The sequence below is a fragment of the Castor canadensis genome, chromosome 9, assembly GCF_047511655.1.
Source record: "Castor canadensis chromosome 9, mCasCan1.hap1v2, whole genome shotgun sequence".
NCBI classification, from domain to species: Eukaryota; Metazoa; Chordata; class Mammalia; order Rodentia; family Castoridae; genus Castor; species Castor canadensis.
Genome location: NC_133394.1, coordinates 144,855,924 through 145,000,102, shown reverse-complemented (window position 1 = coordinate 145,000,102; position 144,179 = coordinate 144,855,924). Strand labels below are relative to the sequence as shown.

Below are 144,179 nucleotides of genomic sequence, written 5' to 3'. Positions count from 1 at the left end.
TTTCACAAAGTAAGGTCAAGCAGCAAATAGATAGTATCAGTCTCGGGGGAAAACAAAGGGGGCAACATTTATACTTCCATATTGAATAGGCTAACTTATAACAATCTCTAGGTGCAATGACATTAGTGGTAGACTATTGGATATACAATCTAAAGTTCAGACAAAAGTATAAATTGGAGAGTCAGCAGTCTAGAGACAAAGTCCTAGATATCATTAAGAGAATAAATGCTCTCATGCAGACATATTTGCAATACAAACATGTTATATTATCAGATGAAAAATAGAAATTTCCAAATTAGCAGGTATATGATTCTGTTTGGTTAAAAAGGAAATTTAAGCCCTTACATTCTTTTATGCTTGCATATGTATATAAGAACCAGGGCAAAGCAGAAGGGTGCACATGAGGTTATCAACCTCAGGAGTGTGCAGTCAGGGCCCTCACTAGTGAAGGGATCATTAACTATTCCTTTACATATCTTAGTAATGTTTGCTTTTTTTTGTATCAGCAGGTAATTATTATAATTTATAAAACATCAAATAAAGAAGGAAAATGCAGATTTCTTTCCCTTCTCCACCAAAATAGTAATTTCTGATTAAGCTTTAGATGGGAGGAATAATAACATGATCTCTCTGCAAAGTACTGTACAAACATGAAGGCCAAATTGGCAGGGCAGGAAGGCCTCTTGCTGCTCTGCAAATACACAGCATGCCAGGCACAGATCCCGAGGGAGGAAGCTGGCATTGAAAGTTTGCCTTGAGCAAGAGCTAAGCTCCAGGGGAAGGTTCAGCTAATCTGCTCTGGCTGTGGCAAGCTGAGCAGAAGGAGAACAGCATCCATTCCGAGACGAAAAATAGGAAAAGCACATCCACAGAGTCAGTAAGTTTCAAATGGAAATCTAGGAAGAGAAGAAACACATAGTGGACAGGAACTGGAGAAAGAGCCCACTTTTGCACTGGTTTCAAAAGCAAGTCCTGGTAAGGAAACCAAAATGTCAACCATATAGGATACTGGATGAGACTATTGACTCTGGATTCATACTGACTCTTTCAGTTCTAGCTCTATCAATTTATCCCCTCACTAAGGCAAATTACAATAAGACTTTGCCTCTCTTTGTATCTCATTCTGTCATGAAAATTGTAGGGGATGATGAGGATAGAGCTTCCTTTATAAGAGGAATTTTGTAGAAAATTCAAAGTCTGGCATATAGCAAGCATATTAACAAATACTTGTCATTATTATATTATTATAGTTATTTTAAATTCAATTTAGCTAATGCTAACTAACCTGTGGGTATTGAATTGTGTCTGTTAAAAGGTATGATGAACCCCTTTGAATATGACCTTATTTGGAAATAAAATTTTTATAGAGATAATCAAAATAAGATGAGTCAAACTGGATTAGGGTGATGATGCCTTTATAAGAAGAGCAAGTCTATCCCCAGGAAAAATGTCCTGGAGAGACAAAGATAGATATTGGAATGATTGAAGCTACAAGCTGAATAACACCAAGATTTCCTGGACCTAGGAGAGAGACATAGACTTGCTTCTTCCATATAGCCTCTTAAAGGAAGCAATGCTGTTAGAATTTTAAATACAGTCTTCTAGTTTCCAGAACTGCTAGTCAAGAAATTTCTCTTGTTATAAGCCACCAAATTTATAATACTTTTACAGCAATTATATATAATTAATGATATAGAAGTAATTAGTAAATATTGGTAAATTGGTAATATAGATAGGAATTGCTATCAGTAGTCCCAATACCACAAAGACCACTTTTACCAGTCTCATGAATTTGGACAAACTACTGAACAAAAATTAGAATATTCCTTCTTCCCTTCTATTCAGTGAAAACTTAGTTTAGTGAATTTTATAATAGGTCAAAGAAGACAGAAACAGTCACAGTCCTTCATGAGAAAGAAACTCTTCAGGTGCAGTAATCATTAAACAAATGTCAATGGAAACAAATTGATTGAATTGAACACCAACATAGAAAAGGTTTTACTGGGGTCCCTGAATAACAATAAAAATCTTATTAAAGTTAAAGGGGTATTTTTCTCAGGAAATATAACAAAAACTATAACTATTGATTGCTCCATTTACTATGTGTCATTCACTGTTCTAAACATATTGTATTTACTAATCTATTTAATTCACATTACAACCCTTTCAGAAAGAAGAAACAGCAGTTGATACTATAATTTTTATCTGTAAAATGGAATACAATAAAACTTGTAAAATACCTCAGACACAAAGCTAAACTCCCGAAGATGCATATTTCCTTACTATGATGTACTTTTTGCTGGGAGGTACTGGCTAAACCAAGGATTATATTTCCTAATCTCCTTGCATCCTATCCAGTAATTTTTGGCCATTGAAACAGAGGCTATGTGTGTGTGATCTGGGACAAGGAATTTATGGATATACATAGTCTCTCTTTCCTTTCTGCATCTACTGTAGAAGCTGTGTGGCATAAGCATCACTAAACTATTTGCTAGAGCCGGTTCCAGGAGGCCACCTTGGGCTTCTGGACCATAGCATTCAGCTTATTCTATCTATAATTATTTTTCATTGTTATATTTACTGTCATATGATTTTTACCTTTAAGAAAAAAAAAGAATGGACACTTGAAATTCCACTGATACAGTGAATCCATCTATTAAATAATCCTTGCAACCTAACAACTCACGTCAATGGATCAAATGTTTGATGTTTAGGTCAAGTGAAAAATCATTCTTATTGCATTTGTTCATTTTCTTTCCAAGTTTCTTCTAAGTAGAAGCCTATTTTTCCTGAAGTTCTTAGAGAAGACACTTATTTTTTGACTGTTGCTGGCTCTCAGATTGTGACTCCAGCTATAGAGAGAGATAAAGGTGGCAACAATACCAGCCTGACCAAACTCACCCAGCCCTTTTTTATCTGGACACCTGAAGTGTTATAAACAATTTTGGAACCTATCTACGTCACTGAGTGGCTGAGCAGATGATGAACTGCTCCTTCACAGACGCCAATATAAGCTTGTATCTGCAGCGTTCTCTAGAAAGAGAAATGGAGAAATGAAAGGGCATGGTACTGGGTGCCATTTCAGAAGCTGGTCCTTAAAAGCCATCTTCTCTTTCCTAAAAAATAGAATATTTCCTTGTCATTTCACTTTACTATCTTCTCCAGGGTGATATGTTGGGTGTTATTTGAATGTTTGTTTTTCTTAAGTCTGTCAGTTTGTCATTGATAGACCGAAGATTTGCAGATAGAGCAAAGTGGTTGGAGCAAAGCACTCAGCATAATTCATTTAAGTTCTCTATAAAGTTTTTCCCTTCCTTCTTATCACTAGACATTCACTGTCATAGCTGTTCAACTCTATCACTGGAGCAAAGAAAGCAGTTAAGGACAATTTGTAAACGAGTAGGAATAGGCATGCTTGTGCTGAAATAAAACTTTGTTTACAAACAAGCATTTCCAATAACATTTCAAAAATAAGGAAAATCCAGTACAACAAACCTAAGGGTCATGAGCAAAGAAGAGACTAGCATAAGAAGAGGTCCAAGCATATGAGTCTATTTGCTTTTGATGGATTACATATGTGGTGAGGGAAAGACAGAAATCAAGAAAATTATTATTAAATATTTTACTTGAAAATCAAGGTCACAAAAGGATGGGAAATTGAGAGAGTTTGGGAAATAGAACTCAAAAATTTCACTTTGAATAGCACATGGTTTGCAAGCCATTTTTTCTATAAAGTGCTAAAATGATAATTAGCAATTCATTTGCTCAGTCTTACACTCTGAAAGTGGGTGCTCTGGAAAGAGGATGGTCTTCAGTATAGACAGAATCATGTTAATCATGCTGAAATGTCACTGCCTAGCTGTATGTGTCAAGAAAGTCACCTTCTCTAAGACTATGTTTTCACATAAATGAAATAATAATAAGTTTATTCTTATCCAAGTTGTTTTGGAGAAAATGTCTTAATGAAGGATCTGACATGAAGTCAGTTATTCACAAAAAAATGTTTCTGTCCTCTTCACTTGCTTATTCATTCAACAAACACTTACTGTATTTTATGCCAAGCATATGCCAGACACCAGGACAAGAAGTAAGCAACAGCAGTATAGTTAGTTCTCATGAAGCTCAGATATACTCTTGGTAAACAAATCTGAATATGCTTGTGGATGTGGATAGTTATGATAAGATACCATTGATTCTTAAGTACAGGTGATTTTTACCCCTAAGAGGACTATCTGCAATGTCTACAGATATTTTTAGATTATTATATTAAGACAGATATGCTACTGGCATATAAATGTACTGAATAGCCCTACCCACAGCAGATAATCACTCAACAAAAATATAAATAGCATGTTGAGAAACTCTGATATTGAAAGTGTGTGTGTGTGTGTGTGTGTGTGTATGTCAGACAAAGAGAAAGAGGCAGAGACAGAGAGATGGGGCAGAGGAAGACCAAAAGAAACAGAGAGAAAAAAAGTGAAGTATGGAGCAAGAGAAAAGGAGGGAGAGAGAAAACAGAGTTAAAAACTATGCAAAAGTTTAGGGAAAGGATTGATGGAGTTACAGAGTTTCTAGAGAAATGATGAAGGCTAACAGATACAAAGTAGTTTTACTTGAAATCGTGAACATTGACTGTAACAAGGGCTCTGTAATATGTGAGAGGAAAATATTCCAGATAGAAGAACTAGGACTTGTAACTAACAACCAGTACAGTCTAAAAATAAAAATAAAAACATGATTCCAGTTATAATGTTAATTTAGTCACTAATGTTTGCTTTAATTATAATTATTTACGCACCTATTTTGTCACATTATGATCTGTCATGAGAAAGACAAAGGTTTTGAATTTGGATAGATTTAAGACTAACTCCTATATTCAGAACTTATTTTTTATTTTGGAAAAAAAAAATCTCACATCTTGCAACTCTTGTTTATTCACCTATAAAAATGATTAGCAAACACAAATACATAAAACATACTTGTTTCTGAAAACTAAATGATATAGAAATTCAATAAATAACCTTCTTCTTCCTAGCCAATTGTTGGGAATGGGAGTGAAAAGAGATGTGATCCAATGCCTCCAGCCTTTGTTCTATCCCTGTTAATTATCAATAGCAAGTAGTACACTTGAAAAATCTAGAATCATGTTTGCCTTTGCTTTCTTTCTTCTCTAGCATTCTCTCTGTGATAAGTTCTGAAGTCAAACAGGTTCAATCTTCTTGGTCAAAGAAGACTGGATGAGTTTGCTATTTCGCAGTTTAGGTCTACCAGCTAACCAAGGGAGCTGTCCAGCAGAGAGTTAGAAATTCAGGACCACGATATACAAGAAACAGTAATTCCTATACTAGCAATAGGAAAATAATCCCATCTCTTAGCAATACTGGAGAATAAGAAATATTACAAAGGAGCAAAGATAATTAAACATTGGGGAATGCTCTTGAGAACACTTATCAAGAAGATAGGGTGATCCAAAGAAGGAAGTTTCACAAAATCCCATAAATGGAGATTGACAGCAGAGAAAGATGTGATGCAGGAGGGTGAAAACAAAATAAAAACAACTGGATTTGGTCACTGTAAGAGCACTTGCAACCATATAGCTAACCAATTTAGTAGAGTTGTATGAACAGAAGTCAGATTCCAAAGGGATCCACTGGAATACAAAGTCACACAGGCAGTATATATATATATATATATACATACATATATATATATATATACGTATATATATATATATATATGTATGTATATATGTATATATATATATATGTATATATGGCATTTTCAAGATGCTTATAGCAAAGGCAAGTAGAGGGGTAGAACACATCCTAAAAAGGAAGTAATATCTGCAGTAGAAGTGAGAGTATTGGATTGGTTTGGGTGAGTAGTGAAAGAGGAGAAATGGAAGAGAAGCTGTGAGGAGATAGAAAGCTGTACATAACAACAAAGAAATATCTTATTATATCTCAGAAAGCCAGTATATTGATCAGACCTGATTGCATAAGTTGGGAGGAGAGTGAGGAAGTTTGAAGTTAGAAGAAAAATCAGGCAAATATTTTGTGCTATAATTTGGTGTTCAGTTTGGCAGGAAAGATTTTGGGGGGAAAAAGGGGACTAAAGAGGAGGTTATTCTTTTAGGCAGGCAATTATTATTCAAATTTGTGTATCTACAATAATATGGGCTGTAAGTGAGATATTAAGGAAACAACTCAGAGCAGAACCCAGCATCTTCCTGCAAGGATTTCTCCATCCAACAGGGAAGTGAACCAATGTTCACCCCGAGTTCTTAGAAAGCATTTGCTTCAGAGAGAAAGAAAGCCACTGAAACAATCATAAACTCAAAAGGGAGTTTATTATAAGGACAAGGATATATCTCATAGAACCAAAAGCCAGGGTAGACATTTGGTCTTCAGTAAGAACTAGAAAAAGGAATAGGAAAGCTCCAAGGAATCACATTATCTGCCTCCTCAATCGCTCTTCATTAAGTCCTATCATCTCTCCTGTCGTTGAGTCTTCTTTATCTGCAGTGTGCCTTTCCCTGTTCTCTTATACATTCTCATTGAAGCTTTAAGAATCAACAGTTTAGCATTTTAAGAGCCCAGCAAAAGTGATTAGGGTCACCACATACTGATGCCAAATTCTAGGGAGCAAACATGACTGCCTTAACCCTGCTAAGGGATTGATGCCCACCTTTCAGTAAATCAGCTATAGCCAAGGGTTGCAGAGCTGCCTTGGTTAAAATATGAGGAAATTTAAATGAGAACAGATGTTTGAGAAAAAGAAAAAGAAAAAGAATATTCAAGAGGTCAGAGAGTCACAGGGGAAATACTGCTTAGTCTTTTACTTGTTCTCATTGCCTCGCAAAGGATGTGTTAAATAAGCAATTAAACATATCATTAAGCCTATATACTACAATATGTTTGTAGGGTGGAGCTTGGCCTGACTTTCCTGAAAGTAGAGACTGAGACAAAGGTTTGCATGTAGGTAGTTTATTTAGAAACCTGAACACAGGGAGGAGTAAAACCAAATGGGAAAACCAAGTACTCATCAATGCTGGGAGACTTTCTGAGGATCCTTTGAAATAGTTCTCAAAACAGTTTGATAAGTCCATAGAGCAGTTATTCATTCATCCATGGCACTTTTGGTCAAGGGGGTCACACAATTGCCCCTTTAATATATTTCTCAGTGCATTCAGTGTCACAAGAAAACACAGAGCAGGAAAAGAAAGATATTCACTGCAGACCCACCTGAGCTGCTATCAGCTAATATCTAGTAAAACTGGTCCAACCTGCATGAAACTTGTCACAAGCAATGCCTGCATAAAATGTGGGATCAACTAAGTGTGAGATCATGTACATGGCATTCTTAGACAAGCAGTGTCAAAAAGTAAGCAGAATATGAGCTCTGGCTTGTGGTAGCCAACCTAGTCAGAGGTACTGGATGTTTCATTGATGATCACCTTATATTCACCAGATAAAAAGAGGGGGGAGACAGAGAGAAAGAGAAAAGGAGAAGAAGAACTAGAAGAAGAAGAGGGAAGGAAGGAAGGAAGGAAGGAGCACTAATTTTCTACAGTAGTCCTGTGGTATAAATATTTAAGTATCCATATTTAAGTATCTAATTACAGATAAAAATAGTAATACTCAGGTTAGTTAAATAATATATAAAAGGTCACAAAACTAGAATTAAAATTTAGGTCCATTCTTCCAGTTGTTCTTCAAAGGTTAATTAGACTTGTTCTCTGCCTTCAAAAAGCTTGCAGTCCCATGGGAGAGAAAATAAGTGCCAACACTACAAATGACATCATGTGGTGTGGTGTCATCTGACCACTGAGCAAGAGAAAACCAATGATTGGGCTTAGAATTTCAAGGGTTGGGTAGATGTACATCAAAACACTGACTATACCTTGTCACTAAATGGCTTTAAGAAATCTAGGGTACAAAACACACAGACAAGTATGTTTTTTTTTTCTTTTTGTTACAATGCAACACATTTATTAATGTTTTGAACAGATTCAGCTATTGGGAATTTTAAAAGGAGGAGTGAGAAGGCAAGTAATCACCTTGTGAGTCCAGTTGAATTGCTAGAGGCCTTGGCAGAGGCCTCAGGACTAGGATCCTGGAGGTGATGAACTCAGCAGATGACTTAGGATGGAGAGCTCAGCATCTACAAATGGAACAGTCAGCCATTTAAAAGATTATGATTTGCCTGCTGGGATTCTCTGTTTTCATCTAGATATTTAATATTTTAATATACTTTGCATGTTAATGAAATAGCTTCCTACAATGTTGTCTTTAGAGGATATACAAATGAGAATTATTAGGGTTGCTCAGGACTGTAACTGTGCAGCTTTTCCAAGTGGAATGATACCAAAGCTAAACAAATCATGAGAGAGTACAGGCATGCTTAGCTGTGGGCAGAGTTCACAGTTGAGGTTAAAGTACTGACTTTGTCATGAACCCAACATCACACTTGTGTGGATTTCTGCAGCAATGGTACTTAGCAAAGAACAAATTGAAGACTTTTGGAATTGACCATGGGTTATGTTGGGCAAAATATTAGCAAGGTGGGTTGAAGAAGTCAACCTGAGCCTTCAAGGACATACATGGTTCCAAAACTATTTGGTGAATTTTAAGTCAAACACTTCCCTTCCTCTCCATTCACCCCAACTGCAAGTGTATGCATAAGCATTTGCATGCAGGCACACACATGCAAGTACACAAACACTGAAATAAAAATGTGGGGAAAATAACACATCATAATATATAGGAGATGTGAATTCTTGGTCTACAGTCATTTCTTGTTCCTGAGATATTTCCTTGAAGTTAGCAAGGATATCTATCATTTATTCAACCCCAGTGATGAACCAGATCTCTCCTGCTTAATGTCCAAAAGACTACATTAATATGAGTATTTATAATGTTCCTTTCACAGATGAGGAAGCTTCAGCTCAGGGGATTCCATAACTTGGCCAAAACTCTGAGCTGGTGAACAATGAGGCTGAGATTGAATTTCATGTCTCACTGATTCGTTGCAGTCAACATATAGTACATATTATATGTACATATATTTACATATAGTACAATCTCAATTCTGTCCATGCTGTGGGGCTCTTTTACTGAAGAAATTTAAAATTGGACCATCCATCCTTTCTCTTCTGTTTTACCAAATATTGGTACAAAACACTACCTTCAACTCTAACCCTGGATCAAGAATAAAAAGTGACAAATGTTTATGTTTTCCACTTAGTTGTTGCTTATGATTTTATGTAACTATTGGTTACTATTAAAGAGCTTTAAGCTGATTTTGTGAATGATGGGCCCACTGCCCTAAAATTGTTTATTAACTTATTCCACAAATATTTATTGTAGCAATCATTATGCCAGATACTTTGGACACAAAAGAGTAGGTTCCTGGCTTCAAGGAGTTGATAATACAATTAAGATAAACCAAAAAAGGAGACAAAGATGCAACCTAGGAATAGTGTGTTAAGTACACATTGTCAGTCTGCACAGCATACTCTGAGAGCCTGACAATCTTTACCTAAATCAAATAAAATATCCTGGTGGATTGGTTATAGTAGAATTTGGGATTTAGCAAGTAGAAGCAAGTTTTGCCATCATGTGAAATTCAAAGGTGACACTGCAAAATAGATTGTGATAATGAGTGGAGCAAGGAGATAAATAGCACATTCAGTTGGAGTTGCTATTAGACTTCTAAATATAGATACAAAATAAACAGTCAAATATTAAATATGGAGTTTGCAAGAGAAGTCTGGACCCTTCAGCCTACTGGTAGTGTTTAAACTCTGATTCTGGATTCACTGAGAGAATAAATTTATAAAGGAAGAGAAGACAGATATGCACTGAAAGTGGGCCAGCTGCAGATGAAGTCAGAAAGTTGAGGAAACTGATAAATTAAACTGAAATGGAACCACCAGTAAAGTAGGGAAAAAAATCAAACTTACTTATTTTTTACTCTTATTGTGTTATAAACAACATAATATTTACCATTTTATCAATTTATAAGGGTACAATTCAGTAGCATTAAATGTATTTACAATATTGCATAACCAACACCGTCTATACCCAAGCCTTTTAGGTTATCCTCAACAAAACCCTATACCCCATAAGAAAAGTTCCCCTTCCGCCTCTCTGTATCCTTGATAGCCTCTATTCTACTTTTGTCTCTATGGGTTTGCCTACTATAGCTATTTCATGTAAGTAGAATCATATAATATTTGTCTCATGTGTACAGCTTCTTAAGCAAGTTTTCAAAGTCCATCTATGATATACCATATGTCAACATTTTATTCTTTTATGTGGTGGAATAATATCCCATTGCATGTATATGCTGCATTTTATTTATGTTATTTATCTGTTGGTGAACACTTAGTTTGTTTCTATATTTTGATTACCATGAATAATTCTGCTGTGGACATTCAGATGCAAGAACTGTGTCAGTCCCTGACTTCAATTCTTTTTGATATGGAACTTGGATATATGAGTGGTACTGCTGTGTCATATGATATTCCTATGATTGATACTTTGAAAAATCACACAGATTTTCTCTCTAGTGGCTGTACCATTTTACATTGCCACAAAAACACAAGATTTACAAATCCTCTATGTTTTCACCGACACATATTATTTTCCTTCTTTTTAAAATTATAGTCACCCTACTAGGTATGATGTGGTATCCCATTGTAGTTTTGGTTTGCATGTCACTGACTAATTGAACATCTTTTTATAGTTTTATTGGACATTTGTATATCTTCTTTATAGAAATATCTATTCAAGTCCTTTATTCATTTTTAAATTGTATTGTTTGATTTTTTTGTTGCCAAATAGTGCCAAGCTGCTGCAGTGGAAGAAAGGCAGACTTTTCAACAAATGTTTCTGGGAAAACTGCATATATAAATATAACCCTTATCTTACTCTATAAGGTATTCAAAGATTACCTTAGTGTGGTGGTGCCTTTCTTTAGTCCCAGCACTTGGGAGGCTGAGGCAGGAGGATCATAAATTTGAGGCCATTTAGGATATCTAGACAGTTCTAGGCTACACAGCAAGACCTTGTCTTAAAAAGAAAAAAAGGGAAGGAAAGAAGTAAAGGAAGGAAGAAAGGAAGAATTAAAAATGAATCAAATACCTAAACTTAAGAGCTAAACTTTGAAAATACTGAAGAAAATGATATGGCCATGGATTTGGCAACAGTTTCATGAATATAATACTGAAAGCATAGGCAACAAAAGAAATAAAAAAAGATAAAATGGGTATCATCAAAATTAAAGCTGTTGTGCATCAAAAGATACTATTAAGAAAATGAAAAGAGAATGCACTGAATGGAAAACGATATTTGCAATTATTATGTCTGATAAGGGATTAGTATCCATAAGGTATTTAGAGACGTTAGCTTCCTGGGAGTCCTAAAGAAAGATGTATTAAATGTTTCTGATAAATCAAGATGAATGTTAATAAGTAACCACTGGATTTACCAATTTGGAAGTCAGTGGCAATTGTGAATTTAGGCGTATCCATACGGCAATATTGAAGAAAGTCTGCTGAGTTTCTAAAGGAAAAGAGTAAGATAGTTTGGAGAAAGAAGTTTTTTCAAGATTTGCAGCAAAGGAGAGCATAGAAATGGTGGAGACTCACAGGAGAAGGAGAGCCAAGAAATTATTTTTGTATCATTTTTTGGGGGAGTACTGGTATGTGACCTCAGGGCCTTGCACTTGCAAAGCAGGCACTCTACCACTTGAGGCTCCCTGTCCAGCAAATAAATTCTTTTTAAGTCAGTAAGAATGGTGTACAGCTGCATGCTGACTGAAATAATCCAAGACAGGAATGCTTACTGAGAATTCAACACACAAGGGAAGAACTGATAAAGCAATGTTCTTGATACCAGATCTGTATATAAGAGTACGAGATGATGAGTTTTTTTCATTAAGCATGAAGAGCAGAATTAATTCAGTTGGCATCTGCTGTACACTACACACCATATGAATGCTTTGTATTTGCTCTTTTATATGATTTTTTTCCCACAAAATCTTCCTTAGGCCATCCTCAAGGCTTAGAAAACAGCACAGCCAGAGCCTATATCCTAACCCATCTCAGTCCAAAGACCATGCTCATATCTCAAAAAATACTACTCTTTTAAAGTAAAAGTAAATTAATTAATTAAAAATGAGCTTCAGGCAGATGTGAAGGAAGGCAGGAAAACATTTTTTGTCATGGGAATGAGCAGAGATTACACAAAGGGCAGTGGGACTTTCAAGGTAGAGTCCTGTGGTGCTGAGATAGAGAGATGTGTTGAGCAGAGTTGCCATCAGGAGAGTGGAGGTGTCTGAAAAGCCATCCACCTTCCCACACAGGTCAATGGTTGTTCGATGGTCTATGGATAAGAACAGAAAGAAAGAATGCTCAAAAATATCAATGTGTGTGGATTCAAGCTGTTTTTCCTTCTGTCTTTCTCTCATAACTCCATTCTCTCTCCCCTGCCTCTCTCTCTCTCTCAATTCCTCACTCCCTGAGGAAACAAATATCATCTTGGGAAAAGAAAAGTAGAAGTGATAGAGAGAAGGTGCTATTACAACGCTGCTGAAAGTGCTGAGGAGTTCTGAAGACAGAATAGCAAGAATAGAGAGGGTTGATTGAGAGGCTTCTAGAAATCTAGTAGAGAAGTTTTTTGAAATATCACCCACTGATAATATGGGACAGTGCTGACAATTACATGTGGTAGGTAACACTGTTTTGTGTATATATGCAAGCTTGGAAATATGGCCACTCATTCAAAGACCTGCATAACAGGTCAGTGAGTGGAGAATTAGATTGCATTCTTTTGAGGAGAGGACAGATGACACACAGATGGATTACAAACTTCTTTTGGTTATGCATTTTAGCACCTTTCTCTTCTGACAATCAGAAAACTTCCAGTGCAGTGATGCCAGTTACCCTTGTGAGCCCAATCTTGTGACCTGAGCCAGAGGCAGTCCCTGCTTTCTGTTGGAGTTTTTTGTTTAGCTTTCCAATACACACAGTCTATGGGTCTGTGTGTGTATGTTGAAAAGCACTATATTTAATCTTCACAACTGCCCAATGTGGTAATGCTTGCCCTAAGTCCATTTTGCATTTGAGAACACTATGATAAACTGAATAGACAAACCAAAATATATCTACATTCTAATCTGTAGAACCTGTGAATACTATTTTATGTGACAAAAACAGGCATGCCCAATGTGATTAACTTAAGGATCTTGAACAGAGGAGATTACCCAGCTACTTCCCAAATACAGTCAGTATATATCCTTGTAAAGGGAAGCGGAGGGAATTTTTACTGCACATAGACAAGAAGGTGATATGAAGATGGAGTAGAGGGAGATGTGAAGATGCTGGTCCTGACAATTAGAGTGGTGTGACCACATGCTAAGGAATGCTGACAGCCATCAAAAGTTTGTAAGAGGCAAGGGGCAAACTTTCCCATACATATATCTCTGAGAGAGATCAGAATAAGGATTAAAATGCCTGCTGCCCTTCATTCTTTTACAATAATACCTCTCTGCTACCGATCTTGATAGTCATTGCAGTAGGAACAGAACCAAGTTTTGATTATTGGCCAAGTCTGTAAGAACTGTCTGGAACAGCTTTGAACAGTCTCTGCATGGTGGAGTGACTAATGCCTTGGAGCCCAGATTCCACCTTTATGCACAGCCTCTGGCTTCCAACCAGACCCTCAGAAGGAGCGAGCTCACACCCATGGCTATTATAGGTCTCATCTTTATCTGCAAGAAGATGGAGTCTTCACTTCACAGAGGAGAGGGTTTTGACACTCCCACCAGCCCCAGTGTCTGGACTGTCCCCAAGGACTAAAGGGACACCCTCCCTCTGGAATAGGGGGAAGGGAAAAAGATTCAGTGATAACATTTCCTTGTCCCTCCTTCTTCTTGAATTGGGGCCCTCTTCAGTTGAGCTTTAAAATCAAATGAGAAGGTCTTTTCAAAGGTTTTACAATTCTATGAAAAATCTCTTCTATCTCTGAAGATGTCCCAAGTGTCTCAAAATGGAGATGTGGGATCCTTTGTGTCTGGCAGCCTTGCATCTGATGCCTGGTGCCAGGTGAAGCTGCCTGGGCAAGTTTAGCCTCACCCATCCCTTTCCTGATATACTCTTCCCCACTCACACATACTTCTTTCCGGTCTTCTGGGTCTCAGCTACTCTTCTGTATGGACCTCTTCTTCATTTCACAATAGACTCTCTGCACCTCTGACACACACACACACACACACACACACACACACATACACACACACACACACACATACATACACACACACACACACACACACACTCTCTCTCTCTCTCTCTCTCTCTCTTCTGGTCTTGGCTTAGTTACACTTTCAATGCTCACTCTGCTGCCAGTACTTCCATTAGATCTATACCTGGTTCTTCTCCCAAACTCCAGAAAACCCTGTGAACATGGTAACCTGTAGCACCAAACAGTATAATAGGCTGCTGGATTGTCCATGAGCTCCACAAGGAAAAGCACTACTTCACACACTTGTCCTTTTCATCCAGAATCTGAACACATCCTAGATGTTCACTGAGGGTTTATAAATGATTAGATGAAATCACAGACAGATGAATGTGTGGCTTTGGGTTTACTTATAGCTAACACTTCTTTGTTCTTTGGTTGACTATCTAATAGGGAGATGATGTATCATACTCATTTCTCTGTCCTTCAAAGGGCATTCCCTAGAGCACGTGTCCAATACTATATTATTGATTGATTCTCATCAAAAATTAATCCTGATTGAAAAAATTTCAGATGTTACTGATGGTGTTAACCTGAGGGCTCCCCATTCTAATAGACTGAGGTTCCATTTTCAAAACCTTTTCCCTCACTCTTCCCCCAATAAATCTTTCCATAAGTTGGACTACTTTCTGTTTTCCAACAGCACATATTCTTCAACATACATGTGTTTTCATCAGCTGTTTTCTTGACCTAGAAAGCCATCCTCTTCTGTCCAGCTAGCAATTCCTTATCATACAGCATTTTCAAGGTTTAAAGTCTTAAGGTTCCAGCTCAAATTCCCCCTTTCTACAGATAGACTTGTACCCATTTCTATCATAGTGTCTTCTACACTTAAAATAATGCACCCTAGTTGTGTAAGAGTTGGTCTTATTGTGCTGTGAGATTCTTGAAAACACAACAGTATCTCACAGTATTCCAGTGCCTAGAGTTTATCCTGAGGTTTAGAATAGTGAGGTGCTCAATAAGTGTCCTATGAACGAATAAATGAATGTCAGATATCCAGGAGTTTACACACAGATTCTTTACTGTCAGAGTCATTTTCCAGAAAAATAAAACAAAACATAAAATCAGGTGCCAAGGCTAAGTGTGCAGTAATTAGTGGAATCACCAGAGCAAGAACCTAAACCTCCAACTCATACCCTGATGACTCTTCCACTGATCTACACTGACAAGTCCAGCTAGGTATTCTACCCAGCCTCCTTTATTATTGACCAGATAATACCACTTGGGGTTGGCCCAAGGACTGGGCTGCATGAAGGTCCTGGTTGCTTGAGAGTCAGTCCTTATACTCCTCTAACTGCAGGAAGCAAGGAACTCATTGTTCCAGCCAGATGTGTCCTCCCTGGGGAAGCTGCACATGAACATGATTAGTTCCCTCTCAATTGTCTATGAAATGCAAATATGTTCTGCTCACACACCAGTGACATCCATTGTCTGTGCCTGTGCTGGGGTTGATAATGCCAATTAAATGCCAAGCCTCACTTAACAGGTGTGCTGATTGCCTCTGCAGAGTGATTTATTGAAACAACACTTCGGGTGTGAAGCAGACAAGAAAGAACATTCTGTCTCCACCTAGTTCCCATCTTAGATATTAGTTTTTACATCTAGTCCTTTTTGCCAAGAATTCTCTTTACCCTCTAAAACACTAAACCAGAATCATACTACATTTGTGCAGGCTAAACCAGTCACATTTCTGATCTCTAACGTCCCTTTCAATGCTGCACACCCCCTTAACAGAAAACTCCCCCTAGTACTGCCCGGCTCCCATCCTTCACTTGAACCACTCTACTCACAGCTTTACAGCTTTATAAGTAATCTTCCTGAGGAGACAAAGCTCTCAGTCTGTCATTTCCCTACTCAAAAGCCTGTGATGACTTCCCGCTGTCTATTCAATCAAGTTCATATTCTCCAACAGAACACTCAAAAATCTGGTTCTTAGCACATGCAGTTTTTACAGGACAATCTCCACTGTGCCATCAGCCCACTGTGAACCTTACTCTCTTCGTGTCTGCTTCCTAAAGCAAACTTCTGAGATGCCTTTCCCTGTATCTTCAGCCCAGAGGTATAACCCTCCTCCAGAACCAACTCCTGAACAAAACAAAACCTTCACAGAGCTTCTTAATTAGAATTTGTTTCTCTTTCTCACACAATCCCCAAGTTATTAATGTAGAATTATTAGTTTTTCAGTGTTTATTTGTCCGACACATGCCAATTGCTTGATTAACATAATGTCATTTTTCTTTACCAAAAGAGATGTTATTCTCATTTTACAGATGGAGAAACTGAGTTTCTAAGTGACGAAAAGCTTGGCCAAAGCCACAAAATAATGACCAGCTTGATCCAACATTAAAGTCAGACAGAGAGCAATTGCAGCCACCAGCTCTCCTCCTATATGATTTGTGTTGGCATCCTCTGTAGGTCATTTAGTACGGAGTACAATGTATGTGACAACGATTCCTTTCTGTAACTACCTTAATCATCAAATTACAAATCCTGGGAGAAGAAGGAACATATCATTTTCACCTGTATGTCAATTCTACACCAAAGCAGAAGCTCAAAAGTAGATGTTGTTAAAATGTCTTGAGGCTAATTGGTCTGTGTCTACCTCCAAGACTTTACCCTCAGGATGTCTATGAAAATGTTGCTCAAAAATGTGGATTTAAATTCCCCTGGCATAGAAGTGGGGATCAGTGGTCATACTTTTATCCAAGGTCTATTTCTGGGAGCCACAGGGAGAGACTTATTTTATATTTACAAATGGTGTCACCCAGACCCACCACAGCACAGAGTTCCATAACCTTTAGTTTCTGCTTTCCACCAGCCATGGTCCTACCCAAGAAGAAGCACTGCTTGTTCCTGATGCTCCAGAGTCTGACTTTCTTCCCTCAAATCTATGGTCAGGATGACAGGTCCTGCTGCTCTCAGATGGAACTGAGAGAAGCTTGCCCAAAGACAATTTTCATTTCAAAGCTCAAACATGAAAGGGCTCCCTTGCTGTGTAAATGAACCTGCTGTTTTCTTGCTAAATCAGCCTCTGTGGAAAGGAAGCTGGAGAATGAAGCTGGCAGAAGATTGAGTAGGGGGTGTGGAAAATAAAACTTTGATCACTTCTTCTATTTTTTTACCTTTGAATTTTACAGCTAAGCTTAATGTGGCTGAGTGAATGAACAGTGTTTCCCTAAGATGCATTCAAAAAGCTGAAGAGGGCTTGTTTAATGATAAGGTCTTGTGTGCAGCCCTTGATCTACCTTAAATGGTGCATTAAGCATCTCTTCCCAGCACCAGATCTCTGCAGTAATTGATCTTCACTTGTGAAGAAAGGAGGGTTGAGAACATACATCTTCCTTTTGCACAGTCTTTAAAGTTCAGCTTCCTGAAACTCAGTACTGATGACGTAGTAACATTTTCACTTCCTCTGGAAAACTATAGGGTGGGGGGAACACCAGTTTGGATCCTACCATCAGTGATAACTTCAGGATACCTTTGGGGCTGAGCCTTTGTGACAAGGGAACCTAATGCTAATGGTTGAATGATTTGTAGAACTCAGTTACTCAGTGACCTCGTAAAAGAAGACAAAAAATGTTTACCTGGGGCTAGGGGGCAAGGAAATCAGGGACATGTCTGTCAAAGGATACAAAGTATCAGACAGGAGGACCAGGCTTGAGGGAGATCATTCTCCAACACGGTCCTTATAGTTATAACATATACAGTTTTCACTGTATATGTGAAAACTGCTAAGAGAGTAGATTTTGAATAAGCATGTAAAGTAATGTATATGTTATTTAGCTTGATTTAGCTATTCTATAAGGTATAGCTACATCAAAGCATTATGTCATATGCCATAAATGCAAATAATTTATATTTATCAATTAAGGAGAAATAAAAACGAGGGTTTTTTTCTCTCCTTTTGGGAAGATCTGCATCCCCAGGGGGTTATAAGTAGACCCCACATGAAGCCAGGACATAAGAAGAGCAGGAAAGAAGGAAAAAGTTGCCAGACAAACAGTGCAGCGGACCATCCTTCTGGGAGACAGAGACATTTTCATCTTCATAGGTGATCTCTGATGCTTGTCAAGGTTTAAGCCCTAGTGATTTTTTCTTCAGTACTAGGAACTGAACCTGGGCCTAGCGCATACTGGGCACTGGCTTACCCACTGAGCTACAGTACGCCCAGCCCTGCACCCTGTAATTTTAAGGATATACAACAATAATGGAATCCTTTCACTACCATTTGGCTCTTTTTTTTTCTGGAGTTAGCAACAGTAGACCACTAAAGAGTCAGGGCCGCAGAACTCTGGTGAATGCTTCTGAAGGTTCTTATACAGCCACTCCTTCCTTTTGCTGACTTCCCAGCAAAAATTGGGCAAAATGAATGTCATACAGTAGAAGACTCTGAACAGTGCAGGAAAGAATAATGCCTGTCTAGGGTCCTTTGGACTGGAGTAAGGACAGACACCACTCTTGGGTAAATGTATGAGCAGTGCTCTGACCTGTACTCCACCATTAGGAACTAAGTGATACCATTCCTCTGACCAGGGGGTACTATGGACATTGTAGGGTAGAACCTTGTCACCTAGTGTGCACAAATTGAGCAGACTAGAATAACACTTCACAGACTAGAAATAATAAATTGATATTTGAACAACAAAAGGGAGATGGGACATGAATGCTGAGCTGAAGTGGGTTGACTACCTACTAAGACAGAAGATTTCAATAGGAACTAGAATCTTACAGTGGAACATTTAAAATATTCAGGATACAGTCCAAATTACTCCTTATATTCAGAAACAGGAACATCTCAACTTGAATGAGAAAATACAGTCAATAAGACACCTATACCAAAGTGACACAGATGTTGAAGCTATCAGACAATGATATAAAGGAGCTATAATAACAATTTCCAATGAGCAATTATAAACACTCTTCAAACAGCAGCAACAAAAAATAAGCAAAGAAATAAAGGTTATAAAGAATAATCAAGGGAAATTTTACTTCTGAAAACAAAGTAGCTAGAAGAGAGTAAAAAAGGTTACTGAATGGAACACAGCTACTGAATAATCTTGTTTTGCTGTTAAAATGACAACTTCTTAGAATCCTAGTTGCATGAATTCCTTTCTCTGAGTTTGACTTTAAGTTGTATGTAAAATTGGGATAACATATAACATCTCTTACAATTATTGAAAGAATTAAATGCTACCAAGTAGAACTTAAAAACAAGAGGATTAGTAATCAATTGCTATGTAACATGTTACCCCAAATCTTAGTGGTTTAAAGCCACAAAAACATTTACTTTTCTCATGAATCTGAAGTTATGGCAGAGCCTGAGCAAGTGTCTGCTCTGATTAGCTTCAGCCAGAGCAGATATAAAGCTGAGAGGTAGAATTATCTGTAAGTTTACTCATGCACACAACTGGCAGTGACGTTGGGAAGACCCAAAGAAGCAAGGATCACAACTCAATGGAGTTTCTACATGTGATCCTCCAGCATGGAAGTTTTAGAGTAGTCGCACTTTTTTGTAGGTAACCTAAGGCTCCAAAGTGTATGCTAAAAGAAAGACAGATGGAAGCTGCCTCATCTCTGATGACTAGCAATGGAAGTCACAGTAACACACCTGCTGTGGTCCCAAACCCACACAAATTCAAATGGAAGAAATCTAAACACCCCCCACACCTGAGGGAAAAGTGTTAACAAAACATTGTAATAGGTGCATTGCTAATTTGACTCTGGGAGTGTTACCCAAAGTTCCATGTGTTAACTGCTTAGTTGTTGGCTATGGCACTATTGGAACCACCTAGCAGAAGTAAGATCAGTCAATGGGGGAGTGTCCCTGATGGGGATATTAGCCATTCCTCTCTCTTTCTTTGCTTTCCAGCCAACATAAGATGAACAGACCCTCACTACACATTTCTGGCATGATACAGTATACCACTACAAGCCTAAAGCAATGGGGCCCTATTACCATGAACTAAACTTCTGAAACATAGACCTAAAATAAATCATTCCTAAGTATAAGTTGATTATCTTAGGCATTTTGTCCCAGCAACAGAAAACTGACTAACACATATGGACATGGGGGCATTGATGTGGCCTCCATGGAAAACACAATCCACCACAGTATGTCCTTTCCCCGCATACCACAATTGGAAAACTATACACTACAGGTCAATTGAGCCCTCTACTTGTTTGCATAAACACAATTTTGTTGAGAAACAGTTGTGCCCATTAATTTATGTATTGTCTATGGTTGTTTCTGTGCTACAACAGCAGAACAAAAGAACTGTGACAAAGAATTTCTGGCCACAGAACCCAGAATATTTACTACCTGGTCCTTTGTAGGAAAAGATAATTGACCTCTGCTGCTGACAATTGTTAATTCCTCCTAGAAACCATTCCCTACCTCTCAGTATTTGTATCTACTATCACCATGCTCTTCACTAAAGTGTAAGACTCAAAATGACAGGCAAAATGCCTTTTTTTGGTGGAGTTGTTTAGAGTACCCCTGAAATATGAGGCTCTTAATTAATTTCAGGGGAACTGAGCAAGCATAACAGTGTTGCCCCAATAGATGCAGTAAGTGTAAAGCAAATTATTTTTACTATTAATTTCTGTATCTTGAGCACTCAGCAGAGTAAAGGGAATATAATGAGTATGTATCAAATAGCTTCTAGGTACTTGTCTATGTGTTGTGTCCCTCAGTGCTTACATCACAGTAGACTCTAGTGAAGAACATTCAAATAATATGAGTTTATATATGCTCATTTGTCACAATCTCCTTGAGGACACAGATTGTGTGTCTACTTCTGAGTATTTAGTGATATATGAGAGTTAATAAGAATTATCTACCCACATGTCACCATATTCACATGTCAACTGCCACAAGACCATAGCCAGTGAACACAGTCCAACCACAAAGAAAGGAGGAGTCCAAGTGAGGAGGGAATGACCAGGGATCAGATTGTAAACAACTTCCTGGAGGAGATAAGATCTCAGCAGGATTTAGGAAATCATGGAGGTTTTGAGTAGGAAAAAAGGAATTCAGAAATAAAGGTCTTCTTCAAAGGAATAACAACACTCATATTATAAATAAAAATAATGTGCTTTGCATTTGCATGAAGTATCATATTTACTTCTCACATCAATCAAATGATAGAAGGACTGACTACCTAGTATTTTAAAGATAAAGCAATTCTGAGAGAGGATTCCAACCTAGATCAGTCTGATTAATAATGAACATATATTTATATATTTTTATTTTTCCAGTTCTTCAAATAAGAAAATGAAACACAGAGGTTAAATAAATTTTCAAAGTTTTCTCATCTTGTACATTGAAGAGCCTAGATTCAAAGCTAAACTGTGTGACTTAAGGGTTCACATCCCACAACTTATTCTAGGACTCCAACATTTCTCCTTGCTTTCTGTGTTATTCTTACTAATACCTGTCTGGTCATCATTATCATCAACATTTTCATGGGTCCAGTTTTGTTTAACCATAGACTCTAGGGGGAGCTATAATGCTGCCTGGGTACAGGTGAGTCTGAACAAGCTGGATAGGCTTATACCAGGAAAGACCTCAAGTGCAAAAGTTGGAATTTTGAGATATGCCCAAAGGAAGTATAACAATTTTTACTAGAAGCTTAGGAACATGGAAGATAAACTTCTTATTGTTCTTTTTGTTATAAAATGGTGAAAATGATATTGAGATGTTTGTGTTAGAGCAACATAGATGTGTGGCTGAATGTCCTCATATAGAATCAGCTGATTCAGACTTTGTCAGCATGGAAGACAATGTATTAGATGGGGAAGAAACATAGCCTGGATCTGAGTTTCAGGTTCATCAATTCACTATTCATGTGACTTTGGAAAATTTGCTTAAACCTTCTAGCCCCAGTTTAAATATCTGAAGAAATTAAGGTAATATTAGCTCCCAGGTCTATTGTGAGAAGTAAATGACTATAGCTCTTGATGGAACCCATCAACAAAACTCAAGTATCAGAAGATATGTCCTGCACATAGTAGGTAGCCTAAATAAGCAAAATGAATAAAGAATTTGCATTCAGTATTGTACCTGGTCTAAATCATATACTCAGTGAGAATATACCTGGTGTTTTTATTTTCAGAGTATAGGAAAATACTTGTTTGGCACAGAAGGAAGCAGCAATCTGGGAAAGAAGAGCCCATTTGAAAGATTTTTTAAATGATATTAATCAGAACAGGACAGAGGGAGCCTTTTTATTATATGTTTTAAGTGAAAATTAGAAGCAAGACCCCCAGATTCAGAACCACATCCTTTTCTCATCCTTGTGTTAGAGGGACTGACAGAGTGGTGGCTCGGACTGCATAATTAGATGCTGAATGATAATTAGTCTTGGACCCTGGATCAGCTCCCAGCCAGTGTACTTCCTTTCTTTGTTCTAGTTCTCCACAGCCAGACTCTCTCAGAATCCCAATCCCCAAACTATTCATTTTACTGTGACTTAATTAATTTCCCTTCCAAAATCTCACCTATTGCCTTTGCTCTTTGTTAAGCCTCTAGTAATTTTCCCCACAGATTATATTTATTTCCCTAGAGCCTGCAGGAAGGACAATAAATGTGCAATTCTTCCCCCTTAGCAACAATCTTCAAGGATTTGGCAGAGAACCCCTCCCGCTTCCAGTTTTGTTTAAAATCTCCATGCATTTGATGTTAATTTATATTAAAAACATTTTAAAATCCTAACAGAATGGCTCTGATCATATCATAAGCTCTATTTTGAGTGAACAAGGTCATACATGCTTCTGTGGTTCCCACTGTCACCAAGGCCACCTAAATTATTCTTGGTTGAGCCCTTGCAGACCTCAACGTTTGTAACGTGAAGGAAGCAGAAACCACTGGTTTGAAGCCTGACTGAAGAAGAGCTGAGGATGACCCAGGTCTCTGACTTTGTGTCATCAGGATGACTAACACAGGCTTTCTTTCCAAAGGGCAACATCCAAAGAGAAGCTAATTTGAGCAGAAAATGTTAATGGGTTCAATTTTGGAAATGTTGAGCTTGAGTTGCCTGTGGGAACTTTAATAATCTTGACCCCAATTTCCTTTCTTTAGAGAATAACTCCTTGAAAGAGATATTTATACTCATGGTCCTAGGCTGGGGTTCACAGAAGGAGACCCTGAGAGGAAGACTTAACTCAGAAGTATTCTTTGGGGAGATTTGCACACAAGGTAACTTGTTCAGTCTCCCAAGGTGTGACACATGCAGTGTAAATTACTCAGTGTCAAAATGGGAGGAGTCTCTGGGTCTTTGCATATGTAGTTTTCCTGCTTAAAATGCTCTCTTAAATTTTGACAGTTCTGTCTCTGTATGTTTTAGCTCTCTACTCAAATATCATGTTCTCAAGGAGGTCTTCACTGACTACCTAATCTGAAATAGCCTTTCAGATTTTACACTGCCACCACCACCTCCAAGACCCCATAGCAGATCCACCCCTCTCTGACCATCATGATCACCATGAGAAGCCCATGCTGTTGCCCTTTGACCTTGTTTTAATGTTCTCCCCACTACTTTGCATTACTTGATATTATATTATGTGATTCAGACTTGCTTAGTGTTGTCTATCTCTCCACTCTTGAATGTAGATCCTTTGAGAGGAAGGACTACTTTGCAATATGTTTTAATTTAGCTTCTCTAACATAGAACATACCCATCCGTGATTAGAAGAGTCCCAAGATGGAAATAAAGATTTTATGACTTACAAACATGTCCAGAAGCCACACACACAGAGGTTAGAGGTAATGTGGAAACAGAGAAAGGACCCATGATCCAAAGTTTTTTGTTTTTTTTTTTTTGGAGGGGATGTCTAGGATATTACCCAATCAGGTTTTCCTTAAGGAGTTTTAACTGGTGAGCTTAACGCAAGTGGCATATGATGGCTTACAGGTGGTTACTATAACATACATGCACAGTTTACACAGGATGTGAGGATCAATAAAGCCAAACAAGAACATTGCATGTAGTGTCCCATAGAGAGGTAGCCACCACGAAGAAGTTGATTAAGAAACTGAGAGGCAGGGTAGAACTGGAAGCTATGTGAATGGTGACTGAGTCCTGCTTCTGGTAATAGAAAATGCAATTTATGTTCACAACGAACACAAACACAACAAAAAATTTGAGAATTCACTACCCATTATATCAGCACTGTTTAGGACATGTCTGTCACATGGCAGACATAAGACTAAATAACTTGGACCCTGTTACAATTATCCTCAGTGAGGCACTGGAGAGAGATAGATTACTAGGGAGGAAATGAGAAAGAAACGGAAGAGCCCAGAAAAGAAGGAAGGTGCCTTAGGAGGGAACCTCTCATTCTGACTGAATATGAAGGGGAGGAGTCGGGGGAGAAATTATAGACTTGATAGGCTCTATTTTCTCTGCAAAATGGGAGGTACCTAAAACAATTTACATACTTGTGCCCAGGTAAACTCATTAAACCTAATCTTGGGGAATGTTTTCATCCTCAAAGTTTATTTAAGAGTCTTATGTTATGAGCTTTTCCACCCCAAGACCCAGCTAGGTAATGTCATTGCCATGGTGATGGATTCTATGCCAACCCAACTCTGGCCAGAACACACTGGATGCAGGTGATTGTATGGCAATAGAGATTAAGCCTAATCTAATGAGGCAGGAGGCATGGGATAATCTGAGGTTTTAGGGCTGTTGCTAATGCTCAATGTGTCTGGAAACAACTCCCTGGACTTTAGTAAGACTTAGGCATTTAAAAAAAAAAAGACAAGACTTGTATCCAGAGAACATAAAAAAATAAATAAATAAAAATAACTAAAAAAAATCCAATTACGTTGTAGATTTGTCTACTCTTTAGTTCTGTTGGGGTTTTCTTGTCTTTGTATTTTGAAGCTTTCTTATTAGGAGCCTATACATTTCTAGTTGTTATAGACTCTTTATTATATTTTCTTTTTATCATTATAAAATTTCCTTTTTTGTCTCTTGTAATTCCTTTGGCAGTCTATTTGATGTGATAATAAAGCCATGTCAGTTTTCTAATGCTTAATGTTTACATGGTATAAACACTTTTTTTATTCTTTTATTTTCTACCTGTGGCTTTATATTTAAAATGTTATTTCTTATATACAGCATATTTTTGGATCTATCCTTTGAAAAATCTAGTTTGACAATCTGTCTTTTAAATTGATGTGTTTAGCTCACTGAATTTGATTATTAATATGATTGCATTTAAATCTATATCTTGGTATATATTTTCTATTTGTCCTATTCTTCATATCTCTTTTGCTGTATTCTTTTCACTGAACTCCATTAATTTTAGTATTTCATTTTTATTTCTTATATTGGCTCTTTAGCTATGCAGTAATGCCCCTCCACACACACCTTTATACCTGGTTTTGCTCACTGTGGTTTCAGCTACCCATGGTCAACTGCCATTCAAAAATGTTAAATGGAAAACTGAAGAAATAAATAACTCATGTTTTCCAAAAAAAAAAAGAAAAAGATGAAGTTATGAGTGTAAAACTGCCCAGGATGGTACCTGATAAATAAGATGTCCTTATGAAATGCTACTTCTTTTCTTCCTTTCCTGTTTTTACAATGAGTTAAGAAGGATGAGGAGAGACAAAAGAAGAGGATGAGAAAGAAGGATAGGACTGCTGAAGGGCAACATATGTGAAAAGGGAAGAAAAACAATGATAGCCAAAACAGCAGCAAATACGGTAGCCTTCAGAGCAACCCTGCATGTTGTCCCAGGCTTTTGTGTGTGATTAACAATCTCCATTGCTGCAACAAATTCTCACAAAGGCAGTGGCTTAAAATAACACCAATTTATTATTGTATAGTTCTAGAGATCAGAGATGTGCAGTGTGTCAGCAGGGCTGTACCTCTTCTGTGGACTCCAGTGGAGAACCCATCTCCTTCCTGTTTTCAGACTGTGGAGGCTGCTTTCCCTCCTTGGCTTTTAGTTCCTCCACCCCAACCATCACTACAACCTTTATGCTGTCATCACAGCTCCATCTCTGCTTCTCCTGTTTCTCCTTTTCACTTATAAGGGCTCTTGTAAATGGTTGGGGTCCATCTGGATAATAAGGAAGAATCTCCTCGTCCCTAATCACTTCTGCCAAGTCTGTTTGGTTGTGGGAGGTGACATATGCCCAGGTTCCAGATATTGAGGGATAGGTTTTGGGGAGATATCATTATTCTGTCTTATAAAATCCACACAAGCTACAAGATTTATATCATGATCATTCTCACTTTAAAAGTTAAAATGAATAATAAAAGTGGGACATGGAAAGACTAAGAAACTCCCCATAGGTCACACATATGGAAGTGTAAGAGCAAAGATGAAAGTGTACACTGGCTCTGCACCATATGTTCTTTCTGTGGATTATGCATAAAGCACTTTGTAGTGTTGTCTCTAAGTTTAAAGGGTGGGATTGCAGAACCTTTGAGGTTCCTCTTCTGTCAGATATTCTGTGATTCTTGGCTCAGAGGAAAAAGTAAAGTCTTAGTTCCAGTCAGTATCAGCTATGGCTGGTTCTTCTTCTCTAACTCTAAATTGAGGAGAATAATGAAGAAGTACCATGGGCTCTGTAGAATGGACCAGAATGATAATGAGAATGAGTATTTTTTAAAGAAGAATTCTGAGAAGTACAGGACAAGCTCCACTTTTTTTATGTATCATCACCATAGAATGATAAATACAAAATCTGCTTAAGATCCTAAAATACTCCCCATTGGGCTCTTCTCCTGGCTGCTCAACTGTCAAAATCAATGACAATCATGTTGGCGTTTTGCTAATTGAACCAAACAGGAGGTAACTGGTCTTGAAAAATCCTATAATGAAGTAATTAGTTACTCCATCAGTAAACGGAAATAATAATCACAGATTGTTAAACCTGAAAATAAACTTTCTGATTATAGATTGGGGAACTGCAACTCAGCAGTGTCTGAACCAACTGACACAGCTGTCTCAGCAAGAGCAGGGACAGGCAGCAGGTCTCCTGGCAGCTGGTTTAGGATTCCATGCAGGACCATCAACCTCTGTAAGTTTGAACATGACAAATTCATTTCCCCTAAAAACTGTCCTTAAATATTATTTTTATAACCCTATTTGCATAGACTATTTCTTGTACACAATTTTAATAGCAGAATACTATCCTACTGGCAATCATTTCTCTCAGAGAGCCATGTACATGATGAAGAGGTGATAGGACATGGATCCAGGCTGTTAAGAAAAGGTTTGGATCTTAGTGACAAAAAAAATTATCCCACATGGAAAGAACATTGGTTAAAAATTTTCACAGGGGATTTGCCCCCATTCTTTTCCCGCTGGGCCATGGTAATTTGTACCACTTCTCTCTATTCCCATTGACTCTGCACAGATAATGAGCATAAGGGGTCTTCTATAGCTGCTACTCTCAACAAAGTGTGTTAATACCTCCTCTGGGTGACTGAGGCTCCAGGAGTGAATAAAGAAACTGAAGTTCTTATCCTCACAGAGTTTACATTCTGCAAAGCGGGGACTGGCTAAATCAACTCGTTCATCAATCAGGCATACAATGTAAGAGGTTGGTAAGCATTAAAGAGGAAAATGAGACAGGGGAAAGTCAGTAGGGAGATGAGTAAGACTGCAACTACACAGAGTCATTCAGGAGAAACCTTTAGCCAAAAGTTGATATTTTAGTAGAACTAGAAGACTATGGGGAACTAAACTATGTGGGTGTATAGGGGGGAAGAGCTTTCCACAAAAGCAGTCAAGCACGTGCAAAGGACCTGAGGCAAAAGAATGCCTCATTGTGTGAGGAAGAGCCAGTAGCCCAGTGCAGCAAGAAAAAAGCCATTAAAGAGGACAGTATCATGATCAAGGTCAGACAGAGGACAGATGGAAGTAGAATGCAAGCAGACACTGTAGGGTACTGTGTGGTGAGAATGCTTCCGAATTTGTTCTAAATAAGACAAAAGATTATTTGAGCAGAAGAGTGAAGTATCTGACTTAGAGTTTAGCAGGCTTCTAGGTGTGAGAAATAGACTGTATGGGACAAGAATGGAAACCAGGAAACAAACTAAGAGTGACAAAATGATATAACTGTCCAAGCAGGGCTCTATGTATTCAGTGTAGAGCAAAAGGATTTTCTGATCTACAAAATCTGGTGCCAAAGTAGCAAGGACAGCCTCAAAATACAAACAAAGGTATCTGTTTACACCTGCTTGATTGGAAAGCTGAATGAACCAGGTCCATGGCCTCCATCTTACCTGAATGCTAGTCCATACCACTCTTCGCCTAAGGCATTTGATGAATCAGAAGAAAGGTGATTTTAAGAAAATAACCCCATTATCCTGCTTTTCTGATATAGAATTGGTAACTTTGGAACAACTTAAGAGTATTGATCTTCAAAAATGTGTCTTTCTCAGAATTTCTCAGATATGGTCCGTCTTTTACTAGTGTATTTCTAAATTTTGGTTTGCCCATCATTTCTGTTTCATGCATTTGATGCTGAGAAATTTTGGAACAACTTAAACAACAAAGAATTTAACAACCAAAATGACCTGAGAATTATTTGGATGGCTAACATAAATTGTGGAAAATAAAAGAGTGTTCACAGTAAATCTTATTATAGTACAATAAGAATACAAAGATAGCTGGACATTTCTTAGGTGCACACAATAGCATCAACAGATTTTGAAGTGGGTGAATATTCTTTTTTATTTTTTAATGATTTTGTTACCTTTTAATAAGAAAAAATATAATAAAAGATGCAATAAAAGAAGTATTTAAATAACTAAATTTTAGATTATTAAGGGTATTCCCACTAATCTCTTGCTATTGGAAGTTAAGTTTCTTTCACTACTTATTTTTATTGTTGTTCTGGGTGGGGGCACATTGTGGCCTTTACAAAAGTTCTTACAACACAATATATCCTACTTGAATTAACCCTCTCCACAATTCTCCTTTATCTGTCCCTCCCACCATGAACAGAGAGTCAATCATTGGCTGAAATTCATTTATAACTGAACAAGAAATAGTAGAAAATACTACAATTTATAAAGAAGAAAAAATATTAAGACTCTAGTAATATTTTTAACATTCACAATTCATGAAAATTATCCATACTCCTTATTGGAAAGGGGAGACTGAGATTTTAAATTTAACCAAATCCTCATTTTGACCAAATTTTAGTGATGCTCAGTTTGTTCTTGACCAAAAAATATGGTTAGATAGCTGTGGCCTCATGACAAACAGCTCAGTTGATTGAACCTCCTAGGTTTTAACACAAACACAGCTTGTTAAACAGTGTGTTAAAAGTTCTTCCTGGAGAGTTATTCCAGGAGATTATTATTGTGTGAAAATGGTAAGGTCCCTCAAGCACCTAATCACAGTGTTTGCCATAGGTTAGCTCTCAATGAATGGTGGTTGTTATTATCCCTTCAAATTACACTTGAACAACTCAAAATTCCCATTTGTCACTCTTCCAGCTTCCTACCTGGGTGGCTCCTGTTGCCTGCTGAGCTCTTGCATGCCCTTAGGAACTTCTTACTGGGAGGCAGAGCTTCTCCTGTTCTTTGTGTGTTCTGAGTGATGAAACAGGTTGGAAATCTATGCACACTCCAGACTCAGGGGAAGCAGTCTGCAACTTTTTCAGTGAGGGAGGCCAGCCTCTTTGCCCAAATAGCAGTGTGTGTGGCGTTGCTATATACACACACCACATAACACATTGTAGTTTAATTGCTTAGTGTTTCTCTACTCAACCGAATGTTCTTGAAGCAGGAACTATGGATTATATACATTTCCTTCCTAGTACCTAGGACAGTCCTTTGTATTGAGAGATGCTTATTAAAGGGTGGATGAATGAGTAAATGATATATCCACAAAATATAATATCAGGCTTACTTAAGTACATACATGTTTTCTGGCTTGTTTTATATAAAAAAGCAAGTTATAGTAATAGGACAAAAATATTCAGATTGATACCTTTCAGGTCTATAAAAGGGAATGATTTAGCTTTCTCTGAGTAACTACCAGTAGTAATGGGAAAAGCATAGGATCGATTCCTCAACTATATAAGACAACATATATGTTAATATTTTGTATTTTGTTCACTGTGGGGAATAAGATCTATTTGAAACTCTAAAAAATTATTTTACTTTTTACTGTTAAAGTTATGAAAGTTTTGATATTGGAAGGAAAGGAGGGAGGGAGGGAGAAGGAAGGAAGGAAAGATGGAAGGGAGTCAGGAAGGAAGAAAAGGAGGATGAAAGGAAAAGAAGGAGGGAAAAGAGGGAGGGAATAAGATAGGAAAGCTGACTAAATTCTTATTATGAAAAAGTTCTGAGGCTCAGAAGTGTTTATTTATTGAAGTTTAGTTTAAAATATTTTTCTTTTCCCTTATGGATAAACATGTAAATTTTTATAAGGTTCAAACTAACTTATTCTCAGCTCACCAGTTTCAGCCATTTAGCCTTCAAAGCTCTTCTCTTTCTGCAGTGGGTACTTCATCTCTTCTCTCATGAAGACAAGATAAAGAACAAAAACAAAGTAGCAATCAAAAACCTGGAAACCAATCTTATTCACATACTTTTCTTCATTTCTGTGAAAGTGGAATTGATTTTTCTTCTCCGATCTAAAGTTTGATCCCATAGCCATCAACATTCTTAGAGAACTATTTTACCAATTGTCTCTCTCCTTCTCTAACATATCTTTCAACTGCCTCTCCACTTATTTCTCTCCCTCCGGAGGAAGGATTCTCAACTTTGCCCAAGTAAAACGGAAAACTTCCCTTACTCCTCACACTAATCTGGCTATAACCTTTTTTACCCATCCCCTAACTCCTCAAATTCAAAGCCTGGTAAACTCATGTATGATATATTTGATATATTGTAAGAACTTTTGTAAATGTCACAATGTACCCCAAGCACAAAAAGAAAAATGAATGATCTGTCTTTACTGTCTGATATTCATTATTCTGTCCCTCTCATGCCACTAGGTCAGACACAGCCACATAGTAACACATTTTGAAATTGACAAGCATTTCAGTCATATCTTACCAACCAACTGTATCTACGTACCCCTGTATCTTCAGTTCAACGTCTTTACAGAGGAGCACACTTTTGGAATGCTCCCACTTTTTTCTATCTCCAAGGAAGCAGCTTCAGGATACTTCACCACCTGGCTTCACATAAGTTATCATGGACTCCCCCCGACTCATTATCCATAAGGCAACCAGCTAAGAAATTCAGTCATGTTTTCCCCTACTTGCACAGTCCCAGGACTTTTAATTACTCATTGAACAAAGTATAAAGTCCCTCATGTGACACAAACAGCCTTATAAGTTTTATCCCCTGAATGCCTCTGAAATCCCTCTCTAATTATCTATAATCCAGTCATGATCAACTTCTTTCAGTGTCTCTAAACACTCTCACGAGACTCCAAACTTCACACCTCCTGCTTTCTTTTGCCTGGAATGCTCCCTCTCCTCACCCTTCTCTGATGGCCTCTTACTAAATCTTTTTTTTTTCTTTTATTATTCATATGTGCATACAAGGCTTGGGTCATTTCACCCCCCTGCCCCCACCCCCTCCCTTACCACCCACTCAGCCCCCCTCCCTCTCCCCCCCACCCCAATACCCAGCAGAAACTATTTTGCCCTTATTTCTAATTTTGTTGTAGAGAGAGTATAAGCCATAATAGGAAGGAACAATGGTTTTTGCTGGTTGAGATAAGGATAGCTATACAGGGCATTAACTCACATTGATTTCCTGTGCGTGGGTGTAACCTTCTAGGTTAATTCTTTTTGATCTCACCTTTTCTCTAGTTCCTGGTCCCCTTTTCCTATTGGCCTCAGTTGCTTTTAAGTTAACTGCTTTAGTTTCTCTGCGTTAAGGGCAACAAATGCTAGGTAATTTTTAGGTGTCTTACCTATCCTCACCCCTCCCTTGTGTGCTCTCACTTTTATCATGTGCTCATAGTCCAATCCCCTTGTTGTGTTTGCCCTTGATCTAATGTCCACATATGAGGGAGAACATACGATTTTTGGTCTTTTGGGCCAGGCTAACCTCACTCAGAATGATGTTCTCCAATTCCATCCATTTACCAGCGAATGATAACATTTCGTTCTTCTTCATGGCTGCATAAAATTCCATTGTGTATGGATACCACATTTTCTTAATCCATTCGTCAGTGGTGGGGCATCTTGGCTGTTTCCATAACTTGGCTATTGTGAATAGTGACACAATAAACGTGGGTGTGCAGGTGCCTCTGGAGTAACCTGTGTCACAGTCTTTTGGGTATATCCCCAAGAGTGGTATTGCAGGATCAAATGGTAGATCGATGTCTAGCTTTTTAGGTAGCCTCCAAATTTTTTTCCAGAGTGATTGTACTAGTTTACATTCCCACCAACAGTGTAAGAGGGTTCCTTTTTCCCCGCATCCTCGCCAACACCTGTTGTTGGTGGTGTTGCTGATGATGGCTATTCTAACAGGGGTGAGGTGGAATCTTAGCATGGTTTTAATTTGCATTTCCTTTATTGCTAGAGATGGTGAGTAGGTATAGGTAAGAACTTTCTCAATGAAACCCCAGCAGCACAGCAACTAAGAGATAGCATAGATAAATGGGACCTCATAAAGCTAAAAAGCTTCTGTTCATCAAAAGAAATGGTCTCTAAACTGAAGAGAACACCCACAGAGTGGGAGAAAATATTTGCCAACTATACATCAGACAAAGGACTGATAACCAGAATATCTAGGGAACTTAAAAAACTAAATTCTCCCAAAACTAATGAACCAATAAAGAAATGGGCAGGTGAACTAAACAGAACTTTCTCAAAAGAAGAAATTCAAATGGCCAAAAAACACATGAAAAAATTACTAAATCTTTAAGTCTAAGTTAGTGTTGTCTTTTCCAGGAGCCTGCCTTGCACCTCTAGCACTTATTCCAAACTACTCCTTGCCTAGTCTGAAAATAATACTTATTACACTTCCCTGAAATTCTTTATTTCACCATTTGTTTCTATAGCTAGATGTGAGCTTAGAGAGAAAAAGGTTTTGTCCACTGTTAAAATTTGTGGAGAGACCCACAAATTTTAAATAGGAAAAAAATTAATTTATAAAATAAATGTACACATAGATGAACACACTACCAACTATTTTAGGTGTTTGGTAGGAGTGAGTGAATGTCAGGGGCTCTTGGCCAGTGTAGTAACAGTTTTATACAAATTCAAATTTTGTTTTGGACATAGGCCATATTCTCTAATTTCTATGTTAGATAGGAGCTATTGCTGAATTTTAATAGTCTCCATTTTGATATGGACTCTTCAATACGTTTTAAAAATAATACATACCCACACATAAATATATTTCTCTCTTTCCTTCAAAATGGTTCATTACAATTTGTGTCCTCTGTATTTGCATTCTCATTTCCCAAGATGCCTGAGCTTTAAACAAACTAGTTCCTTAATAACTTTCATTTGCATGCAACTTTGCATCTTTCCATCAAGATTTTCTTTCTGGAAAGCATTCTTTTCCATCAATTTCATCAAATTTCCTTCTCTTAGCTTCTCTTAGATTTAATTTAACTGGAAGTTCCTCACTTCTTTATACAGCTCCTTAAGCAAGGAGTTCACTTATTTTTCTCATTTTAAATCTCCCAGTTTAACATATTCAGGAGAGATGAGAATCTCAAAAACATGAATAAAATAAAGTAAATAAAAGAGGGAATGAATGGGTGGAAAGAGGGATGGTTGGGTGAAATAATGGATAAATGGAATGAATGAATGAATGAATGAATGAATTGAAATGAGTTAATAGGACCCTGGGAAATTTCTCTGAGTTGTTCTGGGGACATGAATGGCCTCATCTCCCTGATCAGTAAACTAAGACTGAAAGATGTTATTACACATATAAGCCATCCAGTAATAAGAATCAAAATGGGATAAAGAACTCTTTCTCCAAAGTCTACACAAGTGGTCAGTGTTCCAGACTGTGATATAAAGCTCCTGCCTAACGAGGTCAACAGCATATACCATAGAACAAACACAGCCTTCTTGCTCATAAGAATCACATATAACCTTATACTTCTCCAAAACTCAGAGTTTTGGAACTTTCCTAGAATGAAACTTGTCTCTACCCTTCCAGAATTTGGACTGGATAATTTCTATGATCATTTCAAGTTTGTACATTCTGCAGTGTATTACTGGCTCTAAATAGAACAATGTGAGAAGGAGACTCAGTAGAGCCTGACTCAGTATAAGTTAGAATTTGATCAGGAAAACAGAAATCACACTGAGTATTTTAACAGAGAAAACTTAGTATTATTAAGAATTAGTGACATAAGAACTAAAAACTGAAAAAGCAAGCAAGTAACATACACTTTACCAGCTATCAACTGCAAGAGGTAGCAGCACTCCTTAGAGCTGGGGGGCACTGTCTATCAGTAGGATGGAGACAGAAATCTGTTGCTAGGATCACACAGAAAGGAGTCAGTCAATCCCTCTGTCCTATTCTTCTTTCAAGTCTCTTTCTAGCACTCTGTATTGGTAGATCCAAATAGCTGGCAAGGATGAAATATCATTTGCAGTTTCCCAGCCGCAATAATACCATGAAGACACAGAAGGATAGATTTCAATCTCTGTTGGGATTGAAAGATGGTATCTTAGTAAGACAAATATGGGAATCTTGTTTCCTAAAAATTTAGGTGCTTGCAGTAGAATAATAAAATATTCTCTAATAACACTGAGATCTGGCAGAAGAGCAGCTGAATAAGCAAAATGCAAATGGCAGACCTGGAAGGAAAGTTAATTTTGCATCTTTAGAATGACTATGGGAGCAAACAGAAACAGACCCAAATGGAAGACATCAGATTTTTGAAAATTAAAATGGCCCTTTAATATAGGCGAGGCATCTCCATAAAAAGCATCCAATACATGACTTCTCTATCAGTGCAGCTGCCTCACCCTTCCTGCCTTCACCTGGTCCTTACTATATACTCTTCAAAAATAAACAAATTCCAAAGTACTCTTTTGGAAAAGTCAGTGTGTAGGAAAAATTTCCAAATGAAAGATGTTGAGTTCATTATTGTGCTCCGCCTATATGAGAGCCCCAACTTTCATCCAACCTTTCTTATGAGATTAGAATAGTTCAGATTCTTTTGATTAATTTTAAACTGTCTTTTATACCTAAGGCCTGAGGATTCCTCTTACTTGTTCCAAACTGGCATAAAATTTCCACTTATTCTAAGCTGGCATAAAATTCCCACTCATGTCCAGCTCTCCCTGGCAGACATCTTCAAGACCTTCCTGCCCCAAGCCACGTTTGCATAAACTAGATTAATTCATCAAATGACATATGAGTTAAATATAGATTAGAATTAAACATAATAGACATCTTCTCTTCATTAACCTGAGATGATCTTCAGTTCAAAAAGATGTAAGAATAAGCCTTCCTGTTTGTTCTCCATAGATAATGTTTTCATTATTCATTTCTTAATACTTCAGCTTGAATTATTCTAATTTCTTCATAAATGAGTTGACAGCCAGTGAAAAACTCAGTTAAGATCATTTCTTTAGCTTTTGTGCCAACAATGGAAGAAAAATTATATTCTGTTTATAAAATGAACACTGATAAATATATCATGAAAATTTCTGTGAAACCAAACCATCTGAACAGAAATATATATATCAGAACTGAAGCAAAAGTAAAACATACATTTGGTCCATCTGTCACTGGACCATAGAAAATAGGGTGGAGTTTTACTCAAATTCAATTTGTTGACAAAATGATATAACAGGCAACGCTAACTTAATTTGTTCTTCAAAATCAAATAATGGTTTGCCACACTGGATTCTTCCCCGAAATTGCATTACTATTTTCTCTTATTTTAACTGATTAACCACAATAATCTTCCTTTTGAGGGTAGTCTTTTATCATGAGCTGTTGCAGTTGGCTAAATGGGAGACATTTAAAATATTTTCTGTTGGCCTGGAATCTCAATGATGCTTCTAATGCACAGGCAGATTTGAATAACCACAGCTGAAACTATAAATGTAAAATCTAAATTATGCCTCCAGATCTAGGCACTGCCTTACACTATACAACATCATACTCCACTTCCTAATCTATGGAGTAATAATAATAATAAATGGCTCATGGTTTCAAAGCAAGTTTTTCCCTTTTTAAAAATCATATGAGCATGGTATAATCATAGCTTTAAAAAACATTTTATTAGAAATGAATGAAAAGAGAAGAGAAAGAAAAGAGAAAATGGTGGTGGTAATTCCATAGGGAAAAAATGTAAACTCCATGGATTTTCTTTCAAGGTAAGATTTTCTTAGTTCTTTGTTCTTCTGCAAATTATCTTAGTCTTGTAGTGCCTTTTTCTGTCCCTGTTGCACTTTTATGGGTTGATTTTTGTCATTTAGATATCACCACAGTATTTCAAGAAGGAATTATTATTGTTCCTCTCTTAGTAGTGAGGACACTGATGATAAAGAAATTGAGCAATTTCTTGATGGTCACACAGCTAGCATGAGGCAGAGCTAGGATTAGAGACCAAATTGGTCCACTGCTAAAACTGATGGCCTTTTCTAGAAATTCATATTTTCACCAGTCCCTGATTTTCATCTCTTTCTTCATCTTAGGACATCTCTGGAGAATTCACCATGCTTAGGAAAAATTTTCTACTTTTACCTTCTGCACTGGAGAGTCCAGTGCAGAGCTGGCAATAAAGCATCCATCTAGTATGACATTCTTGACTGTAGGTGGGGTCTCTGTTTAACTATACCAGTTGAGTCTTACTAGAGGGAAATGAGGAAACAGTGACAAAGACCTATAGTCTAGTTCTTGGGCCCCAAAGGGGAGGACCAAAAGAGAAAAGGAAATAGAAGGAGTGGAGGCTATGGGTGGGATAGAGTCCCAAGAGTCCCCAAAATAACAATGGTATAGGCAAGTTCTGTGAAACCCACGGAGGTTTTGGTTGACCATCCAAAGGCCCTTTTTTGGTGGTACTGAGATTTGAAATCAAGACTTCACACTTGCTAGACAAGCATTCTACCACTTAAGCCATATATCCAACCCTTTCTGCTCTAGCAACCACAATCCTTCTATTTTACACCTCTCTTCATATCTGGGATGACAGGCTTGTGCCACTATGTCCAGCTTTGGTTCATGGAGATGGAGCCTCGTGAAATTTTTTGCCTGGACTGGCCTGGAACCATGATCCTCCCAGTCTCAGCCTCCCTAGTTGCTAAGGTTACAAGCATCAGCCACTGGTGCCCAACACAAAGGCTCTTCTGAGAATAAGTGAGAAGAGTAGTTCTGGAATAAGGCATCAGGAATATAATGACAGATACAAAAAATCTCTCTATTATCTGCCAAAGGCAGAGAAAACATGGGTTCTTAAAAATAATTCAATCTGCTCTCACACTTGCATTTTAAATCTTTAAAGATAGATTCTTAGGCAAATTTTACCAGCCTCCACATTAATATTAACTAGTAGTTTTTGAGCTAATAGTCTGGGTCAAACACTATGCTAAACTGTAGACCCATATTGCATATTGCTGCATCTATAACTCAAAGTAATTTAATGAGTTACTATAATTCCCCTTTTACAGATGGACAAGATGAGTTCAGAAGAGATAATTTGTCCAAAGTTACAAATCAGTAACTTTTCTGATCATAAGTTTTCTCTCCCATAAAACAGGGATTATGACAGCTCTCTATAACCATTGTCATCAGATGAAAAAAGAAAATATGTGTATGGGAACAGAGTCCAACAACCAGCAAGTAACAGTTCACCACTCTGTTAAAGCAAAAGCACAGGTGTGGTTTGAATGCAGATGATTTAGGTCTCAGATTTTTCACCCAAATACAGAGGTTCAAACACTTGCTCTAACATATTAATCCAGATCTTAGCTCTTTAAACTGTCTCTACTTCTTTGCTTCCATATGATAGTAACAATAAAAGAATCTGCCTCAGAGAGCTATTGTGAGAATTAACTGAGGTTATGCATTTTGGTAGGTAGAATTTTACCATAATTATGGCCCTCATAATCTTTCTTTCTTTTTTTTTTTTTGCGGTACTGGGGTTTGAAATCAGGCCCTACACCTTGACCCACTCTACCAGCCCTATTTTTGTGATGGGCTTTTTCGAGATAGGGTCTTGAAAACTATTTGCCTGGGCAGGCTTTGAACTGCAATCCTCTTGATCTCTGCCTCCTGAGTAGATAAGATTACAGGCATGAGCTACAGGTGCCTGGCCCTCATAATCATCGTATGCAAGGAACTTATAACTTTCTTCTAACCAACAGACTATGTCAAAGACGGTGGGTTGTCACTTCTGTGATTAAGTTCCATTACAAAAGGCTTTGTTTTAGCAGAGAGAAAGAAAGAGAGATTCCCTCTTGAAGAAACAAAACAGCCATGTTGGGAACTTGCCTTGCAGGGGCTCAACGGCAGGGAACTACAGGCTGCTCTAGGGTTGTAGCCTGACCTACAGCTGGTGCTCAGTACTAAAGCCAGGGCCTTCAGTTTCACAGCCACACGAACTAACTTGAAGAGCCTGGGAGAAGAAGCTTTATGTGAATGCAGCCAGCTGACATATTCATTGCAACCTTGGAAGTCCTGGACCAGAGGGCTCACCTCAGACACCCACAGAAACTGAAAGGTATTAAATGTGCTGCCTTAAGCTAATAAATTCTGGTAATTCTTACAGGCAACATATAAAGCATTTGACAAAACATTTTTAAATATAATCTTTCAAAAACATTACTCACATCTCTACATATATAAATCTATCAACAAATATTTAGAGACCTTATTTATACATATCATTTCTGTAAAAAAATAATGCAGTTATTGAATGCATGTCTTCTATGTAGTTAAGAAGTTTGTTTTTTTTTTTTTTTTAATAATGTTGGTAGTTAGCATCTCCTGGCAAGGTCTAGAATTACAGAACTCTATATTAAAGACATATTCAACTGTGTTGTAATAGTTCTGAGAAGCTGCAGTTATGTTTGATTCAACTTTGCACCTATGGTATTAAAGGACTCTAAATAAGGAGAGACTCTTGAAGTAGGAGGGTGGGGAACAGACATCAGATAATAAGCCACAGTATTTATTTTTAGGCTTTCATCATATTATTAAATTAAATGACAGTTTCTAGCAGATTAAATAATAGAAGCAAACATTCAACTTCACAGCCATGATACAATATCCACATGCTTTTAAAGTCCTCTCTTACAGCTGGTTGGAATTCAGCCTGAGACAAATTCATAAACATGTATTTTATAACCTGCTTAGTGGATTATTAAGGAATAAGACTGCCTTTATCTAGCAATTAGTCAATGAGTGGGTAAAGAATACCTTCAGGATAGAAATAGCTCCTTCTCTTACACTGTTGATGGGGACTTCCCCCCTGACTCCAAACATCTTAACCAAGAGAATGACATGAGGTGAACTCACCAGCAGAAGCACTGAATGACAAACTAAAAGGAAATCTTCTGTCTTGTTATCCATAGAGTTCTCATCGGCTGCAATACTGAATGAGGACTCCACTTACATGGTCTTTTTTGTTATTTTTTTGTTAATTTCAGGGCTAATTTAACCCCAAAAGAAAAAGAGAACTCCATTTTCAAATTAATCTAGAAATTCCTTCAATAAGTAAACTATCAAGTCCCTGCCAAATGCTAGTAAAAATAAGAACAGAGAAATCTAAAGAAGTGTAATGAGTTAGCCAATGTCACACGCTTGGTAAACAGAGCACCCATGGCTCAGATCTGTTGGTCTTTCTTCGATATGTACTCTGGTCATAATAGCATTTACTTTGTTCTGTCACTGTGATGTAAGATGCAACTTCAAGTGGAGGAGTATGGTTCAGTATGAATCATCTCTCAAAGACAGATGATGCTGTGTTGTTCTGAATGACTCTGCCGGGGCCTGTAACTATCAGGGAAGTACACAACTGTGCTCCAACCTCAGTGCTCAGTACTTATAGCTCCAGACAGTGAATAGGGAGGCACCTGACTAATCAGTTAATGACCTTCACAATTTTCAAATCTACCCATAACTCGTGTTGATATTTTTGTTTGTTATTGTACCAATCTACTGTTGAGGACGCTTCCTAAGCTTGCCTTCTCAGAGAGCTATTGAGATCGAACGACAGCAAACCCCAACAGTTATTTCAAGTTCTTTACCATTTTCTACTCTCAGTGCTTGCAGCCATCCATATATATGGCTCATTCATTCACTTGTCAAACAAATGTGGAAAATACACTTACTATATGGGAGCACAGTCAGGATGGAAATGATTTCATTAGGTAAGGGTAATTCTTCATGTGTATATTGTATGCATCTCTCATCTCTTTAGACTTTGCTATAAATTGTTTCTAACTTCTATTGCAGTTCCCTGAATAGAGATAGAGAAGAATAACCACAGAAGTAAGGACTCTTCACCCCACAGCATAGAAAGGTGGCCTTGGGAATAAGTGACTAAGCATATTTAAATCCTGGCTCTGCCACTAACTAGCTGTGTAGGATCCCAGGCAAGTGACTTCATATCATCTGTAAGAGGTAAATAATAATAATTAAGTCACAGGACAAGTGGAAGAATGACAAGTGCTAATAGACAAAGACCTTCAAACAGTAACTCACATTTGGTAAGCACTCAATAAATGCTAGCTTTTGTTATTATAAAGGGTATTAAATACTTCCATCTGACCTCTAGATCTCTTTGGATACTATGTGAATTAAGTTTTTTAATACATTTGAAAGACCTGTCTTATAAAATCTCCCATACCTGTTTTAGCAGAGCCAGTTGAGAGAAAAAGAGACATTCTCTGGCTGTCCTTGAAGGAGAGGACAGCCATGCTGGGTACTGTGTGTGCAGGCCATAATTTGGAGGAGTAATTTCAAAGTTGTGACAATAAACATGTATTATTATTTTGTAATCAGAAGGAAAAGAGCAAATGCTGTTTCAAGACTAAGACTCATTACATACCTTGGTTTTCTTATACTGATTTCCTCTCTCATCATCACCATAGGTAAAAACTTGTTGCTTGATTTGCATATTCTATGCCCTGTGATAAGCTTCCTTTCCATTCTGGTTACTCTTTTCTGGCTCTTGAGACAGAATGCCTAGGTTTGCATTTTGCATCTTCCATATCTTGTGTATGCGAATTTAAGTAGTACTTTAATCATTGTGTCTCAATATCCCCAACTATCTAATGGAGAAAAACATTGGACCCACCCCTTAGTGATGTTGGGTCAGTGTTAACATGTGGCACTTAAAAGTTCCCCATAAATTCTAGCCACTATTATTACCCTGAATCTGAGTCCATAGCTGACAGTTAACATTTGTTGAGTTTATGTTCTAGGAACAACAGGAACAAGGACTCAGAATTAGGAGGGTTCACAGTGGATTGTAAAAAATGCAAAGTGTTCCATGAAGCCAGAGCATGCAAGACTCTAGCTATAAAAGCCACCTCTTCCAAATGTCAAAATCCTTCTTCTCCCAGGCGTTACCCAAAAGCCAGGCCTCCCCAGTTCACTTGGCAACAAAAGCCAATAAGCTGCCTTAATTTGGAAAATTCCACTCACATTCCTGGTCTCTGGCTCTCCACATGTCGCCAGGGGCATTTAGGCCAGCCCTAAGTCCCAAATGTTGAGGAGGAAGAAAGAGGGAATGGAAAAAAAAAGGTAGAGGAAAGGTCGGAAATTTAAACTGAATTGTTTAGTAATGGAAAGTCCCTTTCAAGTCTCTTTAATTCTTTATTTGGATTCCATTGAGTGTGTGCCAAGAGGGAAAAAGGAAAGGTTAAATCCTCCTATCAGATTTGGCAAAGGAGCTCAGTCAAGCAGCTTATGGGGGGGATTAGCTTTCCTGCAGTGCACAAGTGTTAATACACAGGATGCCAGGGGCTTGCAGGAACCCCTCCTCAGAAGATTTGTCATCCAGTGCCTTGGAAGGGAGCTAAAGGAGGAATATGGGTCACAGGCAATTGCTGGATCCCCAAAGAAGTGCAAAACACCTCTTGGGGCAGAGGAGGCTTTGGGTACCCTCACCTTAACCTGTGAGTTTGTGTTTCCCTTTGAACATATGAGGAATGAGGCCTTGCATCCTCTTCTCAGGGAAACAGTTAAAAAGATGCAAGATTTTGCTACAGATTTTGGGGGGTTCCTGGATGTCATGGATCCTACTCATAGACTTTGAACCCCTCCCTTATTACATGCATTCTGAGAACTTTCTGCTAACAGTCTTAACATATTGTACATGCTTCATACAATCAGCCTTGAATGGAGTCAAAACACTTTTTTTAAAGCTAAGATCAGATCCAAAATTCAAAATGTGTCTGTGGCCTGAAGCATCTGTGTTTACTTAATTCAACCAAACAGGCACGTTTTGTGAGGGAAAAAAACTAGCCTAATTTGTGGAGCAAATACTGGGTTCCACTATCAGCTCCTGCAATCTGAGCCAAGTAAAGCTGAGAAAGTTTCTTGGCCTTGCAAAGTTTTAAGGTCTCCATGAATAAGATGGGGGTTTTCTTAGTCACCTGCCACCCTCTTCAGGATTTTGACGTGTTGCATTGCCTGTATGTCATAGAAATTTTCCAGTGATGGAAAGCACTATATAAAGATGAAAGTTCAGTGAGTGTCTATGTCATGGAAGACCCTGAAGATGCTGCCATGAAGGAGACATGGGTCCTTCCCTCTCTGCAGGAGCATACACAATGACTAGGTGGCTCAGGATCACAGAGTAAAATGTTTCTGATAAAGGAATCATGAGGTCTTGGGGGAAGAATTCATCCCCTCTAATCCTCAGGAGAAGCCGCATGAGGGAGAGAAGAGTCTGAGCAGAGTCTCCCAGGGTATCAAGTAGCACCAGCTGAAAGAGGAGACTGGAAGAGGAAAGGTGTAATGAAAATTACTGGGTACCTCAGTTCAGCCAGCCCACGTGCGCACTTGGAGTAACTACGTTGCTGCAGCAAGTCTTGAATTAAAACATGGATTTATAGACATCTCAAGGCCAGGCCAATGGATCCAAGGAGGGGAGAGATTGAGCACGCCCCTCCTCAAGGCTCCTCACCATCCTGAAGAAAGGCAGAGACTGGCTGTAAGAAAGTTCGTGCTCACTCCCATGTTTGCCCTTCAATAGAGGGGACATGCTACAGAAGTCATCTTTCTCCTAATGCTGCTTTCACTTTCCCTTTACCTCTCCAAATTTCATATTAAGGATAATTTCTTAATTTCAGGATCTTTGGGCCCCTTGCCCCTAAGTGAAGGAGCCAGGGTGAACATCCAGAAAGATGGCCCTAGCTGTGCACAGAGAAAAGCTGACTGTTTTTCTGTGGGAAGAGCATCCTCCAAATGTGTACGTGAGTGAGTATGCATAGAAACCAAAGGCAGCCCTCGAGGTTTAGAAAACCAAAGGCTGTCCTCTGCCAAGTACTTTTCTTATTAAGTTTTAAATGTGTATGTACTTTACAGGGAAATGTAATCCTTATGTTTCTAATGTACTTAGGTTTAATATACCCAAAATGCTTCATAATCATTTCTGTCACTCAAAAAGGTTTTGGAGCCTGGGTTTTGTGTCTCAAATCTTTCTCCTAGAATTAGGAAGCTATAGGTTTGTTCTTAAGGGGAAAGAGCATGAAGCAGGTGGATAAAATGTTCTTTTTGTCTGACACAAGGAAACAAGATCCCTTTAAAACAATCTTTCTTTCATGGTCTTCATTTGGCCTTTCTCTGTGTCATTCACACTCACCTTAGTCCTTGGAAGGGTGACCTCACATCTTCGTTTGCTGATGACAACCCAGTGCATGTCCATTTTTCCCAGCATCATTGTTTACCAGAGTCCACTATCACTTTCCATGTAAAGGAAAAATGGTATGGTCACCTAGTTAGGGCAGAGCTCTGATACACCCATTCTTTCCCCCATTCTTTGTTACAGTCCTGATAGCCACATTGAAAAAAGGTGAAAAGAAGCATATTAATTCAGTTTAAATAAAAATGTTTATTGAACCCAATACATCCAACCTATCTTAATTTCAAGATGTAATTTACATAAAATATTAGTATTTCCACTCATCTATTCATATTAACTCTGAAATTTACAACACTTCTCAAATTGGAATATTTTAAACATACTGTCAAAAGTACCTGAGATGATTCTCTACTGAACTTGATAACTCCAGGCTGAGAGCAGACCCCTGCACAACTAAGCCGCTGTGTGACTACTATGGCTGGGTGAGGTTTGAGTGTGCCCGTCAAGGGTTCATGTGTTTTAAACTTTGTACTCAGTGTGGTGATGTTGAAAAGTGGTGAAACTTTTAAGAGGCAGGGCTTAGTGGAAGGGATTATGTCATTAGAAACACTGCCCTAGAAATTAATGTTAGCTCTTGTCTCAATCTTTCTATGGACTCCCCTGAAAGTAGAGACTGCCATGAAGTCTTACCCAAAGATAGTTTACTTTGGAATGTGATTTCAGGCAGGATGGGAAAAAATACGGGAGAGGACATCAATACAAGAATGCTTAATCCAAATGACCAAGGCTAAAAGCAACTGTCATTCAAGACAGAAGTCTTCTAAGGAGACTAAAAATGGGTCTTAGAAGACTCCTATAAGAAAAAAGGGAGAAATATTTATCCACTAGCTACTGTCTTTGATTGTTCACAGATTCACCCAATGTGTGATAATTTATGTTCAACTCCAAGTTTTGTACTTGTCAAGGATGAGAAGTTTGCTTTGAGTCTCCAACAGAGCTGTCTGGCAGTGAGAGGTACATGATACAAGCCTTAGGATGACTCTGCTCAATTGCCTTTTCATGAAAGAAGGATGTACTACAGTGGCTAGAGGAAAAGGTTGAATCTAAAGGATCATAAAGTTGTATACAAGAGATGTCTGGTGTTATCTGTCCTTGAACCCTTGCACTATTCAGAAATGGTCACATCTTCCATTACATACAATCCGCTGTAAAATCCCTTCAAGCAGTGTCTAGACACTCTGCCTATTAAACCTAATACAAAAGAGAAGATGGTGTGTCTCCGCTGCTGAAGTCCCAAGGCAATGATTCAAATTCATCCATAACTCACTCTAATTCCCTTGGGGAACTGAAATTTGGTTCAATTAATGAACTTCAATTTTTCATCTGAGTAAGAGATCATAAATTACTATTGTGTTGATTAACGTCATCTTTCTGTTCACTGGGAAATAAAAAGAAAGAAGGAAAGGAAAGGATGATGGCGAGCAGGAGGGAAGAAAGAAGAAAGGAAGGAAATAGGAAGGAAGGAAAGACAAATTATCCATCCATCTGTCCCAGTTTTGCAAGGCCACCTATTAGCTACCACCACACTGTCCTGTGAGTTAAGGCACTCTGATTACCACTCTAAGTTAGCTTACATATGGTAATTATATTCATTCACTTCAATGGCTAAATGCTGCTGGCCTTTGCTGTTCCAGAAACCCATCATTTCAACTGATACTAGAGAACCTAGGTCCATGGGAACTTTTCCATGGTCATTAGTAGGATAAAAAGATTCTCCCTTTCCCAAAACACTTCTTAATGCCTTAGTTAGGGGCACATCCTTAATTTTACATGTGAAATTGTAATCACAGGTCCAAATTCTGTTACACATTACATGTACACAAAATAGGAAATATGCATCAATTTACACAAAAATATTTAAATGTTAATTTACAAATTTTATTTTCTGAACATCTCTATAATTTCAAGCTGAGATGTTTTGTCTTGTGTGTGATATACAACAGGACTCATAATTAAAAGAAAGGGTAGTCTAATACCTCTTGTACCCAACACAATGTCCCCAATCCACTCAGCTACATCACCAACATAACCTTTTGATTACATTTTGTATTGGGAACTCATAAGAAATACATTTTCCTGCTTACTCTATACATCTTTAACCTTGACGGGGTCCTGCAATGTTTTCATCCACAGCTTACATCTTGTTGAAATGGTAATCAATTGAAGTTCATATCTCCTTTGGAGCTCCATCTGACTATATGCTTAGAATGTTACTTGCCACTGGAAATGACAGCTCACCCCATCACTGCCATATCTGATTAGCAATAAATGTAATAATTATTGTTTTTATCACTTCCTCATTGCAGCAGGTTCCTAAGAGGCACAAGCACATATGAGTACACATAGGTATACATACACACACACACTCACACACACACACACTCACACACACACTCACACACACATACACACAGGCATACACATTCTGCTACTAATTAATGAGTTCTTATGTTCTTTTCTCCTTCCTCCCTTCCTCCATTCATTCCTTTCTTCCTTCTTAGCATTTATCACAGAGGCTGACATATAGTAAACACCTGAATACGTCTTGACTGACTGATGTACTGGACAAATTCCAATAAGAAATAATAACTTTTTTTTAATTTCTATTTAAGAAAACCCTATACCTGAACACTTAAGCATCCAAAAGCAGCTATGTAACTCCAGTTGTCCTTACAGCCCCAACTCAACAGACTTACGTCATTTCTAAATTGAGAGAGTCTGTAACATAAAGCTGATTATGTTAGATAGTAAATGGGACAAAAATTACAGTCACTGTGAAAACTTTAACTTAGAACTCTCAAATCTGAGGATAATTAAAATCACAGCTTGAATACTGCAGGAGTAACTATTTGAATTTAATTGACTATTGTATGCAATATAAGGGCTGATTGCTTTCTCCCCCAGCATTTTGGACTTTGGTATAATTTCCTTTTTGCAAGTTAAATCTACTTAAGTGTCAATATTTTGCAATTCAAAGTACCAATTACGTTTATGTGATTTTTCCCCTAATAAAACTACATTCAACAAAATTCTAAGCACTCTTTTTGTTTAGCTTCTATCAAACACTTGAAGCTTGAGTCGTGTTTTAAAAATATATTTGTGCGTGTGCATGTGGGGGGCGGGGGTTCGGGATCAGGCAAATCCAGATGTTCCTAGACCAAAAGCCGTTATTATCAGAAAGATCTGTTGCAACATTGGCTTTGTTTTTAGATAACCCCTCCCTTTTACATAAGAGCAGCATGTAATATTCAAAAGAATTCCGGTGAAATGATCGCTGAGAATGGAACTGGAACCCAGCTCTCTACAAAACAGTGGAAATGATGTTTAATCTCTCTTTGTCTCTCTCCAAATAATAGTAGTAGCAGTGGTAATTGAGTGCCTACTATGTGTGAGGCACTGTTCCAAGTATGGATTTAACTTAATTTTACTTAGAAGTTATTCAAATCCCTTCTCTCTATTTTGAAGATAAATAAAATGAGGTTTAAAGAGGTCACACAATATGATCTAACAAAATCTGGATACCAGCTCACTGAATAGAATTCCAGTCCACTGCTTTAACCCCTACCTAGCAGATGCTGTACACTGGAGGTGATGGCCTTGTCAAGACACAGATGCAGCAGCATGAGGCAGCAGCTACACATCTGCTCAAGCTCAATGTTGTGGACTATTGGTGGCTCAGAGCCCTAAACTTGTCCTCTCTCTAATCAGAAAGGAGCACTTTCCAGTGGGTCACACCCATATCATCCTATAAACTAAATACTGAATCAGGCAATAGGAGCTCTCTACTTGCCAGACAGGACCTTGCAAGCCCACATGGTGGAACAACTCAGAGCATCTGGTCAACTCCACATGAGTGGCAGGATCAGAGGGTGCCACAAAGGGCGTCTCAACCAGACAGTATAACCAGAAGCAAGGGCTCCAGAATCTCAGCAGCCATAAATGCTCAGAGAGACCTGGACCCCCTTTATCCAGGTCTACAGACAGGAATGCTGACAGTCAGAGCCTAACCAGGTGATGAGGCTTCTCCTAGAGAAACAGAAAAGTCACATAGAAGGACCATCTCAACAGCATTCACATTCCCAAGGGCCAGACTTTTGCCCTGTCCTTCTAGGTCACATGTAATACCTCAGTGTTGTCCTTCCACACAAAACTTGGCCTGCTTTTGCTCAAGCAAATTCAAGGCAGGTATCTGTCTCTTGAAACCAAAAGAATCCTGAAGAGTGTACCACTGAGCAATTTCCTTCTGGCAACTTGTCCTGGGATTGACTTCCATGAAAAATTCAAAGGACTAACGCCAATAAGCTGAAAGAATACTGGGGACAGGTTTCTGTCCCACCACTTACTAATTGCATGACTGTTAGAAAGTTATTCCACCTTTCTTGTTCAGTTTACTCACCCTGTTTAAAATTTCAACACACACACATAGAGAGACACTCTAGCACTGCCTGTTTTCCTTCTCAGTTTTATTTTACCCACAGCAATTTTCATTTCTAACTTACTAAATAATTTATTTATTCATTTTGTCAATTGTCCTGCCTGACAGAATGCAAGCACCATATAAAGGGTGCTGGATCTGCCTGGCCTAGAATAGAATTCAATGCATAAGAATTGAATAGGTATTTGTGGAAGTTGTTTGTTGAATATAATTTGTGATTTGATTAGACTTTATTAGTGGTTACCCTCTTGAGATCCTTTGAACCTTGTGAGTTCATGAAGACAGTATTTGAAAAGCCGTAGGCTAATTTGAATATTACTGAAAGCATAATGCAGATAACACATTTTAGCCATCATTATATTCCTCCAGCTAACACATCTACCATCTCATTAAACAAGAGAATTTAATGCTGTTTCAATTTGCTGTTTACTACTACTTTTCACTATTTGCATAAATTATCTTTTGTTAGTAAAAATGATAATGTCATTAGTGTGACTAAAAGTTCAGTTTATTGAAGAAACAAAACAAAGAAGATAATGGAAGGAAAAGGCTACAAAGGAAATTTTTGGTGTGTGACATTTCTGAAATTGGTTAGCCTTCTCAAACCACATTTCACTGCCTCCAAAATGAGAAGGACGTAAGAGAGATAGCATACATAAATACTTTAATGTGTGTTCAACACATTAGCTCCTCCTTTCATTTACCTGGAAAAGAACAAGTTTTTGTTCCAACACTAAAATTAAGGACTCTAAGTTGCTCATAGGAATTGCACGTGTGAAAGGCGATGTATGAGTCCAGCATGAATCCAGAGCTTCCAAAACACCATCTTATCAGCATGAAGTGCTTTTTTTTAAAAGTTCAACATGTATGTAAGATTCAGCAAACTCCCATTAAACTATTGTGTGTTTCACTGTTACAGAAACACTGCAAAAATAGGTTTGGGGAGGTGGGAGCTCAGAGAAAGTCAAATGATTAAAAACTATCCATAGGCCATTATAATCAGAAGCATGCCAAATGGCAAAAGAAGCATTATTCACAATAGTTAAGCTACGGAAACAGCCCAAATGACCTGCAACTAATGAATGGATTAAGAATATATATATGTAATGGAATTTTATTCAGTCATAAAGAAGAATGAAATTGTGTTGCTCTTAGATAAATGGATGGCGCTAGAGAACATCAGGTTAAGTGACGTAAGGCAGGTTCAGACAGATAAAGGTCGCATGTATACTCTTGTATGTGGAAAACAGATCCAGATACAAATACAAACATTATTATGTACACACACACACACGCACACATAAGCAAGAGAGAGAGAGAAAGCAAGCATGTTTCCAATAGTGGGAGTATTAAAGGAGACTAGGGGAAGAGAATGATAGAGAATGAATAATACTAAGAATGAAAAATACATCACATCTGTGTAGGAACAAGGCACAACAAAAAGGACTGAAAACTGTTGAACAATATGGGTTAGGGCACAAAAGGTAGGGAAGAGTACTAGAGGGAATTTGACTAATTATAGTACAATATATTTATAGGTAAAATATCAAAGCAAAACCCCACTGAACAATGAACAGACACTTAAACAATAAAGGACAGGAGTGTAAAACAGATCATGTTAAGAGGAGTATAACAGAGGTAAGTGGAGGGTAAATGAAGAGGGTAAAGGAGAGTGAAAGGGTTTAATGTATTTTTGTACATGTATGAATATGGAAAATTGAAACTTGTCAAAGTCATTTTAAGAAGTGGGCAGGGGGAGTAGAAGAATAATGCAGGGGATGAATCAAACCAGGGCACATTGTACCTATATATGGAAATGTTACAATGAAAATCCCTATATGACTATTAGATACTATTAAAAATGTTTTAAAATTGTCAAAAAAATGTCAGAAGTTCACTATTAAGCAGCACTGGTGAGGACAGAGCTCACATCTCTGATTCTCAGGGAAAACAACTTATTTCTGGCTGCCAAAGGACAGAGTAGGTACAAATGGAAGAATGCTGAGTACACTGGAGAAAGAGTGGCAGGGCAGGTGGGTGACAAAGCCAATTTCTGTTTTGTGCTGAAGTCCCAGATTCTCTGCCTTAACATCTGAAGAACAGAACACTGCCTTTTCTCCATTGGTTACTAAGTGATGCCAGGGGAAAAATCAGAGGACTAGGGTTTAAAATGGGAAACTTTCTAATTTCTCAACACTTCCCATGCTCTTTGAACCTTTGTATGACTATGTTTGTCTGGGAACCCTGAGGTGCATGCTGGATATGAACATAGCAATAATAACTACTTCTAGGAGAAATTTCTTTATACCCAGGTATTATCTTGTATATTTTGCATACATTACCTTCAAAAACCCCACAGTTTTGTAAGTATAACTACTGCTATTTTTAGGATAGGGAAATGAGACTCAGAAAAGTTAATAGATGTATCCATCAAAGTTAAGATGTTATTCCAAATTAACAAACAGCCCCCAAATCTCAGCTACTCAAAGTAACAAATATTTATTTTTTATTTAAAAAAATTTTTTCTGATCTGAATCTAGGGGACTCTCCAGAATGTCTTTCCTGCATGAGATGAATTACACACCAAGCTGGTCACTCAGGGTTTTGAGTCTGTCATCTTAATGTGAACCTCCTCAATAGCTATTTTGGTAGAAAAGAATGGAAGATCTCACAGTGTCAAATGCTTCAGCCTAGAAGTAGCATGTGTTATTTCTACTTATAATGGAGGGGCAAGAACAAGTTCCATTCTCAGTCATGGCTGCTCTTAGGGAGAGAAGCAGGCATCACTCAGTCTTAACAGAGACCCACTCAAAGTCACACAGGGTGCAGAAAAGCAAAGACCCCATTCCAAGTCTTTTGCTTCCAAATCCTGCTTTATTTCTTTATCAACCACCTCAAAAGGCAACTATATTTAATTGGTGGAAAATTCTTAATATAGTAGAAAGATTCACAAATAGTGCCAAAAATTTAGGAAGTAAGAAGATTCTTCTGACCTCTAATTATACTTCAGTATTAACAAAATAAGTGAGAAAGTGAAGATGCTTCTGGAAGAGCTAAAAGAGAAAAGTCTAGACCTTCTCCTAAGTAATGCTATTATGACAGCAAAATATGACCCTAAATAAGCCATCTAATGGTCAACATTACTCTGTTAGTATTGTTATAGCATTTATCTACTGAGAAATTGCTCCACATAAAATCCTCTTAAAAGTTCTTTGCACATATTAATTCATTTCATTCTTATAGGAACCCAATGGATTAAGCAGTACTGTGACCTCATTTGAGAAAGGTGACGCAAAGAGGGGGTGGCTATTCTAAGCAGATACTGAGATGAGCTATGCAAATGCAGCTGAAGACATAGTCCCTACATTTACCTTTCACCAAATTCTTTTCTTAGACTCCTATATATCCAAATTTCAGAGCTATTTCTACATATAGCCATTTCTGGGTCAAAATTAAACATGGACACCGAACAACAAGTCTCAATAAACCAAAGAAAACAACTGGCCATGTATAGAGAGCAGACGCTAAAGTTTAGAACTTTAGTTAAATACCAGACACTTAAGGTTACACCAACTATTTCCAAAGATAACTCAGTGGAAGAAAGAACAAGAACAAAAAAACCAAATGTTGTTGGAACCTAATCAGGCCAGTAAAGTGGGAGAGCTCATCACCTATGATATAGGAATTCTATGATACAATTCCAGCAGCTTCCTCCTACCCACTTATTATCAGCCCTGCCAAAGCTCATGCTCAGTTATGATAGTGTCTGTCTAACAGACAGCTTTCTCTGCCCCTTTCTCTGCCAGTTTTCTTATGAATGGAAATAAGAAAGTAAAATTATTTGTAGAACTTATAAGTAAATTTTTCACAACATAACAGCTTTGTGGTAGAAGATAAGCTCCAGTCATGTATCATAGCTATTAGAATATTGAATTACAACTCTAAGAATGTATCAGAACAGAATAAGTATCCCATTTTCAAGATCCAACAGAATTATTGGTAAAAAGACCACTTGACTTTGATTAAAAAGACAAGATTTTGGTGTGCTACTCATGATATTATGAACAAGTCAGTGAATCTCAGTAAGACTTGCTTCCTTATATAATAACAGTGAAATTTGTTTATCTGAACACCTAGAATAGAGGTGAAGATCAATCAGTACTGTCTGTAAAATCTCAGAGATCTCCTAATGGCCCAGACTCTTTCTCTCATCTCAGGACCTCTGCACATGCATCTCCCTTTTTGAATGTCCTACCTCATGCAGTGCCCCTTGCATGGCTAACTGAATGAGAGCATCTGTACTACCATACCTTATCCAAATGCCTACCTCTCGGTTCTATTGCGAACTCTATGGAGACAAGGTTGTATCTCATCACGAGATGCCGTATGCCCAGTGCATGTAGGAGGGATGCTGAAAAGGCACTTAAGGGTCTTGTGATTCCAGAAATGTGATAAACATAATAGGCTAATACAAGAAACACTAAAAATGCTGGATACAATATAGAAAAAAATGTTCTCTTAGATGCACCAAAGGGCTAACAAAGAAATAAGAATATGTTAAGGTCAAAACCTAAAAGCAAAATAAAACTCCAGAAAGTCAAGCAGAGCACCAAAGTTAGTCTTACACAAGGTGTGCTCAATAAATCCCAGTGATCTTAAGCCCAAATTAACAAGGACACAAGTTCCAAAGTGCATCCCTAGTAGGGTTCTGATAGGAGATTCCTACATGCACAAAGTTGGAACCCCAAAGAGATATGACCTTTGTTTAAGGGTAAACATAAACTCACCCCCAAAGTGATTACAGAGTATCATACTGTCTGAAACCTCTATACCACATGGAAGGGGGAAATTGTTCTGAGAATTCTTAACCACAAGTTGGCCCCCAAACAAGTTTATTATTTCAAATCTCGGTAGCTGGGTGGCCTAAAAACCTCTAGCTGAAAATTTGGATCAAAATATCTTCAGTGTGGCAGAACAAATCTTGTCTGGGGGAATCCAGCTTCAAAAGAGGTCTCCATCAAGCCAGGGAATGTGGCCCAATGGTAGAATGCTTACCAAGTGTTCGCAAGGCCCTGGGTTTGATCCTTAGCACTACAAACAAATAAAAAGAAGAAAATTAAGATAAATTTCCAATAATTCTTTAGATAAGGAATAATAAAATAGAGCATAACATTAACTCTTCTATTTGATGCTGTTGGAGGTGCAAAATTTTTATCTAAAGCATTAAAGAATGAAACTCTTTACTAACAGTCGATGCACTTGTGTACACAGAAAAACCAAAATCTACAGTTTAATCATTGACTTAATACATTTTCAGTGATTCTTTTTACAAATTAATATTAAAATGAGCAAAAACAGAATGTACTTAAAAAGAGAAACGATTCATAATGGCATGAAATATCATGTACCCGAACATGAATCCAAAAGAGATGGAAAAGAGCTTTATGGAAAATCTTATAAAACTTTATTCAAAATCACTAAAGAATGGGAACATTTAAGAAATGGTATGTCATGTTCATAGGAAGACTCAATATTTATATCATTTCTTTTCAAATTGATCTAGAAAGTCAATTTAACACTAGGAAGTTTTAATAGGGTATTTTTAAAAGAAACTTGACAAGCTAACTCAAACATTTTATATGAAATGGCAATGCTCCTTAGAAGTCCAAACACTCCTGAGGAAGAACAATGTGGAGATTTGTGTTTCAAAATACCAAGCACTATTATTTAGGTGGTGGTAATTAAAGCAAGCTGTTGGAATACACAGAGACAAGTAAGACCATGAGAAGAAAAAGGAGTCCAGAAAAATAGACCCATGCATATATAGAAATTTGATTTATGATAACCAATACTGTAAATCAGTGGCAAAAGAAAAGCCACTCAATAAACGATTTTTGAACAATTGGTTACTCATGTGGAAAAAATGAAATTTGATCCATATCTCACATTATACATAAAATCAATCCCAGGTGCATTAAATATTCAAAAGTGAAAAGTAAAACTATAAAGATTTTAGAATATACTATAAGAGAATACCAAAGTATCTTTATAACATCTGGATAAGAAGGGTTTTTAAATTAGAAATAGAAAGTACAAATCATGAGAAAATGAGTGATATTATCCGCAAAATTAAGAACATCTGTTCATCCAAACAGTATCAGAAACTAACATGAAAAACCAGAAAGTAAGAAAAGATTTTTTGGAATATATAATAATGAAATTAGTATTCACACTATATATAAAATACATTAATCAATAAATTAAAAACAATTCAATAAAATGAGCAAGTTCTTAAACAAACATCTTATAAAAGCAAAAACCTAGTTGCCAATTAATATTGAAAATCATCTTCTTCTCACTGGTAATCCAAGATTGTATATGAAAGCTAAAAGGAGATACCATTTTTTCATCCAGCAGATTGGCTAATATTGAAGATTGAGAACATCAAGTATTGATGAGGATGTCAGACAACCATTACTCTTATATGCTGCAGGTAAGATGGTAAATGGGTAAAGCTACTTTATAAAACAACGTAATAGCATTTCCTGGTAAGTTTGAAAATGTTCAAGTCTTGGAACTCCTCAATTTCACTGCCAGATACCTATCCTGCACACATCTTACCCAAGTACATCATGACTTTATACAGGAATGTTGATAGAAGAACTGGGAGTAGCCAGGAAATAAATGTAAAAGAAGCAACTATAATGACCATTAAACATGAAATGGATTATTCTACCATATTCCTTTACCATTAGTATAATTTTGAAGGAATAAGTTGTATTAATGAACAATATGGGTACTTCTCAGAATATAGTGTAGAATAAACAAAGCAAATAGTAGATGATTGATATAACTGTCATTTTATTAAAATAAACACCAAAGCATGCAAAACTAAAAGTACTTACTTTTAAGAAAGGAATTAATAAATGCTAAGCTTATAGGGACAAAAGAGAAGGTTTAATATGAAACTCAGTGTTATGGCTGTTTCTGAAGGGAAAAAATGGAAATACAATGAGAGTGTGGCTATGAGGAACTTCAAAATTATTCAACCGAGGTATATGGGTGCTCATTTTACTGTTATTATATATGACCTATGCATATTTTATGATTAACACTACATATAAGTTATTGAGTGCATAGTTATAATTAATATATTATTCACTACATTAATATGAAATATTTTAAAACATGAAATTATTAAAGAATTAATTACATACCACCTTTCATTGGAAATCATTAACTGATAATTTTCTTTTATTAAGTATTTGGCTAATGTTATAAATAATGACCACCAAACCACTACTATATGCCAAGCAATGAGTAGGCCCTTCATGTGTATTATCCATTTACTTTCCTCAAATCTTTTCATCTTTATGTCCATAATATAGAGAAGGCTAGCCACAGAGAGGTTAAGAAAGTTCCAAGGTTTCTTTGTTATTGAAGGGACCCCTGCTGCTCCTTTTAGCGCACCAAGCCTGGTTCTCAGAGTCCCCTACAATATCTAGGTGCTCAGTATGCACTCCTATTGAATAATCTGCTTAATGACCTTCTGAAGTGAAGCTTGAAGCTGGTAATGAACAAAAGTTAACAGAAAGTGTGTTGATCATTTTGGACTCCATAAATAGAAATATGCCAACTCAAGAAGGGGAAGCTGAAACAATACAGAGATGTATGGACTTTTTCTCCAACAGGATTATTAAAAAAATAACACAAGGCTGCTATTGGGGGAAGGAACAGAGAGAACCAGCAATTACAGAGTTGTCCCTCTGTGACAGTCACTTTCTCTGTGCTCTCATTTTACTTTCACATTTCCCTACCATTGCCTATTTTATTTATTTTATTGATGAGAAAACTGATGGTCAGGCATGCTTTGTGAATTTCGCAGAGCAATTATTTAGCAAAGATAAGACCTGAATTTGAATCTAGGCCTGTGTCCAAAACCAGTTTTATTCTGTCAGATACTGTCAAGAAGGAAGAGCTATGCTACCTCTACTGTGCTTCCCTCTTTCTGGAAGGTACAACACAGAGGGTGCCATGATAGTATTCTCATCAGCCTTGGCATAAAGTTAATTTGGGTTTGACTGCTGGAAAGTTCATGCTTGATTTTATAATTCCTATCCAGAAAATTATCATATAATAATAAAGCAAATCTCAAAAGATTGTTGTAGCAATTATAAAACCTAGTAACTATAAAATGCTTGTCATGTAGACATTTATATGTAAGGCATGTGCTTTTGTTCATCCTGCCCAGTGCGCTGGGCTTGGATTTTCCACTGAGAGGCCTTGCCAAATTTACTCTCTTCTTCTCAGGCCCCATTTCCTCACAAGCACAAGGGCAGTGGACCAGATGACATTAGGAAGGACAAAGCCCCAAGGACCACGGTGAATCAAGCTTCAAACATGAGATGGCAAATGCCTTCTATCATCCTATGAAGTAGTGAAAGCAGAGTGGGAGAAGTGAATCTCATTCTGTTCTCTCTGCAACAACAAGAATTCTAGCCTTCACCACCCACCTTGCTGGGATCTGGGAAGGATTAATGAGACATAATGTGCAGTGCTCTGGTAAGTGCTATTACTGCCTTACAGGGGGAAAATTCCCATTATTGCCAGCAAACAAGACTGACAATTTGATGAGGTGTGAATATTTTTAGTGTAACAGTATGTAAACACTTTTTTTCATCCAAGTCATCACTCTGTGCACACACCCTTATGCATTTTTATGAGCCATTTCTTCATGGCTGTAAATATTCTATGCTTGCCCTTTTCCAAGAGCTCGAAGAATGTGCTGACCACGGGCCTGGATGAACCTCTAAGCTGATTCCAAAGGCTCACTGCATTCTTTGGGATAATGTTAATTGGCATATTCACATTTTGAACCAATGTATATGCCTTCCCTCTGGCTGATACAAATTGCAGCATGCAAGGCCAAGGGCAAAGAGGCCTGTGTTAAAGAAGGTTCAGCTATTTCATAGTGATAAATATGGAGCAGCAATATGTTTACCAAGATATAAAAAAAGCAGGATTCTTGACTCCAAATAGTGTCTTGGTCACTCTCTTGCTTAGATAGTCAGAAAAACCAAAGTCTTTTCAAAACAATACCTTTTCAATAAACAGTTCCACTGTTCATTTATTCATTCAACAAGGGTTTACCAGGCACTGGTCAGTAGATACTGACCAGTTAGTTACTTTTGTATCCTAGTATGATCTTAGTTTAGTGAATGACTTGAACAATTAAAAAATGACAACTCAGTGGTAAGTAAACAATGCACAGGTTCTCTTTCATCCTGTCTCTTTGTGCATCCAACCCCTAAATTGCTAACCTTCCTCTGTAGTGTCTGAGAGAGAGGTGGCTTGTTTCCTGTCTTTTCCAGAGGGATGCTATTGACAACTACTTCTTCAGTTTGATGTCTTCTTTCCAACTCTCATTCTGCTGCTGGGCACTTCTCAAATTCCAGACCCATGACTGTCTAGGGCCCTACTGTTAAACTGCTGGGTGGGCCTGGGCAGTGGGGTGAATGAGGGGCAGACCAGATTTTTGTTCTGTTTCCCCGACACTGCATTCCCTGAGTACAATAACGCACAGCTGCAAACACACATCTGATGCTACTGAAGAATGACACTCATTGGAGCAAGAACATAAATCAACACACTAAAAATAGCAAATCCTGCCACATCATCCTCCATAACACTTGCAACCCAGCCACTCCTCATCTGCCAATGAGATGACCCTAATCCCAACAACTCACAGTGACTTGTAATGCAACTAATGCAGCAGTCTCCAAAACTGATTTCTCAAAGACTACTCTTTCTCTCACCCCAAAAATCCATTCTCTCTCAGCAACCAGACAACCTTTAAAAATTGCAACATACTCTGCATTGCATGAATCTTCCAATACTTCTGTTAACATATATAACCATCTTCATAATGGTCTTGAAGATGCTACCCTCATTCAATGTCTTTCTTACTTCTCTTCACTTACTGTCTTTTTTATTATTATTATTCATTTATTCACATGTGCATACATTGTTTGGGTCATTTCTCCCTGCTGCCCCCTGCCTCCTCCCTCTCCCCGCCATCCCCTCGCTTCCAGGTAGAACCTATTCTGCACTTTTCTCCAATTCCGTTGAAGAGTAGAAATAAGCAATAATAAGGAAGACAAAGCATTTTTGCTAGTTGAGATAAGGTCAGCTAAACAGAGAGATTCCTAGCATTGCTTTCATGTACAAATGTGTTACAACCCAGGTTGATTCATCTCTAACTGATCTTTACGCTAGTTCCTGATCCCCTTCTCATGTTGACCTCTGTTGCTTTAAGGATTCTGTATTAATTCCTCTGGAGTGGGGGACAGCAAATGCTTTCATTTACTCTCTTGATCCAAACTACATGGTCTTTTTTCTGTGTCTTGAAGCTGCTAAGTTTGTTTTCATACCTTTGGATCTGTGCCTTTGCTATTTTCCTTTCAGAATCCACAGTTTCAAGATCTTTACTTGGCCAACACCTTTATGTCATAACTCAGGCTGAAATGCCTTTTTTTCCTCAAGTTTCTAAGCTCCAACAGTAAAAGCAGCCTACTGCCCTATCTACTCTCTATCTCAAAACCTAGCACAATGCCTTCCAAATGGCAATGATTTAAAAATGAATGAATGCCATGTAATACAAACAGAAACCATTAGAAAAGTTGACTATTTGTATTTCTCAGACAAACTACCAATTCACAGCTTCTCATTCCACTAAGAATACTGATGGCTTCTTTAAGCCATCAGTACCAATTCCTAGCCCTTACCCCAGGGTTGCTCTCTGTCTAGGATCCAATGCTTGCTAGTGTGTTATGTCCAGGCACTCTGGGATACACAGCATCATACAGCAGTATATTTCTCAAAGTCTAAGTTTTTCACTGAATGTTCAACAAGATATTCCAAGACAGGTTCTTGCTCTTTACATTTACCATAATAGTTCAGTCTCTGAGTGAGGTACAGAAATACCCACATTATGGTTTGAATATTTTTGTCTTTCTAAATTCATGTGTTGAAACCTTAGCCCCACCCCGCCAAAGCAAAGATATTAGGAGGTGGAAGGTGGCCTTCACAAATTGGATCAGTGCTTTTATAAGAGAAGCCTAAGAGAGGTCCTTTGCCACTTCTACCACATGTGAACTCAGCAAGAAGGTGTCCATCTGCATGTCAAGAAGTGGGTCATCACCCACTGATTCAGAATTTGAATCAGCTAATACTTTGATTTGGATGTCCCAATGTGTGGAAATGTTATAATTACATTTCTGTTATTTATGATCCGTCCTGTGTGTGGTACTGTTATAGCAACCCAAACAGACGAAGATACTCCCTCATTCTTATTCATCATCAAAATAATAAATAGTAGATGAATAAAATATACAACACACAAAGTTCTAAGGATGATCATCATTTCTCAAACACAGTTCTGCCTAAAGTCATCCTAAGTGAGGGTAAACATTTTTTTCTGTCAGCAATGATATCTTCATAGTTACTATTGCCTATATTGTTTACACCATCTTCTAATAGCAGATGAGGAATGGCCCCTACCCTTCAGACTATTCCCTTTACACTTTAGTGACTTATAAGAAATAAGAGTCAGTACATAACCAACCAGTTCCCATTTACCAATCTTTAAGTACTAATAGGCCAATAGAAGATATGAATATTATTTTAAGTTTTTTATTAGTTTTATTCTTTGATCTAGGCCACATCATTGGTAGATTGTCTTCCAGTGATTTATAGACACAGAAGAATATATGAAGCTGACCTAAGTTAGGAGAGGGGCCTTGGGGCTTCTTTTTTTCAGGAAGGAGTTGTTCTTTCAGGTACAGGTAATAATGGTCAAGTGGCTACTTTGGCTGATTGGAGAATAATGGCCAAGGAATATAGCTGTGTGTGGAGATTGGAAGAGGAATCCAGGAAGGTGATACTGAAGCCAGTCCTAAATAATGAGAATTTTCAGGCAAGAAAAGAAGAAGAGAATTTTACACATAAGCTGTATGCACCATTGTGAGAACCCTGGGAAGCTCATACAGTTTAAGGGAGGCATCATCAATGGCTGGTAAAAGATGTACCTGAAGAGGTAAGGAAATCCCCTATCATGAGAAACCTAGGGAGCAATAATAATCAGTCTGAACACTTCTCTGAAGGCAAAAGCAAGACAGTAAAAGGATTTAATAAGAAGAGAATGCAGGTTGGAGTTCTGGATTTTATTTTAACACCACAGCTTGCTTAGACAATACCCACCCCTCCCCTGTGGGACACGGATGTATTGTGCCAGTCCTGCTCTCCTCCCTGGCCTCTACCTGAACACTGAGACACTGCCACAGTAAACACACACAGCTACATGAGAAATGTGCTTGATTTTGTTTGCTTATTTTGTTTACTATGAAAGACCTAACTGAAGTTCCCAGTAATTAAATAAGCAAATGCTAACTCATGTAATGGATCGTTCATACACTGTCTGTTCTTCTGAATATATTGTTTAAGAAGATCTTGATATTTAGAGGGGATCTGTGGTGTCAGAGGTGTTCCTCTGCCTTATGCATGACTGTTGATCCCTGTCCAAAACAAATTGAAGTCTGCTGGCTTCGATATTTAGATTATAAACCTGATATTTTCATTTACCAGGTTATTAATCATTTTCTGCATACCAGTTCTTCTTTAAAGAATAGCCCATACATATTACCCACATCAAATCTTCAAGACTTCTAGAAAGTGTATGTGTGTTGAACCAGCACCCTTCTCAATAATGTTCTCAGCAAAAGAAGCAGAGAAAGGATGGATGTTTAACTTTGTTAATCTGTCTACACTTGCACACAATTAAAAGATAGCTTTGTTGTAAAAAAAAAAAAAAAACCACAGTGACGAAGAATATAGTATCAGTTAATAGACCACATAGACCCAGCCACACAGACAAATACCTTCTAAGAGAGGGATCAAAAACCTGCACCCAGCTCTGCTCCTGGGGGTTTTTCTTACTTTGAACAAGGTGCTTAATATCCATGAGCCCTTCATGAGCTGTATATATGGGATTAATGGAGGATTTCCATCAAGACTGGAAGCAGGCAGCCTGGTTGACAGTGCTGTTGCTCTTATCACCACCACCATTGCACTATCATATTAAAAAATAAGAATGATTACTGGAAGCCAATTTTTATAGCATTTGTGTTTTCATTTGAAGAAGTTTCGAGTTTGTTTCACTTTGCCTTTAATTGGTGTCTTGATCCATTTTGTGCTTCCATAACCCAAAACTGGGTAATTTATAAAGAACAGACATTGATTTCTCACAATTCTGGAAGCTGGAAGTTCAAGATCAAGGTGCTACAGTCTTGGTGTATAAAAATAGTCTCCACTTCCAAGATGCCACCTTGAATGTCACATCTGGAGGAGGAATTCTGTTCCTCATATTGCAGAAGACTGAAGAAAAAGCAAACCCATTCCTTCCAGCCCTTTTTAAAACTGCATTCATCTAGTCATGAGGGATACAGTCTCATGACCTGACACTTTCCAGCAAGCCCAACTCCAATGCCGCTTTGGAATTCTCCAGCCCTTGAATGTTGGGGAATACATTTAGATCACTGCAGTAAGAAGAAGCCCTGAAGTGGGAACCAGTAAGAACAGGGCCTTCACTTATCAGCTGTGAGTCCTAAGTGGAGTTAATATCCTCTTGTCTCTGTTTATCATGAGTAAAACCCTCTCTACTTCAAAGAACAGTGCTTTACTAATGCTACTGCTTTTCTGACCCACATCTCTCTGCATCCTATAGAAAAACCTTACTGGTATTTTCCATGGCAACAAAAGAGGGTCAACAGGAACAGGAAAGATGGGCAGTGCCTTCATCTTCCCTGAGAAACCTCCCTGTCCCCCTGTTTGCTCCAGGAAGTACTGCCTCAGCACACTGAGCTTCCCAAGTATGGGGCTGCTCATCTGTACTCAAGTCTACTGTTGAGTTCATCTCCCCAACTGTACTTGAAGCTGTTTAAAGACAAAGACTGTATTTGTCTCACTATTTTCTCCTTAGGAACATCTGCCATTGTCTGGCATATGTTAGTAAATATTGCTGCTGAACTGAACATCAGTCTCAGGAGTCTGGGCTGTAATCAGTGATAAAGAGAAGCAACTACAGTTTCTTGAGCAAGAGAGCAGCAAAATTGGAAAAACCACACTTCACAGGTCCTTGCTGGGCACCTACATAAACAAAATCAGCATTCAGGATCACTTGCTTACTTGACTTGGGAGCTGGTGATCCTATGGGAATAATTCTCTTGGATTTTTCATAACTTTATCAAACAGGATGACCTATATTCTCTTCCTATCTCACAGTTACTCTGAATGACATGGAATTCAGGCTTGGGACTTCAACGCAAAATCAATTAGTTTAAAATAAATAAAATATAATAAAATAAACCATTCCCCTCCAAAACTGTTTTTTTTTTCAACCTGACAACAATAGTTAATTGCTTTCCACTTCTTCACATTCTTCTTCTTGTCAAGTAATGTGAACTGACTCTTGGGTGCTAGAATAGAGTGGACCCACTGTGGACACAGCTTTTATTATCCAAATAACCATATAAGTACATCACAAGTTTTATTAAGTGCAATAAAGGGAAAGTAGCAAGTACTACAAAAACACAAAATAAAGCAATCTGGTCTCCTCTGGGAAGTCAGGGACTTTAACAAGTACAATGGCCATTGTGTGTGTGCATGTGAGTATGTGTATGAGGGAGAGATAGAGAAAGAAAGAGAGAAAGAGAGGAAGAGAAAGAGCATGTATGCAAGGGTGTCAGAGTCAGTAACTTTTCCAGGAAAGGGTGATACCACATAAAATATCATAAGGTATGAGGAAAGAAGACTCTTGAACACTTAAAGAATCAAGCACTATTCAACAAATATTTAACAAGCACTTATTGTATTCTAGAACTTTCAGGGAATAATATTGCAAAACTAAATGCAAAGTCTCTAATGTACAATAATAATAAACATACAATAATAATAATATAATTGAAAGTCACAGGAAGTTGAGGTAGAAAAAAGTCATATAAAGTAACAATAATAATAACAAATTTAATTTATAGGACTTATTATTCTCCTACTATATGCCAGATAGTGCTATAAGAAGATTAATCCAGTCTATTGTTTAATTTTCATACTAACTCTATAAAGTAAATTCCATTTTTAATCTCAACATTATATATGAGAATACCAAAGTTTGGGGACATGAAGAATATTGTCCAAGTTGGGACCAATGGTAAATGTTGAATACAAAAATTAGTCACCAAAACATTTTAGTTCAAAGCTATTGTCAGAATATGGAATGTACATATTAATATAATAAATATTTGTAATCTGTTATGTAGCTAGGGTACTGATTGCAACCATTATCTTCAGGAAGCTCACATTCTCAGTTTCAGCGAAGGACAGGGACAGTAAGAAAAACAATAAGGACACTAATTATTGTAATTCATTCTAGATGTAATTTTAAGTTAAATAAAATATGCCAGAAAGTGTGAAATTAAAAACAGATTTGGGTGGTGCTAGGGTTTGAACTGAGGGACTCACACTTGTTAGGCAGGTGCTCTACCACTTGAACCATGCTTGAAGTTCTTTTGGCTTTAGGTAATTTTGACAGACTTCAGCATTTGTGTCCAGGAGATCTGGAATGCAATTCTCCTATTTAGTTTGTTTTTCAGGTAGCTAGGATGACAGGCATTAGCCACCATGTCCAGCTTTGATTGAGAAGGGATCTCATGGACTTTTTTGCCCATGCTGGCCTTGAACACCAGTCCTCCCCATCTCCACCTTCTGAATAGCTAGAATTACAGGCATGAGCCACTGCCTCCAGCCTGAAATCAAAACTCTGACAAATAAATATAGTCCTGTAAAGACCCCTACCCCCATGACTTAGCACCTTTCCATTTCTCCGAAAAGTCACCCATTATCCTTTGTACTCAATCCACAACTCTAACACTTTCTCCTCACAACTATGGATCTGTTGTCACTTAGCTTTGCTCCCTAGCTTGGGGAGTAATTTACAAAAATTTATTATTAGCATAAATTAATTGTACAAAGGTATTTCATTGTGACGTTTACATATACACATATAATGTACTTTGGTAAAATTCTCCCTGTCTATATTACTCTTTCTAAACCCCCAACACCCCTAAGGGACAATTTCATGGAATCAGACCCATACAGTGTATATTCTTTGTGTCTGGCTTCTTTTTCTCAGCACAGTGGTTTTGAGACTTATCCCTGGTGTTGCATGTATCACTACGATCTTCAATTATGAGCACTATCCAATTGAATAAATACTCCACAATGTACTTCTCATTCACCAGCTAATGGACATTTGGGTTGTGTCCAGTTTTCAGTTTCAGTTATTAATGAATAAAGCTACCATGAAGAGACAAATATTTGCATAGACATATATCTTCATTTCTCTTGGGTAAATTCCCATGAGAAGGATTGTTGGGTTGCATAATAAGTGTGTATTTTACTGTATAAGAAATATCTAAGTTGTTTCCCAATGTGACTACTCAATTCTGAATTTGCCTTGGCATTCTGTCTCTGGAGCCAGCCTGCCATGCATCCAACAAATCTTTCCCTGGATCTTCAATCTCCTCTCTATGTCCCTATCACTTTCGTCCTTTCACAAATGCTGCAGGACCCAAAGTAGAAACTTCCATTGCTCCCATTGCTCCCATTGTTCCTTTCAAATCATTTCTCCACATTTGTTCCCCCAAAATTCTAAGTCCTCCTGTCACACTTATTCAACACTCTATCATGGACCTACCCTTACTGACTATGTATCACCTGAATTCCTATCTTCTATTCTGCCATTATTCCTTTTTCCATACTTTTTTTATTTCAACAAACATGTTTAGAAGTCTTACTTTATTTCAGGCATAGTTCTAAATACTGGTTTGTAGCAGAGGATTAGGACAAAAGAAAAAAGAAAAGACAAATCCTCGCACTGATTTACTATGAATTTCAATCACATACTTACATATGCCTATAAACATGCATTCATACTATATATACATATATGTAGGTATATGCACATATATATGTATATGTGTCTGTATATACATATATATACATATACAACATATGCACATACATAAGATGTATGAAGAAAACTAAGCAGCAAGATAGCTGTGCAGGTTATTTGAGAGGTAGGACGTGGTATTATTTTAATAGCATGTTGAAGTAAGGCTGCACTAGGAAAGTGACAGTTGAACAAGGAGGCAGGTGACAAAGCAAGTGCTACATTTTGGTGCAGAAAGAGAATTCTAGACAGAAGCAACCATGCATACAAAATCTTAGAAGTTGAATACGCCTAACTTATTCAAAAAGGTAAAAAGAGCACTGCAGCTGAAGCCAAGTGAGCAAAAGGGAGAGAGAAGACAAGGTCAGAGAGATGAGGGAGAGTGCAATTGGCATGCCATAGTAAATACTCCAAAGCTAGTTTATATGGAGTATGAAGCCACTGTTGGGTTTTCAGCAGAGGATAATTATGCTCAGGGTCACATTAGTAAAGGTTTATTCTAGTTGCTCTATTGAATGGAATAATAGAATGGAAGGTGACAGAGCAGCTGATTAGCTATTGCAATGATTTGGGAGATAATTCATTTAGGCAATAATAGTTAGATTCTGTAAAAATTTGAAAAGTATAGCTACCAGTATTTACTGGGCAATTAAATGTGAGTTGTGAGTCAAAAAGATAATTTGTTTACATTCCCATATTTTGGACATAAATAACTAGGATAATAACTGACACGATTCACTGAGATGGAGAAGACAATGGGAGAAGCACATTTAGGGGATGACATCCAGAAGTCAGTTTTAGGTGACTTTTCTTGGTGACTTCAACATTTTGTATCTTCCCAGTTCTTCAAAAAATGCTAACTCTCCCTTTCCCCTACTCTCAGTTCATAAGGGTTTTGTTTCCCCTATTAAACTGAGAAAGCAAATGCAAATGTGTTTTTATGCAGATATGTCCCTTATCTTCCTAAAACCAAATCAACTACCCTGTATACATCTGTACCTGAATATTTTGGCATGCCTTTTGTTAAAGTGGCTAGACATCCATGTACCTGTTGTAGTCATTTTTGTTGCTGTAACATACCTGAAATCAAATAATAGAAGTATTTTGTCTCACAGAGCTGGAGGCTGAAAAATCCAAGACCGTGTCACTGGTATCTGGCAGGGGCTTCCATTCACACTATCCTGTGGTGGAAGAGTAAGCAAGCATGGGAGACAAATAGAGAAATTTATTTTTTATTAGAGCCTACTTCCATGATAACCAACTCACTCCTACAATAATGGCATTATTCAATTCATGAGAGCAGAGCAACTTTCATAGTCTAATAACCTCATAAAAGTCCTACCTATTCATAATATTACAATGGCAATTAAATTTCAAAGTGAGTCTTGGAAGGGACAAGACTCATTTGTCCAAGATCAAGATGTTGGTAAATTTAATTCATTCTGGAGGCCTCTATGAAGCGCTGCATGTGGCTGCCATCTCTCTGTCTTTATGGGATCATTTATCAATACACGCATGCATCTGCTATCTTCTATGTGTACAATTTTGTCTTTGTATAAGAACACCATTGGATTAGAGTCCATTTTAAAGTTTTCACTTAACTTACATACCCATTGAAAGCTTTTTCTCCACATACAGCCTCATTCCGAGGTACTGGGCTTAGGACTTCAATATGTGAATTTGGTGAGAGATCACAAAGTCTGTAACAGTTGCTCAAAGCAAAACTTTTGAAACTATCCCTGTACTTCTGTTTTCCTACTTATTGTCAATAAATCTTGACCTAGTATTAAATATATCTCAAATAGGATCACACACAAATCTCCATGTCTAAAATCTGAGGATAAGCAGTGCCCATCACTTATCTGGACTTTTAATTCTAGAGTCTACCCTAACTGTTATCCATGTTCCCACACTTGCCCACACAGCAGCTAGAGAGACAATAAGGGAATCAAATTCTTCAACAGCTTTCTAGAGCACTCAGAATAATGTCCATATCCCTTACCATGGCCCATATGATCCAGTGTCTGCCTCTTTCTATCTTAGTACCCACTTCATTATTCCTGAATTGCTATGCTCTAGCCACAATGAGTTTCTTGCTCTTCTTTATTTAATACAAGTTACAATCAGGCACCACATATAATGAAAGTTCAATCAACCACAGACCGTGTAGACCATAAGACTACAACAGGGCTGAAAAATTCCTGTCACTTGGTGACATTATAAATGTCACAAAGCCATAGCACACTGCATTACTCATGTGTTTCTTGGTGATGCTGATGTAAACAAACCTGCTGCAATGCTGGTAGTATAAAAGTATAGTGCACACGATTATGTACAGTCCATAATACTTGATAATGTTAAGAAATGGCTACACTACAGGTTGTATACTTACTATCCTGTAGTTTTTATTGTTATGTTACAGTGTACGCTGTTTACTTACAACAAATTTAAAGTAAAAGTGTATGACAAACCGGTTGCAGGTGGCTCATGCCTGTAATCCTGGCTACTTGGAAAGCTGAGATTGGGAGGATTGTGATTCCAGGTCAGCTTGGGCAAAAAAGTTTGAGAGACTCCATCTCAATGGAGAAAAAACTGGGCATGGTAGTGAATGCCTGTCATCTCAGCTATGGTGAGAAGCTTAAAATAGGAGGCTTGGGGTCCAGATCAGTCTGGACAAAAAGTGAGACACTATCTTCAAAATAACTAGAGCAATATGGACTGGAGATGTGGCTCAAGCAGTAGAGCCTTAACCTAGGAAGTATGAAGCCCTGAGTTCAAACACCAGTACTGAAAGAAAGGGAGGGAGAGAGAGAGAGAAGAAAAGAAAGAGTGTGCTAGGCTGGAAGTAGTTAAGAGAAAATATTGCCTGAATTGTTTAGAGCAATGTGATTAAAGATCCAACTCTCTTTCTCTCTCTCCTCACAGTTCAGTACAGCTGAGTAAATTCTAAGAATTTAAGGCAGACAGGAATTCATCTGCTGGCATGTTCATGTCTATCTCAGCCCTGTATCTAAGCTCCTTGAGGATAGGGATTATGGCCTATGAACCTTGTATTCCCAGCATTCAACACTGGATCTGGAACACAGTAATATAGTCAGTGCTTAATGAGTGCTCATTGAACAAACGAATGGAGATGCTGCACAAAGTGCAGCAAACTGTGTAACTTTAAACAAGAGAAAGTGTCTATGAAAACAAATTTTAATGAAACTCATTAAAATTGTTTTTAAATGTGGTGATAAGAAACAGTAATAAAGGGATAAATTTGATCAAATTGCATTATATGCTTATATGGACCTATCACAATGAAACCCCTTTGCACAATTAATATACACTAGTAATAATATCCAAAATCAGGATGTCATCAAGGATATGCTTCCTCTGACACCTGTGGGTGTCCACCAAACCTTGACATTCCATGACTTACTGATTAAGCACTCCATTCTCTGCATTTGTCATCATGAGACATTCTCCCCTATGTGTCCCTTTCTCCTCTTCTGATCATATGAGTCCTCTGGGATATAGGCCTTATCCCAATATGACCTCATCAAAGATAGTTATATTTGCAATGACACTATTTTCAAATGAGGTCACATTCTGAGGACTTCAATGTATTTCTTCTGGAGGGTCATCATTCAACCCATAGCATATGTATTGGGAGAGAGGCATGGAAAGGGTGAATGGGTTCTGGAACCTCATTGCTCCAAATGCAGAAAAGGACACAAAGGTAGCCAAAGGCTACAGTATGTAATACTAAGACGGGGAGTAAACTTAATATTTATTCATTGACAATACTGACATTGAAGGAATTTTGTAATCTTCACCAATCAGATGTCAGTAACAGCTGGCTTTCCCTAAACACTTTATGACTGGCTTCTCAGAGGCTGTTTGTGTTTTCAGAATATTAAGCACCATTTAGTCACTTTCTCAGGGAGGGCTTCTCAGTGTGGTTTCTAAAAATGTGCTGAATGTGTTTCCAAGGAGGAAAGGCGCCAGAGGGCCTTTGGTGGTGCAGGCTAAGCCTTATAATCATAAACAGATGACAGAGCTTCCTGGTCTGACTCCAAGAAACCAGCAAGGGTCCCAAACACCAGCTCACAATTAACCTGGGCAAAATTACATCTTAAAAAATTTGCATTGGACTCTTTCCAGATCTTTGGAATCCATGTTTCTCCAGGGAATTTGATTTGCTGTACAGTAAGGAGACTCAGCTCTCCCAAATTTGTGGTCTAGAAGCTATGAAAAGCCTCCATAGCCTCATGTTTCCAACAGAAAGCCCACCAGAGAATGATGCTCTGAGTCAAAGCCAGACGTTGGCCCCTCCCTCCATGTATCCATAGACCTGGTGAACTTTCTAATTTGCCAGAATTCCAGCAAACTCACAGCAGAATCTGATTGTGTAACTTATTAAGGGAGAAAAGCACTTATTGGATGGGTGTAGATTATCCTATGGGACCATGGGAAACCTGAACAATCTAAGGCCTGTTGAGGGCAGAAACTGAGGACACAGTTAGGGAGCATAGGAATGAGGAGCTGTTATTACTGCAGTCTCACTGTGAACAGATCCAAGAGCCCTGGATGCTTCCGGGTCTTCGGTCAGGATTCCAGTTCCCAAACCAGCTGGAGTCATTTGTTCTCTGTATAAAGCAGACTATGAAGGGGAGGCCATTCTTCAGGTGCAAGAGGACTATAACCAGAAGCAGGGAGAGGAGGCAGTAAGCTGAAGACCCAGTGGCATCAGCCCCACAGGTGGACCTGGTCATATGGTGCCACAGGATGCAGGAGTCACTTAACATCAACCACAGGCAGGTTTACCTCAACCTGCCTTCCTAGATCCAGATCTGGGGAATCCTTTAAGGTCAGAAAGGGTCTGGATCTGTCTTATCTATCCTAATAAGAGGCAATAAGAGATTCAACCCAAAGAAAAAATTTCTGTATATGAATTTCCAGAAGAAAGCCCCTGAGTAGGAGCAAAAGCCATTGATATCCCTGTTCTTCCCATCTAAAGCTAGCACTTGGCATAAAACATGAAGACCAGTGTGTCCTTCTCTAACTCCTACAGGAAAATAATGGCTTTTCTAGTCTGGCATCTAAGACTCTCCATTTTGAAAGCTTTCTACTCCTAGGACACTTTCCAAACTCTGGACACCCACAGTACCTGTGCAGAGTCCCAAGCTTAGGAATACTCAGCAAAGGCCAAACTTCCTAAAGCAAGTAGAGATTCACAAGATTTCCCCAAATTAGGTCATGATATAAGTAGAAAGAAGGGAGCATGACAGCCAAAGGAATATCTATGGATCATAAGACAATTTGGGGATCATAAAAGGAATGCTCCAGGGCAGAATGGAAGCCTATTAAGGAAATTGGGTTTGCTCAGAGAAATAACAGAAAACTTTAAGCAAGATTTAAAAGGTATAAATTATTTTTAAAATAATAATAATATTACTACCTTAAAAAGTAAAAGTAAAATTTCTGAATGCCTCCCCACAAAAAAGAATTTCACAAACAAAATAAAAAGAACATCAACCAGAAAATAATTGTAACAACTGTATCAAAAATAATTTAATACTCTATAAAAAATTAATTCAGGCAAATGAAAGGGACTATAATTATTCAACAAATATTTATTGTGGACCTATTAAGTGTTTGGTTCATTAAAAGAAATACAAATTGCTCAGGATCACATGAGAAGCCTAACTTCATTCACTGACTTAATTAGTGCAAATTAAAACAGCAGGATACTGTTATTTTTACCTATCAGATTGGCAATGATGAAAAGGGATTACAAAAGTGTGGTTTTGGCAAGATTTGGGGAAACGGATATTCATACACTGGTAATGGGAGTATAAATTGACATAACTTCTTTGAAGCTCAACTTGGCAAAAGGTCAGTATCTATTAAAATATTTTTAGCTCAGAAATTTCTCTCCAATTATTTGTACTACAGATATACCCGCGTAAGTATATTCATTACAGTATTTACCAGAAAAGATAAAAATACATGAAATGTTACAAATTGAAAAAATCTAATAATAATAATGTTTATTAATAATAATGTTTAGTGGTAGGTGATGTGTATGTAAAGTATGGCATATTTATGTAATAAAAAGGTATGACATATTATAAAGAATATCCAACAATGATAAAAAAGAAATGATATATGCCAATATAAAAATATTCATGATTTATATCAAATTAAAAGAAAACCAAAAAAAGACAGAACAGCATTCATAAAACAATCTCATTGTGAATATGTTGGATGTGAAGATACAGGTGTATATGTGTATATCTATTTTAATTTATTATCTTATTTTTGTGATATGCATAATTATTTTAATTTCATTTTATTTATCTATTTTCTAGCTATTGTGTGATAGTCATATCTTGAAACCCACAGATTTTAAATAATGAATTTGTTTGGGGATCATTTCATTCTTATGGTCTATTTTTCTTTCTCTGGAGCTTTCCATAGGTGGCCGATGTTTATGCGTCATCTTAAATGGTCCATGAGATACCGAGATCTATCATAATTTCTAGATATTTCTCGTACTGATTAGGTGGGCTTCCCCAAGTAACTTGCTTCCCAATTATGGTGACCATCATCCATTATATTGAAAACCTGAAGAGAAAAAAAGTCTGAGAAAGGAGGAACACACCATTATTTCTCCCTTCTGCCTGCTTGAGCAAATACATTTGTCTTCTTCTACCCATGGACTACACTGTACACCATCTGCTTCCCTGCTTTGTAGACCTTAGACTTAGGTTGAGTTACACCACTAATTTTCCTGGACCTCCAACTTGCATATGGAAGATTTTGGGATTTCAAAACCTCTACAATCTCGTGAGTCAATTCTTCATAAGGAATACATGTATCCTGTTAAATTCTATTTCTCTGGAGAATTCTAACTAATACATTTGTATTCCTATTTTTATCATATCCCCAAATGCTCTCAAGCATAATGCATATTTAATGGAGACCCTGCTTCTTCTCCCTTCCAAAATCAGCAGGTTTGTAAAGTTTGTGATTTTTTTGAGCATTTTAACAAGAGAACTATGATGTGTTTGTCAGTAGTTATTCCAAAACCTAGAAGTCTTAATAGAGAGAAACCTAAAGTAGTGTTGGTCCTTTCTTGCTCTACCAGACAACTACCTCCTTTAAGAGAAGAGACTTCTAATTCTTGCATCCCAATAATCACACCCCTTCTATGTGGTATGATACTTGATGACAAAATACTCAGAGCTGGACAAGTTCTATCTATTGGGCTTGGTCCTTCTTTCTAATAAACATATTCTAGGGAAACAAGGAATTATAGTTGACTTGCCAGGTGATAGAAGGTCATTTTGGTCCTAGAAAAATAGCCACCAGAACCTAGAATTAGTTAAAGCACCCTGAAATGTCCCCAAAGCATATTCTACTCAATTTATTCCTTGTCTGTTAAAGAGACATGGTCAAGAACAGCTCAACGAACCAAGTTTAAGGAAAGATCCCACTTTACACCATTTATTTGGGTCATTTCATGTAACTGTTTCAGAATTTAGGGAGTTTACCAGAAATGAACAGTTTTTCTGGGAAGAACACCTGAGTGAAGGGTAGGTGCACTCGCTCTAAATGTGGCATCCCAGCACCATTTAGTGACCCAGCAGAGAGAGATAACAAACATTCAGGACCAGAGAGATATTTTTTTAATTAGTGTTAGAAGTCATGACTGAAAATTACGTGTTGTCACTTTCTTTCCTAATTGTGTTCTTATTAATGACTGTGAAACATTGCAACAGTCATTCTATAACACCAAAAACCAAACAAACAAAAAAAAAAACCTCATGAAAAATCTGTTGGCCAATATGGCAGCTGGTTTACTAATAAAATACATAACTTCCCTGTTTGGCTAAGATTTTGAAAGGCACTGTGGCAGAGGGCAAACCAGCAAATCATCTTGAGAGCCATTCTAAAGAGATAGTCATCCTAGTGATATCATTGTGCCTATTGGCTGGGACTGGGAGAGAGTCTCAGCATAGGTCACAGTTTGCATAATAAAAAAATAATAAAAGCAACAGCCTTATGTTGTATTCACCATATGACAGGCTTTGCTTTAAGTGGTTTATGTATATTTGAGACTCACTACACCCCTATAGTCCCTGTCCCTGTTATTGCCATATGTTGAACCAGGAAGCTGAGGCAAAAAGAGATGGAACAATGTGCCAAAATCACCCAGAAAGTCAATATTGGGACAGGAAGCACTGAAACACAAGAAGGGTGGCTGCAGAGCCATCAGCAGCAGCATTCTTCTGTGCTACTCCTCTGTAACTTATCCGGGTGCTTCTATCAAAGCCTTTTGATAATGGTCACCTCTGCTTGAAATTTTACCCATTACATCTCAATTCTGTTGCTTCAACTGTTCTACATAAAGTAGAAATATCATACAGGTTGGGACGGGAAGCATTGTAACCAGATCGACTTCTGTTTGGAATTGGTCAGTACTTGCTCTTCATGGGACCTTGAACTGGGCATCTATAACCTCTCACTTAATTTTCCTCACCTGGAAAAATAGAATAAAAATAACCACCTTACAGAGTGTGAGGATTAAATGAAACATTTGCAATGTTCCTAATAGAAGTGCAAACACAGAGCACAGTAGGTTCTCAATGGATTTTGGTGCTCTCCCCTGTCTGTCTCAGCTCTTCCTTTTTCATGGTCACCCAATTACCCTTATTTACTGGGAACAGAAAGGTGGTAATAGAGAACTACCTTCTTGTTCTTTAAGAGCCCCACTGCTTCCGTTTGACTCAGAGCATGACCCACAGAGGCACTCACTTACTGATTCACTCACTTATCCAGGAACAGGTCCCACTATGCACGTCGGTAGGCAGTATTACTTTCATAGAACTGCTGTAACAAAATATCACACACGCAGTGGCTTGAAGCAAGAGATATTAATTCTTTCCAAGTTCTGAAGACTAGAAGTCTGAAATCAAGGTGTTGGAGGGCCAAGCTCTCTTCATAGCCTCTGAGAGATGGTCCTTCCTTGCCTTGTTTAGCTTCTGGTAGCCATAGGCATAGCTTGGCCTATAGCCAAAGCACTTCAACCTCTGTTTCCATGGACACACAATTTTCTGTCTTCTGCACCTCTGTCCTGTGTGTCTTCATATGGTGATTACCTCTTCTTAGAAGGACACCAGTCATTTATATTGCATTAAGGGCCCATCCTAATGAACTCGACCTAACTTGATTAAATCTGCAAAGATCCTAGTTCCAAATATACACACATTCACAAATACCAAGGGTTAGAAATTCAGTATACCTTTGGGAGGACACAATGAAAGTTATAGGAGGCATGGAAAATACAGTGACTCTACTAGCTCAGGAAAGACAGACAGAAAAACTGAGGTACATGCTGGAAACTTTTAGTCTAATTGCTCCTCACATATTTCCTAGCATAATTGATCTACCAACCAGGGTATAAAATATTCTGTGGGGAAGAGAAACTATGAAACAGGTGAGACATATTAAGGGAAACTCCTTCTTCATGAGAGGCAGAGGCATTGAGTCAGCATTTCATCTCTGATGTCTTATCATGAACTTGACCTACTCTACCTCACCTTGTTTAATATCCCAACACCCCTAGGAAGTTATAAAAGGGGGAAGTGAAGCAATACTTGTGAATGATTAAGCAACTTAATGCTGGCAAAGTTCAGGGCTGGAATTTGAACCCAGTTCTGCCTGGCTTCTTAGCCTATTAACAGACAAAACCATTAAAGGTCACAACTCCTCAGTGTTACACACACATTAGGAATTAATGTTATGATATGTTAATATCATGCAGAATCTTCATGATTATTTGCTGGCAACCACCAGATATGGAGAAGTTAACCATGGGATTTGAGAGATACCTAATGAATTGATTTGAGTTTTGTGACTGTCATCTACCTTTCCCCACTGTCTTCAGATACCATTTTATGTCGGGGCCCAGATGGGGCAATTGTTGGAGGATTTGTGCAACTGTACCCATTGGTACTCCCACAAACTGGCCACAGGGTGGAGTGCTAAGATGCACTGTGGATCTGCTGTCCCACTGTCCTCAACTAGCTCTGTGACCTTATGCAAGTTACCTAATATCACTGATCTTGTTTCCCGATTTGTTAAAAGAAAAGAGTTGTGCTTAGTTATACGTTGTGGTGAAGATTTAAGTAAATGTGGCAACACATGAAAAACACCTGGTACAGTACCTGACACGTGGTGTGTTTTCAACTAGTATGATCACTTTCTTAAGTCTGTAAGTGTGACTTTCTTCTCCTATAGTTTAGCTTATTGCACTAGATTCCTGTAATCTGATCTTAATGGGTAAGGCATGAAATAAGAACATGCTGGAACCATGACATACAAACATGAAGAGGTTTTTCACAGGGGTGGTCATATTTCAAGCTAGAAAGTGTAGAAAATAACAGAGACCACAGTTTCCTAAGGTGGCCATAACATAGTGCCACCAACTGGATAATCTAAACGAAATGTGTTCTCTTAACACTTATGGAGGTTAGAAGCCTAAAATCAGGGTTCTGGCAGGCAATACTCCTTCTGAAGCCCTAGGGGATGAGACTTGCTTGCTTCTTTCAGTCTCTGTAGCTATAAGAGTTTCTCAGTCTGTAAATGCATTATTCCTCCATCTTTACATGGTCTCCCTCTCTGCCTCTGTGTCTGAATGGCTATCATACTAGATAAGGGACTCACCCTACTCCAGTATGACCTCATCTTAAGTAGTTACATCTAACGTGACCCCATATTCAAGGTAGGTTGGCAGGACTTCAACATACCCTTTGGAGGAGACACAGTTCAACCCATAACAGACCATGAACACCAAACTCAAAAAAGATGGATTTCTACCTTGCTATCCAGGCCCTGAGTTCAAACCTTAGTACCACAAAAAAAAAAAATCACATACCTTGAGGTCATAACCTTGAAAAGCTGTAAATGCATTGAGAACAGGCAGCATGCGACATCATTTGCAAAGTTCCAGTCCATAATGAAGTTCTCAGCACATGGAGGATTCTAAGTAAAAGGGTATGTACTGACTAAGCCTATAAGATTGTGGGGAATGGAGAGAGTCCCAGAAATCCCCAAAGAGAGTGGGCACATTGAATCTGGTTGACAATTGGGGCACTACTGAGTTTGGATCTAAGTGACAATTAGCCTAGCATCTCTATTTAAGTCCTTTACTATCTACCCTTTTAGAAAAAATAATAAATGACTTTATTATTGACAAGAATGAATAATATTTATTGCTTACTAAATTCAAAATATAATTTATGTCATTTAATCAGTACAATAACCTTACATCGAAGCTCCTATGGCTTTCTTTTTTTTACAGATCAGATTTAACTGATCTTCTCAGAAGTCCATGGGAGTGGACATTGGGGAAGGGTTGGGATCTTAACTAATGACCCTGTGTCACGCCTCATGCTCACATTAAGAATACAGATCTCAATTGGACACCAACCCAACTCATAGAAATGATGACACCACAGGGAGCAGATGGTACCATATGAGGCAAACATGTAAGAGTGGAGGACTGCAAACAGACCTTGCCCAGGCTAAGGGCAGTAGGTAGAGGGGGCATGGGAAAAGGTCAACGGGATTCTGAGATCCGAGTGGGAGTTAGTCAGGAAAGGAAGCAGAAAGGAGAAGACACCAGGAGAGCATCCTCAAAGAAGTAAACAAGTGCCCTTAAAGGACTAAAAACAGAATGGAGCTTTTTTGGCTCATTAACAGAATGATGTGAAAAAGGCAGTGGGTACCTCACCAGGGAGTCAAATTTTCTTAACACACACATACACATAACAAAAAAAATCATTAATAATTTTACAAATTTATGGACAGCAGTGTGATAATTTTATACACATATACAATGCGCAATGATCAAATCAGGATAGTTAGCATTTCTACTTCCTTAAATATTTATCATTTCTTTGTATTGGAAGTCTATAAACTACCTCCTCCAGTTCTTTATAAAATATACCATAAATTTGTAAACTACAGTCACTCTACTGAACAGTAGAGCTTATTCATCCTATCTACCTATAGTATGGTTTCTATAATTCAATTCCCTCCATTCCCACTGCCACTCTTCCTAGCCTCAAGTGACAACCATTTTACTCTCTACTTCTAAGAAATAGACTTTTTTGCTTCTATGCATGAGTGAAAAAATGTGGTATTTTACTTTCTGTGCCTGGTTTATTGCACTTAATATAATACACTTTGAACCAATATAACACAGTGCCATGGCCATAGGCTTTGGAATCAGACAAACCTGGGTTTATCATAACCTGGGTTCCATGGAAAACAGATCCAAAGATAAAGACCAATGTGATCATTCTTTTTTATGCATCCCAGAGATTAGGAATAAGAAAAAAGGAGAGAAGGGGAATGGTCCAATAAAAGATTCCTTGTATGTTTTCATAGTGACTGTGTTAATTTATATACCCACCAACAGAATAGAAGAATTCCCCTTTCTCTGAATCCTCTTTGATTTTGTCCACTCCAGCAAGATTGAGATGATATCTAATTATGGCTTTGATTTGCATTTCCTGATGTTTAGTGAGAGTGAGCACTTTTTCATATGCCTGCTGACCATATCCATGACTCTTTTGAGAAATAGCTATTTAGAGCCTTTGCTCATCTTAATTGGATTGCTATTTTGTCTTTTGCTGTTGTTTGAGTTCCTTGTGTATCCCCAAAGACTAAAAATGGAATCACTATCTTATCCAGAAATCCTACTACCAGGTATATTGCCAAAGAAAATGATATTGGTATTTCAAGGAGATAACTGCACGCCCATGTTTATTGCTGAGCTATTCACAATATCCTAGATATGGAGTCAGCCAAGGTGTACATCAATGAGTGAATGGGAAAGAATATGTGGTACATACACACAATGGAATACTATTCAGTCACAAAAATGGTGAAATCCTGTTATTTGCAGCAACATTGATGGAAATGATGGACATTATGGTAAGTGAAACCCTTCAGGCATGGAAAGACAAATATCTCCTATTCTTATTCATACCTGGATGTTAATAAAAGTTACCTCATTGAAGTAGAGAGTAGTATGTGGTTACTAAAGGTGGGAAAGAGTGAGATAAAGATAGAAAGAGATTGATCAATGGGTACACAAATACAGTTACATAGAAGAAAAAAGTTCCAGTATTCTCCAATAGCTGTACTTAATAATAAGGTATTAGGTATTTCAATATAGCCAGAAGAAAGAATCTTGAATGTTCCCAATATGAAGGAGATGATAAATGTTTGAGATGGTGGATAAGCTAATTACACTAATTTCAACATTACACATGGTATGCATGCTTCAAAACATCAAACTCTGCTCCATAAATATGCATAATTATTGTACCAACTTAAAAACAGAGGGGGCTGGGGTATGGCTCAGTGATAGAGTGCTTGCCTAGCATGCACAGAGCCCTGAGTGGGGAAAATGATTCCCAGCTTTGAAAAAAAAAATGCATTATCAATTTGGCTTTCTCAATGTGCAACTAATTGATTCTCTCTTCCAAGAAAATACAGAAAACATATCTCTGCCCTGTCTGTCCAGGGGAATAAATAAGGAAGAGTCTGTCCACCTAGTTCCATCTCCCTCTGATTGAAGGTTTTCTTCATAGGACACTTGCCCTCCAGCTTTTCTGGGCAGGGAATACCCAGGTGATTAGGAATATATGTAGTTTAGGTGACAAGAAAGCCCCCAGGACAGAAGGCAATAGGCACATGGCAGCATGCGTGGGATAAGGTTCTATCAGATCATACCTGCCTCAACAGAACAGTTGCTATAGCAGCCCTGGGAACAAATGTTAGGGGAGGCCAAGAGGACATGAAGAATTTTGTAAGGCTGATGTGGACTCTCTTATCACTTACAGGCTATTGTTTCTTGTGGCACCTCAGTTTCCTGTGGGTAAACACTGGGACTAGTGATTGTATCTAGCTTGTGAAAAAATTCCAGTACTTAGGAGTGAGCCTGCTACACAGAAAATGCTCAGTGACAGCTATCATTATTCCTATCATCATCAATTACAGCAATGGCATTGGACTGACTTCTTGGAGGACTCCACTTTGAATTATTGCTAATTTTCACCCATTATTATATGAACAGTAGTTTATCATAAAGAAAATCACATGGAACCTGGCTTTAAACATTAAAATGCAGCATTTTATGTTAAAATTCTTTGGTCTATGTTTTTGGAATCAAATTGCTTTCTCTCTCTCTCTCTCTCTCTCTCTCTCTCTAGAAACCTGACATGAAAAGTACCATGAAGGAAGACCCAGAAGATACGGACCTTAGTTTCATCCTGTACACAAACTGCATGTCCTTGGCAACACCATTTGCTCCAGCCAACTAAACACATTGATTCCAGGCAGTCCCTGGGCCTTGCCCTAGGGACAAAGATTAATTGGGCTCAGCATTCTGAGAGCTTATGGTCTAGTAGATAGACATAAACTCTGAATCACCTAACTGTAATGTCTGGTAATAAATTCTTTACAAACATTACAAAGAATGTTTGTAATGTTTCCCCATTGATCAACTCACCAGAAAGGCCCAAATATAGAATATAAATCTCTAGTGAAATTGAGACAATTTAAGTGGTAGTGCAGTGAGAATGCTGCTCTCCTTACAATCCTTCTGACTTATCCATGAGATAGCCACAATGTGGAGCTTACTCATCATTTTTTTTTTTTTGATGGGAATGGAGTTTGAACTCAGATCTTCACGATTGCAAAGCAAGTGCTCTACCACTTGAAACACACCTCCAACCCATATTACTCTGGTTATTTTGGAGATGGGGTCTCATGAACTATTTGTCCCAGCTGGTCTCAAACTGTGACCCTCCCAATCTCAGCCTTGCAATTAGCTGAGATTACAGGTATGAGCCACTGACACTGAGCTCTCATCTTCATTTTTTTCCTTTATTGTTGTGCTGGTTGGGGGTTTATTGTGCCATTTACAAAAGTTCTTACAATATATCAAATATATCTCACTGTCAGTTTTAATAAAGAGAGCGGAACAGTGGCTGGCTCACAGCTTTGGCTGATACAGTATCTATGTATAGTTTTTAATTTTTTAAATTAAATTTATTTTAGCTGGTATATACATATAAAAATTGTACAAATTAATGGAATATCATATTTTGATACATATATACATTGAATAGTGTTTAAATAAGGTTAAACACTTATACAGTAAAACTTCTAAAAATTTTCCTCTAACTTTTTGAAATGTATACTTTATTACTCTTATCTAAAGTCACCCTACTGTATGATAGCACAGCAGAACTTCCTGCTCCTATCTAACCATAAACTATTACCGGCTGATCAAACTTTCCCATTCCTTTCTCTCCCTTACTCCCTCTGGGCTATGGTAAACATAACTGTACTCTCAACTTTTTTGAGAGCAACATTTTTATATTGCCTGTACATCCAAAGGACATGAAATCAGTGTGTCAAATAGCGATCTGCACTCCTTTGTTCATTGCAGCACTATTCAGCAGTATTCCCAATAGCTAAGAAATAAAAACAACCCAAGTATCCATCAACTGATAAATGCATCAAGACAAAGTGGAGCATAAAAAAAGAATGAGGTAGGTATGCACAGGAGGATCATAGTCTGAAACTGGCTCTGGGCAAAAAGCACAAGCCCCTATCTGAAAAATAATCTTAAAGAGAAAAGGGCTGGAGGCACGTTCACGTGGTAAGCACAAGTCCCTGGGTTCAAACCCCAGTACTTCAGAAAAAAAAGAAGATGGAATCCTGTCATTTGCAATGACATGGATGGAACTGGAGATTATTGTGTTAAATGAAATAAGCCAGAGCACAGAAATATAAGGGTTGCATGATCTCAATCCTGTGTGGAATCTAAAAAAGTTATTTCATAATTTTATAACAATTTTTGTTTCAGTTTATTTAGTTTTCTTCAACTTTCAGGGAAAATATTAATTTATGATAGAAGGTAATAATATTTTATTTGATACACTTATTTAAATTTTAAAAAGTAAATGGTTATAGTGCTTTAGATAAAGGTAGTACAGATAGCATATGAATTCAAGGAAATAACTTTCCACTATGTGATTCATTACAAGGTAATCAGTAAGTTGAATGCCATCAAATGCAGCAAAAATTTTTGAAGGAGTAGTAAAATAAGTTTGTAAGATATTGAAATAAATTATTTATATGGTCTCCTCCTTTTTAAATACCCCTTGTCTATTACACAAACATTTACAGAAAACAATTCTGGGAAGAGTCTTTAAGGGCATTGACTCAGATCAGAAAACTCACTTGCTTCTGTGGCAAGGAAGGGATCTGACACACCTACATACCCATTTTAAAATGTGGGGTGGTCTTGATCATAAGGTGGTCTTGATAATGGATGCCAACCGCCAGAAACAGAAAGTAGACTAAACTGAGATAGTGATGGAGATCCACTAAAACAGTCATAATCTTTCTACTGCTAAAATTCTTTATCATGACACTGAAACAAACCTCTTCCCTGTGCCTTCCACTGTAAGTGAGAGTTTCTCTCAGAAGCTGGATCTGATATTGAACAAAGCAGCATTTCCTTCCTGTAATAGAAATACTGCAAGACACATGGTCTAAAATATAGTATTATTCTATTTTAAAAGTCACTAGAGGCAGATATTAAGAATTAGTATATTGCAGGCAAGAAAGCTGGTGTCCTGTGGAACATGGTGGCAAAGCATTTGTCGATCTATTGCCTGGAAGAAGTTGGAACACAGAGCACACTGTTCTATTAAGACTACCCATGACTATCCCATTAAGACAGAAAAAAGAAAAACTTCAGGGCTTAACGCAGTGCACGTTTGTTAATTTACAGTTTCTGCAAGTCAGAGATCTAGGGACAATTTAGTTGGCTCCTGGAACAAATTTTTTTCTAGAGTTGAGATCAGGCTGTCTCTTGGGACCACTGTCTTATCTATAAAACTAATAGAGGGTTTTCTACTTAAAGCTCACTGGCATAGTTTTTGGCAGGACTTGGCTCTTCACAGGTTGTTGAACTGAAGGTCTCAGTATCCATTGCTATGTGGATGGATGTCAGAAGGCAGTTCACACCATGGCAGGTGGCTTCAGACACAGGAAGTGATAAAATATGAGAGACAGAGAGTACACAAATCTTAATCTGAAAGTAGAATCCATCACTCTGCTTAATTCTATTGTGAAAAAATAAATGACAAAAATCCCACCCATACTCAAGGTGGATAGATAATACAAGTAAATTCCCCCCTCCCCCCACCCCAGGAAGTGGGAATCATTTGTGGTCTTCATAGAGGCTGCTAACAACAAGTGGTATTGGATAACATAATGTAACACTTTCAGCAAAGTTTCATAGGAAATAATAAAGACAAACATCTATCCATTAAGACATCAGAGGAAATGCTACAGTTTGCCTTGCCTGAAAACTGTCACCTAGACTTCTTAAGTGTCCATAATTGGAGGTATCAAAAATTATAACCTAACCTGAATCTATTATCAGCAGCTGCAATCTCACACCCAGTGAAATTCCTGATAAAATGAGAACAAGTGGATTGCTTCTTGGTCTGAACCTATTATTTCAGATGGCCTTCAAGTTGGGGGAGAAGACTAGACAGCTCACAGAACTCTTAGATTAAAACCAAGAGTCTTCAGATTTAAAACCTGTAGATGAACAAGATTTTGGACTGTGATTGCTTGTAGAGCATATCGAACAGTAGCCTTCCAAGTTGACTTAAATAAGTGACTGCCCTGGAGGGGTTGTTATTTTCTCTAGGCTGATAGCTGTTATGTTTGTCCCATCCTTCCCCTTTACCAAATGTAAGTTCTTTCTGAACAATTGCTGTTTCTGTTGCTCTGCTTAGTGTTTGGCATTTGGGGAGCATCCTAGAAGTGGATAAACTCTGTTAGCTTATAGGTCACTGGGGCCCTGGATTCAAGGACATCCACCCAATCAGACCTGGTAGAGAAAGCTGCACATCTTCTGAGATCCTTAACTTTCAGCAAAATTTGGCAGCTGGATGTCACATCAGGGTCCCCTTCCTTGCAGAGGGATTATGTCCCATACATGGAAGAATGTCGTCTTGGATGTTAGAGAGCTGGAGAGATCATCTGTGGCTGAAATTGAGACCTGCCCAATGTCTACTGTCTCATTTTACACAGTCTAAACATTGGAGCCTCCAAGATGAAATTGTCCTTGGGATCCATAGTTCATTTTATACCTGGTGTCTACTGATTTTCTTAGTTAATCCTGTCTCACATGCAAAAAGGGCTGAGCTATACAGAAAATGAAGTAGTTAAGCAAGAACTATTGGAAATAGAGCAGGGAAGGGAAAGTAGAAAACCAAAGTATACCTTCAAGGTCCTAGGTGAACAGTCCCCAAAGTGTGTTGAAAAGGTACAAGAGATACATGTTATCCATTTAGGAGTTTATCTCATTTTTGGTAGTACTCAGGATAGAAATATTTGACGGTTTAAATTTCAGGATTTTACTTTGGAAGCTGGACACTAAGTCCCCCACCCAGGTTGATGTGTTTTTTCTGTTACAGAAAGAAAAACTAGAAATAGAAAAACAGAAAGTAAAGTAGTAAATAGTACCCAGCACATACTGACGATTTCAAAAAACAAGATAAAAGGAATGCCCATATGACACTACACATGCAGGCATTATTCTACACTCCATGTATGCACCATTCGTCACACAACCTTCTCAGCATGGGAGGCTTGTCTCTTTATCCTCATTTCACATAGGAAGAGACTGAAGCACAGGTAGAATAAGTAATTAGCCCAAGGTAACAGCCAGAGTGCCATCCCAGGCATCTGGACGAGCTCCTTTGCACAGAAGGAATGGCAAAATTCTTTAGTAAGTAAAGTACTGAGTGACTATACCTGAATAAGTTATCAAAATGATGTCACCACTTTTCTGAGAACTACATAGGATTTGTCAGGCTTCATTAGTCTTTTTCCTGAGCATATATTCTCCTTGAAGTATTAGAATCTTTTCAAAGTCTCTATGCATGGGTATATGTATGTATGCAAACTTCTCATTTCACAGTTCACAAGCATTCTTTATCAGAGAACTCCTTGTGTTCTTCTCTTTACAAGGACAAAGTATGGCTTTTTGAGACCTAAGCCTTAAAGGTTGCAGTTCCTCCTCAGATATATAATTCAATTTAAAAGTATACCTAAAATAAGGAAGTTTAAACAAGTTGTGATTTTCTTATGTTGATAATCAAGTTGTGTATGTGTGTGGAAATATTGGATTATTTTAAGACAATGTCTTGGCAACACAACTTTATTGGTGCCAAAGAAACATACCTGGTCTGCCTATTGGGTGATCTCTACACTTTTCATAAGACTTAAGCACCATGAAAAGGGAATATTTTATAGAGGAGGATCAGTGGTATCCACAAAGCCTGATAACATCAGGCACAAATTAGGAATTCATCTAATGCTGAAAGTATGGGTGTATGTATGTACGGATGGATGGATGGATGGAAGGATGGAGGTCATATGTGGGAGTTCTGTTTAGAGATAGAAATCCTAGGTCTTGTCAACAATTTCCATGTATACTCTGAACCAGTCTTAAAAGTTGGCCATTGGAGGTCTTTAGATAGAAGTCAGGGTAGGAGACAGGGATGTCTTGACATTTCTTTTTCAGGTGTTAGGAACCACCATTCAATTTAACTTGGTTCAGTTCTCAGGTTGGAACCCATCAGATCCCTGGCATCAGAGTTTCTCATCGCCTTCTAGTCAACTTGACATGGAAAGACCACACAGGTGGTCTCTGAAGTTGTCAGCAGCTTCAGCCACTGCCACAAATAATTTATTCCCTCTGCTTGGGCTGTTGCTAGTGAGAAGGACAGGCTAATTAGGTCTTCCTGGCAATCCATGTCAGCTAGAAGTTTCCTGCTAAGATTCCTCCATCTCCTTTCCAACTTTTGCTGGGCCAAGGCATAAAAAGAAGGAGCATTTATAAAGCACAACCCTGCTGAGAATACCCTGTAGTGCTTGTTTTTCCCAATCTAGGCATGCCCTGCCAGTTACTTCAAAGGGTTTTGAAGTCACTACTAATTTAAAAGCAATAATAAGATTGACACTGAAATGCTTCCCAGCTGGTTTTTCTGGGCAGTAACTCTCACCAGTTACTTTACAACCTGCTTTCTGTTACAATTTGGGGTTTGCAAAACATGGGCTTTAAAAACATTCAAACAGAAAAGAACATGTTTCTAAAACAAAGAAATAACATGGATATAAACATGTTCTACTCCATTTAGGACACATTTCTTAATAATGAGCATCTACAAATTTTAAATTTGAAGCCAGTGAGTCCTAGGTTCAAAAGTCAACTGTCCATTTATTAATTAAATGTTCCTAGACAAACTCTAAGTCCTTCATGTAAAAAATATAAACTAAAGTACCTCTTCTGAAAGCTGCAGGGGAGTGGAAGACCAGGGATAGAAAACACAGGTGTGATATTCAGATCACACCTGAGGTCAGTGCTGCTTTTCAATCAGTAACCATAGGCTGTCAGCTCACCTACCCTCCCGAAACTGTTTCTCAATCTATGAAGTGGAAATGACATATCTCACAGGGTAAATTTAAGATTACATTTCATGACATATGAAGCCCAGTATCTGGCACCAAGTAATTGTTCAATAAAATGGTATCTTAAGGATGTGAGGATGAAATGAGGAACAGTATGCAGGACCCTGACACCTAACTCAGAACATAGCAAACATTGTCACTATAAAACTGTTTGCATTGCCATATCTGTACCAGCTGGTATTTCACAAAAAATCCTCCCAAAGCTCAACAATTGCTTTTATTACTGTTTTTTATTATTTCTGTAGTGATTTTATTGCTGTAAACACTTAAGCTCAGTTTTGAGTCTTGGTTCACTGTGGGATGGAAGGTCTGAACTAGGGCGGCTTTGTTGCAATGGTTTGTCTCTGTCCCACAGTTTCTAATCCTCTGTGGGCCAGTCCCAGCTTGTTTACACTGGGACTGGGCAGAGTCCCAAAAGAGAGTGAGCAAATGCCTGGAACTGGCACTTTATGACTTCTGCCATATCCATTGCCCAAAGCACATCACCAAGCCAGTTCAGATCTAAAGATTGGGGGAAAAGCCTGTACCACCTGATGGAAAGTGAAGCAAGTTATATGTGAAAATGTCTGATCATGGTGCAGGGTGGAAAGTAGTGTGCTCAGTACTGCTATTTAAGACATTGTGTCCAAAATCATTTGTATTTGACATGTTACTATAAAATCCTCATGAGAACTCAGATGCACAGTCCAAAGGCATAGCTTTAGCTACAGACATTGCCTTAAGTATATATGAAAATAGCACAATGAAGCTCACCAAAACTCAAAAGGAGTGGGGGAAAGGGAGGGTGGCTAAGAAAGAGTAACATATGTGGAATGAATTTGATTAAAGTATATTCTATACACATTGTGAATATCACAATGAAATTCCTTTGTAAAATTAATTTAGCTAATATTTTTAAAAAGAAGTAACCAGGTATGAACTCATTTTGAAAAAGTCATGATAAGCCCCATATACCTTTGGAAGAACTCAGATGAATTGCTTTACTCACATGGTGTCACAAGGGTGTTTCACTGTCTGATTGAGCTTTCCTGAGCCCATAGCAGGTGGGTGGAAAGTGGCATTTTCAGTGTGCAGCAGCGCTTACTAAAGAAAGCTGAGGTGGGTCACTGGGCATGATACAGCTCTTGAAGGCCAGCCTTGTCACAACCTATCAGATCATTTAATTTGGGGTGGGTATTTTGGTAAGGATGCAGAACTTGCCAGGGCTCCCACAAAGGGCAGAGCCAGTGCCTCCAGGGATGTGAGCAGATAAAAATACCAATCCTTTCCATCTTAGTCATAGGTAAGGTAGAAATTCAAGCTTACTCAGGTGAGAGAGAAGTTTTTTGTTTTGGGCTTTTTTTTTTCTCTTAAAACATGTTCTCTTGTCAAAGGCTTTAAAGAAATTGTTTTTAAATAGCCTAGGGTGTGGCTAGGCTTGGTATAAATTCCAGTTCTCATATTTACTCACTCTATGACCTGGGGTGACTTGCTAATCACTCTTGACTTCCATTCTTCCAGTCTCCCAATTGGGAATAGCACTTACTTTATAATGGTTGTAAAAGGATTGGATTAAGCACATAACATACATAAACACTTTGAGACAGATGGGTACTCAATAAATGTCTAATTTATCTCCCACCATTCCAGCTGCTTCCCAAGTTAGGAAAAATCAGAATGAGATAATTAAATAAGGAATTTTGTTTACTTTCTTTCTGAGTATAAGTTGAACATTCCTAATCTAAAAATCCAAAATACTACAAAATCTGAAACTTTTTGTGCTGATCTTATACTGCAAGTGTAAAATTTCATACCTGCCCTCATGTAACAGGTCAAAACACAGATGCACCAAAAATATTGTATAAAATTACCCCCAGACAATGTGTATAAGGAGCGTAAGAAACATAAGTGAGTTTTGTGTTTAGATTTGAGTTCCATCTCAAGGTAACTCATTATGTAGTGTAGTATTTCACAGATCTGAAAAAAATCTAAAATCTGAAACAATTCTGGCACCAAGAATTTCAGATAAGGGACATTCAACATATCTTAAGGTCAATGAACTAACTACGGATAGTAAAGAACATTGTCCCACTTGAGGCTTAAAAAACCTAAACTTGTATGAGTACTACCTCTACCTTCCAACCCATTCATCCCCATTTAGCTTCTTTTCATTGTTGTTGCTTTTTTGGAAGATTGGGAATTGAACAGAAGGCCTTGTGCTTACTAGGTAAGTGTTCTACCACTTGAACCTTGCACCAGTCCTTTTGCTGTTTTAGTTTGTTTTCCAAGTAGGGTCAAGAGCTTTTTGCCCAGGCCAGCCTTGGAACACTAACCTTCTATCTCTGCCTCCTAAGAAGCCAAGAATGGAATCAATGAATGGAAAGGACAAAGAATAAGGGCAAAGTTAATTTTTCCCTTGTCTTTTTTCTAAGTTTGTGTAGGGACCTATAACACTTCAACATGCATATCACTGGCCTTAATTAGTCAAAAGCTGCAAAAATAGCTCAAAAATATAGTCTGCACTCTGGGTAGTGAGTCCTTATTCCAAAGGAGAATGAAAGAAATATATATTGGAGAAAACTAAGTCTGTGGCATTGGTATTAAGATTCCCATTACTGACAATAAGAAATGGCCTCAGAGATGCTGAGTCACTTGGTTTCCTAACCCAGATTTGAGCACAAGATTGTGTGAATTTCTCTTACTCTTTCTACTAAGTTATAAAGTCATAATTCTATTCATTCTAGGATAAAAAGACCATAGGCACGTCATTAATGAGTGATGTAGAACAATGTAGTTCTAGAAATGCCTAATCTGAAACTGTACACCTGACCCATCTACTGCTCAGTAGCCAGCTATGTTATTTATAGTTAAGTTTTTCTTAATTATGGCCCTGAGACAGACAAGTTTTGTTGGGCTCATGGTTTCAGAAATTTCAGTCCAGTGAATATTGGCTCCTTTGCTTTGGGTCTGAGGCAAGGCAGAACATCATAGCGGTGGCAGCTTGTGGCAAAGATTGTTGCTTACCTTGTGGAAGCCAGGAATCAGAGAGAAGAAGCTGGGGACAAGATATGCCTTCAAAGGCACATCCCTAATGACTGACTCCCTCTAATCAGCCTCTATCTTCTACAGTTGCTACCACCTCCCAAAAGTCCATTAACATCAGTGGATTAAACCATTAATTAGGTCAGTGCCCTCATAATCCAATCACCCTTCAATAATTGGATCCACTAGCTGGGGACTTCAATATCTGAGCTTGAAGGGGAGTAGGCGCTTCATATCCAAACCATAACACAAAGTTTAGGATTAAGGGTTATCGTTTTGTTGTCAGTGGCACTATTGATGAGCTGAAAGACCTTGAGAAAAAAATTCTGCTTTTTCATTTCCTCATCTTTAAAATGGGCATAATACTAATACCTAGTAAAAGTCAAAATCATGGCTTTAATATATGTAAAAGCAATACACAAACAGAACAACACTATAAGCAGAGGTTAGCACATTTTGGGTATATTCTTTTATGTAAGTGGGTCCTCACAAGAGAAGGAAGTTTGTTTCTGCTTGGGTAAGTCTTAAAGGTTTGGTGAGTGTAGTGACTCTTGTATTTAGTTGACAGTCAGGGACAGGAGAGGAAGGCACTCTAGTAAGGAAGAAGCCATAGTATAAGGACATAAACTTGGGCAAGGCATGGTGTTTGGTGCTACGCAATGAAAGGATAATTAACCTCCATAAATCCTTGGTGAAGGGCAATTGTTCTTGCAATTATCTGGCCACTGTTGGCGACCTTCATTCTAGTGGTTATCATGTGGTCATAGTGTAAGGTGACTGCTCTAGCCATTCTGATCACCATTGTCTGGTTTCAGCAGTCTATCTGAAGGAGAGGAGAGCTAAATGAGCAAGCTCTGATGCCTCTGGAAATGGTCAATAGCTGAGACCCAGGAAAGGATCCAAGAGACGGATCAATGAGAGATACAACAAAGGATCTAGGAAAGGAAGATCAAACTGTTTCCAAACCAGTGAAGGCCAGGATTATACAGGAGAAGTTTTTAAATAGTCCCATATTGTGAAGATTCCCAGATCTTGATGTTATTGTTCCTTTACTGCTAAATGGATCCATAAAATCTTGAGACGACTTCAAGAGATCTATTATACTTCTTTAGAAACATGACAATAGGTGAGGCAGCTGTGTTATCCAGAAGCCAAACAGAAAAATGTATGAGAGCTATTGGCTATATTTCCTAGAGCTAGAATGCCCTGAATGAATCCTCAACCTTCTTCCTGCTGAGTCTTTTCCTTAGCTAATATTCTACAAGTTTATTGAGCAAGGAAGGCACAGAAAGAAATGAATTCTAAAGTCCTGACAACCTTCTCTGACAATTCTAGCTATGCAACTTGGTCAAAATTTACCTCTCTGAGCCTGAGTTTTTTTGTCAATAACATGGAGATAAAATTGACTGCCCAGGATTTCTATGGATATAAAATGAGCTCCAATTGCAATGCAGCAAAATAAAGAGTACCATGGTTGTTTTCAATTCTTCCATCTCAGTTGCTCAAGATTAGAAACATAAGCCCAGTTTCTCTGCTAGGGACAAGCTAGATATGCATAAGGAAAGATTTGCCTAAGTCATTTTTAAATGTTCAGTGAACAGTACAGTCCTTCAAACCTCAGATGATGTCCATGCTGAGTCCATGCAGGGCTAATCACCAGGGACACAGAATTGAATATAGATGAGCAGAACTCATTTTAGCAACTTAAAATTCTCTCACAATTCATGACTTGAGCACTCTGAACTGAACTTGAACCCTCTGGCATTCAAATTGGCTTATACACTTTTGATTGCAAGCAAAGAGAATTTTAAAAAGTCATTAAACAAGGTGAAAAGCCTTATTGGACACGAATTGGCTCTTAAAGAATATTACAATGATATAAAGCTCAAATGAGTCAGAAATTTATGAAAGTCATTTCCCTTAAATAAAATATGATTTTAAATATTCAAGGGAGAACACTTTGCCAAATGTAGTTGGTGTTTTAAAACATCTGAGGAACTGCAAGAGTGTTTGCTCATTCCAAAGACACTGTGCTAGACTGCAGGACATCTGCCTCAGGACCGGGAACATCCATGCAGGTGCACTGAGAAACCTCACGACCATGCTGGTTTCAGGACAGAGCAAAGTTGACTAAGCTTGCCTGCCCAGACGTGAAGGCCCAATGGACATCAGACCCACAGATTGAAAGCCCCTGTTAGCACTGAGTATGTGATATTGGAATTGCCTACCATTAAACAGAGTGAAAACTTCTTAAAGACAAAGAACGACCTACATGCTGTTACACTACCCAACATCTAGCACAATGAGGCAGTTAATAAGCCAGTGCAAATGACTGAAATTTGAGTAACTAGAGAGAAGGAAGGAAGGGAGGGAGAGAGAAAGGAAGAAGAGACAGAAAAATAAAGAGTAGTGGGTAGATGAGTAAAATGGGTAAGATAGATGATAAATTGACAGATCAATTAATGGATGGAAAGGACAATTGATAGGCTGATGGATGCTGCAATAGGTGAGTTGATATATAGAAGGATGAATATATGAAGGGATGGTAGAAGAGATATTAAATGGATGAATAGAAGGGAGAAATGGATGCATAAATGAGTAGATGAATGAGTGACCAAATAAATAGAAGATAAAGTATATCAAAGAAATGAAGATATGAAGAAGAAATGAAGATACAGTCTATCAAAAATTATTGTTTGAAGGAATTATCTAATAATTTCAGACTTTATTCTTGTCCCAAGTTTCTATTTCCTTTATGAAATATCATATTTTCCCTTTAAAGCAGAGGCCTATAATACATTAGTCTCAAAACAATACACTGTATCTTCATGGTTCTTTCTTATCAACAAGCAAGTGATATATGACCATGAACAAAGAAATTTGGGGTCAGAGAATCTATGCTCCAATGCAGATCTTGATGCCTCCAGGTCACGTGACCATGGCTATGTCACTGGATCAGTCTGAGTCCTGTATAATTATTTCTAAAATGAAGATGTTCCCAATTCTGTTAGCTGTCTATCAAGTAAGCATACCCCTTTTATTTGCTAACAGTATTTTGATTTTGATTGCCAATTCCAGATGGCCAAACGTGATTCATCTGTGTCATAAGACCTCATTTACATTTGCCAGTGACCCGGTACCAGCCCATGAGAAATAAGGTGAAGTGTAGGATTTCTGAAAGAAAAAAGCAACAGTTGACTGAGGAGAGAGAACGTGGGCGATAGTCTTTCCTTCCTGCTTTGGGTTTTATTGTATGAGTCCTCGTACTTGGAACTGCAGCATCGGTTATTTTATAACCATGAAGAGAAAGCCATGATATTTCAATAAGGCATTGTTTGAGCTGAAAAACTCAGAAGGCACTACTTTCTCATGTTCTTATTGCATGAGACCCTTAAAAATAGGTATCACATAGATTTTCTTTCATATACAAGGTACTGTTCTCCATAAATTTACTCATGTAAACCTTACAACTACATGGTATTATACCCATTTCACAGATGGAAGTAATGAGACAGAGGGATAAGAAACTCACCCAATATGATAGCCAATAATTAGGAAAAGTAGGGTTTAAAAGTAGCCAATGACGAGCCTAACTTACGGTCTAAAAAGCACTGGAAATCAGCTTATCTAACATGTGCCATGGTAAACAGTGGATGTGAGGCTCAGAGACATTCATTAATTGTTACAACCATCATCACCATGGCAAGAACTACAATGTTAAAACTCATCTCATCCTTACAAAAATCTGAGCAAGAAATGATGACCCAGAGAAAGAGCAATCATAATGGTTTCTCTTGTTTGCTGAATGTTTAATTTTGTATATAGTCAAAATCATACCAGATTATACAAACCTATCTTTCTATTTTTCATGGTTACTGTGAACACATATTAGTTCCAATGTATTATTTAATCTCCAAAGAAATCCTATGAAATATTTGCTATTGTCCTCAAGTGTGTAAATTAGTAAAAAGGGAATTACCAAGATTGAGTGCAATACTGGAGCCCACAGAGCAGGTAAGTGGCATCACTGGGTTGGGAAGGAGCCCTGGTTCTCCTGACTCTGATGCACAATCACATCCATTACATACTCTCCTCTCCTGTGAGATGCTCATTTCTGTGCACAGTCATAGGGAAACTTAAAGCAATCTTCAGTGATGATAATGAAACCTGACTCTTAGGCCAAAAATAGCCCATCAGGCCAGAAGGGATTTGGGAGCAAACAGAGATGTTCAGTACTCCGAGTTGCCCCTAACGCCACTCTGCCCTGCTCTGCCTCCTGAAAGGTCATCTCTTTCCTTGGTTTGTGACTCAGAAGGACTTTTATTCTTCCAGGCATTAACACTTCCAGTTTCAGAATCCTTATCTGTCCTCACCATGAGCCTTTCCATGACTACTGCTAAGAAAGCACAGCTGGCACCCTCAGGATGGTCCTCATAATACTCTGTACTTAGTGAGAGGGAAAATCAGACAATAGAGAGCTGAAGGGGTGAGGAGAAGTCTAACTTATGATCTGGAAAGCACTGGAAATCAGCTTATCTAACATGTGCCATGGTAAACAGTGAATGTGAGGCTCAGAGACATTCATTAATTGTTACAACCATCATCACCATGGCAAGAACTACAATGTTAAAACTCATCTCATCCTTACAAAAATCTGAGCAAGAAATGATGACCCAGAGAAAGAACAAATTCTCGGAAAGAACGAGTGATGTACCCAAGGTGACAGAGCAAATAAGTGGCAGAGACAGGCTATGCAGGCAGGATTTCTGGTCCCCAGATCATTGCTCTCTTCACAGTTACTTGCTTTCTGGAGTCTCTATGGAGGTACTGACACTCAAAACAGAAATCAAGGAGTGAGGAAGGGAGGGAGAGTCCAAAATAATAGTGACAATGGAGGAAGGACCTAGGAGCAGGTTTGATAAGTTGTGCAATTCCTGAAAAATGCATACAAAGATGTGTGCATGTGTGCAAGAATGGAGTGGAGAAGGACTACAGAGTTTGTGGAATTCTCTCAACAATCTCTTAAGCTCTGTTAAATACCACTGGTTTAGTGAGATTAGGGGAGCAGCAAGCAGTGGATCTCACCAGGTCAAAAAATGAAGTAGTAAAAATGAAAGCGTGTGTGTGTGTGTGTGTGTACAGCCCTGCCTTTATAGCACACACAGCCATCAGTCTGTGTTTATTCTAGTTTATTGTCTTTTTCCTCACAATTCTTCAAAAGTGTTGGGAAATTAATCTGAGAGAAGAGTGGAAAAAGGAATTACAAACAAATGTAGGTGTTGTGAGGTTCAGATTGAATAGTGAGCAGGTTAGGCAGGGTGAGGGGAGTACTGTTTTCCTCTGGCTACACACTTAGGTACCTTTTTTGATACTGGGAACCAGACAACCCACCTAGAAGCTCCCTCCCTACTGAAACTCAAAGCTGACCAATATGCCCCTGCCAGCATTGACCTTCTCCATATGTCATGTTAGGCTTAGGAATAGAGAAAGAAGATAGGTGTGACAGAGTTTTGGGGTTCACATAGCCTCTAGGTACTATTCCTCCACTCTATGGTGGTGATGTTAGAAATCCATGCCTTGCTCTGAGGTTGGTTTTCCTTCTGTGAAATGGGAATAATAACTATGTTAGCTGACTTTCTTTCATCTACCTTTCAGCCATGATGATGTCTTCTAGAATCCTCTTCCCTTTAGCCATAGGACTTTGGCACACTCTCATCCCTCAGCCAGGAATTTATTCATTTATTCATACAGTGTCACAGAGACTTGTTCCTGGTTTTCATAAAACTGTCACAGTTGTCTTGATAGGTGGCTACTTGATGTGCTTTTGCCACATTTACACTGAATCTTCCCCCAAAATGAAGGAGAGTGTCTTCTGCTAGCCATTATAGGTTATGCCCAAGCCCTGTACTCCATACCTAGTGGTGTCCTGAAATTATTTGGGGAACTATTGTTTCTTTCAAAGGGTTTTGGACTATTATCAAAAATAATACCCAAATGTTGGTGAGGATTTGGAGAAACTGGAACTCTTGCACCATTAGTGGGAATGTAAAATGGTACCACTGCTACAGAAAACAGAATAGAGGTTAATCCAAAAAATAAAAATAGAACTACCATATGATCCAGTGATTCCATTTCTGAGTATTTATCTAAAAGAATTGAATGTGTAAGAGATATTAACATTTCCATGTGTATTGTATCAGTATTTACAGTAACCAAGATGTGGATAGAGACAACCCAAATGTCCACTGCCAGATGAATGGATAAAGAAAATATGGCATTAAATACAATAGATTATTATTCATCCTTTAAAATTATGCCATATGAGAAGAAAAATATGCCATATGTGACAACACAAATGAACCTTGAAGACATTATGTAAAGTGAAATAAGCCAGTCACCACACAGTCACTACACAATCCCACTTATATGCAATATCTAAAATAGAATGGTGGTAGACAGGACCAGGGAGGGATAAATCGAGACTTAGTAATCTATGAGTATAAAGTTTCAGTGAAGCAAGATGAATACATTTTAATGATCTGCTGAACAATATTATACCTGTCGTCAAAATAAAATACACTTGAATATTTTACATTTAAACTTTTTTTAGGTAGATAGACCTTATGTTAAGTGTTATTGCCACAATAAAATGAGTCTAGTGAAGTAAAAAAACTGAAAGCACTGAACAAATGTGAATTATAATACATATCTTGGAAGGAAGGTGTATCCAAATGCAGAGTTTTATGAGGGGCTGTTTTGTGGTAAGTACTTTATTCTCTCACTTTGAACCTGTAGTTGGATGTGGAATGTTCCAAATCTCCAAGACCTTGAAAGTGCTAGATCATCACATAAGGAATTGTGAGCACTTGATAGCATCCTTTATTTTCATTTAGACTGTGAGATTGATGTGAAGAAAGCTTGAAAGCATGGTCATAAAATTTCTTCCTAAAATTAAGTAATCTTTTGATATTACACAGTGTTTTCTAAGAATATACCACACTTCCTTTCCTTGATTTTATGCAACTAGGATGCTTTCACCTTACTTAGAAGTTAAAAGGCCTCTTGCTCTGATCTCTTGCTCAGTCTTTTACCTCTGTCTGAGGTGTAGTCATTGACCTGGATGATGGCAATCACCATTGGTCTATTGGGTGGAGCTCATCTACAAGGATGTCAAGCACTGAAGAAATGATCTCTCTCTTCCCTTCCCCACCTGAATCAGTGAGAGAAGTGATCCACAAGGAGATCTAGGCTATAGACTCAAACTTACCCTGGAGGGTTACCCTAAGACCTAGATCAGGAGTTGGGAGCTCACAAGACCATTTGTAATCTCACTCAAAGAAATGCACATCTGGATAGACTTTCTCCATGGCAAATCTAACATTTTGCTCCCCATTTGCTGATTCTCTTGCCAATTTCTCAGTTGCTTCAAAACTGGTAGGAGTATGGGTACTAGATCTGCACACAGACCCTTATGCTGCCCTTTACCCATTGTCTCCAAATTCCTGGCACAACGACTGACACATGGCAAGAAATTATTTTGAGAATGAACAATAACATTTACTGGATGATTATCCCATGGTATGCACTATTCTAAGCACTTTCCATGTTTTGTTTTCTGTTTTTTCATTTCATTCTCATAATGATGACTTAAATATCATTACACTCTCCTGGCAAAGAGGAAATTGTAGTGCAGAAAGTTTCCATAACTTTCCCAAAGCTACACCATGAGGAACTGGCAAAGGGATGACTTGAATCTTGTCAGCCTGGTTCCACCAAAGTCCCCTTTCACTACTCCAAAGCACCAGGTGATTCAAGGAAACACCTGAAAATATCATTTCCCTTCATCTATAGTGCAAGGAATCTGTGAAGATGCTCAAGAAATAGAAATACTTGATTCTATGAAGAATCACACACTGAATGATTTAGGAATTGAGGATGGGGTGGCACATCCAGTTATTTAGTATAAATTTAGTTTTCAGGCCTAGCATTATGAAAACATGGTAGTTAATAGAACAATCCCTGATTTACATTCATTTATTTAAAAGTCATAGGTAGAAAAAAATGAGAGGAAAAAGAACAGGTAAAATTATTTCCATATCACAGAATATCAGAGATCAGAAGTGGCCCAGGATTCTGGTCTTCTTTGAGACTGTGTGCTTGAGGATACACCCAAATCCTTTCCTACAAGTAAGCATATCCATGCCGGAAATAACCATAATAAGAGGCTGATCACTTTAGACAGGGCATATTATATCTTTTATGATTGATCAGGACCAACAGACAGCCAAAACTTGTGCACCAGAACCTCGAGTTCCACTATAGTCTCTCCTTAAAACTCACACAAAAAAATTCACATCAAACTCAGTTCAAATCAATTGTCTGAACAGATCCAGTGAAGTGGGTTTAATTGTTTTATTATACAATTTAAAATATTAAAATGCATCTCGAAGCTTCTTGGCTCAGTACCTCAATATTAAAATTGACCCTTTAATGAACATCTGCTATGTTCCATGTATCATAAATACACTCATTTTATTTTAAAATATGACTACTAACACTAATGAGATGTAAGATAAGTATTCAAATTAACTGGATAAAGGAACAAAATCTTTGCGAGGACAGGTAATTTGTCTACATTTGCACAGTAAAGCAAGGGTGAGCACCTAGGTCCCTTCCAAATGCCAAATTCCTTCTGTAGGAAGCTTTGTGGTCTAGAAAGTCAAGGACTTCTGCCCTGACTCCGTGGTTCCAGTTCACCAAGGGTAACCTTGTAGTTGCTGAAGCAATAAATGGTGCAATCACTTTGCTTCAAGATAAACCTCACAATCCACAATATTATCACCGTCTAGAATCTAGCATATTGGCTAAAGGATCAGTCACATAATTTCATCATTAAACCTCATCTGATAGTGCCTGAGCTGCCCATTTTCTGAGAACAAGGCTGCAGTCAAATTCACTTGGTTTTCAAACAAGGCTCAGCATCCTTGCTCTTTTCTGACTAGCAATATCTTACAGCTCTCAAAGTCAGCAAGTATGATGAAACCAGGAAAATATGCCTCGGCTGATGGAGAATTTTAGCAAATGAAGCATCAAATAACTGAGATTTGATTATACTTAACAGACATGAAAAGCAGACATAGAAAATTGATACTTTTAAACAATCTTGGGAGAGCATCAGAGCAGGGTGATAAAATTGATCAAAATTATAAGTGTACAAACACTTTGACCCACATAATTTCTGTATAAAGAATTCACCTTACAAATAGATGGCCTACACAGATGTGGAATTATGTGTGTATGAAAATATTAATAGTAACATTGTTTGTAAGAACAAAGACTAGAAGCCATTAAATGTCTGTCAATGGAGCTAGGTTAAATAAAATGTGATAAAAAGACTACAGTCTCTTATCCAGAACACTTGAAGCCAGTTTTATTTCAGGATGTGAGGTTTTCCTTTGGTTTTAATTAAATTATACAGCTCATATGTGATACATAGTCCCATTCATAGCAGGCTTTATGCAGCACCCTATAATCAAATATAGTCCTACTTCTGAAGCATCCTCATAAACACTAAGTAGGATAACCAAAAGCCATGAATATTTTTAGGTCACTTCAAGTCATTTTGTTGTCAGATGAGTTCTGATGTCAAATTTTATGGGGAAAACTTATTTTTCAAGGGTTTGGCAATTTGGGAGCTATAATTAAGGATTGTAGACATATGCATTTATATAATGGAGTATTATTAAACCAGCTGAGCAGAGAATGACCAAGGAAAGATCTATGAGCAGAGGGTCTTGGGAGGGGAGAATGCATCAGGTAGGCATGCTTTTAGGGAGTTTTTAGGCTGCCTCGGGAAAGAGGCTAGAGGGAAGTTTGTGGGTAGATACAGGTGTGTGGACTCCTTTCTGCCAGGATAGAAAGAAGGAGATATTGCTACGTGCTTCCTCCTCCTCAGACCCATAGCCCAAGTAATTCCAGCTATGGGTTATAGTGGGGTTGCAGGTAAGAATATAACCAGTTTCCTTCTCCTCCTCCTCCTCCTCCTCCTCCTCCTCCTCCTCCTCCTCCTCCTTCTTCTTCTTCTTCTTCTTCTTCTTCTTCTTCTTCTCTCTCTCTCTCTCTCTCTCTCTCTCTCTCTCTCTCTCTCTCTCTCTCTCTCTCTATCTCTCTCATTAGGAAAATAATGTGAGGAGGTACACGTCTCACACTGAGGGACAGGCTGAGGTAGGAAGCTCAGAGTAAATTATGATTTACCCATAACAAAGTCTGACCCTTGGTATAAAGATCCTTTTTGAATTATTTTCCTGATTAGCAGAACATTATCCTTCAAGGTACCCTTCAATACCTTTCTAAAATGAAAGCCCTTAAGTCCCTTAGTCAACCCCATTCCTTTCTTCCTCAGAACCAATCTCCTTTCCCCTGACACACTGGCAAGCAGCTCATTTTAAAGCATACTTAGCACACCTGGTATTAAAGCTGGTAGTCTCCATGGTGTTATCCCTGATAGAGTGTGGTCTTCTTAAGCACAAAACCTCACCTGAAAGAAGATTTCCCTATTCCCAGCACTTGAAATGGGACTTCACACATTCCTAGAAGATAATTTCTTCTTATTTTCCATCAACAGAACATAGGAGAGACAATAAAATTATCCAAAAGCAATCACCTGTGCTACAAACAGGTAAATGCTTAAGAATCTGATTTCTGAATCAACTCTGCCACTCACAATTCTGTAACCTCTACCTATTCCCATAGCATCCTTGAGATTCATTTTCACAATTCTAAAATGGGTAATAGAAAATAATTTGTAGGAATGACATAGAGAATCAATGACAGAAATGTAAACACGTAGCTAAGGACTCAACAGAGAGCTTCAACAGAATCTATTTTCTGGCTTTATAGAAGCAAAGAAGGATAAATAAATGAGCACACATGGAAAAATAAGAATACTGAAACTTATTGTTAAGTGAGGTTCATAATTGGGCCTTACAGGGATTAAAATGTTAACCTTGTCACAGGTTCAGTTGTAATTTAGCTAGGGTAAGTGACCCTTTCAAGGGATGGACTCAACCCAGAGGTAGAAGAGATGGCATCTGAAGCCTGCACAGAAGTGAAACCATAATTCCTTTGAGCCTTCAGATAAACAGTGAGTCTTCTAAAATCCTATCCAGACAAGCTAAACATGTCATGATTCTCTGATTCTAAGAAAAACGCAAAGTGGAACTGTGATGGCTTAATCCAAATTCTAGTTCTGTTTCCTACCTAAGCTTGAGGGAGGAGGAGTAAGGAAGATTAACAACAAAAAAATGTATTTCCCCAAGACAGCTGTGACAGGTAATAAAACACCATTAGCATCACTGGAAGTCTATAGCTGGTCAAATGCTCAACTTATTTTGTGCTTCCTGCTTTTCCACTCACCTGTCCATTTGGTCTCTGCTCTTTGTGCCCACAGTTGAGTTTGAATTAGTTCCTTCGTGAAAGAGAACCACAAAACAATAGGAAGTTGATTAAACGACCCTACCCTTGCAGGTATGAATCTTAGAGGTAGAATGAGCTAGTACTGGCATGAACCCTGAGTTACATTCTGTTGAGTCAGAAGTGCCCAGCCCACTGCCAGATAAGAAAATAAACTTGATTATGTGAGTTCAGAACTGAACCTTGGTTTAGAACGGGTCACATGCCACCATGCTTGCTTCACACTCAACAGGCCACTCTAGCCTTACCTTCTTTGGGAAACTTTCCCTAGGATGGACATTACCCCCTTGAGGTTCCAACAGCCAAGACCACTTTTACAGTATTGGAAGATCTAGACACTGGTATTCTCAGAGGCCTCCTGCAAACTTTACTACAACAAAAGGTAACTATATTCTGTGTTAAGCTATAATCACTTCATGTACCAAAATGTTAAGGATTATAAAAATAATTCTGACAAATAAAAAATTATTGACTATCTGTGTTTAAACTATTTCATATGTAATACATAAAATAAAATGTATGAATATATGTAAATATACATATACACATATTATATATACATCTTTTTTTTTCTTTTATTATTCATATGTGCATACAAGGCTTGGGTCATTTCTCCCCCCTGCCCCCACCCCCTCCCTTACCACCCACTCCACCCCCTCCCTCTCCCCCCATCCCCTCAATACCCAGCAGAAACTATTTTGCCCTTATTTCTAATTTTGTTGTAGAGAGAGTATAAGCAATAATAGGAAGGAACAAGGGTTTTTGCTGGTTGAGATAAGGATAGCTATACAGGGAGTTGACTCACATTAATTTCCTGTGCGTGTGTGTTACCTTCTAGGTTAATTCTTTTTGATCTAACCTTTTCTCTAGTACCTGGTCCCCTTTTCCTATTGGCCTCAGTTGCTTTAAGGTATCTGCTTTAGTTTCTCTGCGTTAAGGGCAACAAATGCTAGCTAATTTTTTAGGTGTCTTACCTATCCTCACCCCTCCCTTGTGTGCTCTCGCTTTTATCATGTGCTCAAAGTCCAATCCCATTGCTGTGTTTGCCCTTGATCTAACATCCACATATGAGGGAGAACATACGATTTTTGGTCTTTTGGGCCAGGCTAACCTCACTCAGAATGATGTTCTCCAATTCCATCCATTTACCAGAGAATGATAACATTTCGTTCTTCTTCATGGCTGCATAAAATTCCATTGTGTAGAGATACCACATTTTCTTAATCCATTCATCAGTGGTGGGGCATCTTGGCTGTTTCCATAACTTAGCTATTACTGCGGCACTATTCACAATATACATCTATTTTTACATGTACGTGTTTGTTGACCTGCAATGGGCCAGCTAACAATGTAACATTTTATAAATATTTAACTTAAAATTTATACTTTTTTGATTGCCATATTATTTTTCCCTTAGGAGCTGCTGTTTTTTCAGATACCAGGTGTTTTTAATCCCACAAACATTTATAGACCCCAGGACCTCTGTTTCGGGTATCTGAGGTCTACAGGGTGAGACCACAGCCCTTTTTATGTGATGCATTGGAGGAAAGTGTGCTTCCACAGAAATGTTCCCAGAGGACTGTGACTCTTTTCAGAAAGGGCTCCCTGCCATTGGTGTGACATGTTTATGTCAAGGGACCTTCACATGCTGGGACTCAGGACCCTTTAACATTCCTATTGCATCTCTATCTGAGATCATCTCTAGTTTTCACCAGGTGGGAAGCTTCTGAAACAAAGAAATGCAAATCTTGCTACCTGCCTTCTTTTCTTCTTTAAGAAAACTTTCATCAACCTAAATGTCACTTCAAGGTACACTTAAGATGCTCCTTGAAATAGGGCTGGAACGTAAAGGTTGGTGCAGAGCTTCATATTCGGAATGCTATTTTCTGAAGCTCTCAACCATAAAACTTCAATAGGCAGATTCCAAATGCTAAGTCTGGGAGGGAAAGATGAAAGTTTCATGCATTTACTTTACTTTAAAGCCAGAAGTTTTTTTTTCCCTACTACTATTCTTTTGTACATGAAAGCTGGACAAAGACCATTATCCCACAACTTTCTTATTCAAAATTGTGTCTGACAGAAAAGTCTAGGATGTTTGATCTAAGCCTCTGTTTTCATGAGAAGAAAACTGATTTTGTTGAAAGGCACTGTGGTAAGTGCTCTTTCTGAATATTCAATCTTTTTCGACCTTGTAACATAATGTATAAGATTATAGTAACCACAAAAATGGTATACAATATTGTATCCATTTACAAATAAGGAAGCTGGAGTTCAGAAAGTTTAAAAAACTTGACTAGAATCAAACATTTAAACTAGTGAGAGCCAAAACTGGAATTCAATTTATCACTCTACAGTTACACAAAGCTGTCTCAAGAGCTAATATAGAAAAGCAAAACAGGAAAAGGACGTATGTTTGGTGTGTTGTAGCTACTGGTTGTATCTGTTCTGGAAGATTTTTTTCATCCAAAAAAATTAGACTCCAATGGGCTCTGGAGATTCATCTTCTGATGACCTCATTCTTCTACTCCATTTTGCAGAAATTTATTCTGTTGCTCAGCATTACAGTTTGGTCTCTGGATTTTCCCTCCTTTTCTGTTCTTACATTGTATTCCTGGATTGTTGCAACAGCGCTACATTTGCCTTCCTTGATTCCAGCAATTGCTCCTTCTCGTCCCTCATATCTGTCTAGGATAACAATGTTAGAATAGTCACTTGCAGACATTCCATTGGGTTCCCATATGGTAAGAACTTGATGTGCTGCCCAGATGCCCCTTCAGAGCCAGTGTCCTTGCCCAAGCCTGGGAATGCTACGGACAGAAGCCTCCAGCTGTCAGCACCTTCAGGAATTTTTTGAGCTACACAGAGGCCCCAAGTTCAACCAAGGTTATGCTGTTCTCCAGGAGTCCCATGCCCAATGGTGAGACCCAAATCCATGAGTAATTGGCCTTGTTTCTTTGGACCTGGGTTGAGACAGCACATCATGTCAGGAATACATGGTGAGCGCAACTGTACACCTCATGGCATGATGGATTAATGTGAGATAATTGTCTAAAATCCTGGCCCCTGTGGGGCCAGAAGAGCTCTCAGGCCTATATCATAGCTCCACATCTCCCTCAACTAAGTCCTATTTCCTTTTCTCTCTTCCACAGGCCTTTATTCTGAGGAAGTTAATAAACACTGATCTGTTAAACATTTTCCAGAGTTGGTTTTCCAGGTCCCTGACCTGCAAAGCTTCATCAGAGGAAGGAAAGAAGGAAGAAAGGAAGAAGGAAGGAAGGAAGGAAGGAAGGAAGGAAGGAAGGAAGGAAGGAAGGAAGGAAGGAAGAAAGGAAGGAATGGAGGGAGGGAGGGAGGAATGGAAGATATGGAGAAAGAGAATAAGAGAGAAAGAGAGAGGAGGAAAGGAAAGAAGAGGATTAAGCAGGATTATTCATCCTAGTAAATGTGTTGGTCTTTTTTTCCAGTACCACTAAAACCCCCACTGCTGGTACTATTTCCAGTGAAATTTGAATATTTGGCTAAGCAGGTCTTCTGTGAAGCATATTTACATACTGCCTACCTATTTTCTGACTAAAAGCTAAGTGGGGCATGATCAGTTCTAGACCCATATACCTGTGTGGGTCCTTTAACACAGACTGCCCAGGTTTACTAAGAAGCATCTGAACCTACATTGTGGGGTAAAATGTATATAATCCTAGTCCACTAAATAAATAACTTAAGCAAAATTAATCTCACACGCAAAGTACCAAGCACATAAATGTGGTCTACTATTTATTTATTACCATTTATAAAAATATTATCAAGCATTGTAAAGAATAGTATCTATTCTGGTCCAGACTGCATTGCTCTGTAATTTTGTACTGACTAAGATCTGCTTTTCCCTCTCATTGCCCCCAAACTGTCATGTAAGTCTGTTCTGATGTATCCTTCCTTTGCTTAAGGCCCATGCTCCCAGTCCTTACATTTTCTACTTCTATTTACAAATTGTCTTAAACAATAGGGTTAGATAGCTCAGTCCCTACAATGGCAGACAGATATCATCCATAATTGTTGCTGCTCTGATGAATGGATATGCTGTGTGCCTGACCTTGTGGCCCACTGTATCTGTCTAATCTAAGTGCTCTGAGTCCTGTCTTTGTGTTTTGTGACACATTTCTGGGCTTTGCACACATTTCACTCATGTTGGTAGGACTTACTGCTAGGGGTCTGAGTTAATAGAAGCTCCATTGTAGGTAGAAACAGTTGCCACAAAACTTTCTGAATGTCAACATGTACATGCTCCCCGGAGCTGAGAGATTTTGAAATTTAGGAATATCACCCTCATGATGATGTAGGTGAAACTGGTGTGCTGCTACCTCTGACTATTCCAAAGGACACTGTTTAGTTTGCCTTGTTTTAGTTTACCCACTTCTCAACGTGAATTTTCTGTTTTTGGGACACTAAGACCCCAGTCATTCATTCTACTCAATTTAAATGTGATCCTGTTGAGGCCTTTAAGAGGATTATGTACATACATACATACATACATACATACATGTATACATAAATTGTCGCCCCCAATTTAGTTCCAAACCAGCAGGGAAACAAAACAAAGGAGGAGAGCAGATTGGGCAAAGTGTGAGCACTGTTAAACTGATTTGAGAGAGTCTGGATTAAACTCAGGCATTTCCTTCTCCTAATACTGAATCCCAGAATCTGCCAACCATAGCAGCTATGAGCCAAGGCAAGCTTGATTGTGCAAGGGCTGAGTTGAATACAAATCCACCCCTGCACCACCACTGAAGACAGCCCCTAAGAGGAAGTAAAACTTCTAGGCATGACCATTTCTCCCTTGAAACTCTCCAATGAATTTAATATTTCCTCTTTTTAGGAGAGGGCAGGAGTGATATAGCAATGACTGATTCTCTATGTAGATTACAAATACCAGTATCAGATAGCCTCACCAGATGCATCCTATGTGCCAGGCAATGTTCTCAGCCCACTACCTATTTTAACCCTTTCAGCCTTCATAGCAACCTGATGAGGTAAGTACTATTTCTAACTTCCATTTCATCGATGATAAAACTAAGGCCCATGGAGAGTAATCAGTTTGCCTGCAGTTACTCTGCCAGTAAGGATAGAGCTAAGAATTGAAAACAAGAAGGCAGATTCTAGAACCAAGTTTGTTAGCCACTGACCAATGATGGGTTCTAAATCCACCACTGATGCAGTGTTGTTCCTCCTTACAGTTCCCTCATTATAGTACAGCTCTGCCTGTAAAAAAGGTGAGTCACAATCTCCACTCCTCCCAAAAACTCAACAGAGGAGCTCCTGGGGGTTCCCTCACCTGTGAAACCTGCAGGGCTTTGGATCTGCCTTTGTCATTCAGCCAGCAACTTGACTGAACAGTATAACTTTTATTCCAGTGTGGGCAGAAACCAGGGGATGCAAGGTTATGTCTGATCTGGGTCAATCTGTTGCTAGATAACTCCACATGAATGAAATAATGTAGAGAAAAAGATGACTAAAATTGAGTCGGATTTGTATCTGCAACCATCAGTTATATACCATTTACACTAGACGGGGAGAGAGAGAGAGAGAGAGAGATGAAGACAAAACAAATAAGCAAGCAAAAAAACCCTTCCTGCTCTCAGTGACCTTGATGCCTAATCAAGAAGCTTAAATTTAATTCCATAATCATGTAAGCATATAACAGTACATTGGAGTGAGTATTTGGAAGCAAACAGAAGGTGCTGTGTGAATGAAGGGCAGGAAAAGCGATTTTGTCTAGGGTCAAGAAAACCTTCCATGGGCACTCATTTAGCCATAAGTTGAAAGACAGGAAGTTCCTCCACATGTTAGGGTTACAGTGGGTGGGGTACATTTCAGGTGGAGAGAAGAGAATGCACAAAGTCCCTAAGCCAGGAAGTGGCATGGAATGAATTAGTAAGTCCTGTGACTTGTGCCAAGACAGGTAGAATTAAGTGAGGTTGCAGATATATCAGTCCATGTTGGAGATTTAGGATTTTCCCAAGAGTAAATGGAAACTTTCCTTGATGTGCTGTCCATTCACAGATTTATCCATTCTACAAGTCTCCAAGACTTACAAGGTGCCAGGATCTGTTCTGAGATCCACAGATATGACAAAGTTGTGCTATTGAGCTTTCTATTAGTGTAATAAATATCTGAGTTAAGTAACTTATAAAGAGTAAAGGTGGGCTGGGGATTTGTCTCAGAGATAGAGTGCCTTCTTAATATTCCCAAAGTCCTGAACCCTCTTCACACCAAAAAAAGACTAGAGGTTTCTTTTGGCTTATGGTTTCAGGTGTTCTAATCCATGAGCAACTGGCTCTGAGGAGAGGCAGTACACATGGCAGAACTACATGGTGAGCATCATGACAGAACTACATGGTGAGCAAAACTGGTTGCCTCATTGCTGAAAAGCAAAAAAGAGGAAGAGGAAGGGCCTGGGTCCCACCATTCTCTTCAGGGTGCATCCACAATGACCTAAACTCTAGGCCCATCTCTTAAAAGTTTTACCACTTCACAGTTGCACTAAACTGGAGACCAAGTCTTTAATACATAGGGGAAATTTAGGATCCAAACTATGACAAGGGATAGGACAGAATCCCGCTCTGGGCCTCTTAATATGTTGAATGGGAAACAGGACAAAGAATAAATATATTTTATTATGAAACATGCTCCTGCCAAGAATTAAGGAGCACAAAATGGAATTTTAACCACATACATCAAAAGAAACCAGGAAAGATGAAAGGAATCCAAGCAGGCTATTCCTGGCAAAGGGAGAGTCACTGTCCACACAAAGCTTGTGAGTTGGGAAACTTAATAAGTTGTCAAAGTGCAGGGTTATGGATAACTTGTCAGGTAGATAGGCTTAGAAAGAAAAGAATCTTCCATGCTATGACCATTTCATTTTGTTTGTTTGCTCAGGCTACTATAAGAAAATATCACAGGCAGGTTGCTTAAACAACAAAAATTTATGTTCTCATAGTACTAGAGGTTAGAAATCCCCAATCAAGATCTGGCAGGATCAGTTTCTGAGAGGGTTCTATTCTGGCTTAGCCACCTCTGACAGTATCCTCTTATGGCATAAAGAACAAACTTTCTGGGCTGGGGAAATGGTTCAAGTGGTAGAGAGTGAACTTTCTGGTGTTTCTTCTTATAAGGACACCAATCTTACCAAGTCAGGACCCCACCCTTATGAGCTCATTTAACCTTAATTTCCTCCCAAATGCCCTATCTTAAAATATAGTCACATTGAAATTTAAGACTTCCGTTTACAAATCATAGGGGGACAAAATTCAGTCCTTCACATGGTCATCAAAGAGCTATTGAAAGACTTTAGAATAAGAAAGTAACATGGCTAAACTACTAATTTAGATAGGTCGTGCTGTGGCTTGGGTGAAACGATTAGAGCTGGAATGGGGACAAAACAAAGAAAGAAGCTATGGCACTTTTTCCTTCCTCTAGGTAAGAAAAATAAAATACAAAAGCATAATGAGAACATGAACAGAAGTGGAAAGGCCAGGTAGGAAGATGGCTAGGAGATATCCCATCCCCACAGGAACTGGTGACTCCAAGTGTCAGATTTGGTGACTGGACAAGAGATCATGCCAATCAATTAGATGAGCATCACAGGAAAAGCAAATTTGGGGGCAGAGATGAAACACTAATTAGGTCAGACTGGGGATGCTGATTTTAAAGCAAATGTACATATGTAGAACGTGCTAAATACCCTATACATAAGGGTCATTGCTGGACATAACATAGACATAGGAAACAATAAGAGTTGGTTGGTTGGCTAAGGAATAAAATTGAAGTTCAAAAGAGAGGGCCAGAGACTCCTTTAAAAATGTATTTTTTTATTTTATCATTTTTACATTTACTCACACATGTATATGTGATTTGGCCACCTCCCCCCCTACCCCCACTCCCGCTTCCAGGGAGAACCCTTTTCATGCTTTTGTTCTCTGATTTTGTTGAAGAGAAAACATAAGAGATAATAAGAAAGACATAGCGTTTTTGCTGGCTTGAGATAAGGATAGCTATACAGAGAGATTCCTAGCATTGCTTCCATGCACATGTGCATTACAACCCAAATTGTTTCATCTCTACCAGTCTTCTTCACTATTTCCAAGTCCCCTTTTCATAGTGGCCTCTGCCAGTTTACGATTACTATATTCACTCCTCTACAGTGAGCACATCAATCACATTCAAGTTTTAAGTTTCCTTCCCTTTCCCTATTCCTACCGTGCACATTCTCCCTTTGTATGTGATCCATGTCCAATAATATTTCTGCATTTGTTTTAGGTCTACAATCCACATATGAGAGAAAACATGAAATTTTGGGCCTTCTGAGCCTGGCTAATTTTGCTTAAGATGATGTTCTCCAGCTCCATCTATTTACTTGCAAATGACAAAATTTCATTCTTCTTTGTGACTGAGTAAAATTCCATTGTATATAAATACCACATTTTCTTAATACATTTGTCAGTAGTGGGGCATCTTGGCTCTTTCCATAGCTTGGCAACTGCAAATAGAGCTGCAATAAACATGGCTGTGCAGGTGCCTTTGTAATAACCTGAGTCACATTCCTTCAGGTATATCCTTAGGAGTGGTATCGCTGGATCATATGGCAGATCTATGTTTAGTTTTTTCAGAAGCCTCCATATTGTTTTCCAAAGTGGTTGTACAAGCTTACATTCCCACCAGCAGTGTATGAGGGTTCCTTTTTCCCTGCATCCTCACCAGTATTTGTTGTTGGTGGTGTTCTTGATGATAGCTATTCTAACAGGAGTACATTAGAATCTTAGTGTGGATTTAATTTGCAATTCCTTTATGGCCAGAGATAGTGAGCACTTTTTCATGTGTTTTTTGGCTATTTGGACTTCTTCCTTTGAAAAAGTTCTGTTTAGTTCATTTGCCCACTTCTTTATTGGTTCATTGATTTTTGGAGAGTTTAGTTTTTTGAGCTCCCTGCATATTCTATTATCAGTCCTTTGTCTGATGTATAGTTAGCAAATGTTTTCTCCCACTCTGTGGGTGGTCTCTTCAGTTTAGAGAGCATTTCTTTTGTTTTACAGAGCTTTTTAATTTCATGTAATCCCATTTGTCCACCCTTTCTCTTAGTTGCTGGAATGTTGGAGTTCTACTGAGGAAGTCCTTGCCTATGCCTATTGCTTCCAAAATATTCCCTGCTCTCTCCTGTACTAACTGCAAGGTTTCAGGTCTTATATTAAGGTCCTTGATCCACTTTGAGTTGGTATTAGTACAGGGTGATAGGCATGGATCTTGTTTCAGTTTTCTGCAGATGCATAACCACTTTTCCCAGCAATATTTGTTGAAGAGGTTTTCTTTTCTCCATTGTATGTTTTTGGCACCTTTGTCAAAAATAAGGTTGGTGTAGCTGTGTGGATTCATATCTGGGTCCTCTATTCTGTTCCACTGGTCTTCATATCTTTTTTTGTGCCAGTACCTTGCTGGTTTTATTGCTATGGCTCTGTAGTTATATTTTGAAGTTGGGTGTTGTGATACCTCCAGTGTAGCTCTTTTTGCTCAGTATTGCCTTGGCTATTAGTGGTCTTTTGTGTTTCCAAATGAACTTCAGGGTAGATTTTTCAATCTCTCTGAATGAATGTCATTGGGTCTTTGAGATATAGGATCATGCCATCTTCAAACAGGGGTACTTTGACTATTTCTTTACTATTTGTATTCCCTTCATTTTTTCTTCTTGCCTTATTGCTCTGGCTAGGAATTCCAGAACTATGTTGAATAGGAGTGAGGAGATTGGGCATCCTTGTCTCATTCCTGACTTTAGGGGAAATGGTTTCAGTTTTTCCCCATTAAGTATAATGCTCGCTATAGATTTGTCATATATAGCCTTTATAATGTTGAGGTACATTCCTTCTATTCCTGGTTTTCTTAGAGCTTTTATCATGAAGTGGTATTGAATCTTATCAAAGGCTTTTTCTGCACCTACTGAGATGATCAAGTGGTTTTTGTCTTGGCTTCTGTTAATGTGCTGTATTACATTTATTGATCCAAACATCCCTGCATCCCTGGGATGAAGCTGACCTGGTCATGGTGAGTAATGTTTCTGATATATTGTTGGATTCATTTTGCCATTATTTTATTGAGGATTTTCCATCAATGTTCATTAAGTAGATTGGCCTGTGCTTCTCCCTTTTGGATGAATCCATGTCTGGTTTGGGAATGAGTATATTGCTGGCTTCATAGAATGAGTTAGGCAGTGTTCCTTTCCTTTCTATTTTGTGGGAAAGTTTAAGGAGTGTTGGTATTAGTACTTCCTTAAAGATCTGGTAGAATTTAGCAGAGTATTGTCAGGTCCTGGACTTTCCTTTTTGGGAGATTCTTTATTGCTGCTTCAATTTCATTATGTGTTATAGATCTGTTTAGGGGGTTAATATCCTCTTGGTTCAGTGTTAGATGGTTATGTATGTAGAAATTTGTCCATTTCTACAAGATTATCCAATGTATTGGAATATAGTTTCTCAAAGTAGTCTCTGATGACTCCCTGGATTTATTCAGTGTTTGTTGTTATCTCCCCTTTTTTGTTTCTGATTTTACTAATTTGGGTCTTTTCCCTCCTCACTTTAGTCAGATTTACAAAGGGCTTCTCAATCTTCTTTATTTTTTCCAAGAACCACCTTTAAGGGTTTTTTGTTGTTGTTGTTGTTGTTTTGTGGGTATTACTAGGCTCCTTAGTGACATTTATCATTGCTTTTTTGGAGTCAGGAACTGGGTTTCTATTTTCTTCATTTCCCACTGAATCCTGTATTATTTTTTTGAGGAGGGTTTCCATCCCTTCTTTTTCTTCCCATCACTCCACTTGATGCTGTGCAACTACATTCTTGATAGGCTAATTGGTAGTTTTAATTGCCTGCTTTCTTTCCTTTGATTTAATTTTTGTGTTGTGACTGACTCGGTTGTTAGCTAGATTGATGTGCTCTTTCTGTCCCTGGCCTGGAGGTGTAATTTAGCAATAACAAATTCAGAGGTTCAATGCCAGACCAGTTGTTTACATATTATATAGAAAACCCTTGGTGATGATATCTATAAACAGTGCGAGTTATGGGGGTAATGTTTTTTAGGCTAGATGTAGAAATCTGGGTAATTGGTAAAGGTGGCACTAAAAAGAGGGGGTGGGAAAAGGGGTGGGTGATTGGGGGAAGGAATATGGGGGCTGCTGGTTTTTGTGGCACTTGTGTGTGTTTGGGTGTATTTCTGTTGTTGTAGTGGAGGGTGCTTGTGTCAGGGAATGCAGGGGGCTGGGGCTGAGTTGGTACAGCAGGCCAGTCAGCAGGTGGTGAGTGTATAGGAGGGAGGGGTAGTGTGGTGACAGGTTGGAGGTTAGGAGGAAGAGGTGAAGACAGGGGGAGATAATGGATGAGAAGTGGGAGAAAGAGTAGTTGGGAGGGAGAACAGTGGATTGTAGCACAGGAAAAAGAGGGAAAGTGAAGAGGGCAAGAATAGGCACAAGAAAATAGTGATGGTGAAGTTAATAATACAGAAAAAAACTACAACAAAAACACCAGGTTCAGGAACAACAAAAAGTTCAGTTTTTTGGTAAAAGTTCTGGAGTTATTTCTTAGGCATCCAATCCTGGTATTGGCATGCAAGCAGAAGCTCTGATGTGGTCTCACCAGGTGACTGGTTTGTAAGTGGTCAGTACCTTCTGTCCACAGGGTTAGTTCAGAGGTGAGGGAAGTTTGCCATGCAGGGTGGTCAGAGCTGTTGTTCTCACTAGAAAGCATCTGCATTGCCCTTCAACTGGAACTTTGTTTTGTCATCTCCTCCCCCAGCAAGGTGGGTTAATTCAGTTTTGGATACTGCCCTTTGTCCCAAGAGATCAGCTCTGGGATCCACCTCTGGCCCTGCTTTGGGAGGTTGCCTTGTCATTCCACCCCTGATCTTAGCCTTTGTGCCTCTCCCAACCTCTGCTGGATGCTAGCAGCTCCTCTGGGTGGTTGACTTGTCTCCCCAGCCCCTCTCTCAGCCTTTGTTGCTTAACCCACATTCATTCACTGAATGATCATCACTGAGAGTTTGGCTCCTTAGCCCCACCCCCATTCTCCAGGGCAGGTTCAGCATTCCACCCCCACCTCCACTGTCCATGTTAGATTTAGTTCACTGTTTATGTTTTTCAGGTTTTTTGGGGGAGGTTCAGTCTATCCAGGGGCTGCACTGGATTATGTTCCCAGAGGGTGGGTATGGGAGTCCCATGTGGTGTGTGATGCCCACCTGTTTATTCTGCAGATTCACACAAGCAGCTTTGGAACCGGCCAGTAGGTAGAAATGACATGGCATAAGGAGTATTTCCATGGGTTAGGGATCCAGGATGTCACAGAGTTTGATTCAGATTGATACTCTGTCTTCTGCTTGTTGAGAGAAAATGAAAAGAAAAAAAAAAAAAAAAGAAAGAAACAGTCAGGAGGCTTTATTCCCAGGGTGGGACAAGCCTTGCTGGCTGTGCCACATGGGATTTTTGCAGCTGTTAGATACAGTTAAAGGCTGATTTAAGGGTCAGGCTTTGAATTTTATGTGCACCAAATGTGATGGCAGTTATTATTTTGGCTAGAAGCAATCAGAATTGCCCAAGGGTAGCTCCAGTGTCTCAAGGTGGTTTCTGCAGTCACCAAGCTTAGGATTTCTGATTCCCTGCCTGAAATGCCATCTTGGATATTCTTCTAAAAAAATGTATTTTTTACAAAGAATATTTCAGTCCTCAAGCCTACTACTGATTTTTGGTTCAAGGGCAATATTCATTTCCCATCAAAATTCCACTCCCTGAATTTAAAGGTTTTACCATATGCCATGCATTGACACTAAGTGTGGATTCATTTATTAAGAGTGTTTGATGGATTACTTTAGAGAAAAAAGACTGTAGTAGGATTCACTAGTCATTATTGTTCTCCTTGCTCTGATACTTCCCTTTAGTGTTATAGATCCTCTGAACAACTCCTGAGTTACTTTATATCTAAATTTACAAGTTATAGATGGGATGTAGGATACCTTAAACCTGATGTCCTGTATTGTGGTATTTTATGGATGAGGAAACTGAGGATCAGAGGGGTTAAGTAATGTGCCCAAGATCACATAACTGAATTCAGCATTGGAAACCAAATTATTTGGTTCTAAACGTAAGCTTTTTCAACTTTCCACAATGACCCCCCAAACAGCTGTTTGTTCCTTGTATAAGAAACTGTAGGTTACCTCTTTTTTAGTTTTTCTAGTCACCTTCACACATTCACTCCCTCAGCTCAAGCTCTTTTGGTGTTTCCTATCCTTCTGCCTCTCTGTAAAATGCTAAGTAGACTGTTTCCTATCAGTGTTACAGTAAATTACTACAATCTTGGTAGCTTTAAACAGCACCAGAATTTTATCTTATGGTCCTATAGGTTAGAAGTCCAACATAGATCAGTCCCATGAAGTTGAAATCAAGGTGTCACAAGCTATGTTCCTTCCCAGAGGCTCCCAGGGAGAATCTGCTTCCTGGCTGTTAGCACTTCCTGCCCCATGGCCTCTTCTATCTTCAAATTCAGTCACATCAGATCCAGTCCTCATGCTGCATCTCTCTGGCTCTCTGACTTCTGCCAGCTTCTTCCATTTTAAAGGACCCTTGGGACTGTGTGGGTAATACAGGATACTGTCCTTACCTTAAAGTCAGCTGACTTGAGCCTGAATTCCATCTGCAACCTTAGTTCCCCTTTGCTACGTAGGTAACACATTCACAGGTCCTTCCTACCACACCAAGAACTTCAAAGTTCTCTGTTCCACTGAGGCAAGAGGCTATGGGCAAGAATGGTGAAAAAATTCTGATTAACTTACTATAAAAAAGAAAGAGGAAAGTGGGCTTCCTTTGGCCTTCTAAGACATATAGGATGAGCACTATAGATCAAAGAAAAACTAGCATTAATAATAAATCACTAAATTCAGGGACTAACCTTGCTTTTCATCTGTCTCCAATCTTACCAGGCCAATTTTGGTCTTCATTCTAGAAACTCTTGTTGGGTTTCTGAATTTGATTTGGGAAGGGCCCTTCAGGCTTCATTACATCTAACTTTACATGTATTACAAGAAACCAACATTGTAAGTTCTCCTGTTCGACCTATATAAGAATAAGAAAGTTAACAGAAGAAGAAACTGAGATGCAGAAAAGTTAAGTAGAACAGTAAAAAGAAGGTAAAGGAAAAATTTAAATCTAGGTGGGTAGAACTATAAAGCTTGGGTTCTTAACTTAGGGACAGTCTGTCATGGAACTATGACAAAGAATTAAATGCACTGACGTATTTCTTGATAGTTCAAATGTCTCTCAGAGCCCATGAGAAGCCCCAGGAGGATGGTGGATGAATAGATTCCCAAGTTGTCATTTCAGCCTCTTTTTATGCAGTGTCTGCAGACTCTGGTCTCACTGAAGGTATTCATAAGTAAACTCTGTGATGGGGGTACCTGTCAGCAGAGGCAATGTGTGTTCATGTACATATACACACCCATGCACACAACACCCTGGGTTGCTTCTTTATGACATTTTTCTCCTGTTACAAGTTGTCCATCTTCCTTTCAACAGTGTCCCACACTCCCCCACATGTGTGTGAACTTTGGCAAGTTACTGTCCTTGGGCCTCAGCTTCCTCATCTATGAAGTTAAGGTAATGATATCTACTCAATATACTTATTGTAAATATTTAATGTGATTATTTGTATGTCATTTGTTACCCAACACCTCACACATATTTGGTGCCAATGACTTTTAGTTTCTGTTCTCGTAACCTACGAGGCTCATGAGGCAATAATAATTAGAAGAAAAACTTAATGACAACAAACATTGATTAGATGTACCTACCTTCCAGGCACCATGCAAAGCACTTTGCAAGCACCATTGCATATAACCTTATGTGTATCACATCAAATTATTTAAGTGCCTCTATTCTACCCACTTAACAGATGAAGAAATTGAAACTCAAAGGTTAGCTAAAATCTCCAAAGTTATATTAAAATGAAGATGAAGGAAGGATTTAAACCCAGGTGGGATTTACATTAGTCTGGCTTAGAGCCATGACAAAGAAAAAATGATTAAAAAAACATTGAAGCTTTCCACACCCTTTTTGGCCTTCTTCATATAGTAAGCACTATAATTCCTGGCCACCAACCAGGTCATTTTCTCCAAGCTCTCTTACCACCAGGATTCCAAAGCCCTGCGAAGGGGAGAGTTTGTTATCTTTATGATCTCTGAGCCATGGTCCATCAAAGGACCCACTTTGCCAGGAAAGCAATTAATCACTAATTCCCAAACACTGGCATCTCTGTATCTGCTCCTAGGCCTGATGACAGCTCCCTGTAAACAGAGCATTTTTGCAATCATTTTCTTCGGTGAAACTCTCAAGGTCTGCTTTCTATGTGTTAATGATCAGGAAGGATCAGCAACGAATTCCCAGTTAGGAAGAAGACACTCCCAGGTCTTGCCTGAATTCATCTCTGGTGGAAACCATTTGCCTTAGTCAACTCTGACTGCCATAACAAACTATCCTGAAATGAATGGCTTAAATGACCAGTATTTATTATTTGTAGTTCCTGAGTTTGGGAAGTCCAAGATCAAGGTGTCAACATAGCCAGGTTCCTGTGAAGGCTCTCTTCTTGGTTGTGCCCTCATGTGGTTGAGAGCACGAGTGCCAGTCAACTCCCAAAGACTCCACTTACAAATAATATCACATTGAGAATTAGCATTTCAACACATGAAGTTTGGATGGATACAAGTATTCAGTCCATAGCATTTTTAAACTGGGAGCAAACATGTATGACTAATTAGAACCCCGAATGGCAGGGCAGGTAGACCCCAATGACATTAAGACACAGTAGTCTTTAGCCCGGTTTCATAATAAAATAACTTAGAAATGTTTTTAAAAATATTCATGCCCCCAGTATCCAACCAAGAATAATGGAATCAGGATCTCTGGAGGTTGTTCAGGCCATAGTAGTTCTGAAAAACCTCCCTAGATGATTCTAGTGCATTGTGAGAATTAAGATCAAGTCATGTGTTCACTTTGATCTTTTTCATAAATAAAGAAAATGGAGAATGGAAGAGTAAGTTGTCCTTGTCTACAAGTAACAATTGCCACTATGTTGAATTAAACTTCAATTCATAAAGTATGATCAACCTCAGGGATTAATAAATGATGGTAGCAAAAAAAAAAAAAAGACAAGGATAAATATGAAAATTAGAGGAGCCAGACTACTGAAAGAAAATGCACTGTCTAAATCCAACTGCTCCGGGACTGCTTTCATTACTATCTCTTTATCTGATCCTTTTTCTGAAACATTCCCATGGAACACTTGCACCATGATTGGCTCTACAGAAGATCCATGTCTTAGGATCCTTGCTCCTGGTACAGTGCCTACTGAAGGGTTAAACTGTTTCCTACAAAATTATATGTTCAAGTTCCAACCATGTACCTGTGAATGTGACCTTATTTTGAAATAGGATTAGTAGATATAATCAAATTAAGGTGAGATCATTCCAGTGTGTTTCTAATCCAATATAACTGTTTTTATAAGGAAAAAAGAAGAGACACAAAAAACTTACAGGGAAAGCCCATGTAAAGGTGGATGACCACATTAGAGGAATGCATTTACAGTTAGTTCAAGGGTAGATATACACCTCAAGAAAATAGGAAGAAGTAAAGACAGAATCTTGGCTAACACCTTCAGAGGAGCATGGCCTGCCAACACGTTGATTCCAGACTCCTAACCTCCAGAATCATGAGAAAATTAATTTCTGTTGTTTTATGTAACCCAATATGTGGTACTTGTTTAGGGCAGCTCTACGAAAGAGGTACAAACAGTGTCTCAACAGCATTCCTAGAACTGGAGAAAAAATGCCAGAGTTCACAAGCCAGCTCCTCCTCTGATTTTCTATGCATAGTGTGAATTTACTGAGCAAATTGTGTAAACTCACTAAATCTCAGTTTCTCTTCCTATAAAATGTGAAAAAAAAAACACCTACCTTATAAAGTTCTGGTTGAGTCAAGACATCTAAAACTCTTAGCACAGCACTTATTACCACCTTAAGATTTTAATAAATGTTAGCTAGAAATTTTGTCTGTATTATTCCCAGAACTGCACAATATCTGGCTGGTGATTTTTCTCTATGTTTGGTGGCATTTCTATAAGAGGTAGGTACTTGTGGGCTCTCTGGGCCACACAAAGTATGAATTCATGTTTTAAAGAGTCATACTTGATCCCATTGTGAGGTAGGAACCTCTACGCAGTAGCTCTTGGTATTTCATGGGTCCCCATGTCACCCATAAGTCGTCTGCACCTACAGGTGGTATGGTATACACTGCCAAGGCCTAGGGCCTATGCCTCTTGGGCTGAGGGTGTTCCTTGACTAGGAAATATGCCCAACACTCCTGAGGCAGGCTGGACATGCTCAATATAAACCAGGGGAAGTAAAGGGTAGCACAGGTGACATGGCTTTGTCACCTCTGTGGGAAGGAAATTGATAGATAAATACACTAGCTTTTTGACTCTGTAGAACAAATCTGTAGATGTATATTTCCAGCAGGTCCAGCAAACTATGACCCAGACATTTATTTATGTAAAGTTTTACTAAAAAAATAGCCATACTCACTTATTTGTATATTGCTTATGACTGCCTTTCCACTACAACAATAAAGATGGGTAATTGCAAGTGATTCTATGACTCACAAATATTTACTAATAGACCTTTACATAGAAGGGTCACTGACCCCCTGCTTTAAAGGAAACATACCTCATTAGTTCCCTTCCCTTCCCTGACTCACTTCTCTGTTTCTTTGCTTATAAGGAGCAACTTATCCTTCTGCCAATAACCCACATGTTAGGTAGGTTTTGGTTTTTGTTTGTTTGTTTATTTGTTTTTTCTGAAAAACTCAAACTAAGACACTCAACTCAAGCATTTTACCCATCTGGACACCCAACATGGTGCCTGACACAGAGTAGGCTCTCAAATATCTATTGTATAAATGAATAGAAGGAAAGTTGAAAGAGGCTACTAAGACACTTATGAAAGAGGGAACAAACCTAAGAGGGACCCTAAGACCAGGTGAAAGAATGGATAGAGCTTTAATGCATGCTTGGTACCCTTTCCTGCCCACCCCTGCCTTATGAAATCCTATTATCACTACATCATAAATAAGCTTGTACCCAGCAGGCACACTCTCTCTGATAGGGTAAATTTTCCTTCCAAGGTTAGGCATGTACTGCAAACACCCCATATCTGTTCCTAAGGTAGAGGTATTTTAATAAGTCCACTACTTAAGTAGATTGAGACAACTGGAAATGAAGGGGATAGGGTGCAATTAGAGGAAAAACCTGGAGCTTTTCCACACTCAAGGGTCCCTCTGTACTGTCATCTTCTTTTACCAGCTCTGCATAATAGGCAAAAGCAGCTAAAAAATTTACACAAAGGTGTATCAGATGACCAGGCCTTGAAGCCTCACATATTCTTTCCATCATACTTGGGACCCTTCCATTGTTCCCTGAGCGTCTCCCATAAGCTGCTCATACTGTACTCAGAGCCATCCCATTCTTTGCCAGTGTCAAGGCTTTATCTGCTTCAGTTTTGTGATAAAGGAATATTTCCTCAGAAGTTTGGGACACAGAGATTCATTTCAGATTCAAGTGTTAGTCACCTCTGTGTACCAGGTACTGTGGCAGGTTTGGAGGTAGCCATGAGGATTTACCTCACAGACAAGGAACATACCTGACCTTGGACCCCAGCTACTGCCCCTAAAAATCTAGTAGCACATTTATTCAGAAGCCACACACCCCAGGCTGCTCCATGTTTGAATGTAAAGGGAGACTATGGACTCCACTGTCTGGGAGACTGGGGAGGTCAGGACTCCTTTGCTGTACAGCTTAGGCTCAAGGACTTCCAGCCACTTTGTCACCCCTTCCACAGACTAAACAGTAGTCTGGGGCACTTCCTCTCCTTCTCTTCTTCCCTAGATTAGGACTCACGTTGCCTTCTGATGCTCTCTCAGATTTTCCAGGCTCCCTCCCTATTCCCTTTCTCACAGGCATTTCCTCCAATAAAACCTTTACATGTTAATCCTGTCTTGGTATCTGCTTCATGGTGAACCTGAATGAGAACAGGTTGGATCATTAAAGTCTCACAATTTCCATCCCCAGTTTTCAAATAAAAAGCTGAGAAATTAACTAGCCTGCTTCCAGCTAGGTAGTCAGGAAAGGCCTAGTGTTTAAACTTAGTTTCTCCTCACTCCAAAACATGCTTTCTCTGAGTTCATCCACCTCCCTGAATTACCCACTGCATTACTTGATGGATATTTTCACGGACACAGAGGCATCAGGCACTTCCTGGATGACTCTCGAAAAGTACAGATTCTCAGAAAAGGATATAAAGGACTTTGCGTTAATGCATAATGCAGCTAAAAAGACAAGGCAAGAGGTTTACAGGTATACCGGGGACCATGAAGAATGAGCCACAACTCATCTATTGCTGCAGGATGATGTAGTGACTAAGATTCTTGAAGCCACTTAGAGGATTGTTCTGTTTAGAAGACACTGTAAAGAAATATCTGGATACTTGATGGAAAAAGAAAAAATTTAAATGCTAATGTTCTAAAAAGAAAAGAGGATGAAATGAATAAAATCAGTCAAATTCGGATCAGCATTTCTGTTAGGGTATAGGACTTTTGTCACCTAGTGACATTGTCCTAAACTACGTGAACACGTGAGGTAAGGGCAAGATGGCAATTCTGGAGGTAAAATATAGAAAGCTTTCTATATGGCTCCTCAATGCATCAATGCAGTGGTAATTCTTTTGTTTTTACTTTGTTTGGCGTAACCAAGGTGTTTTGTGGAGAAGATATAGCACATCTAAATGTATCCTTCACATTGGGTCAAAAATAAAAGCTGTTCCAATATACCCCACTTCTGGCTGAGAGAGACAATGATTTGCCTTGATCTCATTGAAACCATGGTATAGCCTAGATGTGGGAAGGCAGCTTATTCACAAGGCCACAAATAAAAACACAGTATAGCTGCAAAAGGAGGATCACGGCTAAAAGTTGAAAGGGCTTATAGTGTTTGCTGAGCCCTTGAACCAAAAATACTTTATTTTTCCATCACTTTATTTTTATAAGAACACTGTGAGGCACTTACTATTATTTCCATTGTATAGATGAGGAAAACAGAGGGTTTGGAAACCTTGCCAAAATTACAGTTAATAATAAACATAATCAATATACAATCCCAGGACTTCCTAACTCAAAGCACACACATCTGTAGCCTAAACTCTAAATCAGGTCATCTGACTCAAGGTCATGTCTGTTCTTCTCTCGGAGAAGTAGGTGGCCAGGGAGTTCAGACTGTTCCCAGTGTCTCCATTGAGGATGTAAATTCACAACTGTGTGTCAGAAAAAACAGAGAACGAAATGATTCTAGAACAGGCTTCCCAAGAAGCAACCTGTGCTGGGGACAACCTACATGCATCCTGCTTGATGAGTATTATGAAGAAATGCTCCACAGCTTCCCTTGTAGCACAGAGACATATGCAAAATCCAGACACAGAAGGTCATTGCTCCCTGAAACCTGGGACCACACCTCACATTTCTCTACCCCAAGCACCTTCAAGCTCAGTAATTGTCTACAGACTTCAACTGAACTGAGTGTCTAAGCCAATACTTTAAAACTTAAGGAAATGGGAGTGGAGGGAGAATGAAAACTACAAAAAAGAATGGAGTAATCCAAAGTGGGTATTGAGACATTTATGTAAGAGATAAAATTAAAGAAGCTGAGTTGTATAACTTACCTAGCAGACATAATATAATGAGAGTACACGTTTTCAAATTCTTAGAAGGTACAAATAAGAGCAGAGAGAACCATTTCCTATGACTTTTGATATGGTTTTCAGTGGGAGTAACTAGAGGAAATGAAGAGGAGGAAATGAGCATTCAAGGCAAGCAGGAGCCAGGGACAAGTTGATTCTAAGGTGAGGTTTGGGATGGGGAATTTGGGGTCCCAGGGCTTCTGACTCAGCTGTCAATGACTTTAAGCAAGCCACTATCCTCATTCATTCATTCATCTGTATAGAAAATACCAGGAGATCCATACACACCCAGCAAGGTTATTTTCCCCAGTGAATTTCACTGTCTTCCTTATTAACAAGGGCCTCTCGTGGTATACCTCACGTATAATGCTAATGAATACAGGCTTTCCCCTACAGAGAGGTAGAAGAGAGCAATTTAGGGCCACAGGTTTGAGTCAGAACAACTAAGGCTCAAATCACAGTTCTGTACCAGTCTCACTGTGTGCTGGTGGTCATGGACTAATGACTGCGACTCAGTTTTCAGATGGGTAAAATGGTAGCACTGTGCTAAGCAAAACATTAAGTGCTCAGTAAATTGTCATGGAAACACTGGAACCACATTCTGGGCATTCCTTGAACATCACACAAAATTCCCTCTTTATTTTTCTCTCCAGAAACTCCTGTCCTAGAGAGGTTAATCTTGGACATTTCCAAGGAGTTTGAGGGGACAAAGCACCCAAAGATTCATGTTTTCTGAAAATGTATTTTTTCTTATAACACAGAAATTTGGAACTAATTTGGAAGCTCCACTGAGGCTCTGATTTTATATCCTGAATATAAAGTGCCTCAGTGTCTCCTACCTGACCATGACCTGTCCCTTCATGCACGAGTTCCATCCAGTACTGCAAATGTGTTTCACTGCTACATGGGATTAGAAGGCCTGCCTGGGCAGTACCTGCTTCCCAGGCTCCGCTGAAGACAGAACTCTCATGTGACCCTCTCATGCCCAATCAGGTTGGGGTAGCCATGACCTAGAGAAATTGTGCAACTTGTTTTTGACTTCAGCAGGTATGGGATGGGCCCCTAGATGAACCCAGTGTGCCTGCCCTCTGGACTGATAACTCACCCGACTTCTCTACCCAATGTCCTGCAGCTGGTGGCCTGATCTGTTGACATGGTTTTCCAGCTAAGTCCATGGCTATGAGGCTGACTTGGAATTCAAACCATTTCCACTTACCATTTGTGTGATCCTAGCCAGATAAACTCTATGTGTTGATTCCTCATCCACAAAACAGATAACAATGGCATCTGATTCGTGGGGTGCTTGAAAGGGTTAAGTGAATCTAAGTCTGTAGAGTACTTAATAAATGCTCAAAACTGCTACTATACTGGTGATGATGGTGATATACTGGTGCTGATGACTATGATGATTATGATGACAGTGGGTCTTGGGGCTGCAAAGGGTTAAATAATCCTTTTTCTCATTTGGAATAAAGTTTAGTGGGTTTCATTGAGGGCCCTGACCTGGTCACATATCACTAGTATACACACCCTAGAATATCCTATCTATGACTTCTACTATCTAAAGCTGGGCTAGTGCAAAAGGCAAATCTTTACAGATAGTCATCCACAGCAAGCTTTTCAAACCCCTTAGGAAGCCTGGAATAGGAGAGCAGAAAAAGTGAATTTGGTCTGATCTCCTAATCTTTCAATAAAAATACCCAGAAAGGGTCCATCGCCACCCTAAGGTTACACAGTTAACAGGTGGAAGAATCAGGTCTACAATCCAGGACACTTGGCAATTGCCCTGTGCATGCTAGGTAACAAGTCTGCAGTAAATGGGCCCACAAAATTACCAATATTCACTGAGGACTTTGTATGTGCTAAGCCCAAGGTTGGGGGGTTTAAATTCATGATCCCATCTCATGTTCATCAAGAACCTAGGAAGTGAATGTCACTATCTTATTTTATAAGTGAGAGAAAAATAATAAAATTGTAAAGCCACTTAATCTACTTTCTGTTGCTATAACTAAATACTATCTACTTGGAAATTTATAAAGAACAGAGGTTTATTTAGCTTATAAATGCTGGGAGGTCCACAAGCAGGACAGTGGCATCTGATGAACTCCTCATGCTATATCATGACATGGCCGAGGCACCACATGAAAAGATTAAGCAAGTGTGCCAGGAGGAGCTTGATGCCACAAAGATGCCACCCCTTCAGCAACATGAATCCATTGATCCCTTAATTTATGAATGGATTCATCCATTCATGAAAGCTGAGCCCTCATGACCCAATCCCCTCACAAAAGTGTCTCAAATACCATTAACATACGATTTTGGAAATTAAGTTTTCAATATATGAAATTTAGAGAATACTGTCAAGCCATAGAACCCACTCAGGCATGTCCTATACTCAAGACTTTATTCTAGTGTATGCATGCGTGTGTGTGTGTGTGTGTGTGTGTGTGCTCATTAGATCCAAAGAACAACACTCCAAAGAGGTACTGTTCTCATTCTACACACAAGGAAACTGAAGCACAGAGTATTGAGTAGCTTGTCCAAACCACCAAGCTGGTAAGTCACAGTGTCAAGATTTGAATCCAGAAAGTAAATCCCCAGAAATCATCTCTGTCCTGAAGGATGACAAAGTTCTGTGCCTTGCCTATGGAGAGCTTAGGATTCAACCCTGAGTCCCAAGGAGTCTGAAAGCCACCATCACCAACCAGCATTCCTGCTCTCCCTGGGTTCCTGACCATGTGCCAGCCCAATGGGAGGCAAGTGGCTGATTCACCTGGCATTTCTTGGGGCTTCCCTGAACTAAGCAGGCAGGGGCTGCCAAGGCCAGTGGGAACCACACCAGGTTAAGAGAATACAGCATGAATTATTTTTCTCTTGGCCTTTCGACAGGAACTGAAATTAGCAGGATAAATGCCAAGTGGCTTATTGCATCTCTGCTCAGCTATAAATCCAGTACCCAGTACCCATCCCAAACTCAGAGTGACCTGCAGCAAAAGGCATCCCTGTCTGAGAACAAGCACCAGCATATTACTTCAATTTCTGAGCCAGCATTTGTGCATGGCAGACATTCTTTTTCCTTGGTCCTAGCCTTTTGTATTTCCTTTTTCTTTTTTCATCAAGCTGAGCTCTGTAAAATGAGTAGATGCACACCGTCCCAAACTGTTGCTGCCAATGGCAGGGAACAATGATTCTGTTTGCTATCAGCGGAAGACACAGTGAGGCTGGCATGAAGACAAGGCCTCTGCATGGAGCCACACACCAGTCCTGTTGCTGGCCAGCTACCCATGTGCCAGCTGCAGGAGTTCACTCATGTCAAAGCACAGCGTCTCTTCAGACAGCAGAGCCTCTCTCAGCCTGCAGGCCTCCTTGGTCCTGAGAAAGGCTTTTTTCTCCTCTGGTGCCCTTTATCACTGCACTTAGAGTCCTCAACTGCCAGTTCCTGGTCTGGAATGGGAAGCAAGGGCTCCTTTTCATTTCATTTCAACAAACAGGGCACATCTCCTGTGTGCTTGTGCTTAGAACTCTGGATGAAAAGATGTCAACAAAAACATCCATCTGCAAAATGAGGAATGAAACAGGGAAGAGATGGACAGAAAGACAAATGCAATACAGAATGGGCTGATGTTTGTCTAAAAAAATGGAAAAAGCAATGTGAATCATAACCTTACTACAGAGGTCTACAAAGTCCAGTTTGGAGTTAGGGAATGCAAACCTAGTCTGCTTCCTGCTTTTATAAATGAAGCTTTAGTGGAACACAATAACACTCATTTTTTTTCATATTGTCTATGCTGGTTTTTGCTTGCAACAGAAAAGCTGAGAGACCATATTTCCTAAAAACAGAAAATATTTACTGTCTGATCCTTTACAGAAACATGCCTGACATTCCAAGCAACCATATTCAAGGTCCTGTTGAGTACTATACACACGTAATTCTGTTTAATGATCACAGCAACTAACTCTGTAGGTAGTATTAATTCTGCTTTGCAGCTGAGACTTAGAGAAGTTAAGAAACTGCTTTCAGTTCTCATAAAAGTAAAGAGAAATAACTGGATTTGACACAAAGACATTGTTTCCTTTGCACCTAGAGCTGAGACTTGAGGTTACCTTCTAAGTAAGAGGTTCTGATGAGTGGTGGGCAGTGGGCGAATCAGTATTGAGGAAGCATGGTCTAGGTGGAGGCAGAGTGCAGAAATGAATACAGCCAATAGCCCAGGAGGCCTGGAGATGGAATATTAGAATTTCAGAGCTGGAGGAACCTTTGGGATGAAGCTCATCAACTAGAGACCAAATGAGCAAAGCAATGACATACTCTGGGCAAGGTCATATAATGAGAAAGGCTTCCTCGTCAGCGTGACATTCCTAGAGACTTTGCAGAGTCGGGGTGCTTCTGACCTTACCAAGCAGACATTCTTTTTAGATTGCCTATGCTTTCTACAGGCTGATCACAGTCCCAGGGAGCACTGACCTAAGCCATGAGTCCCTTCACGCTCTCTGGAATCACAATCAAACAGTTATGGACTTGATGTTTATTTTAACTGCACACCCTCATGTGACTATAGTTTCTGTTTGACCAGGTGCAGAGAAAGGACACAGCATTGGAAACTAGCCAACCTGACTTCCTGTTTGTCACCAATTCCATGTGTGACCTTGGACAAGTCATTTAAATGCTTTGACCCTAGTCTGTAGCTGTATGAATTGTAGAGGCTGGGATAGACACTTCCCTGTCAGCTCAAACTTTTCAAACTGAATAAATGGTTACAGAAATCATTTAGGAGCCCAAAGCTGACACACCAGTTTATCCTTGCTTTTCGGTTGGACCTGAGCTCACAAAATCAAGAACCAGAATTGTATTACTTGAACTTGTGAGACCTTAAGTATCTATAGGTAGAATTTCAGCATTCATCCCACCAAAAGCATTAATTGAGCTTTAACTCTTGCCAGGATTTGAACTTAATTCTAGGATGCAGCTATGAATAAAATAGAAGTAACCAGACAGTACAAGAAGTCTGACAAATGCCATACCAAAAGGCAGCTAAGAGCAGCAAGACCATGTAGCTCCAGAGCCTGCTAGCCTGGGTTCCAAACCTGACCAGTCCATTAAGTATCTGTGAAGCTTGACCAAAATGTCCTCTGTAAAACAGAGATAAACATATTGTCTGTCTCAGAGCTTTGGTACAGGATCAGTTAAGTCAATTTTTGTGAAGTTCTTGGATCTGAGCCTGCTCAGATGAAGCATGCTGCAAACATCAGCCATGATGTGCTGGGTGACAAAGGAAAATAAAGGCACCTACATGATTCAGGCCATGGTAGAGGGATGGATATCAGCAGTGAAAACTTCCCCAGGGAAGTTACATCCTAACTGCAGCCCAAAGGATAAGCAAGAGTAGGAAAGTGAAGGATGAAGTTTGGTAAAAAAAGAAAAAAATGTTCCACAGTCAGTAGGCATAGGTGTGCAATACCCAGAATCAAGGGCAGATAGGAACTGTGAGAAACCACAAAGAACACTGACAGGTGAGACTGGGTAGATAAGCCCAAATATAATCATGAAAGCTATACCACTACACTCTCACTGCCTTTCTGGAACTAGAAGTAAATTAACCTACCACACAATCTATCTGTAGAACTATGTGACCAACTCTAGGGCAATCCTACTCTGCCTTAGAGGCCATGCCAGCACTAACATTTGGGATTCGAGTTGGCATGTGGTTCAGGAGGAGATTTGCCAGGAGCTGCCAAGCAGAAGAGCACAGGTTGGGTTCTGACTACATGAAGTGAGATTCACCCAGACAAATCAAGGACTGCTGAAAAAAATTGAAAAGGGAGTAACAAGAAATAAGAACAAAGCCCAAGGACTCAGAGGGCACCAAGTAGACTAAAAATAAAAAAGAGACAGAGAGAGGAAGAGAGAGAGAGAGAGAGAGAGAGAGAGGGAGTGAGAGAGAGAGAGAGAGAGAGAGAGCGATCATGCCATATCTCACCACAGACAGCCAGAATGCCAAAAGCCTGCTTGTATGGGCTCAATCACAAGTGAGCAAGTGGACTAGGCTGGACTGAGGGCCATTGGTCTGGATGGATGAGAGGCACAATTACATACCACCTTTATATACTAACAACTTGAGCATTTGAGCATTCAGGGGGTAGGCTGGGTAGGGTTCACAGAGAGGAGGTCTCCACATAGATTCGTGACTGCACTCAAACATTGTCCTCTGTTGTGGAGTTGGGATGGTACCCACCATCATCATCCCAGTAACTCTAACAGGGTGATATTAGGAAAGACATAATAGCTGTTAAGAACTCAAAATTCACCACTGAAACTCCATCTCATTCGTGTGAAAATAGGGATCTTGGAGTATTTTTATAAGGATGATATTAATTAACACAGGTAAAGTGCTTAAACTAGTGTACGAAATTCGGTAAGTACATTACTACTTAACTTTATTTCACTTTACTTATTCATTTAAAGATTGTACTGAAGTTTACTCCTAGGCTCCATGTTGGTTGCTCAGAATATAAAGATGACTAAGACATGATTCCTGTACTGAAAGAGCTTAGCATCTAATGAGAAAGCCAGGCAAGGAGCAGGGTTATAGTGGTTGCTAAAGAGAGAGGCTGTGGGGGCCCCCATGAGACTAAGAAAGGGAAACTAGATCAGAGACAAAATACAGATGTTAAATACAGAAGGATACACCTGATCTCTCACACTTTGAGGATGGCTCAGAAGAGAGGGGAGGCAAATAACAAGAACAAGAACCATGAAAATAAAGCAGTGAGCACACCCCAAGAAGATGCAGATTGCGTCATTACCAGTCCATTGACTGCCTATTAGAGAGAGCACTGTTCTCCTCCTTGTGAGACAGAAAAAGTTGTTACATTCTGCACTTTTGTGCCTTGGAACAAATATGTATTTCAAAGAACTACCAACAAGTTGTGACCAAGTCTCCTTTGCTTCCTGATATTCAGGTTTCTGGGTTTTTATTGTCCCCAATCGATTTATAGATGCAATAAAAACAAATATGAGATGCAATGGATTTGTCCTATGTGAAAAAGAAAGCATCAGCGAGTTTCAAATACATTCAGGGTTTTTATTTCCACTTGAAGTTTCATGTTGTGAAAATTAAATATATTAAAGGTTAGAACAACTATAATTCTTAATAGATCTAGAGTGCTGTAACATTTAAAGCAAGAAATAAAGATCTTTGCCCACAATGCAAAGTGAGAATGGAGACAGTTAAAGAATAAGCCAAGGCCTCCTAATACCAAATGTTCTTAATTTTTCTACCTGCTTCTGGGAATTCTGATGATTTGCTCCAAATTTCATCTTTAGGGGTCCTTTTTCCATCTGCCCTCAGAGAGACATTTGAACACAAATGTATTTATGTTTCTTCTGATAAAACACACCAAGGCCATATCAGTTCAAACTGTTTTACAGTCAGATTTTAAAGCTACACATTCTTTTAATAGGATAATTGCTAAATACAGAAAAATCATAAAGAAGGACTGCATAATGCAGAATTCCAATGTCTTGTGTTAAGCACAGTTAACTTTAGGGCATTTATTTCCTACCCCTGTGCCTTTTGGCTGTGTTTCTATTCACTTGTTCACATCATTAAGACTTGCTATACATCCACATTTGTATTCAAGTCTTTCACTTTCACGTTATGCCATGGGCATTTTTGAGATGTTATCATGCATCATCCCTACATGTCTGATAACTGCACCACATTTTCTCAGAAAGACAATTCAACATGGATTTTAAACTGAGAATTGGTAGAGTAAGCCATGCAAGAATGGATATAGTAAGGAAAATCATGCCTTAAGTTTTATCCCTGAAGGACTGGGCTCTGGGGTGAGGGTACCTTGACACCTTGTAGGCATTGACTTTGCAGGTTGTGGTACAGGCAGAATCAGAGAGCACAAGAGGACCAGCCTAGAGAGAAGCCACAGAGGAAGCACCAGGCTTCCTCTGAATTAAAACGAAACACTCAGGTAGATCTATATTTTCTGGAGTCGGCTGATGTCAGAACTTCAGGTGCCACCTCCCTCTGCTTCTACTCTTTGTTTGGCCTGAAAAGCTCAACTTGTTTTTCCTCCACCTCCACAGGGACCACTTCAACTCCACTGCACTAATAATGAGGAGGGCCAGCCTTCTAAAGCCAGGTGAAGGCTTTCCACTAATTGACCAGGAAGGCATCACAAATATTTATTATAAAGGCTCAGGGAGTAAATATGTTGGGCTTTGGGGATCACCTGGTATCTCTGTTGCATATTCCTTGTTATTTGCTTAATGACCACTTAAACATGGGAAAATCAAACCCTTCTTAGTCCAGGCCACAGGGAAGACTGTGTAGACCCCCTAGGCAGGGATTTCTTTCTCATCTCAGTGAAAAGTAAAACAGAGATCCTTAATATCATTCCAGCATTTCTGAGAAATATATGTGGAGCCCAGTCCAGTCTTAACTGACATACTGGAAATAGTGTAAGGAAGTTGAATACCCTGTGATTCCACCTCTAGTTAACCACAAGAGACACTGGGGTGCCTGAGAGCTATGTTATTTATGTTCTCCTATTTAAGGAACTGTCTCTCTAGTACCAGACAAAACTAGACATTTCATTCAACAAAGGGTCTGTAGTGTTGATGACCTATAGAAAAAGAAGTCCATAAAGATCTGTGGTTTCATCTACTGCAATTTTTACCAGAAACTCAAACAATGATCCAGACACATTCCACTGACTTGAAGAACTTCTGAACTGAGTTGAACTGAGACTTTTACCCAACGCCAATGAGAATAAGAGACTGACTACACAGACAATACCTAGATCATACACAAAAACAGAACACAGACCCACAACCTATACCAACCAACCCAGGAACCCATCATCTAGGGTAACCAGCTGAGTGAGCCAGCCCACTGTCCAGAATCAGATTTAGAAGAAACCCAGCTAGTAGTGACTGGCATTCACCAGTAACTGGTCTAGGAAACCAAACAAGAATTCCATAACTACTGAGCCAAAATGACCAGGACTGATTAATAATTGTCAAGCTCTCTAGTCTCTGTCCCTACTTCCAACTGCATGAAAACCAAATATGCATACTAACCAATCACATCGTGTGCTCTGCTTCAGATTCCCCAGGCCAACACATCCAAGCAAGACACACTTTAACTCTCACTTTCCACCCTGTTTCCCACTACAAAACATTCCCACTTCTCTGCCTGGCTTTGAGTCTCACAATGATGGTGGCCAACTCCTTTGCTATAACTAGCTCTGAATGAATAGCCTTCATTTGTTCTCACTTGCTTAGTCTTTGCTTATTTCCACAAGGCTATCCCAACTTCCTCTAATTTGCCTATTTGTAACTTCAAATGTCACCAAGCTTAACCCTACTGTTTCAAGAACACATACAACTTAAAATTATAAAATAATTCAGCTCCCTAATTTGTCACACTGAAGTTGTCAGTAAGGTAACTAAGACCCAGAACATTTTGATCCAATGTTCATGACATTCACTGTCTGCCTGAAGGTGGAATCATTTCATGCTAGGATCTCTATGAAATAAAACACAGCAGCTAATGAATTGGTTGAGTGACACTGTGTACACTGCTATGGTGTATTTAATGATACCCATGCAATACAATCCAGAAACTTGAAAATCAAAGATGCCTCCACATACACAAAGATAAAACTTACAGAAGATACTGTTTCCAAAGAATATTAATAACTACTATGTGAAAAAAGGAACTTTATATCAAATGCATTTAGAAGATGCCGTGTAAAACCCAGTTAAACAGATTTTTATTGAGTGTTTAATCTGCAAAGAGAGAGGAATTATACACATATTTCCAAATATAATTGATTTTGAAACTTAGTCTGAGCAGAGCATTTTTGACTCTAGGATTCGGAGAACATACCTTGGGAAATGCTATTATAGAAGGTTACCTAAAATGTTTAGTGACATTTTGAAGCCTCATTGAAAGGAAGTAACTAAAATAAAGGAAAATTTCACTTCCTAAGTAGCATCTAATGATTTATAAAGGGTCGTCGTGTTTCAGGTATTGTGGCTAAGTTGTGTTAACTCACTTAATTTCACAATGTCCCCATGGTTAGGCACTATTATTTTGTCCATTTCACACATGAGGAAGGAGAGAGACTGAGAAGTTGAGTAACTTGCCCAAGTGTTGCATCCTGCCTCTACTACTCTGACCTTGGGAGGGGCATTTCGCCTCTCCTTCCACCCAAAGAAGGATACCAAGGAAGATGTACCTCTTCAGGGAATCTGAGGAGGACTGAATGTTCCTCCTCTAGACCTCACCAAAGGAGCATGAGTAAGCGAGCGCCAGTGACACACAGGAGGGTCCCAGAACACTGGCTTGTAAAATAAGAGTATGGCTTGGGCACCTGTTATGGACATACTGTGTTCCCCCAAAATTCATAAGTTGAAGTTCTAACCCTCAATATGACTACATCTGGAGACAGTGTCTTTGGGTGATAATCAAGGTTTTGGGGGGTCATTAGGTGGGGGCTCTAATCCAATGAGGTTTTGATCATGTAAAAGAAGGTACCTCTCTCTACTTTCTCTCCTCTTTCCCCTCGTCCTCTTCTCTTCTTTTTCTTCTCCCTCCCTTCTTCCTCCCTCCTTTTCTTCCTCTCACCCCTCTCTTCCTCTTTCTTCCTTCTCCCTCTCCATCTCCTTCATTTTCTTCTTCCTTTTCCTCTTCCTCTCCCTTTCTCTCTTTTTGCCATAGGAAAGACATATCTATAAGGCAGGGGAAGGAACCCCACCAGAAATTGAATCAGTTGGAATTTGACCTTGTACTCCCAGCTCCAGAACTATGAGAAAATACATGTCTGTCATTTGAGTCACCTGGGCTACATAATTTTGTTATGGCAGTCTGAAATAATTAAGACAAAGTCCTCATCCCCAGTACCCCAGAAGGTAACTATAATTAGAAATAGAGTCTTTAAAAGCATAATTTAAAGGAGATTTTAAAGGGATAAATTAAAATGAGGCTGTTGGGATACCACCTACCTACCTGACTGTTGCCCTCATAAGAAGAGATTGAGACACATGAAAGGATACCAGCAGTGTGCATGATGGAATGACAACCATGTTAAGAGGCAGTAAAATGGTTGCCATTTTCAAAAGGCCCCAGATGAAACTAATCCTATTGGCATCTTGATCTGGTCTTCCAACTTCCAGAACTATAAGAAAGTACATTTCTATTGTTTAAAGCACTCAGATTGTGGTATTTTATTATGGCACTACTAGCAAACTAATGCAGGGTCAGAATCACCAGATTCAAGTCCCAGCTCCCTCCCTTATTAGATGTATAACCATCATTATCTCTTCTGGGCCAAATTTCTTGTCTGCAAATTTGTTATTACAGTAGCACCTACTGATCTTTTAGAGTTAATATGGAGTTGATGGGATCACCATTAATCAGAGTGCCCAGCATACAGTGAGCAGTGAGTGCTCAACCACCATGAGCATAATTCCCATTGCCATTCATCCACCCCATGTGATCATCTGTCTGTGTCTACCACTTCTCGACAGCGACTCATAGGTACCTAGATTCTTCCTGTGCAAGTCAAGAAGGAAAGACTTGATCAAGACCATTGTACACTAAGCCACCTACCCCTCTCTTAGTTCTTGACTGAGGATCCATGTCAAAATGTCCCTACCAATCAGGATATATTTCTCCTGACTTTGTAGCCCTTGTAGCAGGACTCCATCCTGCCACACTAAGCTCCATACAGGGTAAGAGATATCTGCTTTCTTCTTTATGCTTATAAAAACTGGTCTTATTTATCAATGCATATTGTCAAAGAATTGCCAGTTGGCAGCATTTGAAAATAATATATCTGAGGAATATAATAAGATATGGCTATTCCTATCTGGGATGTTAAGAGTTTCACCTGGTAGGTGTAAGAGAGCAAATGAAGAGGTTCTTTTGGGGTTAAAATGTCACTAGTGTTTCTATGGCTTGCTCCATACATGAAATCTCTTCCCTTCTCCACCCATTACATCATAACAAGAGAAATGGTCCTAGAAGGACATTACACTTTAGTCACATCTAAAGAATGACTCCACTGGTCAGTTTTGAGGAATGTCAAAAACCCTAAAATTGCTTTGCTTTTATTGAGGGCCAGGAACTCTGGCTCTTCTAGTTCTCTGAAGAATCTTTAAAATGGGTAACATCTCATTTTATGAGTGGAGTTCAGTTACATGGTAGCAGTGTGTTTATGGAAGGGCAAGAGGCTAATAAAATAATTTTCATCTCATTCACAATAGGCAACATTTCTCAGTGCATACTAGTTTTTTTTAATTGTTGAACATTACAATATTTCCATTTATTGCAATAGCTTCCTTCTTTTTATTTTTTATTTTATTTTATTTATTGTTTTATTATTCATATGTGCATACAATGCTTGGGTCATTTCTCCCCCCTGTCCCCACCCCCTCCCTTACCACCCACTCCACCCCCTCCTTCTCCCCCCCACCCCCTCAATACCTGGCAGACACTATTTTGCCCTTATCTCTAATTTTGTTGTAGAGAGAGTATAAGCAATAATAGGAAGGAACAAGGGTTTTTGCTAGTTAAGATAAGGATAGCTATACAGGGAGTTGACTCACATTAATTTCCTGTGCGTGTGTGTTACCTTCTAGGTTAATTCTTTTTGATCTGCATATTAGTTTTTAAGAAAAGTTCTTTCATCTGTGCAATGAGTATTTATTGAATATCAGTTATGAGCTAAACAACCACAACAGACCAAATGCTCTGCTCTCATGGTGTTCACATTCCAGTCAGGGAGACAGTCAATAAACAAAACAAAACAAAACATAAGTAAATTATAAGTCACAGGATAATAAACATTTGAGAAGAAAAATTCATAGAGAGGAAAAATGAGTGCTGGGTACAGGGTACACGGAGGTAGAATTTGAAAGACTTACCACATAAGTTCTTGCTGAGAAGCTAACATTGAGAAACGGTTTGCTGGAGAACGTAAAGATTGTCACTATCTCATTTATTCCACTCTAGATATTGTGATTATCACCACTTATGTATGTATATATATATATATATATATATATATATATATATATATATGTATCTTTATCTATATATAGCTCTCTGAAGAGATTTATAAGAAAATAGCACACATTTGTATGAAGGTTGGCAATTTTCGGGATCTGCAGGTTGGGTAGGGCAAGTCAGGAAACTGAAGTCTCAGGAAAGTCAATTGTAGTCCCAGTCCAAAAGCTGGCAGGCTCGAGTCCAAAGAAGAGCTTATGCTTCAGTTTGAATTGGAAGGCAAGAACAATTCTCTCTTCCTCAGGGGAAGATAAGGCTTCAGGAGTTCTTCCAGATTGCATTTCACTCTTTGGAGATCAGGACACATCACAGCTCAAAGGAGAAGAGAAGATTCCTGGTAGATGAGTGGGGAAAGCAAGGAACCTGGATATTCCACTTAGGACAGTCATTCAAGGGCTTAGGAAAACATAAGCCTGGGAACAGGGTTCAGTCTTAATTCTCTGGTCAAAACAAACTGAAAGCTATACTGCGATCTCCACACAGACTTACCTTGAGGCAATGCCTCTCAACTCTTCTTTTGACCTACTAAACATCTCCAGTTGCTGCGGAAATGAGACATGTAACTCTGTCCTTCCTGCCCTCTCCACAGCCAGGAGGGGAGGTGTCCCCATCTTCTCTCCACCTCCAGGAGATAGAGACAAAGTTCCTTTCCTCTCATCCATGCCCTTTTTCTCAGGAATTTCTGCTCCTTTTCTTTAGAGACAAAGCCAAGTATAGTCAAGACTCAGTCACTCAGCTTTCTGGCCTTGTTGAGTAAGACATTTGAGTTTCCAGATCCTCATTTTTTCCATTTATAGAATAAAGTATAACCCCGATGCCTTTATTAAGAAGAATTGATTGAATTCTTACCATGTCTAGATACAGCAGTGATCTTAACAGCTCTAAGGAGGATAGCACAATGGACATGCAACCCAGTCATCAGCACAAGGGGCTATGATGGTTAATTTGAATGTCAACATGATTGGATTGAGAAATCCCTAAGGGATTAGTAAAGCACACCTCAGGGTGTGTCTGTTAAGATGTTGCCAGAGAGGATTAACTAAAGGAGAAAGATCAGCCCTAAATGTGTTTAGCAACTCCCAATAGACTGGAGGGCTAGACTGAATAAAAAGGGAGAGAAGGAAGAAACCAGTAGCACAGATGTGCTCCTCTCTACTTATCCTGGCTGCCATGCGGGTGAGCACTTCTGCTCCATAGTGCCCTGCATTGCCATGACTGCCTCTCTACAGACCCACAATAATGGGCCAACCTATCACGGACTGAAACCTTTCAAACCCTGAGCCAATATAAATCTTTCCTTCCTCTAAGTTGTTTCTCTCATGTATTTTCTCACAGGACTGAAAACTGAATAGTGCAGGGGCCCTGAGTTCAAAATAGTTATCTTGAAATTCTTCATAACTTTTCAACAGGACTGCTACATTTTTCTGCAAAATGTACAGCCAGTCCTTGTCTAACAGATAGGAATTACCTTTATCCTCCTTTCATAAATGGGGAAGTTGTGGTACAGAAGGGTTCAATAAATAGTCAAACATCAAACAGCTAGTAAGTTGCACAACCAGGAAGTTTCTTTCTGATCCTTTCCTTTAAATACTTCTGGAAATTGCCATCTTAGGGAGAAAATTCAATGAAAAGTCATTAACCGGTGCTTTGTGACTCTGAGTGGCTTCCATCTCCTACTATCCTCCCATCCTATCACCCAAGATCCAAGTAGTCTTTATCCTTGCACCAATGACTCTTGGCCCAGCAGCTATTAAGAAATGACATCCATGCTACAGATGCATGTGATTGCTAAATGCAGGGCCTGTGAGAACTGCCACAATAAAGTAACTACCCTGTAAGTTAGCTTGAGGCAGGCTGTCTTTTAAAGAAAGCCAGGGGTGGAGTAGGTATCTGCTATTAGTCATCTGGCAAAGCAACAAGACATCAGAAAGTAGAAGGAGCTGGGATAGTTTTCAATCCTGGTGGACCATCTCTCTGGTTCTTGATCACAAAATAATCAAGATCTTAGGGTGTCAGAACATGTGACTTCTGAGAAATTCTCCAGGAAGCATCAGGGGTAGAAAGATAAGACAAAGCTACACAAGAGCCCTGGGCCACTGTACCAGCCATTTGTGGGAAGACTGCAAGTCACTCAAGACTGAATTAGGAATGGATCAGGGCTTGTGAATCTGGACCCAAAGCATGGACAAGTGTTATGGCAGGCAGAAGAATCTGTGTCTTTATGTCTTTATGTTTTTAGGTCTTTATGTCTTTATGCCTTTGCCCTTTGCTTTGTTTCTGTATTTGATAGTTTGCTGTTATTATTTTGTTATTTTTCCAATAAATCTAATTATGTGTAAAAGAAGCAAGGGAACAGAGTTGTGACCTTGCTTGGGACAGAGTTTGAAAGCAATGACAGCAGTATGTGCCTAGGTAACTCTTTGCAGTGCATGATGGTGGCAGCCAAAACAGACTCCAGGAAGGCCAAGAAGAAAGTAATGGTAAGGAGAAAGACACTTCATTTAGGTTATACAGGTGTACCCTGAGCTGTGCCTATAAACTTGCTATGTTTTCAGGAGCCACCAAGACATCTCTATCCATCAGACTCTGATCAATAGGTCTTGGTGGGTCCTGAGACTCTGCCTTGTGGCCAAGCTCCAGGTGGTATTGATGCTACGATCTGCAGACCATGCTCAGAGCAGCAAAGTCATAGAAAGGGTCAAGCTCCTCAGACTCAAGATCAGATATGCTTCATTACAGGAATTAGAAGAGTAGAAAAACACCAAAATTTTATTATCAGTGAAGAAGGCATTCCTTAAAATAAAGTCTAAAATCTCTTGGCTATCTCATTGCAAAATGAATGACTAAGAGGAAAATGAATGGCTATCATAAAGTTTTGTGTGATGTTAGGAATGACCAAAAACCTTCACTGTGCTTACTTTCCCTCCTGCTATACCAGGGTGTCTGAAACTCCCACCATGAGGAGCAACTATGTTTTATTATCCCACATTTCCTCAAGAATGTTGTTCTAAGGTATTAATTGATACAAAAACAAGAACTCTCTGATCAAATTAATTAAGGAAACAGTGAGGCAAAGAAGGTGGAACACATTTTCACACTGTGCAATTTTCCAGAGTGTGTCAACACTAATGTGTGTCATGAATAGCTGAAAAGGGAACAGAGCAGACATCATCCCCAATACTTGTTTGACTGCAGCCCTCTCCTTGTTTCTCTGTTTCTCTCTAGCTCTCTCCTTTTATTCCTGCAACAGCAGTTAAGTAAGTACTGATTGCATCAGCCCAGCTCTGAGGTTGAGGATCCTTATTTATTTCATCAGAGGCTGTTTCCCAAGTATTCAATGTTAATGGCATAGCGGTGAGATGAGCATTTCAGATACTACTGATGGAACTTCAACTGGTATCAGCTTTTTGAAAGTTCTTTGGAAGCATGAAAAGTTAATAAAAATTACATACAAATGTCAAACAAAGCATTAACTTTTGTGGACCCACATTAAGATTTTTAAATTACCCCAATTTATAAAGGTTTGCTCCCCACACAAAGCTGCACCAGCAAAAAAAGAAAAAGAAAAGAAAAGGAAAACCCTGACTGTCTTAAAATATGGGAATGTTTAGCTTCATCTGTGATGGTTGTCTTAGTCTACTTTCTATTGCTACAGCAAAATATCTGAGAATGGGTCATTTAAAAGGAAAGAAGTTTATTTTAGCTCATGGTTCTGGAAGATGGAAAGTCCAAAAACAAGACATCAGCATCTGCTTGACTTCTGGCCAAGACACTGTGCTGATGGTGTACATATGGAAGAAAAAGAGAATGAGTGTAGACTTGCTTTGTAACAACCTGCTCCTGGGGTGATTAATCCAGTCTCTCCACAGCAAAAACTCAGTTACTCAAGAAAGGCATTAATCCATTAAGGAGGACTGTTCTTTCATAAGTCAAATACCTACAACTCTCAACACTGTTACACTAAGGAATTAAGGTTCCAGCACATGAACTTGAAGAGACACACTCAAACCATACAAATGGTAACACTCAATGTAACACTATGTGGTTATTACAAATGTCTATGAAAGCACACTGTAGTGTACTTGTTGTACTAGGTTGATTGAGGAAACTAGCTGCAATTTTGTTCTTCCTCCCTTTGTCCATGATCTTTGCAAATGACTTGGGAATCCCTTCCTACTCAAAAATTGAGTCCACTTCCCCATAACTGAATCCAGGCCAGTCTTATAAGTCACATTGACAATAGATGGCAGCAATGATGTGCCAACTCTGCACCCAAGTCATTCATGACTCCACGCTATCTCTGTTGGAATCTTGCCACCTCCATGTATACAAGCCCAGGATGCCAGAAGGATGAAAGACAATGGGTAGGAGCCTTATGAACACCCAAACAAGTAAGAGAGCTCAGCCAAGATCTCCTGGTGGCAGACTTATAAGCAAGACTAGCTAAGACCAGAGTGACTGAGAAAACTTCCAGCAAACTCCTGAAAATCATTTGTAATCACAAATGGTCATTGTTATAACTGACTGAGTTTTGGAATGGGAACAGATAATAAACTTATAACATAATATAAAAAGGAAAAAAAATCACAGAATAAAAATTATATCAACATATGTGAAATAATTATGACCCAAAGGAAAATGGTATACATGAAAATGTGATGAATGGCTGTATTGATATATTTTGATTATGTCTCTACACTTCTGCATTTGCAAATTTTCTCTGGTGAGCATTTATTAATGCCACAAGGTTTTCATATTACAAAAATGGATTTTACTGTGTACAATTAATATATGCTTTCATAAGAAATATTTCACTTCATGTACAGTTGATGTTTGCCAAATACTCTTAATAATGATAAGTATTTTAAAAAATCAAAAAATATTAATAACATATAAGTTGCTACAGTTTTTGCTATGATACATACTTGTGTAATTGTCAAGTGCTCTAATAAGAAGCAGATCTAAGCCAGACATAACAGTACACACGTATACTTCTAGCACCCTGGATGCTGAGGCAGGAAGCTCCTAAATTCCAGACCAGCCTTGGATATACAGTAAGACTGTATCTAAAAGAAGAAGGGGGAAAGGAGAAGGAGGAAAAGGAAAAGGAAGAATAGGCGGAAAAGGAAGAAAAGGAGGAGAAGGAAGAGGAGAAAGAGAGAAAGAGAAAGAAGTTCTTTCTGTTCCCTGAAATTGGTAGGGTTTTTATGTTTTTTTTAATTTGAAGTAAAAGTGTATTAACCCTAAAAAGCTAACCAAGTGACATCCTGAGGAATTGAGCCAACTTCCTCATCATAAAATAATGCATCATAGCAGTAATAAACTCACCATCTCTCTGTGTCCTATAGCAACTTCTCACGCCAGAGAGCAGAGCTTTCATCTGGAAATGGTAGCTTTGGAATCAGAGCAAGCACGAAGTAATCCTTGAACTGTTACAGAGATAGTAACAGGAGGAGCACATCCTAGTGGGATGAAAGCTGTTTTATGGTATATAAAGAAAGACTTTTGAAAGTACAGACAAAACTGGGAAGGAGACTTTGTAGTTTTCCAGTAGCTTTTATGCGAGCATCTGGAGAGATCTTACTGACTCACACCTTTAATCTGCACAACCTCCCGAGGGTAAGTAGCAAGTTTTACTGTCTCCATTTTACAGGTGGAAAAACCAAGGCAGAAGAGTGTACATACTAGTTAAACTTCTCTGACTGTGAACAACAGTAAAAAACAAGTGGTCAATTAAGCCAATTTATTATAAAGGGAAAAGCATTTTCCCTACGCTTTTCTGTAGGACATTTTGATCCATTTTGAATTTATTTTTATACAGAGTGGGAGATACGGATCTAGTTTTAGTCTTTTGCATGTGGATATACAGTTCTCCCAACATTATTTGTTGAAAAGGTATTATTTCTCTGCATATGTTTTTCATACCATTGTCAAAAATCAGACGGCAATAGCTCTGTGAATTTGCTGCCGGGTCTTCCATTCTACCATTGATTTATGTGTCTGTTTTTGTGCCAGTACCATACTGGTTTTGTTACTATAGGGAAAATACTTGCAGATATAGGCATGACTTAATGAATAGTGCTCTAATTGCTCAGGAAATAAGAGCAGTGAATTAACAAACAAGAATGTATCAAATTAAAAAGCTTCTGCACATCAAGGAAAACAATTACAGAAAGAAGAGACAACCTACAGAATGGGAGAATATCTTTGCAAGCTAGTCACCGAACAAAGGATTAATGTAAGACACCTAAAAAATTAGCTAGCATTTGTTGCCCTTAGCGCAAAGAAACTAAAGCAGATACCTTAAAAGCAACTGAGGCCAATAGGAAAAGGGGACCAGGAACTACAGAAAAGGTTAGATCAAAAAGAATTAACCTAGAAGGTAACACCCACGCACAGGAAATCAATGTGAGTCAATGCCCTGTATAGCTATCCTTATCTCAACCAGCAAAAGCCCTTGTTCCTTCCTATTATTGCTTATACTCTCTCTACAACAAAATTAGAAATAAGGGCAAAATAGCTTCTGCTGGGTATTGTGGGGGGGGAGAGGGAGGGGGGCGGAGTGGGTGGTAAGGGAGCGGGTGGGGGCAGGGGGGAGAAATGAACCAAGCGTTGTATGCACATATGAATAATAAAAGAAAAAGAAAAAACAAAACAAAATTATACACCAAAACCCCAAATAATCCAATTAAGAAATGGGCAAATGAATTGAACAGACAGTTCTCAAAAGAAGAAATACAAGTGGCAAATAAAAACATAAAGAAATGCTCAACATCATCAGCTGTAAAGGGAAATACAAATCAAAATGACATGGAGATTTCATCTAACCTCAGTCAGAATGGCAATCATCAAGAAAACAAACGACAAATGCTGGCAAGATGGTGGCAGAAAGAGGAGGGAAGGAGCTCTTATACACAGTGGGCAGGAATGTAAAAGAACTCACTATGGAAATCAGTATGGAGATTTCTCAAAAAACTAAAAATAGAACTACCATATAATCCACCTATACCACTCCTGGGTACATATCTGAAGGAACATAAAACAGCATAAAATAGAAATACCTGTATACCCATGATTATAGCAGCACTAGTGACAATAGTCAAGCTTTGGAATCAGCCTAGTTGCCCACCAATCAATGGATGGATAAAGAAAGTGTGATAGATAAATAGATACATACATGCATACATACATACATACATACATACATACACAGATAGGTATTGTGTATGTATTATTGAGCTATAAAGAGGAATGAAATCACATTGTTTGAAGGAAAATTGGCAAAACTGGAGATCATCGTGTTAAGCGAGATAAGTCAGACTCAAAGTCAATTATTGCATGCTTTGTCTCATGCAATATTTTTAGAATCTTAGATTTAGATTTAGATTTTTTAGGATCTAAATTTTAAAAAATAAAATGTTATGATTGTAAAAGGGGAACTTTTGGGGGATGGAGTTAGCGGGAGAGGAGGAGGGTGAAGAGCAAGGATGATGGGGTGAAGGTGATTAAAATACTTTATATGCATGTATTAAAATTGAATAATGAAACCCATTATAATTGATAAAAATGGATGATAAGAAAGTAGTAGCAGGGGTGATTTGATCCACAGCATTACTGAAAATAATGTTGGAGTTCCTCAAAAAAATAGAAATAGGACATCACATGATCTAGCAATACTACCACTGGCTATCTATTTGAAGGAAATGGAATCATTTCCTTTAGGTCTAGAAGACATCACGTTAAGTGAACTAAATTAGCCACAGAAAGGCAAATATCGCTTGTTCTCACTTACATGTGGAAGTAGAAACTGATTCCAGAGTGAGTAGCATGGTGTTTATGAGAGAATAGAGTGGTGTAGGGAAGGGCGGGATGGAGAGAGGATGATTAATAGGCGCAGGGTTGCAGCTGGATAGTAAGGGACGCCTCTAATGTCCTATCGCACAGTAAGGTGACTCCAGCTGACAACAGTTGAGTATTTCAAAATAGCTAATTACAAGGTTTCTGAGTGTTCCTAACACAAAGAAATGGCGTATGTCTGAAGTGATATGTATGCCAATTATCCTGATCTGATCATTACATGTTGTATACATATATTGGAATGCCACATTGTACCCCATAAAAATGTATAATCACTACACCACTTAAAAAGTACACTATCTAAAAAGTTTATAAAAGCAAAGGAAATCTCCCTGGTTGCAGGCAAATGCTATCCCTGATAGACCCAACCATTTCCTCCGCTAAACTCTGAATTCTTTCAGAGTAAAGAGTTGCTACCTCAGTATGGTTCCTGGCACTTAGTGGGGAATAACACAAGTATACTGAAGACAAACCCTGGGCCGGAAGGCACATGGCAAGTTCTCAAGGTACTTCTATGCTATGGACCCTCTGGAAAGCTACCTTTTATTTTTTTTCTCCAATTCTTGCCATCTCTTTTTTTCTCTTCTCCTCTTTAGTCTAGGAATCTATATTTGGCTTTCTAGATGTCAATTTTCCCTAGTCATTCCTCTCCCTAACCTAGTTTTTTTCTGTGTCCAGCCTGTCACTCAAAAGGCCACTTGCCTGATAAAGCAGTACAAACTCAACATATCCAAACCATGTCAATTATTTTACCTAGTCTTCTCCTGCAAAGTTGTTCCTCCTCCTGTAGTACCTGATTTCTTCTGAATGCATCATCCACCACACCAGAAAACCTGGCTTTTCTTCCCGTTGTGCTCCCTTACCCAGCCATAATTCAAGGCTTCCCATCTTGTCTCTGCACGTGCTCTTATACGTGTCTCTAATCTCCCTTGTTACCACTTTTAGGCTATCTCTAGCACGGACTACTGGCAACAGGCTTTTTCTCTTGTGTCCTTTAAGCTCATTTTCTACTGAAGCAGAGTGATGTCTCAGAGCAGAGATGAGTCATCTATTTGCCAAACTGGGTCTCTTTCCTCTAGAGCAACAGCGTGGCTATGTAGAAGACCAGAATATCACCCCAAAATTTATGTCTTTGAACAATGAACAGACACTTAATGAAGTACAGGAATGTAAAATATGTCATGTTAAGAGAAGGGCATTAGTGGGAGCGTTAATAAAAAAAGGTAAAGAAAGATGAGGATGGTCCATGTATTTTCTATGCATGCGTGAATACGGAACATTGAAATATACAAGTAAAAACACTAACATAGATGAACTCTTTGGCCTAAGGACTATTTTGAGTTGATTATTTGAGAAACTGCAAACACAGCAGAAACTCTGAAGACACATACCTTATCTTTTTGTAGGAAGACTTATAGCTATAAAAGAAATCTGTAAGGGTATCTTCTCTACACCAGGAAGAGAAGGGTGACTAAATCATGAGATTCATGATTTAATTCAGCAAAAAAGGCATGGATTTATAATAACTTATAATAATATAATTTATAAATTTATATATAATTTATAATTTATAAATTATATATAAATTATAATAAATTTATAATATGGATGCATAATAAATTGTACCCTCATTTACTGTGCTTTTC

General features: G+C 38.6%; 1 long non-coding RNA gene across 3 annotated transcripts; it reads right to left on the bottom strand.

Moving 5' to 3' along the window:
• Positions 1–51,819: 51,819 nt before the first annotated feature.
• LOC141411008 (uncharacterized) lies at positions 51,820–140,212 on the bottom strand. 3 transcript variants are annotated; one of them, XR_012435870.1, is made up of 5 exons: positions 140,005–140,212; positions 114,415–114,547; positions 113,000–113,133; positions 66,689–66,789; positions 51,820–53,637 (listed from the first exon to the last, which is right to left on the bottom strand). It is a non-coding gene; the product is annotated as an uncharacterized lncRNA (long non-coding RNA). The 3 variants fall into 3 exon arrangements; XR_012435868.1 differs by lacking the exons at positions 51,820–53,637; positions 66,689–66,789 and adding an exon at positions 101,649–103,423; XR_012435869.1 differs by lacking the exons at positions 51,820–53,637; positions 66,689–66,789; positions 140,005–140,212 and adding exons at positions 101,649–103,423; positions 114,703–115,499.
• Positions 140,213–144,179: the final 3,967 nt, after the last annotated feature.